At 34.3% G+C, this 144,179-nt stretch overlaps 5 protein-coding genes and 1 long non-coding RNA gene across 9 annotated transcripts; 4 read left to right on the top strand and 2 right to left on the bottom strand.

The window, feature by feature from the left end:
* The first annotated feature begins 15,729 nt into the window (after window positions 1-15,729).
* LOC117340035 lies at window positions 15,730-18,939 on the top strand. The gene has a single exon (XM_033901785.1). The coding sequence runs from the start codon at window positions 15,794-15,796 to the stop codon at window positions 18,002-18,004; it is 2,211 nt and encodes a 736-aa protein (XP_033757676.1). The 5' UTR covers window positions 15,730-15,793; the 3' UTR covers window positions 18,005-18,939.
* Window positions 18,940-28,150: 9,211 nt separating this feature from the next.
* On the top strand, window positions 28,151-101,753 carry LOC117339408. Its single transcript, XM_033900977.1, has 9 exons — window positions 28,151-28,294; window positions 40,508-40,547; window positions 47,673-47,778; window positions 59,148-59,231; window positions 60,811-60,843; window positions 65,092-65,223; window positions 75,066-75,174; window positions 99,110-99,255; window positions 100,974-101,753. Exons 2-9 carry the CDS (start codon window positions 40,527-40,529, stop codon window positions 101,024-101,026), a joined length of 684 nt encoding a protein of 227 aa, XP_033756868.1. The 5' UTR covers window positions 28,151-28,294; window positions 40,508-40,526; the 3' UTR covers window positions 101,027-101,753.
* LOC117338973 (hepatitis A virus cellular receptor 1-like) lies at window positions 38,325-38,864 on the bottom strand. The gene has a single exon (XM_033900338.1). It carries the CDS (start codon window positions 38,862-38,864, stop codon window positions 38,325-38,327), a length of 540 nt encoding a protein of 179 aa, XP_033756229.1.
* Window positions 66,219-115,973, bottom strand: LOC117339409. Of its 4 annotated transcripts, none has more exons than XR_004535187.1 (4): window positions 115,523-115,973; window positions 112,433-112,551; window positions 66,438-66,528; window positions 66,219-66,323 (listed from the first exon to the last, which is right to left on the bottom strand). It is a non-coding gene; the product is annotated as an uncharacterized LOC117339409 (long non-coding RNA). The 4 variants fall into 4 exon arrangements; XR_004535186.1 differs by lacking the exon at window positions 115,523-115,973 and adding an exon at window positions 114,232-114,373; XR_004535185.1 differs by lacking the exons at window positions 112,433-112,551; window positions 115,523-115,973 and adding an exon at window positions 74,648-75,071.
* On the top strand, window positions 113,787-124,167 carry LOC117339407. Its single transcript, XM_033900976.1, has 8 exons — window positions 113,787-113,899; window positions 116,449-116,563; window positions 117,154-117,243; window positions 117,479-117,511; window positions 118,161-118,421; window positions 118,616-118,724; window positions 122,101-122,246; window positions 122,718-124,167. The coding sequence occupies exons 1-8, from the start codon at window positions 113,879-113,881 to the stop codon at window positions 122,789-122,791; spliced, it is 849 nt and encodes a 282-aa protein (XP_033756867.1). The 5' UTR covers window positions 113,787-113,878; the 3' UTR covers window positions 122,792-124,167.
* Window positions 124,168-130,287: 6,120 nt separating this feature from the next.
* On the top strand, window positions 130,288-133,321 carry LOC117338972. The gene is made up of 3 exons (XM_033900337.1): window positions 130,288-130,669; window positions 130,819-131,002; window positions 132,364-133,321. Exons 1-3 carry the CDS (start codon window positions 130,288-130,290, stop codon window positions 133,319-133,321), a joined length of 1,524 nt encoding a protein of 507 aa, XP_033756228.1.
* Window positions 133,322-144,179: the final 10,858 nt, after the last annotated feature.

The following is a 144,179-nucleotide window of genomic DNA, read 5'->3' as shown; positions in this document are numbered from 1 at the left end:
CAAGTATGAAGCATATCTATTCAACAGGGAACGCGCTGCCTCTTTCCGGCTTTGTAAATTGTTTCCATTTGCTCCTGCATCTTGTCCGTGTCTCCTGTCTGCTTCAGCTCATCCTCTACTGTGTCCTGAAGTCCTCAGCCTTAGAAACATCCACATGTGATGCTATTACACGTAAAGCGACTATCCCAATACATAAATATCCCGTTACTGACAATCCCCTTATTTATTATATAAGCGTCATATATCCTCACCTCTCTGACAAAAGACAAAAAGCCAACCTTTTTATGAACCTCTGGCCAAAGTTGTTTTGATTCACACATGAGGATAATTGAAGTACCTATCTCTTTTTCTTTAATGGATTTTCTCATTGTCCTACATATAAGGCTAGGTGGTGGCATCCAGCAGTTAAAAACAGTCCCACATAAATGCTGAAATGCATCCACTCCGCTCGTACATTCATCATCAGAAATTAAATATTCCTTACATTTTGTATCAATCTTTGTCTAATTCTGGGTACAAAAATTAATTCCTTCGCGCTCCAATCATCACCTTCTTTGTCTAAATTTCTATACACACATTCCTTCGCGCTCAAATAATTACTATCTTTGCACTTTTCCCTTTCTCAAATAACCATGCCTTTCGTTTTTGTTTCTACAAATCCAAAAACTTTCTATGTTTTCTGACATACATACTAATGTATGTTTGTTGCTATGTGATGTAACTCTTTTTACTTGTACTTTTTTCTGTGATTTTGGCCACATTTCTGTTGTCAGTGAACCACTGCGAACGCATTCCACTCCAAACATGTTTCTGCTGACTGTAGCACCCTATTCACAGTCTCTAGCTCTAAGCTACTACTCTGTTCTACCGCACACGCACATCTCGTGCATCTCAAACACACCTTATGGATATTCATAAATATACATAAGATATCTTACTATACATACCAAAATAGACACATATTTCCCGGTATAATTCGATATGCCAATCCAAGATCATTTAAAATCCAAATAACATTTGTTTGGTATACTACTAACCATTTGGATCTCAAATACAGTTCTGTCCATGTCTGATATGTAATGCTTCGCATGTATTCTGAAGTCAAAAAATGCCAAAATAATAAATTTGATATTGAGTATTTAAGGCCGAGCATATCTAATTTGAACACAACACTAATAGCTGATTGATACATGTAAAAACTGGAATAGACACAAGAGTGTTTGACAGTGTTTAATGATTGGAAATCAGTCTAAATCTGTCGATTGAATTATATGCTAAGATTTTGAAATGCATTTCTATATTTCCTGCGAACACGATAGCATTGATTAAATTATAATAAATTGTTGATATCTGATTTTTCCCATTTTACGGTTCGCGCACAATATACCAATACATGTTTATAACCAAATTAAGCGGGATGTAATTTCCATTTGGTTGAAACATGAAAGTGCAATCAAGCAACTGTAAAAGTGGAAAGAACAAGGTCGCCTCCCAGCCGACACTGTCCGCGTTTCCCCTTTGGACTTGCTTTGTATGGTGTCCGCTGAGCGAACTTGTGCGGGCAACAGGACATTTTTCATAACTACCTCCCAAAACATAGCTCATTGAAATGAGGAAATATTTTAAGATGCTACACCGCCGACAGCGTATAAACTGCCTGTCGCCAAACTGCAATGGATGACAAACACAATCAAAAAATTATATTTAGTTAACACCAACAAATTGCAAATATATGTAACAGTGCCATTAAATATCGCTTAATAATAATAATAGTGAAAGTAACGTAAATTAAAGAGGCGGAATACAATAAAATTTCTAAGGGATGCAATTGATTATTCATTCACTTTTAATTTCAAAACATACAAATGGAAGAACTGCTGGAGACAGGTAATAGCGTGAGGTGTTCACTTTTGGTACTGTATCAACCTTTCAACGGTTTCTTCTTTTTTCACTCATATTACTCGCATATTAAGCTTCATTTGTTCCGTTTGAGAATTGTGTTACATAAATCCAAGATCAGTATGATAGTTTAACATCTTACTATAGCAAAATGAAAAAAAATCATTAAGTTACAATAATTGATTTACAAAAATGACTTATCCGGTAAATCGTTTTCCTTTTGCATTCAAAGTTTGTCCTATTTTCATATAACCCCAAAAATGTCCCCGCCTCTCGGCCTTTAAGTGAGAGTTACAACCTAATGCTAATCCTGGCCTCAGTTAAACAGCGAGAAACACACGCCAAATCAGTTAAATTGGCTCATTTCAACAAAGAGCTCATAATAAATAACGTATTCATTCATTCGATTCTTTATTTCCTCCAAAAAAATGAAGGAAACAATGAAAAAGAAAGTAATTAAGTGCAGATAAATATATGAAAAATTAGAAGGTGCAGACATACATTAACATATATACATATATTTTGGGCCATAAATAATATTTATTATGAATGAGAAGCCATAGATTCGTCAAGGATGTCCTGGTCTAAACTATATGACAGTGTGTTGAAAATGTAACACATGTACAACATTCACTGAAAGGTCATATGATGTGTCTTTTTAAAAAAGAATATCATTAGTAAAAGTATAATGGAAAGGTTGCAGATACAGCTTCACTTGGGACACCAAATAAATTAGGAATTTAAAACATCGTCCGCTTGATCGAAGGCCACATGTAAATCAACGGGATATTTGTTGACAAAATTGTTTAACAATGTATGCCGCAAATTAGCTTTGTTTGCTTCCTCAAAACAACATTACAATATGCACACAACAGCTCACAATCTTGAGGAGTTATCCAAATTTTAGCAACAGTTAATTAACCTTTTTTTCTCTCCAAGTTCACACTAAGTTTAAAAGCATTACATAAGAGACACTTCGGATATTAGCACCTTATAAAGCCAACTGAGAGTTAGTAACAGTAGAACAAACATTAAACAAACAGCATACAGCTTCTAGGACTAGTCAGTGGTGTAAGGAATATCATACAGCTGATTCGTCCTTCTAGACTCGTCAGTGGTGTAAGGGACATCTTACAGCTTATTCGTCCTACTAGACTCGTCAGTGGTGTCAGGGTCATCATAGAGTTGATTCGTTCTTCTAGACTAGTCAGTGATGTAAGGGACACCATACAGCTGATTCGTCCGTTTAGGACTCGTCAGTGATGTAAGGGACACCATACAGCTGATTCGTTCTACTTCTACTAGACTAATCAGTATACTAGTCAGGTATAACACAAAATTCATACGTTTTCCTTTTTATTCACATTATATCCATGTATTAGCATCGAGTGTGAGTAAATACCGTATACCATAGGCGTTTAAGATGTCGCGAAGGTTTGGATTAACCAACAAATTGTATATCAAAACATAGGAATGTAGGAATTAATTTACATGAATGATGACTTGTTTTGAATATTAAGAATTTATTTAACAAAATTACTCTTCCCCCTTTATGAAATTCAAACTGCTATAGTGGTTTTGCGTTATGCTATCGAGTAGGTTTTTCATAATATACACATGCAAGATATGTTATTAGGAAGTTCATCAAACAGCTCTTATGTTTAATGTTACTTATGTAAAAAAAAAATACATTCTACTTGCATATTGTTGACCACTTTTATGTACAATGTTACCAATGTAAATAGATACATTGTACCTGCATGGTGTTACCATTTTATGAAGAATGTGAATATTACAAGGGTTCTAATGGAAACAAAAGAAAATATTAAGCTTTATCTGCAAAATCAAGAATTAAAATTGAAGAGGGTTTCCCGGTCGTGTATATATATATTGTTTTTGTTTGTATTATTCAACATCTGAACTTGATGTTCTTGTATATGTGTTTCTTTTTATGCAAATGTTTGTTTAAATGTATGAATCTGATTGGTCTATGAGCTCAGGAAATGAAACACACTAATTATAATTTCCTCAAATTTCAAATTAAGTAAAAGAATAGAAAAAAATCCCGAAAAACGTATGCCTCAAACATCAAAATTATATAATTTATTTCCATTGTTTGTACGCAGAATGGGGTTTTCTGATGGGTTGGATTTTCTTTTCAAACCTCTATGAGAAAAGTATCCGAAAATGGCGCGAAAAATGTGATGTCATTATTCGGCCATTGACGTTGCATATTGATTTGAGAAAAAGAATCCCTTATAAGATCAGTTAAATTGTACATGTTTTAATTTTGAAAATCAATTTCAAAATTAATTATAAGCGTTGATGTCAATCATTTTTAGTTTCAGAGGGTTATTTTGTTTTGCAAACATTTGTAAGAATCCGCTACTCGGATTCATACAGTTTACAAACATTTTTTTTTCATACGCCAATGAATCTAAAAAAAGACATCAATGCTTAAATGAAAAAGTAGTAAAAATATTCACGTCATACTTTTTGTAAACCTAGTATTCATATGAAATATCCGCTAGACTTTCAATTTCCACAAATACTTGTGCGATGGAAAAATACATCAGACACAGATAATAACATCAAATCGCATAATATGGATATATTTATAGCAACTTTAAGAAAGATGAGATTTACCTTTTACAACGAGTTCAATGCGTGTAACTGATTTCAAGGTTACACGTTTTCATAGTAGCTAGTCAAGCGACGCAAGCTTCTATTATTTATTATCGTATAACATTCTGTTTCCAATTAACTCATTAGAATCAGAAAACAAAGCTATACTCCAGTGAACTTAATCGATATACATCATGTACAAAAGCGTGAAGAATTTACAATAAAAAGCCCTGCTTATTAGTAAATAGCATGCCTAGAAGTCTGGTCTGCGTGAATTGATCCATGACATCCGATTTGTAGTCAATAACGAAAAAAGAGCCTTCGAAACATTTAACATTCTTAAGAAACACTACATTGGAGCGCTCCGTTCCCATGAATAACAGCATTTGAACAGTTGCTAAAGCGTACGGGATATATATATATATATAGTAATAATAATAAAAAACACAAACCAGAAATTCACACTAGCGCTTTCACATGCTTTGAGAGCAAGCTCTTCAGGTGTAATATACATATTAGATATTTCGCCGTTTCCTACTAATTAGAACTCTTGAATAGCGCGCCTACATTATCGTTATAACTTTGCCATTCAAAAGTGGTTTAACAGCTTCACGTTGGCAAGTACTTAACTTAATTTTTAATGAACAATGAATGTTTCAGATGAACAAGAGGTGTATGGGACTAAACGTCACCTGAGTTCTAAAATATTTCAACCAAGATTGTACGTTCTGCAATGAAAATCTATCAAATCATACTCAGAAGTGTTAGTTACCTATATAAACTATAGGAAATGTTACCACTTCCCAAATGGGGTACTGTGTATCCCCAGGGTAATTAAATTCGCATTTGTTATTGAGTATCTTAAAACCATCTATGAAGATTTTTGAAACCTTAGTCAATTTGACCCCCCTCCCCCAAACACACATACACACACATCTGAACCATGGGGAATACAAGACAAGTAACGTGTCACCACCTGTGTACAAAAAGACCTTTATTCAAATGGTTGTTGTTCTAATTAACTTAATGCAGTGCGATGTGGGTAATTCCTATATCAACTTTGAGCAAAACATCTGAAGAATCATGATCGCATTAGAGTTTGAAATATTGTTCTTTCATGTTGACTTTAAGGTAGGAGTTGAGACAAAAGTCATACGTGATTTTTGTATCTTTATTATATGTTACCTGATGAAATAATGATGAATTTTCCTAATGGAGAGAAGTCTGTTGATCGATTCTATTAATGTGGTAAAGCTGAGCACGCCTTATCCATTATTTAGCTGCTTTTCTGTGCGTCAGCCACGGGGCATAAAATCGTGAACCTTTGTAATTATTATTGCTTATATAGGTTTGTTGACGACAATTGAGATGACAAAACTAGCTTTTATTTTTATTCCTTTGATTGATTGCTCTGTCAGGAGAACTGTTCAAACGAAAATCACCATTCGTCACCGCAATCAAATCTAAAGTGGTATACAGTCACTTGTTAGTTTTAATTATGATAATGATGAGCTGTCCCAAGATAGACAGCATTGGAAATCTATGTCGACGGCTTTATGTGCGATGTCACCGAAAGAGGATTAAGTAAATAAGTAAATTTTCAATGAAAATGTCTCTATACGGATATACAGATGCTTAATATCATTACTCTTCCCCGAAATAACAAAGCCAGAGGACGATTTATTGCAACTGATAAGATAAAGATGTTTTTTATGTAGCTATATGAGAAGTCCAGAGTGCTGTATAGCAAAGACACTTTACACGTGTATTTTCAGATCATTAGCTTCGATATCTGTACGTGAAAAGATCAAGGCGTTTATGTTCCTAAAGTGTCGATCGAATATATCCTATAAATGTCGAACTTGATATCAAGGAGACTAGAGACTCTTACAAACTCGTTTATCTCGACCTTTACTTAAAACGTACTGTAACCAGCAACGACAGCTTGATGATTTAATAACCCAGTGTTTAATTTTCCAGTTTTGGTAGCATCATTCCTGCCTTATACTAACGGTGTTTACATGTCCCAGTTGATTAGTTATCAAAGGACTTGTTACCCTGTGTGTCGCAATTGGAACAGAATAATCGTACGTACACTGATAAAGGTTTGAAGAACGTTAGATTTGTTATAATTCTTTTAGAAAGCAATATTTATTAGATTAACAGTGTGATAAAGAGTTTCTCTGTATCTCCCAATCTACATGTATCATTCAGTTATTATGGAACTTCATCAATTAATACCAGTAGTGATTTATAGAACTTCATCCACTAGTACGATCAATTAGTGCTTTAGAAAGAGTCACTAATAGCCAAGTATCAATTAGTGTTTAATACAGCTGTGTGATCACCCAATATTACGCGAACCAAAACTTGGATATATAACATATTTCAATGTGTGGAATCAACTGAGACATGTCAACACAGCATGTATGAGGCAGGAATGTTACGGTTTCAATCGCCATTCAAGGTGTTGAATATCTGGTGTTACATAGAGGAGCCATACGGAATATCCTATTTAGTATATACAAGCTCGAACATGTCATCGGCATCAGAGCACAAGACAAAAGTATATACCATGTTGCGTTGGGAGGTCGAGTGGCGCAGTGTTAACACCTAGGCGGCAGGGTTCGATTCCCGTTAGGATGTAAAAAACAAAATGACTAACCTGTCCGACCACGTGGGCTTTCTCCGGGTACTCATGTTTCATCCCACAGCAAGAGACAACAACACAGATTAAGTTGATGTATAGAGGTTTCCCCCAGCAAGTAACGGTTGTTTATCTTACTCGAGTTAAATAATTTTCAAATTTAGAAAAGACGTGAGCTTAAAACAACCGTCACTCGTTAACCCATTACGTCATTACTGACGAAGGTAAGCTTATCAGTTTCTCCCGCTGTAGCAACTATATTCTGTGAGCCGAATCACTACGCGACAAAAATATTTCGTTACGAAGGAAAGCTTATTATCTATCTAAAATGCACGACTCATATATTTTGTAGTATATCTAAATAATATAAATTTAAAAATTGGATATTAGCCAGACAATCCTGGTGTTTGTGTGGTTAAATGAATTACTTCGTCCGCTTAACTATTCAAAAGCGACACACCGAAGTCGTACGTCTCCGCTGACTAATTACTGTCAGATTCAATTGTATGCTATTGTTGGTCATGGTGTAATTTGTCATGATGAATGCGATCTCTCACTTCCGTTACCCATCATCAAAATCTATTTCATACGACTCATCGAGAAAAAGCGACCAGGTTAATGTTTTTGATCAACAGACGGCAAGGAAATAATGCGCGATTGTAAAAATAGTCCGTGGTCAAAGGCTAGAGGTAAGCAACTGAAATTTTAGGGGAAAAGAAACGACCAAGCAGAGGCTTTTAAAGTGGTTACCAACCGCGGCGTGTAAACAAAAACAATAACACACTGTAACGAGGATTATCGCCTTTTGTTTTTAAATAAATAGGAGAGGTCGTCATTAAATGATCATAACTATAAACCTAGCAACACAAATGCAACCCTCCTTCACAGGGAGCCATCGTTTAAGTAAAGGTCATAGGTCAGAGTCAATGGAATTAGGTCGCCTCGGCTTATGTAATGGTGAAGAATTATGTTAATTTCCGTCGGAAAATATATATTTAAAGCGCACTTTGATTTAACGGTCACGACGAAGACACACAATACACTAAAAAAACACAATGGAATATGGACATGGGACATGAAATATACGTGGCTGTAAATTCTTCCGACCAGACACATAAGCACAAATTGTTTGGACAATATAAAATGAGCCTTATGATACATTTTCTATTCAATTTTATATTTCAGTAATATATATACATGTGCATAGCACCCGACAGAAAAACTAGGACGAGCATAAATACCTAGTATTACTATACACTACGTTCAAATATATTACAACAATGGTAGACTTGCTTTACAATTCATGCATATTAATATTATATTAGTCAGCGTCGGAAAATACATAAGTAAAGTATATGTTAATTGAACGGACACTTTGTTATTGATATTGACAGTCAATGTCAATCATGTTCATGACAAAGATCCACACTGCACCAAGTAACCACAATGAAATATGGACATGAAATAAATATGACTGAAATGCTTTCAACCAGAAATATTAGCACAAATTATTGTATAACAATCAACATAAAAAATGAATATTTCGATAGATTTTTCATTCGTGTGATCATGGCACTCGGCGAAAACACGTTTTAATCAATAACGAGCATAAATACCGATTATTGTTAAACATTACTTTCCAATATATTACAACAACTTGCTTTACAATTAATGAAAACATACGTTGTTTATCATATCATATCATATCATAAAACAGACAGTTTGCTGTTATTGAGGTACGTTTTCCTCATTTCAGGGTTGTACTGAGACGTGCAGGTGAATTGCATGATCAAATATTTAAATTGTTTAAGTTGAGTAAAATTGAATATTAAACTGCACCAGGCGACTGCTTTGACTATATATACCATACATCTGATGTTTCCTTCTGAACCATACGAGTTTTAGTTCTTCTGCAATTTACGAAAGTTTTTCAAATTTGCAACATACGACTATTTTGCCCTGCTGCACAATACGGCTGTTTTGTTCTGACCATATTACTCTCTTGTCCTTCAGTATACGACGTTTTGTCCTTTTGTACCAGACGTTTGTTTTGTTCTGCACCTCACATCTGATTTGTGCTTCTGCACTATGCGACGTTTTGTCCGTCTGGATCAGACGACCGTTTTGTCCTTCTGCACAAGATGACTGTTTGACCTTCTGGACCAGACGACCGGTTTTTCCTTCTGCAACACATTTGTTTTGTTCTGCATTATAAGTCTGTTTTATCCTCCTCAACTATACGACTGTTTTGTCCTGCACTATACGACTGTTTTGTCCTTTAGCACCATACGTCTGATGTATTCTTCTGGACCTTTTTTGTCTTTCTTTACAACTTTACAATATGTCTGATTTGTCTTTCTGCATTATACGACTGTTTTGTCCTAATGCACTATACCACTGTTTTGACTTTCTGTACCATACGTCTGACGTGTCCTTTTGGAACATACGGCTGTTTTGTCCTGCTGCCCAATACGACTGTTTTGTCCTGTACCCGATAGCTGTTTTGTCCTTCAATATACGACGTTTTGTCCTTCTGCATCAGACGACTGTTTTGTTCGCATCACATGTCTGATTTGTCATTCTGCAATGTACGACTGTTTGTCCTTCTGTATTAGACGACCATCGCACTACATAGTTTTGTCCTTTTGCACTAATCGATTGTTTTGACCTGCACCTTATTGGTCCTTATGCACTTTACTACTGTTTTGCCTCTCTACACAAGACAATTGTTGTGTCCTTCTGTACCATACGTTTGTTTTGTCCTTTTGTAACCAACGACTAATTTATCTTTCAGCATAATACGTCTGATGTGTTCTTCTGAACTTCTGAATGTTTTTTCTTCTACACCATTCGACTGTTTTGTCCTTTTGTACTATACGACTAGTTTGTCGTTTTGCAGCATACGACTGTTTTGTCCTCCAGCACAATAAGACTGTTTTTAGCTCACCTGGACCGAAGGTCCGGTGAGCTTATGTCATGGCGCAGCGTCCGTCGTCCGTCAACATTTGCTTCAAATCGCTACTAGTTCTTATTGGATTTTGACCAAATTTGGTCAGAAAGATCCTTGGCAGAAGGGGATCAGATTTTGCATGAATGGTGACTCTGACCCCTAACCCCGGAGAAGCGGGGCCCAATAGGGGAAATTGAGGCAATTCCTTTAAATCGCTACTAGTCAAAAAGTTCTTATTGGATTTTGACCAAATTTGGTCGGATGGGGAAGGGGAACAGATTTTGCATAAATGGTGACTCTGACCCCCGAGAGGTTAAAGGGGTAGGGTCAAATAGGGGAAAAAGAGGTAATGCCTTTAAAACGCTACTAGTCATACAGTTATGAATGGATTTGAACTTAATTTGGTCAGAAACATCCTTGGAGGAAGAGGAACAGATTTTGCATAAATGGTGACTTTGACCTCCAAGGGGCCAAAGAGGGCGGGGCCCAATGGGGGAAATAGAGGTAATTCCTTTAAATCGCTACTTGTCATAAAGTTATGAATGGATTTGAACCCAATTTGGTCAGAAACATCCTTTGGGGAAGGGGAAACAGATTTTGCATAAATGGTGACTCCGACTCCAAGGGGCCAAATAGGGGAATTAAAGGTAATTCCTTTAAATCGCTATTGTCATCAAGTTATGAATGGATTTGAACCCAATTTAGTCGGAAACATCCTTGGGGGAAGGGGAACAGATTTTGTATAAATGGTGACTCTGACCCCGAGGGGCTAAAGCGGCGGGACCCAATAGGAGAAATAGAGGTAATTACTTGAAATTGCTACTAGTCATTAAGTTATGAATGGATTTGAACCCAATTTGGTCAGAAACATCCTTGAGGAAAGCGAAACAGATTTTGCATTTAATGATGATTTTGCCCAAAGTTTTGGGGCCCCATAGCGGAAATAAATGTAATTACTTGAAATCGCTATTACTCATAGAGCTATGAATGCATGTTTGAAACTTAGAGAGTCTGGACTTCGTTATTTCTATTAAAGCAGTAAAGCAGTTGTGATCCCCACACATTAAGCATATAAAGCATTGTTTTAGGTTGACAAATGAAATGAATTTAACATGATCACTATTTTGACATTTGGTCAAATCCAACCAGGTGAGCGATACAGGCCCCATGGACCTCTTGTTTCCTCCTTAATATATGACGTTGTTTCCTTCTGCACCAGACGACTGTTTTGACCTTCTGCAATATACGACTGTTTCGGACTTCTGCACCAGTTGACCGTTATGTCTTTCTGCAACAGACGTCCTGCTTCACTATACGACATATTTTCTTTCTTCACTATGCGACTGGTATGTTCTTCTGTGACTGTTTTGTCCTTCGCTGGGCTTTTTCTCATGATTCACTTTACGACTGTTTCGTCGTTTTGCACCATACAAAACTATGAGAAAAACAACAAAAGCAAGGAAAATAGTACAGTATTAAATCCCGCACCAGTGTCAGAATATGACTTTGACGTACAGGGTAACGGGAAACCCCCGAGACATAAAGTCCACGAGCATAATTGTTCAAGTAGTAATCTCAAAATGATTGTACGAAATAAATTCAATTGCATAAGACAATTAAATAAAACAAACATCTGCAATAACAGACTAATTGATTTTGAGACATTCGATATGGAGGCTCATCAAATAGAAAAGTATCTCCTACAGCATACAGTCAAAACACAATTGTGATATACCTAACCTTGCAGATGTATGTCTGCTGTATTTTGATGCATGACGTAATTAGTGTGATATGTAGATATAGAACATAACAAGATGTTACGGTAAATATATAACAGACCTTTGTAGAATGGTTAACACAAAAAAAGATGTTAAGGTAAGAATATGATAGACCTATGTAGAACGGTTTATAACAAAATAAGATGTTTACAATGTAGGTAAAAATGTAACAGACCTATGTACATGTAGAACGGTTCATAACAAAATAAGATGTTTAAGTAAAAATACAACTGACCTATATAATACGGTTTACAGTATGCGTGATTACTTGGGCCAAGTCTTTTACGCTTGGGAAAAGATATTAATCAACAAATTAGGGATTGTCGAACTATCAATAAATCTAATTATCTCTCATCATGCTACATCGATTATTTATGAATACTTAAAGATCTAGTACGTCAACATTTGATTCAAATCGCTACTAGTCAAAACGTGCTTATTGGATTTTGACCAGATTTGGTCAGAAATATCCTTGGCGAAAGGGAATCAGATTTTACATAAATGGTGACTCTGAACCCCAAGGGGCCTGAGGGGCGGGGCCTAATAGGGGAAATTGGGGCAATTCCTTTAAATCGCTACTAGTCATAAAGTTATGAATGGATTTGAACCCAATTTGGTCATAAACATCATTGGGGTAAGGGGGATAGATTTTGCATAAATGGTGACTCTGACCCTCAAGGGGCCAAAGAAGGGAGGCCTAATGGGGAAATAGAGGTAATTCCTTTAAATTGCTACTAGTCATAAATTTATGAAATGATTTGAACCTAACTTAGTCAGAAACATCCTTCGCGGAAGGGGAACAGATTTTGCATAAGTGGTGACTCTGACCCCCGAGGGGCCATAGGGGCGGGGCCCCATAGGGGAAATAGAGGTAATTCTTTTAAATCGCTACTCGTCATAAAGTTATGAAAGGATTTGAACCCAATTTGGTCATAAACATAGTTGGGGTAAGGGGGATAGATTCTGCATAAATGGTACCCCTGATCCCAAGGAGCAAGAGGGGTAGGACCCAATAAAGGGAATAGAGGTAATTTAATCTCTTTAAATCGCTACTTGTAAAAGTTTTGAATAGACTTTAACCTAATTTGGTCAGAAACATCGTTGGAAAAAAGGAATAAGATCTTGAATGGTGACTCTGACCCCACTGGCATTAGGGGGTGGGGCCCTATAGGGTAAATAGAAGGGAATGATTTCCATGAAAAATAGCTCTGACGAACCCAAAAATATGCCATGGGGTCTTTCTCCACCCCTTCTTACTTAGTTTCTTTGATAATAGCATTGTTGGGCGTAAAGAGATCAACATAATCATGTTGTAAAAATAGGCCATTGGGTCTTCCCCACCCATAGGGACTTAGTTTCTTGGTTATATTTTTGAAACTGTTTAGATCCCCATTTCATAACCATGTATAGCATCGCTGTTAAGGGACGTTAAGGGATAAACACAATCCTAATGTAAAATTAGGCCCAAGGTCTTTCCCCACCCCAAGAGACTTAGTTTCTTTAAACACAATCATGTTGTAAAAACAATTCCATGGGTCTTTTCACACCCTTAGAGAGTCTGGACTTCGTTTCTGGGCTATTTCCTTAAAGCGTTTTTCGAGATCGACAAATAAAGCTATTAACGAAATGAACATGAACATTATTTTGACGTTTGGTCAAATCCAACCAGGTGAGCGATACAGGCCTCATGGGCCTCTTGCTTACCTTCAGAAGATTTCGTTTAATGTCAAAAGAGCATATTCTTACTCAAAATCCATTGCATTTTATTCTCTTGTTTCTAATGTAGTCAAGATTATAACTTCTTGCTTTATATACATGATAGTCAATATGTTATTATCAGCATGTTCGTGAATGAAGAATTGTTACATTGTATTGAAGTGTTTTCCCTAAAAAAAAACATTCATCTTTTTTTTCATTTTGGCACAGCAAGGCCGCTATATTCTTGCGTATTTACATGTTTCAACTTTAAAGCCTATTTGTAAACGTTGGGCTACGGAGGCTACCAATAGCATATACAAGATGTCGTGTTTGCTTCTTAGGCCATTTTAAAACCCCACCTTTCGTAATTTTTAATATAATATTTTTAGAGAACGTAAGGTACATTAGTATATTCTGAACAATGCCTCTATATAAAAGAAATAAAACGTGACGGATAGGTTACGAAAAACCTGAAATATTATACCATTAATCATAAGACACAGATGATGACAACGTTAAAAGGGCATTTCTTTTCGCATTTTCAGATAAGCCATTTCTAATTAAATATATATGTGTTGAGTAGAATTATTCAAACTATAATAACACAAGTCTGACAAGCCGCGCATACGGTCAATCAAACAGAATATCATTTTATGCACCAATTGTCAACAACCGATGCATCACAGCTAGACGGACATCTACATTAAATCTCCTTGAGAGTGGAGTGTATAAGGGTGGTACATCAATTATTGATAGGGATACTTTTTATCTAAATGAATCGATAAATTCCTATCTAAAACGGCAAAAACCACCTCTGCTGTTTTAAGTAAGGATTTACCTGAATGGTAAACATTTGTCTCTGATTTACACGTATATCTTATAACACATAACGTCTATCGCACATTGTAGATTTGATAATAGTCTCGTATGAGGACGAGTTTATTCAACTTATATGAATGGACCACTACAAACTATGTACTTTTATATATCTTCGATAAATAAAAGATAAACGTTTCGTCAGGGACATAATGCATTGTATAAACGATCGCACGACTCGAACGTCAACGTGATAAATGGTACTGACTGGTTTAGACAGAACATCCGTAGCATATTGATTGGTATTCGTTGAGAGTGTGGTGCTTGTCGTATACCACAAGGGATCGGGTACCGTGTGTTTATAAACACACGCGGACTATAGCACGAGACACCTTAGCAACTACTGTAGAACAACTGGCAAGCAAGCAATTCACTAACGTGTAGTGTTCCTGAAACACAGTTTGCTTTAGATTACACTAATTAGGTAAGAGACAGTATAAGACTGTACCCAATCTGTGGGTAATATGTGAATATTAATTTATTCAAGTTAATTGGAATTGTATAAATAATTACTAGGATAACCCATTGATGTGTGACGTGGATAGACATTAATATCAACTCTGCATTTTTTGGCATTGAAACAATGGAGTGAATACACAGCGTTCTTTATGATGATTCGGGTTTCTCGAGTGTTAGCAAATATACTGAAAACATGCACCACATCATCGTGAAACGGACGCACGAGAGGAACTCTGGTTAATGTATTTTAAAGGTCTGGTGATGATACCGAAAGGTGTGTGGCCACATTTATCCGTGAAGACGTAAGTACAATCCTGCAATTACATCGTTATTGATTTGTATTTCTGCATTGAACACCCGTTGCTTTAAAACAAGCAATAATATAACTTAATAATAAAAAAAACCGCTGAAGACATTCGAGTAAATTTGCATATTTAAACTTTCAATATTGACATGATTTATGCTTATGCACCGCTATGCCTGTCCAGGAACATACTATATTTTAGAAACTATTTACACAGCTGGAGACAGGTTTCGTTATAATTCTTCACTGAATAGTACATTGTATATACAGGAATATGAATTATTCGAAACATGGGTATAATTCCAAAATGTTATTTAGTGCATATAAATGTATAAATAACAATATATCAGATTGCTCTAAGAATGTACTAGTGTCGGATGTACAGGCATAATACTTACCTAGAAATTGTTTTAATTTGAAATATTTATATCAAGTCAAAGGAAGTGCCAATAACATTAATCGATATTCATTTCGGTTTTCAGGATATCACAGCATTGTGTGAAAGTTTTTTACTGGGTTTGTGTTACTGCTGAAACTGTTGAAGCTATCCGTGTACTATGTCAGCCATAATAATGGCATTTAGGAAAGCTGTTAACAAAGCCAAACTAAGTGAAGAGGAACAGAAACATGTCCGCGAATGCTTCATCTGTAATGAGGAGTTCAAAGACCCTAGACTGCTGGAATGCTATCATACATTTTGTTTCGAGTGTGTCAAGGAGTACATAGATGCTAACTGCAAAGGAGATAGTTTCCGTTGTCCGTTATGCAAAACGGAGTCGAAGCTCCCGGAAAATGGACCGGAGGCATTCGAAAAGAATTGCTTCGTCGGAGACGTGCGGGAAGGGCAAGGAGACGGGAAAGTGAAACACTCGTGTGATGTATGTGGTGAGAAATCTAAGGCAGCATCGTTTTGTTATGAATGTAACCAGAAGCTCTGCAAATTCTGTGTGACATTTCATGAAAAGCTGCAAGCTACTAAGGACCATAATGTTGCGGGACTCGACGAGTCAGGGGCACGTAAGGTTAAACGAAAGCCTAAATGCCCTGCTCATGACAAAAACGAACTTCAGTATTTCTGTGAGGAATGCAAAGAACTTATATGCATTGACTGCAATATGACTTCGCATAAACGTCACAAGTCGCGTGATGTTGTGGAAGTAGCCGACGAATTTAGACGAGAACTGGCGTTGGAGATCAACAAAGACGAATATTTTCAGCATCTTGAATGCCTTAGTGATTATAGTAAGAATATAAAAAAGAAACATGACGCAAATGCAGGAAGGGAAGATAAGCTGATGAATTCTTTTGAAGAACAGTTGGAAGCATTTCAAAAGGTTTTAAACGATATCAAACTGGATTTTATAAGCGAAATCTCAGATACGGGAATGGCAAGTGAGACTGAGGAAAAAGACGGAAGAAACACAATGGAAAGAAGATTCAAGTCATTCGCCGCGATCTATTTCTTTAGCCAACTTTTACTAGACCAGGCTGATGACACGGCTGTTGTATCACACACAGTAAGCTTAAGAAAGCGTCTGGAGATCTTAAGCGCTGACAATGGCAGTAAGAACAATACACCGAAGGAGGGTGGCATCGTCTTTGAGCCAGGCAACCTAGACAAAGCAATATTGAAAGAATTATTCGGGAAGCTGCGCGATCCAGACATGGAAGAAGAAGAAAACAGAAAGAGCAACGCACAAAAAGAGGAATCCAATGGAAAACCAGAATTCGTTTACAAATTTGACTGTCCACCTGGGGATTGTGTCGTTTCAGGCATAGCACCAACCGATAGCGACGCAGCATGGGTTTGTGTGGGAGCTGAATCTACTGTGCATCTGTTTACAGTGGAAGGGAAATGTGAAAAAACCGTAATGTTTAGCCATGTGCTGGACGATGTTACTTTCATGAGTGGAAGAGGATATATTACATCCAACGGAGCGAACATGGTCCGTACAGTGGACACGACAGGTCGAAAATCTGTATACACAAAAGCGGAAATGTGCATTCGAGGTATAGTAGCGGATACAACAAAAAATATCATTTTTGCTGGCTGTGTCGAAAATGATGCGTTCTTTGATGTTAAGCCTGGCGACATTTCGTCAATACTTTCAATAGAAAAAGGTAAAGGAATTACTAGCATACCAATGAGCCGTGACGTTCCGTATCCAGCAAGGCTTGCTTTGAATGGAACAGGTAACATCGTCATTTCCGATTGGGTTGCTCAGGCTGTTATGATACAGGACGACGCAGGTAAAGTGATGGCTTGCTACAAAGGAGATAAAGACAACAGCGGAAACAAATCTGATTTCAATCCACGCGGCATATGTGTAGATGATGATGGGAACATTTACGTTGTTAATATTGATACTGATACCATTGAGATGCTTGACTCTTCAGGGAAATACCTCAAGGATATCCTAGATACAGGTGATGAGTTAAGCAGTCCCTGGTCCGTTGCATGTGATAAATCCAATCGGCTATGGATCGGCTCACAAAATGGAAACATTATGATTTTTAGCTTGTCGGAACAGAATGGTACCGAGAAGGAACAAACTGCAGAAACGACAAACAGCGGTAATGGAAGGGGATCTACCTCAGGCAGCTCTGGTAGAAGTCAGTCTCGAAACGGGAATGATCAATCTGGCTCATCAACTCCCGATCAGAGAAACCTATCGAGAAACAAGAGTGGATCAGAGACTAGCTCAAAGGACGGAAGTCGTGACGGACATTCTAGGGCCTCAACTGGAAGTAACAACAGTTGCAAATGACAATAACATGTAACAGTAGCAGACAATGACGACATTAGCTTGCATACAAATAGTTTTAAGGTTTTTTAGCTCAACTTTAAATATACATTTGAATGAGTATAGTATTGACCACAACAGCAGGCCTTTGATGTTATGATATCTCGATCGTTTGTATTTATCTAGATTAAGCATCTACCTCTGTAAACATACTCTATGGTCATGTATTCAACATCAATGTTTAATCTTAATGTACATTAAGTTGGCGATGCCCCAATATATCAACTTAAATGATATAAAAGTATAGAATATGTATGTATGTCTGTCATTGACACCCTTATAATGTATATGGGCTTACTTGTTTTACAATTTTGGCAGGTACCGATAGGAATAACTATGTACATTTTGTACCTATCATCGTGAACATTTTATGTATCGGTAATATTGTGTACGCGGCTTAAGTTTTCATAAAATAGATTTGTTCATGACATTAAACGAAAAAATACACCGTTTATAATGTGATGCCTACTGCATAAATCACATTTTTTTTTTTTAATGTTCAATCATTTGTTTCAAACCAACATCACTATAAATGAAGTTGAAACAAAGATTGAACAAGGCATCGCGAAACGATACTAATCCGCTCACGGCAAACTTTGACGATGAACATGAATTATAAATTGAACAGGCCGACACAAGTGAAATGTGATCTGTTTTATTAACAACAAATTGATACTCAACTGCATTTGTATTTGAACTCCAGGTATGAAAGAAAAGATGTGAACATATATAGTGCCATCAATGAAAGTGATATCATGTAGCACTCAGATAATTTATCAAACAATTGACCATGACTCCATGCTGCATATGTCATCATTGCGCTGAGCAGTTTTTCAAGTAATGTCAAAAACTGATATAAAAATGAAAATTTGCATTTCAGTGTTTGTTTAAAATAATCTACTACAGCTAACAAACCCAATTTTGTATGCTGCACTCCGTTTTCATATCCCCTGTGGAAAACTTTTCCACAAAGAGGAATAACTGTAAAAACCGAAGTTTGAAAACCGAAGCAAAAGTTATGGTTCTTGGATGCTACGTTTTGGTATCCTCTGTAGCAATGCTAGATGTAAGAAAATGTGTTTATAAGTTGTGTTTTTTTCACAAAGAGGATAACTCTGTGAAAACAAAAGCAAGGGTTTATGTTCTTGCACACTGCACTCCGCTTCAATGTGATCTTAATGTCTATTGAATTTGATGTAATTATCATGCATTGTTTGAAAGTTATGCTCCAGACAATGTAAATATTACGTACATACATGTACGTACTTACGTACGGGCAGATCCCTATATACCGTACCCTCGGCGACTCATCGCTCGAGGGGATAATACAACAGCAATACTTTATTCATATATGTATACATCAGTTACACCACAGGGACCGGTAGCAAAATTCCGACCTTCACATAGTGGGTAAAGAAATAACATTAATGTTTACTGTTTACTTATTATGGTAATTCGCTTCCGGTCCCCGTGAGTTACACAACGAACATAACAAATAAGCAAGATGTATGTCAAATATACTCCTATACACAATAGCAAAATCACATGTGAAAGATCAAAAGATGAAAGGTGAAATTATGAACAAATGTTTTCTGTGGCCCTTATTCTCTCTTTTACCCATTTCATTACTTTCCCAAAGTCACGGAAATACAACTGCCTAATATCTGCGAATATTCTTTTTATTTACAGCTAGTAAAATTACAAATGGAAAGATATGCACAAGAATACATTTGGACCTAGATTTGTTATCATCAGTGGTGACATAATTGAATATGTCGAGGCTTCCTGTTGAGAATACATCATTACCTCATCGCAAAGAAAATCCTCTATTTCTCTAATTATCACGCAATATATCTCAAGGTTACGGCAGATCTTCGGATAGATACATGTACATAAAAGGGTGTGAACCGCTTACACTAGTATACAGACGTATCAATACAATACAACAAATTAATAATGGTCACTGTAGTCAGTCGTTATCATTAGACGACTTTAATCAATAATCATATTTAGTATTTAGTGGTGTGAATTAGTGCGATGCGTCCACGTCTCTCAGACATCAAAACGCTTACTCTCATAGGACACCTGGACTAATTACCCTTTTCAAAGGTCTCCGTGCAAGTCTAGATTTTGTTCTTATTTTACTTTCGTTTTATTAATTACGTTCTCTTTGAGACTGGGAGGTTTTATTATCATGGTATATAGTTCTGTTTTAGTTCAGTTTGATTTTATTATTCTTGCAATATCCATGATTAATCAATATTAATACATGTTGTATTGTGTATGGAAATAGTCATTGATGTTTGTTTATGTCAGTATTTTATTCTTTTCTTCTAAAAATTTCTTTTTTGAAACCGATCTCATCGGAATATATTTGGGATTTGTCGCAATAGCAGTTTTTGCAGTGGTTTGGTTCAGCATTTGCTTTTGTTACATTTCCATATTGTATACATTTTGCTAAAATATTTCTTGGGTTATATTATTCCACCCCGAGGTACTCTTCATTAGTCTATAGACATTGTGTCCGACGGGCGTTTATTGCTCCACCCCGAGGTACTCTAAGTTCATCTTTAGACATGGAGTCCGACGGACGTATATTGTTCCGCCTCGAGGCACTCTTTTTTCGTTTATATATATTGTGTCCGACGGGCGTATATTGTTCAACCCGAGATACTCTATGTTCATCTTTAGACATGGAGTCCGACGGGCGTATATTGTTACTCAACAAGGTAATTTTCAATCGTCTGTAGATGGGCTTATATTGTTCCGAAATTGAATTTACATATTTCTACCACGGTAGGTCGACGCACAAAGTAGGCTTTGTTTGATGTCTAATCATATTGATTTTCTCTATGTCAATAAAAAAATGTTGAACTAGTTGTGTGTCACTCTGTTCCGAAGGCATCAGCTAATCCTTACAAGGGAACAACCAACCAATTGAAAAAAATATATTTTTGAAACAGCCCCTGTGTATAGAACGTTGAGCCAAGGATAAAATGTCTGGCAGTCACTGATTGGCCAGTATGTTCTGAAGTGAGAAAATAGATATGTAGCCTAATAGGTAACTATCAATAAGAAATGTTGATATAAATTTCGTAAGTCCGATTTTTTTTTCCCCAAAAGTTCACGTAATAATAGTAAACAGGTAAACATTTAAGATTTTTGAGAATTTTTACTGCGAAATTCACCTATTTTCAAAATGGCTACCCTGGAGAAAATTTGAGCTGAAGGACCCAACTTTTTTTTTTGATTAGGTGTTATATCAGACCCTAAACTTTTGTTATAAACCATAATCGTCATATTCAATTCAAGAATTTGAATGAAATAATCCAAAACGTTAACACTAAAGTCTATGGGAAAACAATTGGTTGGTTGGTCTCTACAACAGTTGTATGAACATACAGTGTATACCACACCACGTGAAATAAACTGTAATTGCGTTTTGATTGTCTGACACGGTGAAATTTGACGGAACTACTTTTCTAAAAATTTGATTGATTGTGTCTTGAATGTCGGACTCGTGAAGGCCGCTTGGTGCGGTCGATGAAAACACGCACATAGAAGTTCTCATGTGTTTTTCTGATGATTATTTTTCATATGGATTTCTATCAATTTAATGCTTTGAAAATATATAACTTGTAATTAAATGTTATGTAATAAATTATCATATTTCCACATATTTCTGAAAATGTCAGTTTTGCATATTAATATGGCCATTTCACTACAGGTCATATCCTTACCCCCTTACTGATATTGTAAAAAAAAAACACACACATCGACACAAAATAGGTGACTTCATCATCGGAATAGTTTTTATATTGTGGCAGAAACAGGTCACGCCACGAGTTTGTGTTACCACTATGTACATTTTTGTACATTATTCAAGGAAACGCAGTAAGTAATCCACATATAAAGTCATCTGTTGTACAGACAACTATGTGATATATACTCCTATACACAATAGAAAAATCACATGTGAAAGATCAAAAGATGAAAGGTGAAATTATGAACAAATGTTTTCTGTGGCCCTTATTCTCTCTTTTACCCATTTCATTACTTTCCCAAAGTCACGGAAATACAACTGCCTAATATCTGCGAATATTCTTTTTATTTACAGCTAGTAAAATTACAAATGGAAAGATATGCACAAGAATGCATTTGGACCTAGGTTTGTTATCATCAGTGGTGACATAATTGAATATGTCGAGGCTTCCTGTTGAGAATACATCATTACCTCATCGCAAAGAAAATCCTCTATTTCTCTAATTATCACGCAATATATCTCAAGGTTACGGCAGATCTTCGGATAGATACATGTTGTAAAAACTATGTGATGATACATGTAATTGTTACGCTGTATAAATAAGATATACCGTTTCCATCAGTATATTAATTCAATATATCATATAATACTGTGCTACATTATTATATTACATAATATATACACAAAATTAATGCATTGAATGTTTAACTGATACAATGTACATACATGTAGTGATATTTAGTACACACGATTCACGAAAATAAAATGAAGAAAGATCTGTTTGGTTATTTTTTACTCAATCAAAGTGTCTAGTTTCTTCAATTGCGAGATTGATAAGGTGATAAATGATAAGAGACGTTCCAGTTATGTATGTGATAATAAGGAATCTTGAATGTCTTACGACCAGAGTTCAGGTGTCAAATCGTCTGTGAAGACTCTTACCTTTCCAGACACTGGAAACAAATAAGGAATTGTATGTAACACACATTTTTGTCCCGATAGTAGATGGTTCAATCTGTTATTTTAGTTACAAATGATTGTGGAAACATCACTGTCAAGGAGCCGATATGTCATTATATCGAAAATAGATCAAAGGTCTTTGCTGCTTTCTTAGATAATGCTTAAGCATTCAACAGTGTATGGATAAACGGATTATTAAATAAGGTGTACAGACTCGGTTTTAAAGGAATAGTTTGGAGAATCACGCAAAATTCGTTTAAAAACATTACTGCGTGTATGATGTATGAAGACATGACTAGTAAAGACTACTCGATTAAGCAAGGGGTCAATCTGTCCTTTTTCTAAAAGCTAAATGAATAAATCTACCAGTTTTATTTTGTACTTTTACATTGTTTAAACTATAATTTTACTTATTTAAAAACACTAGGATTTCTGTAATGATAATTCCTATATATTATTGACGAATTTCATAGTAAAGTGGACATTGTAATGAAAAATGATCCTCGTCTTCAATTTCATCTAAATTACAATATGCACAATCTGTTAGCCCTTGGAACATCATGTTTTCTGCCATACTCTATATCAAGATTATGCGACGAAAGTCTTATTTTACATAACACTTTTTATAAACAATAACAATAGGTTTAATTAGATAAAATTGTAAACAAAAATTATCAACTTAATGTTGATTTACTAATCCTCGTGATGTATCATTAATCCTATTAATGTGGTACACATCCTTAATTCTACTTTCCATATCTCGACAGCACTCTAGGTGACGCAAAACAGAGAGTACAGATTCAAAAGCTACATATACCCTGCATATTTTGAGTTGATGTCACTTTCCAACTAGCAGGAAACATCGCAAGGCTACAAACTCAACTGGTCATTGTTTATGAATATGCATAAGAGTAGAGGCCAAACGACATCTCTGCTAAATCCTCGCTGATTGAATTTTCATAAAAAGGGTGAAACGCCTTTAACCCATCAGCTGTGTGTTCTTTGGGAGACGCGATAACCCAATGGAACGAAACAAATTTACGCGGGAATTGCGTTTTGTTCAAACCTAAAGGCTGCTGTAAGCACAAGAAGCGCGTGCAGTAAAGGAAGAGGGGTCCTCAATAGCCTACAATAAAGGTAGAGGGGGTTTTGATAGTATAACGTTAAGGTAGAGGAAGTCTTAATAGTCTAAAGTAAAGTAGATTGAACCTTAGTAATCTAAAGTAAAGGTAGACGGAGCTTTCATAGGTAGTAGTGTACAGTAAAAATGCCCAATTCTGAAAAATATGGCACATGTTTTAGATATGTAAACATTGCCAGTTAACCTTACATTTGCAATTTTAATATAGCTCTGAAGAATAAGTAAACTGATATTTTCTGTGGTTTTCAGAGCTGTGAATACCATGGTAGCAACTTAGAAATTGCTTAAAATATTATGATATTTGATCCAAAATGACACAATTCTCTACACAATTTTTTTCTGAAACCTCAATGACAGAATTAATCTTGTTTTGACATATGTTGTAAATTAAGTTTTCCCGCTATGTTACCTTTACTGTGAGCTTCCTTTTTTCGCTGTAGACAAAACAAAATTTCCTGTGTAAACACACCTTCGGCAAAACCGGAAATTTAAAATCTGGAACCAATTTATTTATTTAAATTTTAACAAATGTGAAGCCTGTATGTACTACTTTATACTGAATATACGAATTATAGTGTACATTTATTATTTTTTTCATTTTTATGCATATCATAATACAGGAGTTATTTGCTTAACAAAACAAATCGCCCATGGCCATGCTGTCCTACTGTAGTGTGCTACAATAGTCTAAAGTAAAGGAAGAGGGAGTCTTAATAGTCTAAAGTTAAGGTACAGGGATCCTTTATAGTCTAAAGTAAAGGTAAATGGAACCTTAATAGTCTAAAGTAAAGGTAAATGGAACCTTTTTAGTCTAAAGTAAAGGTAAATGGAACCTTAATAGTCTAAAGTAAAGGTAAATGGAACCTTTTTAGTCTAAAGTAAAGGTAAATGGAACCTTAATAGTTCAAAGTAAAGTTAGCAGGAGCCTTAATATTCTAAAGTAAAGGTAGAGGAAGTTTTAATAGTCTACCATAAAGGTAGAGGGAGTCTTATTGGTCTAAAGTAAAGGTAGAGGGTGCCTTAATAATCTAAAGTAAAGGTAGAGAGAGCCTTAATAGTCTAAAGTAAAATGAGAGAGAGCCTTAATAGTCTAAAGTAAAATGAGAGAGAGCCTTGATAGTCTAAAGTAATGGAAGAAGAAGTCGTAATAGTCTAACGTTAAGGTAGAGGGAGCCTTGATAGTCTAAAGTAATGGAAGAAGAAGTCTTAATAGTCTAAAGTAAAGGTAGAGGAAGTTTTAATAGTCTACCATAAAGGTAGAGGGAGTCTTATTGGTCTGAAGTAAAGGTAGAGGGAACCTTGGTAATGTAAAGTTAAGATAGAGGGAACCTTAATAATCTAAAGTAAAGGTAGAGAGAGCCTTAATAGTCTAAAGTAAAATGAGAGAGAGCCTTGATAGTCTAAAGTAATGGAAGAAGAAGTCGTAATAGTCTAACGTTAAGGTAGAGGGAGCCTTGATAGTCTAAAGTAATGGAAGAAGAAGTCTTAATAGTCTAAAGTAAAGGAAGAGGAAGTCTTAATAGTCTAACGTTAAGGTAGAGGGGGCCTTTATAGTCTAAAGTAAAGGTAGATGGAACCTTAATAGTCTAAATTAAATTAGAGGGAGCCTTGATAGTATATCAGAGCACATGTATTAAACCTACTGTGAAGGGGTCAATGCATTGTGGACGGACAGAGAATGTTAAACAGAGGCAACAAAGATTGCTTCACTCTAGCAAATTCAATTCTAAATTCCTAGTGATAACTACTATACATATTGGAAGACAAAAGGGTGGCTTTAGCATAACAATATCCATAGCCTAAAAGGAAGTAATTCTATTCTGACTATTGTTAGTTATTTATTCATTGCTGTATGACTGGGACATTAATGTCACGGCCCAGTATAATGGTGTTTATAAGAGCATTCGTTTAAATTATTGATACAACATACCAGTATTCTATTGAAGTCTCATCCTTTATATCATTGGATGGTTCTCTGCAACTGATGACATATCTGTATAACTGTATAGCTTTTTTCAAATAATTGTCATGGCTTCGTATTGACGGGACAGGAATGGACCATAATACAAAGACAAAGCAGTATAGATATTTATTGAAAACTTTTGTATTTGGTGGAGGCGAAACTGAACATCTATAACTATTTGGACTGCAAAATTCAATGAGTGTATTTTCATAATATCAGGATGTACAAGCATTGGTTTTTATTTACTATTCGTCGTTTCTTTGTTTGACATGACCAGTGTTCTTTGATAAACATTACTGTTCGTGTCATTACCCTGCTTCTCTTTTGAGAACATGACATTACCTAGATCTGACATCACTTGGTATCGAGTGTCGTCGATGAAGAAAACCGCTTACCCTTCCTGATTACCTGGTTGTTGATTCATGTACATAATTCAACTGGTCTCCATTTAAATTACTGTGTTATTATAAAACGAAACTTACGTAGGGCAATTATTATAATGGACAGGGAGACAGATATGCAAAATTTCACGTCGGTGTAATGACACGACATTGCAAAAAGTAGTTCATAATTTGAGTTGAAGTAAGCACTGTGGTTAAATGTGTTGATAGGACATCAAATAGTCACAATTCGACAAGTGTATCATGTGTTCATATCATGTCCTCGTTTTATTGGTTTTTAGGTCAAACAGTGTTTACACTTCTTTATTTGCTATTGCTTAAACATGTCCATCAAATGAAGACGATGTAGCCATGTAGTTATGGTAAATAGAGCATGATATGTTAGCTATGAATGATGTTCATTTGAGGCTAGCTTATTTGTCGCCTCGTGTGATCACTTGAGGCCCTTAGTAGCAAAAGCTGTATGAATATCACTGACGAGTCCTAGAAGGACAAAACAGCTGTATGATGTCTCTAACATTACTGACGAGTCTTAGAAGGACGAAACAGCGGTATGGTATCTTTAACATCACGGACGAGTCCTAGAAGGTCGAAACAGCTGTATGATGTCTATAACATTACTGACGAGTCCTAGAAGGACAAAATAGCTGTATGATGTCCCTAACATCACTGACGAGTCATATAAGGACTAATATAACAGCTGTATGACGCCCCTAACATCACTGATTAGTCCTAGAAGGACAAAACAGTTACAACCATTTGAAAGTGGTATTACTTATAAATTGTATATACCTGTTATATTGACATTAGATATATAAAATATTAAATAAAATGTATTATATTGTATGTTACCTGGTATATTATTTCATCAAACATGTATCAACATGGTGAAAGACAAATAATTCGTTGTCAAAGAAGAACAAGTATTTCATTCTGAATTAACCTACAATGTAGGCGGTGAAATCCAAGCAGAACCCCATTATAAAGGATTAATTGCGCTACATGTATTATATAATATTTTATATCACCTGAATATCTACCAATCATTGATACGGCGTTAAGATGACAGTTTGTCCTTTATTAGAACTCGGTTTATGTTTGTTATCATTCCAGTTTAGTGTAAGGTAATCAAAAGTTTTATGGAACAAATATACAAACCTCTATCCTCTATTTATTGCCTCCGCAATCTTGAGGGGGGCCGCGGTGGCCGAGTGGTTAATGTGTCCCGACACTTTAACACTAGCCCTCCACCTCTGGGTTGCGAGTTCGAAACCTACGTGGGGCAGTTGCCAAGTACTGACCGTAGGCCGGTGGTTTTCTCCGGGTACTCCGGCTTTCCTCCACCTCCAAAACCTGGCTCGTCCTTAAATGACCCTGGCTGTTAATAGGACGTTAAACAAAAACAAACCAAACCGCAATCTTGAATGCTGACTAGTTTATATTAAACAACATGAATGTTTTTCATCTTAAACAATTCCTTATTCTATTTTTGTTGGTGTTCCTTATCTATTCTGCTCTATCTTTCTGTAATGGTGAGAAACACCGACAAAACAGGTCTGTTCCACCATATTGTAACAGTTTTAATCCATAACGTCAAAACACTATATATAAGTGTGATAAATGTACGATTATTCTATATATTTCTTTTTTATGTTGTTTTGTTTAACAGTCAATCAAAATAGGACAAGGAAGTGAAGAATGCATTAAAAATGATAAGAAAATGTGTTAAAAAATTGTTATCTTATCGCAATACTGTAATTCAATACACTAGTTTGCATTGCAAATTATTCATGTTTCATGACGAAATAAATATCACATTACTCTCCTTATACAGAAATAAACGTAAGGCTTCCCATGATAATTGCCCTTGCAACGTATCAGTCTAGGTCATCTGCGCAAAAGGTAAATAGCTGTTTGTGAATTAATAGATGCAGACACTTTGTGAATGACGGTGTTGAGACAGCGTCGTATAAAGTGTATACAGATTTCATTATAACAAGCGGAGTCTTTGATAGTTCATTTTCAGGTAAGATATTACATGCTGTTTATAACAATTTATACATCGAGAAAACAATTCAGAAATATTATCGAATCTAAACTAGGCTTAATTCCAACAGAATTTATTTTTCGTTTTTCATAATTATTGTTTTGTATGTTGCACAAAAAAAAATCTAGCATAACCAACCTTTTTGATTGATTGATTGAATAATTTATATATTTTATTATTATTATTTTTTTTTTTTTATTTACTTATTATTTTTACTATTATTATTATTGTATAACGCTCAAAACAAGAAGTATAATTGTTTCAAGACAAAATTGAAATATAACATCTAACTCTTGAATAATTTTGGTTTCGGGGTAATAGCTATATTCCAAGACCAGTCAATGTTTAATACCGATCGACAAAAAATCAATTGGAATTATTGTATCAAAAATATAAACCACACAGAAGAGAAAAAAACAGGATTGAAAGGGTGCAAAAAACGCTTTTGGTCTGCCCTCTAGGTAGAAGGCACGGAAAAACGTTTGGTCTTCCCCCTTAGTAGGAGGCACGGGGTAACTTTTGGTCAGCCCCTTTATAATAAGGCACGGGGGAAAAACTACAACACGGTCTTAAAACGTACCTATCACAAAAGCTGTTTGATGCCCAAAGAAATAGATATATGCGTGTTGAGAAATGTATGTGGATCGGAAATGTCTCAATGCCTACGTAATATGTTGACTAGTTTTCAGATTGTATTTGGTGTATTTTATTATTATTATATTAAGTATTATTTTTGTCATATATGTATCTTACACAATACGAAGTTATGATTTGTAGTAGGGACCAAAACAAAGCTCCCATATCAGTGTACATGTACATTTCAAATCTATTCGAAACTGGATAATGCTTAGTTTAAACAAATTAGTGGCGTTGGAATTGTAACCATATCGTCCATTTCGGAAATTGAAGTAATGTTGAAATACAGCTACATAAAAATTTTAACAGATATTATACAATGAAATACTTTTTGTCGGTTATCTATATATACGCTGTTGGTTCCTTCTGGCAAAGTGTCTTACATTAAACCATTCCACCGAATCAAAATGCGTGCCACAAAAAAGAACAGTATTTGAAGCCATATTGTTCTCCAGAAAAGGCAGATCTTTAGAACTACGGCATTAACATGTGCGTTGCTCACTTAAATTTTAAAGGGGGCCGATCCTGTATAAACGGTGAGTCCAATTGGTTTCCCGAGACCAAGTTTATTTTCCGAGGCGAAACCGATGGAAATGGGTGCAGTCAGGGAACAAGAAATTGGTTATTTATCCCTCAAACCCATACTTTAAGCCTTTTATTGTACCGATACATATTGGAAATATATCGAAATTGTAAATACTGTCATCTAGATGACAATATAATTTCATTCTAAAAAAAATCACAAGACAAACTGCATGAGCTGTAATTTAACTTGGTAAATGATTTGTGGTGTCCAGTATCTTTGGGATCACCTGTATCTAATTCAGAAGACCGTGACAGTGTTAAAAATAGAAGGTGCGTTCCATAGAAAGTTCTGCCTTACCATGCTAAATTTGGCAAATGACAGCGAGTTCGGTAACAAGGTCCGCCCTCCTCTGGCGTATTTAATTTGGTAACAGTATCCTATCGTCAATTAGCAGAAAACACTTCCAGTTTCTGAACCTATCCACGTCTTATTTTTGTATTTGTTTGAAGGTTGATTGTGAAAATCTATATTTCGCGAATATCTTACTCGTGTTCTATCGATTTAAAGGTGGACTTTTGATTTCGTTTATATGCCGGTATTCCTTTATTCATAAAATCACCTTGAAAATTCTAACTGTTTACGATATAAGATCCTTTATGTCTCCATAATAGTGCACACATGCATTTAGTGTATAAATATGATAATAATAAATAAGATAGAATATAATATGTCAGCACTTGTAATACAGCATGTGAAGCTATATGTTGAAAGGCCCAATTATCGCCAATCAGTAGTATTATAGGACAGGTTAGTTGTATAGACAAAAGAAATACTAATGCATGAAAATTTAACATTTTGCTTGTATTAATGTCAACTTATTCAAATTGGAAGCATTATACAAATATAGAAAATATAATTTTCAAATATATTAGAAATGTACATGTATTAGCATATGTTCCTACATATATCCCGTATCCCGTCCCACTTAGTACCAGGAGTAGTGGCCTGTAATATGTACATATCTGCAGTCTGTTCATTTTTGCATTAATACAAAAATTAACACCAAACTACCTGCACACTATATCATATTCTGCACGAAAAACCTGAAAGCGGTCAAGTTTGAAGCATTTCGGCATTTATATAAGCGTTTCACATTGGCGGCTTCTAAAGGTATGCAATACGATTATTAATCATCTAAAAAATACGAATTCATTCAAAATCTATGTCGTGTCATACAGACAAGACAAAATACAACAAATATCGCTTCAAGACTGAACAGGATATGGAAATATGTTAAACTACTTCACTTCATTTGAAATTTACAATATCGAGATGAACAAGTTCAGCAATAAAACAAACTTTGAAAGGAAATTTTATTAAATTATAAAATCCGGAAGTTTGATTCGTCTACTGTTTATACTTCTATAGGAGGGCGATGGTGTGGAGGGAAGAGGGAACAAGTGGGTGGGTGGTGAGCTTGCCTGATAAATATTTCTTCATGGTTTTAAACCTAATCAAAGCTTTCATGAGTATGCATGTATTCAAATTGATCCTTTTGGTACACCAGCTGATATAGTACGCCAACTTGACATTTTACCATTTATAACAGTTCTCTGTGTACGTTGTGATAATAAACTTTTAAACCATATCAAAAAAAATCCACTAATGCCAAAAGAAGATAATTTTAAAGTTAAACCACGGTACCAAACTCTATCGAATGCCTTGCTATATCAAAGAAGACCATACGAATTGCTTTGCCTTTATCTAACGCTGATGTTACATCATGAACAGAATAAAGAAGCTGGTTATGAGGCGAATCTTCAGTTCTGAAGCCAGACTGATTTGGTGATAAAAGAGAATTTTCTAAGAGAAAGTTATATTTGTAAACACATCTTTCCATAATTTTACCAACTATAGACAGCAGGAATATCGGTCTGTAATTAGATGAGGATAATTATCACCATTAATTAGAGTTTAGGAAAAATAGAACACAACGGAGTACTAATAATATCTACAGCTTCTTTAAACAGTCGTGCATTAATAAGGCCATGTCAAACGGCTTTAGAACAGTCCAGAATTTTTATGATGTCACTTACGTCTCTAGAAGAAACGATCTGTCGGCTAGACGTTTGTCATTTATGGTAGGTATGTGTGGAAGTGGAGCATTAGAGTCGTCAACAGTAGCTTGGGAACAAAAATGATCATTGGAAATTGTCAGCTTTGTCTAGGTCATCATCAAATATTGATTTTCAGTTGGAGATAAGAGGGATAGGACATTTTCCTGAGTTGGGTAAAACGTTGTTGTTGTTTTTTAGATCTCCCCATTTTTTGGAGTCTGCAAAGTGAGAAATATAAAGTTGTTCGCATACCTTATCAAAATAGTTCTGGTTGGAAAGACGTAAAGTGTCCACATAAGAGTTTCTAATGTGCCGAAATATTGTCCAGTAATGTGCCCTATTTGTCATTTTAGCCTTCTTGTGTATCCGTCGTCTTTTACGAATCAATTTCCTTATTTCATTGGTCATCCATGGGGGATCGCTCGATCTGACAGTGATATGTTTGTTGGGAATACAAGACTTTGCTCTTGAAAGGAGGATATCCGTGAAGTCATTAACACATTTCTCTATGTCGTCCGTATTCGTCAAAGTGTCAAAGTCGGTTAGAGAAAGTCTTTGTCTATAAAGTTCGTAATTTTCGTATTTGTATAACCATATATGTCGTTTAAAGCAATGTCATTGAGAAGACGGAATACTTAGAGTAAAGTAGGTTGGCAGTGGTACCTAATGAGTCTAAGAAACTCTCGCCTACAATGAATTTATCATTAAGGTTTTTGTTACTTACACAGACTAAGTCAAGAAGGGAGGAGGACGTTTCAGTAACAATATGGGCGTATTGACCAGCTGCGTAAGATAATTAGAGAACGGAAACAGGAAATGATAAAGAGTCGACAAAGAGATAAAACGCGAGGGGATATCTCGCTTCAGAAGAGCATAAAGACAGAACTTTACAATACATGTTCATCACTACGGGACAAAGTATACACAACAGCAGACTTATAATGAGGATATCAATTTCTTTGAGAAATGTTTGGAAATATACAGATTGATAGTGTTGATTGGATGCGCCTATCCTAGCACGATACATAAGGAGACAATCAGGTATTAATTAGGTAACACCTGGATTGGTAATAAAGATCGGACGTAATGGAATGAGGCGTTCAATTATACCTGGAAACGTGGTACATATGAATAATTTTGGCAAGCCATCTAGGGGAGGGTTAAGGTCCTGGGGTCGAGGATTGTGCGAAATGGGGAGAAAATAGTCTGTTCACTTATATACATTACAGACATCGAATATATTTTAAATTTTCCTTGACAAACGACACTGTATCTGTTCACGTGTGTACCATTGCAGACAAAATGAATTTAAAAGTCGACAAAGATAAACGGCAGGATTTTCTCCAGTGAAAGACAACTTAAACAAATTATTTAACAACGGTGACAAACGACACTGTATTTCTTAATGTGAAAACCATTGCAGACAAAACTGTATTTTAAATCACCGTGACAAACGACACTGTATTTCTTAATGTGAAAACCATTGCAGACAAAATTGTATTTTAAATAACCGTGACAAACGACACTGTATTTCTTAATGTGAAAACCATTGCAGACAAAACTGTATTTTAAATAACCGTGACAAACGACACTGTGCATGTATTTCTCCATGTGAATACCATTGCAGACAAAATTGTATTTTAAATAACCGTGACAAACGACACTGTATTTCTTAATGTGAAAACCATTGCAGACAAAACTGTATTTTAAATTACCGTGACAAACGACACTGTATTTCTTAATGTGAAAACCATTGCAGTCAAAATTGTATTTTAAATCACCGTGACAAACGACACTGTATTTCTTAATGTGAATACCATTGCAGACAAAATTGCATTTCAAATCACCGTGACAAACGACACTTTGCATGTATTTCTTCATGTGAAAACCATTACAGACAAAATTGCATTTTAAATTTTCCTTGACAAAGACAATGTATTTGTTCGCTTGTATACATTTACAGACAAATGTTGTATTTTAAATTACCGTGACAAGGGACGTTGTATCTGTTCACGTGAGACCATTCAGAAAAAAATGTATTTCAAATTACCGTGACAACTCTAACTTATTTATTTATCTATTTATTTTGCTATGTCAATGAGATTCTAACTAAAACGTCCACAATCCTACGTGGGGCAGTTGCCAGGTACTGACTGTAGGCCAGTGCTGTTTTCTCCGGGTACTCCGACTTTCCTCCACCTTCAAAACCTGGCACGTCCTTAAATGACCCTGGCTGTTAATAGGACGTTAAACAAAAACAAATCAAAACAAACCAAACCACAATCCGCAAACGTTCTATTAATGTTAATATCTCACTAATAGCCTTGGGGAAATAAAATAATGTAATAATAAGTTGATTACAACGCATCAAAACTCTTCATGTAATGGATTGTTATATGTAAATATAATTGAATAAAGGTATATATATATATATTTGTGTGTGGGTCATTTAATTAATTACTGTAAAAACGTCAGTAATTTCCAATACATTATTTCACCTAACTGTTATTACGGATATACTTTGTAAAAAAGACTTATACAAAACAGTAAGATTGAAGTTGTGTTGAAGCTGCTAATTTTAAGACTGCTTAATGATAGTAAACATGATTGGCAAGACAGGATCTTATATTTGTCTTAGCTTCATATGCCAAAATTAATGGTTGGACATATCTTAATATTTAACATGAAATATATTCTTGATTCCTGGATATATTTTACAGTCTTCTACATTCTGCTGCATACCCTACTCCAAAATAGCACAACCACTATGTGCATTTGAGTATGACAGTCTCGTCTGTCACGGAAAATTTTAAATACAATTTTGACTGAAATCAATAAAAAAAAAAGCATTCCAAAAATATACAACACGATTGCATGTACATAAACAATCGGCAAATACTTCACTCTCTCACGCACTCAGTTTCCTAATAATACACATTATGAGAAACCAAGCGAGGCACCCGACCTTAAAGCCGATTTTTTAACGGAGAAAGGAGGTGCTCCAGCTCTAATGCTTCAGATTTCTTGAGTCTGGAATTATAATACAAAACACCTACAAAACTACGGAAACTATACTTCTCGTCCGTAACGATATTATTAACAATATCAACTGAAAATTTGTCACAACCTTAAAATCCGCGGCTAGAATGACTACTTTACAGTATATTTCGCCCAAACGCCTGTGTTCCCTCACGTGACTATCTTACACGTATATGTACTTAGCCTCTGATTGGCTGCCATACCAAGCAGACATTACACGCGCTATCTATTGCACCCGAGAAATATAAGACAGCAAATTTCCGCTATTCTGCGAAACGCGGGGGTTTTGAAGTATTTAGAACTTGAAAGAAGGTTTTACACGTGATAATCGTAATGTCAGGTAACAAGAGTTCAGAGAAGACATAAACATACCACTAAACCAACAAACATGTTAATTAACTAATCCTTCAAATATGCCATATTTGTCTTATATTATTCACAGTCGCCATTTGCATTTCAAGGTCAACACAAAATAAGCGTTAATACGTACATAAAGTAAAAATCCGGTCAAACAAATGCTCCTTACCTGTGCTATAGACACTTATGAGCATAACAGCTAGCTTGGCTATTTTTCAGGTTTGGTTATTTGCATGACTTAAAATTATTCCATGCTACATCTTACCACAAAGTTACTCTATTGAAGAAACTGATAGCATCTACAGCAAATTATTGATGATTGTAAAAAGCAACATGTCCAAACAAACATTTTGGTATATTACAGGCCTATTTTTGTGCAAATCTTCAGATATTCATTCGTGTTTGAAATTCAACATCATTCTGCTATATAGATGACCCTTAACCTCCACGGCTAGTTTAAATTCTTTTGAATAGTGGCGCCGTTAGAATACACGTGTATTTCATGATCGTTTGCCCACAATTCTTGTCTTATATTTGACCGTCTATTCGTGACACTTTTGTTAAGTTGTCTTACTGAGCTCTTTGTATTTCCTAAAAAAAACATCATCTTTTTCGGCATAGCCGTATAATTTTCTTTTTGCCCCGGATGTGACGCGACAGGTAACAAGATGGAGTATGTGATTGGTCAATGTAGCGGTAAATGCAAAATAAAGAAATGCAGTTAAATACGAAACAAAGCTAAGATTGAACGCATGCTGAATAAGTAGATTATCTTTTTAAATGACACATTAATAAAATCATATTCCTGATTCAAATGCAGTCTTATTATTACCAAAAATGATTCAAACTGATATACTTTTGTTATTCGTGCAGAAACGCATTACTTCGTTAATTTAGTTCACCATCAGTTTTACATTATAACAACCAGCATTAAAACTATGCCGTTTATTTTTTTTAAAGATATTTCTTGTTGAGTGATGTAACTGTTAAATGTGTATCGAACCAAACCATCTTTTACATTGAATATTACCGGGAAAAATGCGGATGTCGGAAGGTAAATAAGGAGTTTGCGACAAACAATCGCATCAATATTTACTAATTAGGATTAAGACAGTGAATACAAACATGAAAGGTATTTAGGTTTTATTTATTTACTTTCCTAAATTACATTACATATGTTCTTCAGTGAATATCCAATAACATTGAAGGGACTGATGATCAAGTGGGACAGCATAATGATAGAAGTAGAGGGACAGTAGTAGTAGGACAGTAGTGGGACAGTAGTAGTGGGACAGTAGTAGTGGGACAGTAGTAGTAGGACAGTAAAGTGGGACAGTAGTAGTGGGACAGTAATAGTAGGACAGCAGTAGTGGGACAGTAGTAGTAGGACAGTAGTAGGACAGCAGTAGTAGGACAGCAGTAGTAGGACAGTAGTAGTGGTACAGTAGTAGTGGTACAGTAGTAGTGGGACAGTAGTAGTAGGACAGCAGTAGGTAGCAGTGTACAGTAAAAATGCCAAATTCTGAAAAATATGGCACATGTTTTAGATATGTAAACATTGCCAGTTAACCTTACATATAACCTCTAATAAAGTATATATATTTGAAATCTGTACAACATTTGCAATTTTAATAGAGCTCTGAAGGATAAGTAAACTGATATTTTCTGTGATTTTTAGAGCTGGGAATACCATGGTAACAGCTTAAAAAATTCTCAAAAATTGCAAAATATTATGATATTTGACCCAAAATGAAACAAATTCTCTACACAATTTTTTTTCTGAAACCTATTTAAAATAAAATATCTCTATCCCAAAGACAGCATTAATCTTGTTTGGACATATGTTGTAAATTAAGATTTTCCGCTATCTTACCTTTTCTGTGGGCTTCCATTTTGCGCTGTAGGCAAAACTAAATTTCCTGTGTAAACACACGTTCGGAAAATCCGGATATTTAAAATCCGGAACCAATTTATTGATTTTTGTTTTAATAAATGTGAAGCCTGTATGTACTACTTCATACTGAATATACCAATTATAGTGTACATTTATTTTTTCATTTTTTATGCATATCATAATACAGGAGTTATTTGCTTAACAAAAAAATTGCCCATGGCCAGGCTGTCTTACTGTGGTGTGCTACCGTAATAGGACAGTAGTAGTAGGACAGTAGTAGTAGGACAGTAGTAGTGGGACAGTAATAGGACAGTAGTAGTGGGACAGTAATAGGACAGTAGTAGTGGGACAGTAATAGGACAGTAGTAGTGGGACAGTAGTAGGACAGTAGTATTAGGACAGTAGTAGTAGGACAGTAGTAGTGGGACAGTAGTGGGACAGTAGTATTAGGACAGTAGTAGTATGACAGTAGTAGTAGGACAGTAGTAGTGGGACAGTAGTAGTGGGACAGCAGTAGTAGGACAGTAGTAGTGGGACAGTAGTAGTAGGACAGTAGTATTAGGACAGTAGTAGTATGACAGTAGTAGTGGGACAGTAGTAGTATGGCAGTAGTAGTGGGACAGTAGTAGTGGGACAGTAGTAGTAGGACAGTAGTAGTGGGAGAGTAGTAGGACAGTAGTAGTGGGACAGTAGTATTAGGACAGTAGTAGTAGGACAGTAGTAGTGGGACAGTAGTAGGACAGTAGTAGTAGGACAGTAGTAGTGGGACAGTAATACGACAGTAGTAGTGGGAGAGTAGTAGGACAGTAGTAGTGGGACAGTAGTAGTAGGACAGTAGTAGTAGGACAGTAGTAGTGGGACAGTAGTAGGACAGTAGTAGTGGGACAGTAGTAGTAGGACAGTAGTATTAGGACAGTAGTAGTGGGACAGTAGTAGTATGGCAGTAGTAGTAGGACAGTAGTAGTGGGACAGTAGTAGTGGGACAGTAGTAGTAGGACAGTAGTAGTGGGACAGTAGTAGTGGGACAGTAGTATTAGGACAGTAGTAGTATGACAGTAGTAGTGGGACAGTAGTAGTGGGACAGTAGTAGGACAGTAGTATGACAGTAGTAGTAGGACAGTAGTAGTGGGACAGTAGTAGTAGGGACAGTAGTAGTGGGACAGTAGTAGTGACAGTAGTAGTGGGACAGTAGTAGTAGGACAGTAGTAGTGGGACAGTAGTAGTGGGACAGTAGTAGTGGGACAGTAGTAGTAGGACAGTAGTAGTGGGACAGTAGTAGTAGGACAGTAGTAGTGGGACAGTAGTAGTGGGACAGTAGTAGTGGGACAGTAGTAGTAGGACAGTAGTAGTGGGACAGTAGTAGTGGGACAGTAGTAGTGGGACAGTAGTGGGACAGTAGTAGTAGGACAGTAGTAGTAGGACAGTAGTAGTGGGACAGTACTAGTGGGACAGTAGTAGTGGGACAGTAGTAGTGGGACAGCAGTAGTAGGTCAGTAGTAGTAGGACAGTTGTAGTGGGACAGTAGTAGTGGGACAGTAGTAGTAGGTCAGTAGTAGTGGGACAGTAGTAGTGGGACAGTAGTAGTAGGACAGTAGTAGTTGGGACAGTAGTAGTGGGACAGCAGTAGTGGGACAGTAGTAGTGGGACAGTAGTAGTTGGAAAGTAGTAGTAGGACAGTTGTAGTGGGACAATGGTACATTGTAGGTCAAATTGTAGGACAGTAGTAGGACAGTAGTAGTGGGACAGTAGTAGTGGGACAGTAGTAGTAGGACAGTAGTAGTGGGACAGTAGTAGTTGGAAAGTAGTAGTAGGACAGTAGTAGTGGGACAATGGTACATTGTAGGTCAAATTGTAGGACAGTAGTAGTAGGACAGTAGTAGTGGAACAGTAGTAGGGGGACAGTAGTAGTAGGACAGTAGTAGTGGGACAGTAGTAGTGGGACAGTAGTAGAAGGACAGTTGTAGTGGGACAATGGTACATTGTAGGTCAAATTGTAGGACAGTAGTAGTAGGACAGTAGTAGTGGGACAGTAGTAGTAGGACAGTAGTAGTGGGACAGCAGTAGTTGGAAAGTAGTAGTAGGACAGTAGTAGTAGGACAATGGTACATTGTAGGTCAGTTGTAGGACAGTAGTAGGACAGTAGTAGTATGGCATTAGTAATTAATTTGTAAATAACATTGTTACAAAATGGAACTACACACATGTACTCAATGTTCTTTAGAACAATTCCAAATATTCTAAAAATTACCCAATGAACTTTTTTTCTTAGCATCACTTACGATTTCTAGAAAGACAAACTCATGCAGTTCTGTATTCGTTATTCGGTATTTACGGATTTTACTACATTTATATTCAATGGCGGTAGTGTTTTTTGGTTCTTCTGTGTAATATCAGGCTTTTTATATGTCGATATTTGTTTTAAAAAATGGTTTACTATTGGTGATATGACAGCGTTCAGAATGAGGGCATCACCCCGACCGTTCTGGGATGTTCTAGTGCGGGGTAATACTTTTGATGTCCTTGTTGATATGGAATATGGCTTGTGCTGGCTGTTCTGATGGCTTTAGAAGGATACTATACTGGCTGTTATTTTACCTACCCGATGGAAGATCTGTATGACATTTCCTGATAATCAATACAGGATACAACTAACATTTCAAGTGGAATTAATTACACCATCAACGTCGTCCCGAATGACAATCCAAGGAGGTGAATCGCCGAGACTGTTCTCATAGTTTTCCGACTATAAAGGTAAAACTGAGGTCGCAATTGCAGTACCTAAAGCCTTATTTTTTGTAGTTATGATACTAAGATGTGTCTCTGACAGTCAAGTGACACGTCTTAGTATCATTTTTAAAAACTGCAAAAGCGACCTTAGTAATACCTTTGTAATCGGAACACTATGAGAACAGTCTCGGCGAAAAATCAAGGGTTTAACTAACAACAGTTTTATGATTACAGTACAGTATGTAGTGCTGATGACATATATACGTGGGTAACATCACTATGCTATTATTTCATTTAGTTTTGTATTGTTTCGTATCTTATTTATTTCTATGAATGATTAGGTCATAGGCGGACGTTTTATAGTGTAATCACACTGAAATGCCACATCGCACATTGTACTGTGATACCCAACCTGGTCAAATCATACCGAAAACGGGCGAATCAGGCCTTGCTGCAAAGATATTGTCGAACGTAACAAGATTCAAATACTTAAACATAGGGAAATATATTTTGAAATAAATACCTAATTGTCACCTTTCAATTCATATGAATTCGAGATCGTTCAAGACGTACACATGTAATTAACGTTCTTTTTTTTTTATTGATGGAATTTTGAAATTTATCGAAATCATGAGTTTTTCGTATCACCCTATTGAATTGTTTATTTATTTGTTTTTTTCATCTATTTTGAGAATCTAACTCTCAATTTTTTCGAAATAAGCAAATATCTAATGGACATTTTGTACAATCCTTTGAAAGAGATTGATTATAAAATGCAGGAGATCTCTAAAAAAGCAAAGGCTTAGGTCTGACGGAAGTTCAACGCCATAAAACCAGCGTCAAATTTTGACATGCATATAAGACATGTTAATTGTGATTTTTTTCATTCATTACAGATTAAACACACGATATAACATGCCGGAAAACAATCTACAGGTAAGTAATGCTTAACAGGGAAAAAAGCATGGATAAAACTGAAAACTCTTGATAAAAAGTTATTGACTCTGTGTAAATCTACAGGTTTTCGGATACTGAATGGACGTCATTCAGGTGACCAGGATGGAAGTGTTACCTTTCTCTGTTCTAATGGTACCTGTCTAATTGATTATCTTTTAGTAGAGGGAGAGTTTTTAAAATATAAAATAACTCCAGTCTGGTAATTTTGTAACTATGTATGATCATTTACCATTATGTTTTAAATGAGATAAGATATCAATCTCAATGAAGTATAACATGGAAATTAAACTCATGCTGGATGTGTATGCGGACCAGTAAAGTGGGATAATAATAATGTCAACCGGATTAGACAGAAACACCAATTATTGAATGAGATCCTCATTACACCTCCGACAAACACATGTAGAACTATGTCTTAATATTCGTTATTTTCTAAATGAAATTTGTTTACCATTTTGTTATATACATAGATGCAAACCAATTTCAACTGATAATGACCCAAAGAAAAGAAACATCCAATATGAGGATAAACCATGGTTTAATTATGCGTGTAAATAGAAATATAAGTCATATGAAGATGCTTTAAATACTTTTAATCAATTTAAAACTACTGATAATCATAGAATATTCAGAGTGAATAAAAAATTATTGTAAGAAATATGAGTTTAGGCTGAAGAGAAAATACAAGCAACGTAAAGGTGATATGATGGAGTATCTCGGAAAACACAACCCAAAACAATTTGACAAATACTTTTCGAAACGAAAATTCAAAGTTTCAAGCAAAATTTCTCTTGACGAATTATATGATTATTTTTAAAAGAAGAGTTGCTAAGATATATAGTCAGGCTAATGAAATGGAAGAAACAATTTTAGATAAAAGCAATGCATCATGTGTATTTGAGGAATTTTACTCACATATTGTAGAAAAAGAATGTATTTCTGCAATTTGTAAGTTAAGTAGAAATAAATATATAAATAATAACTTTTTATTGATTGAAAGGATATACTTGTGCCATATCTAATCACTGTTTTAATTCTATTTTTCAATCGGGAATTTACCCGGAATCGTAGTCAACTGGAGTTTGGTTTGGTTCATTTAGTTTAACGTCCTATTAACAGCTAAGGTCATTTAAGGACGGCCTCCCGTGCGTGCGACATGCATGCGTGTGGTGAGTGCGTATGTGTGTTTTGGGAGGCTGTGGTATGTTCGTGTTAAGTCTCCTTGTGATAGGCCGGAACCTTTGCCGATTTATTAATAATATCCCAAATTTAGTCGCCTCTTACGATCATGCAATGGGGGTCAACTGGAGTATCAGCCCGGTGTTTAAAAAGGGTAATATAGATGACACAAATAATAGCAGGGGGATTACTCTTGTCAACTGTATGGGGAAGTTATTTACCTCTATATTGAATGAACGTCTGGTGAATTTCGATGCAAAAAATAATATAATAACAGATACCTAATTTGGTTTTAGACCTGAAAACTCAACCATTGATGCAATATTTGTTCTTCGGACTTTAATTGATAGATACTTGAGGTGGAAGACTATACTTTTGCTTTGTCGACTACACCAAAGCCTTTGATTTAATTGGCAGATCTCATATTTGGCGAAAATTGATGAAGCATGGTGTCAGAGTGGAAATGTTACGTGTAATTCAATCCTTATATAGTTCCGTTAAGTCAAGTGTAAAGCACAATGATTTTTATTGAGACTTTTTCCCGAATACAATCGGTCTTAGGGGGAAAGTATGTCATCCATTTTATACACTATGTATGTCCAATAAATTTTATATTGAAATAAATTTGATTAATATTTTCCTTTTAATGTACGCTGATGAATCAGTGCTATTTGCGGAGACGCCAGAAAAATTGCAACACACTCTGGAAGCTCTCAAATCATATAATGATAATTACAAACTATATTTGAACACAGATAATACGAAAAAAGTAGTTTTTGGTGGTGTCATAAAAAATAACGAAAGACGGTTTTATGATGATAAAGAGCTGCAAGCTGACCAGTTAATGTATCTAGGCATGCTCTTCAAGTACAACGGCAGATTTAATGTTACTCAAAAACAAGTTGCAGATCAAGGTAACAAGGCATGTAATGCAATTTGTTATAGATTTTAAAATCATAATTCTAATATCCAGACGCAATGCTCTGTATTCGACACTAACGTCAATAGCGTTTCAATTTACAGTGCAGAAGTATGGAGCTTTCGTAAATCCCTTGATGTTGAAAAGATTCACATAAAGTTTTTTAAAAAGCTTCTCTGAGTTAGGAAACTACTTGTAATAATTTAGTTTATTTTGAGCTGGGAAAGTTAACATGTAATGTGTGTCGAAAACAGAAAATCATTAAATTTTGGTTAAAATTAAAATGTGCGAATAATTATATTTCAAAATCATGCTTCGAGGAAAGAATTTTGTTGAATGAAAGTTGGATATTAGACATTCGTACTGAACTTAATAAATTAGCCTACCTTTTGAAGACAGATAATGATGATAAAAATACATAATATTTCCCTATAATTAATGTATAATGTCAATGTATTATTGAATCGTATTCTACACGTTAAGAGGGACGCTGATATCTGTTTCATCAAATGTTTTGTTGACGGAGGCTAATTCGTTTATTTACTACATTTTCTTTCTATTTTGTTTCATTTTACTTTGTAGTGCATTCGTCGCACAAAAGAATAAATATAGTATGAAAAAATTACAAAAATAATACAGCCCCTTCTATTTGAGATAAGTACTGTTGGTGTGAATTTCCATACTTCTGTCCGTTGCATCACTGATGACTTACACATTGTTCTGCATATACAACAAGCATTGCACAACACGCATAACATTAGTCACTTACGGTGTGTTATATTGCATAATTAACCTAGCAATAAATTAACTTCGAAATTAGTTAAATTATTCTAGCAAAATAAGTTGTGTAAAAACTAAATTATAGTTGGTCTTTGATACAACAATCATCTGTTTTCTTTTCTTGATGTGACAAGCATTGATAATCCAAGATGTGGCAAAATCGGTAACCTCATAAAATTGTCCATTCGTGACTGCACAAATGCATTTGCATGTAATTATAATATTTAATGCAAATTCCTGTTGTATATATGGATGTGAGCATATGTTCAACCAGTTTTCAAAAACTTTTGTCATGATTTGGGGCAGAGGGCAAACTGTAGCTTGTGACACGTCAAAAAGGCATATAAACCTTAACATTGCTTAGAATACTGACAGGTCATGGAAATGCATTCTAGAGTAGTGACACGCCAAAAAGGGTGATGAAATGTATGCCTCTTAACATGAGCTTTACCCTGAGTGTTACATGTTAAAGACAGCCCGCAATGTATTCAATATTAGTGACACAGTGACACATAGTAAAGGGTGAGGAAATGTGTGCCTCTAAACCTGAGCATTACCTGGTCAAAGACAGCCCACATAGTTCGTTAAAGTTGTGACACGTCAAAAAGGTGACGTAATGTGTGCCTATAAGCCTGTGTTTTACCGAGAGTACTGATACATGAAAATCCACCTTAATGTGTCCTAGAGTACTTGCACATCAGAAAGAGTCTCGCAATATGTGCCTGCTAACATGAGATTAACCTCGAGTACTGACACGTCTAAGAGGGCCCACGACGAGTACTGCCATATTAAAAAGGTCTCTTCAATGTGTCCTAGAGTACTGACACGTCAAAAAGGACTCCTCAATGTGTCCTGAAGACTGACACGTCAAAAAGAACTCTTCAATGTGTCCTAGAGTACTGACACGTCAAAAAGGACTCCTCAATGTGTCCTAGAGTACTGACACGTCAAAAGAGGACTCCTCGATATGTCCTAGAGTACTGACACGTCAAAAAGGACTCTTCAATGTGTCCTTGAGTACTGACACGTCAAAAAGGACTCTTCAATGTGTCCTAGAGTACTGACACGTCAAAAAGGACTCTTCAATATGTCCTAGAGTACTGACACGTCCAAAAGGACTCTTCAATGTGTCCTTGAGTACTAACACGTCAAAAAATACTCCTCAATGTGTCCTAGAGTACTGACACGTCAAAAAGGACCATTCAATGTGTCCTTGAGTACTGACACGTCAAAAAGGACTCCTCAATGTGTCATAGAGTACTGACACGTCAAAAAGGACTCCTCGATATGTCCTAGAGTACTGACACGTCAAAAAGGACTCTTCAATGTGTCCTTGAGTACTGAAACGTCAAAAAGGACTCCTCGATATGTCCTAGAGTACTGACACGTCAAAAAGGACTCTTCAATGTGTCCTTGAGTACTGACACGTCAAAAAGGACTCTTCAATGTGTCCTGAAGACTGACATGTCAGAAATGGCCCGAGAGAACTAGTATGTAGTACGTAGAGAACTAATACGGTAAAGGGTTTTGGTTACTGCTTAAATGTTCCAAATAACAAGTCACGATCTTTGACCCTGTGACTTCGAGCAATAACAATCAAAACTTAATAAACCCGTGGACTTCTAATCACAGAGTATTGTAACGAGATTTCTCAGAACTTTTGGAAATTTTAGAACATTGACCCTGACCTTCGAGCCTAAAAATATTTGCAAAGCACTTGATTGAGAGAAATGTATGGAGTATGAGTATGGAAATGCATTCTGGAGTAGTGACACGCCAAAAAGGGTGATGAAATGTATGCCTCTTAACATGAGCTTTACCCTGAGTGCTTACATGTCAAAGACAGCCCGCAATGTATTCGATAGTTGTGACACAGTGACACTTAGTAAAGGGTGAGGAATTGTGTCCTAGAGTACTGACACGTCAAAAAGGTAAAAATAAAAACGCATGTTTATTTTCGAAATTTATTATTTGAAACGATTCTTTGATGATGTGTTCATGGTGTGGGTTCTACAAAAACTTTACTGAATATATTTTGATGATTTCTGTTGTCCTATCACAGACGGTGTTTTGCGTGAATACCATTAAAACAAGTCTACCCTACGCCGTTTTCTAATCCAAATCAGAAGCGTGTGTGCCCACCCCTGGCATTTGTCGCTGCTCTTACTCTCCTTAGAATTGACCCAATCAATGGTATTAATTTCCTAACCCTCCTGTCTAGCTAGTCCCACAAATGCTCGATTTAGGACATATCTGGACTGCAATGTGGCCAACCAAGACCTTGAACGTTATTTTGAGCCAGAAAGTCACGCCAAGCCCTAGCAACATGAGGCCTTGCGTTGACTTGCTGCAACGGAAGGTTATGTTGATGGATAAGAGAAAGAACGCGTGGTCTCCCGATATCTCACAGCTGTAAGATTACCATGGATAATAAACGAGAGGTTCAATCACGCCTTGAAATATCTCTACATATAACATACCCTCCCCCGAATCTATCGTTTTCCGTCAGGCAAGCGTTAAAATATCACTCACCACGACACTTATAGACACATTGTCATCCATTTGGCCTGTAAATCGTAAAGTGAGATTCATCAGTGAACAACACGCGTCTCCAATTTGCCAAAAGAAACCGATTAGGTGAATTTGTAAGGACCCACTGAATTCGACGTTTGCGTAACCTCTGCGTAAGTGGCGGACCGACATAGACATCGTGGCCTAACATGGAAACCTCGTAACTGATTCCTAACCGTTATTAGACACTCTGGCCGATCATGATTTCCGAAAGCTTGATGTGGCGTCGCCGTTGCTGTCTGAAATCGGTAACGGAGATGCGAATAACGTATTCCTCTGCTACGTAATGCGCAGGCGTCAACTCCTGGGACGATCACCTTATATTCCCTTCGAGATACCCAACTAAACATGATGTTGTTGTCTCATGTACACCTTATTGCTAGGCTACATGACGTTGCGAATGCATGTCGCACGCACGGGAGGCCGTCCTTAAATGACCTTGGCTGTTTATAGGACGTTAAACAAAATAAACCAAACCAATCCAAACGTTGCGAATGCCCCGACATTATCAGAGCAATAGGCCTACACCTATTGACTACACTTAAAGGGACATTCCTTCGTTCGGGCATCAGAAACATGCACAATTTTTATTGATGAAATTTATGTCAGAATCATGATTATGTGAGTGTTTGTGCCTACAAGTAATGAAATTAACGCCGCAATGTACTGGGAAAAGTCATATCGGATACAAATACCGTATGTCTTTGTGGTAATAAGTGATACTTCGGGTCGAATTAAGAATGTCATGACTAAATTCTAAAAGAACTTGGTTTATCTTGAGAGCAAAACTGCCTTGTTAATGTAAAGATTATAATTTTTACTATTTAAAAAAGCAACATATTTTCCTGTTTAGTTTAGCTTTGACGACACTAACTTTATTCAAACGAAAGAATGCCCCTTTAATCACGTTACTTCGATAACAATTTCTTGGAAAAGAAATGTTGTGTAACTGATCTGTATTGTTCCAATGTTTGATTTGTTATGGTTTACCATCACATATGGTGTGCACGCTTTCCTGAAAACATTGCTGAAAGTATGCAACGTTGAGCGTGGTCAAGGTAGACTGAATTATAACTGAAAAAAATTGCACGGAGGTAGCTCAGTGTTCAATCAATTGAATTAAGACCATGTGTCTAAAACTTTTATTAGAAAAACCGAAAGGAAGGAATAGAAAAAGTAGGAGTGTAGACGGCGCAACAGACAACGCGGGTATAGTGTTCAAAAAACGGACAGACAGAGAGACTTCCATGTTACGATAGAGCACTGCATATATACCCGGGGTCCTTAGTATTCAAATTCTTATTCATTATGTTAAGACAAGCTGTAGTACTGTCTGAAATGTTGCTGACATATTTATTTCGTTGTTTCATGAGCTATCACACAGTAATTTAAAGCGCTGAAGTATCGCATTGGAAATGATACGTAATTATTTGCTATTATTGATTATCTCAATTGCGGGCACTTGGAAATGCTGTTATAAATGTAGTTATAACATGTTGATATCAACGAACTCTAAGTACTTTATAGTAATTACGGCGATCTTTACATCTTTATTAGTTCCTTCTTGGATTTTTCTTGTTTATAATGGAGAGAAACGTGTGGACCAATATATTCCTTTTTTGTTGTTTATAAAATATTATAAATTCCATATTCAGCATCCAGTGGCAAAAACAGCAAAAGTTGACGTGGAAGGCGGCTCTCAGATCAGGGCTCAAAATGCTTACAATGCTGAGACAGCTCCACCACTGGACCACAATCAAGGTAATATTCATTTCATTTCAACAAATTTTGATGTACAAAATTATAAAGTTGAATTAGATAGCAGGCCCCATACGAAGTATATGATACGAATCCTTCAAATTGGTGAAACAACATGCTAAGACTTTACATATTTCATTGTACAAAACAAAACATTGGATAAGATAGCAGGCTAACCATACACACATTTTTTTGTACAAAATCATTTGATTGTATTAGATAGCAGGCTAGGCCCATACACATTTTATTGTTTAAAACATACCATTAACTGACTAACTTTATACAAGTTTCATTGCACAAAACAATGACAAACAACTAATAATATTGGAGTTATCAGGAAAAATATAATTTCAAAGGTGGCGATCATGGCAGCCAACTTGAATTATATTTTTACTTAATACATACAAATATCTAGTCAGGACCTTCCAACTAATCATTCAATGTGAATTTCAACACTCTCGGTTAAAAAAGTTAACGGACGGCGCACGCCGCACGAGAGACGCCGGACGATACACCATAGCAAAAGCTCCGGCTCAGGTGAGCTGAAATGTAGATATGTCACATTGTATTGAAAAATGGTTACTGGTTAAAGGGAGGTAAAAACTTCTATTGTATTTGCAGTTTGTCCCTAAGCAGATATTTTTATTTGAATTCCGAAGAAATATTAAGTGTTGTCGTGGTATTAGATAGGCATTCAGTCTTAAATCCAGCATCTTAAGAGTTTCTAGTACAAATGTCCACTATCTCTTCCACTTAGGTTTGCTGGATTAAGACACGATGCCTCAACATCCAACCAAATCTTTCATAAATAACAATGTATATTTTCAATCGGATTAAAACCTTTAAAGTGGATATAAACATAAAAAAGTACAATATTATAATTATTAATACAGACATTTAGAAATCAACTATTTTATTAAGCAAGTCGTCGGTACAATATACTACATATACAGTCAAACCTGTCATATGTGACCTTCCAAGGGAGTCAATAAAAAAGGTCACATATGACAGGTGGTCTCTTAATCCAGGTTCAAAGAAAATTACCCGAAAAGGAAAGTTCATGATTATTCTGCCACATATGTAAAATTTATCAGCTACAAGTATTAGTACATATATGAAAAGGAATAACCTCGGTCATCATTAAAGATTGTGAATATAATCAAATCTGTAAGAGACCTCTTGAGGAAAACGAAAGAAAAAAAAGAAGAAAAAAAAAGAAAAAGAAAAAATCACTATTCACTTAATGAAATAAAATGCTTATAATAATGGACAATATATAAAAAAATATCCCCGTTTCTACATATGCAGTACAATATTTTTTTTTTTTAGATTTATTCAGTTTCTTTTATTTTCATTAATATATATATTTAAATTCTTTTAGCATGTTACAATATTTTTTTTTAATTTTAAAATACAAAAAATAATCAAAGAGTTTGAATGGCTTATTTGATTATTTCCAGTGCCGGATACATTTACAAAAACTTTTTTTTTTTTTTTTTTTTTGCATTCCTGAATTCCTGGTCCGGACTTCCGTCCGGATTATTAGTTACGTAACTGCATTTCCTTCATAACGATGGAGACGTTTTTAACTGGCAAATATCTGTCCTAATGTCTCAAAAAGAACATAAATTTCAGTTAAACAGTAAGTTGACTGTTTATTCACTCTTTTTCATACTTCCCAAGCAAATGTTTGTATTTTTATTTATCAAAATTTCGTGAAAATCGTCTGAATGGCGAGGACATTTTTTCGCCATATCCCATCTCCTTCTTTCATTCTTTAGAAGTAAAAGTACAGTTTCGTTCGTATTTGGGTGTTATCAGGGCAAAGATAATAAATTCAATACATTTTTTGAGACACAATAAGACATTTCATGCATTTCTGAAGTATTTTTTTAATCTTTAAAAGCAGACAAGTTCGTCCGGTTTCTTCTTGATTATGACTTCTGCTTCCATTTTAAAAATCGGAAAGTCGCTGAAAAAAGTCACTTTTCAGCATTTGGGACACGGAAATGATGGTCGTTAGTCGCGTCTGACAGGTGGTCGCTTAATTCAGGTCACTAGTATAGTAAATAACGTTGGGAGGGAAAAGTACGGTCGCATATGAAAGGAAGTCGTTTAATTCAGGTGGTCGCTAAGGCAGGTTTGACTGTATATACATCATCTAAATATAGGCATATGTAAGGCATTATTTTAATCATTAAGGTCATAATTCTGGTATATTTGTGTGGCGATGACAACAGGTGTTTCCCTTGATTTTCAACTTTGAAGGGAAAAGAGTAAATCTAGTTGGTTATCAGTGATTTTTAATTAGAATGCGGGTAAGAAATAGTGTATATAGTTTATGATTATAAAGGTATTAGGAAGTCTTTCAAGTACGGACACAATAAAGTACCAGTACTTAACCGTTTACCAATAACATGAAGAGTAGGTGTGATAACGCCGGCCTAGAGGATAGGGTATATTTAGGCCAATATTTAATATTTCGAAATATTTATTAGGTGTTTAGATGGACGTCAAAACCTTGATAAACCAAATTCACAGGGTAGGTTCTTCTCTTTTCTCCCCTCATCTTCACTAGGGTAAGCGTAGCTGCTATTTATGCACAGTGCTAGGTTAGGACCAGTTCGAATCTGGGGCTCGCTTTTAAAAATTAATCACACCATCAATTAGACATGCGACTCTTTTCCACCCAACTTTCCTCGTTCATTTCATACTGTTCCCATTCTAATCAATTTCCTATCTGTTCTCGTCCGCTGAAAGGCCACAAGGCCGTAATAGTGGACCTAAAACCCGTTAAATAGAAAAATAAATATATTCTGAATAAAGTTATTTTATATTTGAAGAACTGAACGAAACTTTTTTCAGGTTCAATATTTTTTCATTATTATTATTTTCAAAGAGATACAGATACAAGAATGTCCTCATACATGAGGGCTAGCATTCGCCATACTTCTTTCTTCCTATTGCGATAAATTTATTCCTGAGTGTTGTTTTTACACCGATGAGAATAGGACACTTAGGCCTCTTTGTAAAGTCTGATATTTTTTATTTATTTTTATTATTGTTTCAATGTTTTCATGTTACGTTTCGTTTGATTTCGTTTTGTTTGATTTTGCTTTCGTTTCGCACTTTACAGGTGCCCCAAGGTTAATGTATCTTTTAAGGGTGTATTGATAAATCCATGTATCAACATCAATACGAGTTAATAACTGTTGTATTATATGAAAAACACGGCTTCACTTAAAGCAATCTGTGAATAAACTATTTTTGAAAATGTACATGTTGCCCGACATAGATCATTTTTATTGGTAGTTATTTAAGTGAATGAACAAACAATATATTTCGAAGTGAAAGAGTTTAAGAAGATTTCCATTTGAAATTGAAATAACTAATGATGCCTTGGCATTTGTAAAAGTTTAGCATAGAAATTGAAGCATTATTTCTGTTCACTGCACATTTTTGAACTTTCTGAGATTCCCTGTTCTATTTTTAAACAAAATCATGAGAGAAAAAATGTTGTTTCAACCTCGTGGTGCTGTATTTTGACCAATCTGGTAATTTGGACTGGCTTGCTAAATTTAGGCTAGCTTACATTTCACCGATCAGAAGAAAGAATTCATATCATTAATAATAAAATTATATATCAATCAATCCAACGAAGACAAAGTTATGATAAGTGAGTTGTAACGGTTCCTTGGTTGTGACCCCTTACTGTATTATGTTAGATGTAAAGTTTGTAACGTATTCTCATTTCTGATTTTAACCAGATTGACTTATGATTTTTACTTTTAGAGACAAAACAATGGAAATAATCGAACCCACAGATGGTTCATTTTTGAACGAAACGAGCACGTCATCAGCTCAACCATTTTCATCATCTCAAAAAAAACGGGTATGCGCTGAATGCGGCCAACACACATCTAGTTACTATCGCCTTATGTAATTACACAATGAAACAATGATACAATGTGCCATATGACAAAACTTATCGACTCATTGTATATATGACTTATTTGAAAAGATTGTCAAACCAATTTTACTGTATGGATGTGAGATTTGGGGTTTAACTGACCTCAAAGCAATTGAACGTGTACACTTAAAATTTTGTAAAGTATTACTTGGATTAAAAAAACAGTACTCCTAATTATAAGGTATATGGAGAACTTGGTATAACTCTACTAGAAATTACGGCAAAAACAAGAGTAATAGCATATTGGTCACAGTTGACTTATTCTAAATTAAGTAAAATTAATATTAAACTGTATAAACTTCTTTGTTATTGTCATCATTTTGATGACAAACATGTTCCTTACATAAGTTTTGTTAAAAGTATTTTAAATGAATGTGGGGTGAGTTACTTGTGGGATTATACAGTATTCTTCTGAATGTAATCCAGTATGGCTAAAACATTTTATTAAGTTAAGACTTTATGACCAGTACTTACATAAATGGCAGAGTGATGTGCACAATTCCTCAAAGGCTATATGTTATAGAATTTTAAGGATAACTGTAATTTTGAAAATTATTTAGATATTTTACCTGATAAAGATAGAGTATTTTTTTGTAAATTTCGCACTACTAATCATAAATTTATTGTTGAAACTGGCAGATGGCACCAGATTGAGTATAAAGAAAGAAAATGTCCACATTAAATGGTCAACAAATTGGTGATGAATTTCATTATTTACTTGAATGTACAGCGTTATCTGCTCAGCAGGAGGAAGCAAATATTATCCATTGGAAATTTTTGTTGCCTTCTAGATCGCAAAACTTTTTATATGACTGCAAGTGCCCACTTTCTTTAAAGTTTTCAATGACACGACGAAGGAGCTGTTTGATTGCATCCGCATCTGGGTCATCTGATAAAACATCCATATCATTATCACCATCGTCGAAATCATCGTCAAAAGAAAGATGTTTCTGAGGCGTTTTAGTTGTACCTTGAAGTGATTCTAGATCTGTAGCAGTATTTTCCAATTTTTGAATAGGCGATTTGGGTTTCGATTTTTATTTCGTATGTGGGATGCTTGTGCTTTAGGAACAGTAAGCAGAATAGTCCCGTCGTTTGCCAGTATTGATTTACCTTCTTTTTTTAATGGCGGATGGGATGACAACTTCATACTGTTTTAAGGAAACCAAAACGCCCAGTGTTTGAATCTGATGTCAGTTCTTGATTAACTGTAAACTGTGTCATTGTGTTCATTACACAAATAATCCAGAATTTCCTGTTATATATTGAACTTGTCCTTACAGTAATAAATGTGTATATATCAATTTCAGAGTATGTATCGTTCCATGGCGTAATTATTTGTTTCTGTAATAAATCAACTTATGATGAAGTACAGTACAAATATCACTTTGTAATTTTAAAAGTAGAGTTTGAGGTCAATTAAGCAATATCTATTTTCAATACGAATAATATGTAAAATATTCAACAGGGAGATTAAGTATGGCAATAATCTTCTAACCTATTTGCCAATTTGTTAATTCTTACGATATAAATATTCTTGAAACATTACAATTTCCAGGCATATAATGTAATTTCTTCCTTACAAAACCAAGGAAAAGGTTTAAAGTGACTGAAAATAAGAATGTTTAAGGTCAGCGATGTGTTAAGTCATTTTTCCAGCAAGAAATAGTTATGTATTTAAGATAATTCATTGCCGTAATTAGACGTAATCCGTATCAATTTTGGTCGTGAATGAACGGAATCCGTAGCATGGTGTTACGGAATCCGTATCAACGATATAAGATACGTCGATATTTTCTATATTCAAGCGCGGATCTAAAACCCAAAACACTTGTAACACATAGAAAAGCACATCAACTACCAATGCATTTCATTTATATGTTGAAAAATGCCTTACTTTGGTTTTACGTACATAACAGCTACTTCTGTAATGTAAACCAAGTTAACCAACATTGCGTACTCAAACTGTTAGATATCCATAAAACAAACATCTAAAAAGGGGGATACTGATCAAATATATAAGTTTGAAGCAGTTAATACTTACATGTTTACACAAATTCTGCTGACCGTGTGCTGAAAATGGCGCGACGGAATCCGTAACACGCGGTTAATAAACTTTTACTGTAGACGGAATCCAAATAGCGAGTATCATGTAGACGGAATCTAAAGAGCGAGTAGCAAACGATATACCCCGTCAATCTTTTTTTTCAAAATCAACTTGTGTGTTTATGCATGTGTAATTTCGATAATTAAAACATTATAATGCAGATATGATGCCTCACAAAGGAGATTATAGTGTTGCTGTCGTGATATAGTTTCTAGGTCATACTATTAAAACTTACCCTTTAATCATTATTTACAAATAGATTCACCATCAGATGATACTATCCATCCTTCGACAGCTCAAATGTTGTAAGATTAATCAAACAAAATGACTTCATATATATATCCAAACAATATTATCAGAACGCTTGGCTAGTATACAGTTCATATTGATTTGACCATTAGTAGTTGCTGCATTAGACTTGGTCATGACATGAAACAAAACAAAAGTATTTTAAACAAAGTAAAATAATTCATCTAAAGTAGAACTAGACAGTGATTTGATTTATATTCACGTGTGACGGCGTTATTATACCTCATCCTTTGACAAGAAAATGATTGAAAATGACTTTAGTTTAAGTTTCCACAGTAAACAAACGTAGGTAAGGATATACGGGAGGTGGGAGATCCAACGTCCGTGTAAACAGTTCGGTATGGTTCTATGTTACCCAGGTAAGGATTGTTCAGGGGTGGGGTCGAATAAGTCTTGTATAGTAGGTACAATCTATTTCAAAAACAGACCCGATACATTTGGGAACAACCAAGATAAAGTTGAACTTATAGCCGAATTGTACATCTGAACTGTTTAAATTTTTCAACATAACTTCCTAGTATAGGTGAATCTACTACGCATACTTCATTGACAATTCCATAATTTTCGTATGAGGTACATGTATGTTTTTACGATTTCGAGTGCAGTGAAGAGGTTTATTAAATGCTGTACAGTATTTATGGTTACTAAATATGAGTGAATATAAATTTTACTCGACTTGCATTGTATCCGTACGTATGGGTTTAATAGAAGCCATCGTACTGGTGAACGACATGATTATGATGATATTGATAATGACCCCGACCCTAGGCCTAGGTGGGAAAACACGGGTATGCGTTTTCAAAACCATCTAGCTTTAACATTACAGAAACATGATGTCGTCAAAATTAACAATAATCGAAACATCATAGCCGATGACATACCGTATGACTGAAGTGAGCGCTGCAAACGACGCTCGACTTTGTTGGGATCCATCGCTGGGATGTTTCGTTTGACAGCCGACACCCATAATAACTGGAGTCTTTCATCCTTCGGGAATGCATGCCCCCCTCTTTCACTACAATACGGGACACAGCAACACGTTTTCGGCATATCCCCTCCTCTAGATCATTTATTTAACGGGTTTTACGTTCACTCTTATAGTCTCTTACCAATCGGCTTGATCTAGATGTAGAAGTAGTGTACTTACCGGAAATACACTGGGCCGCAACAACTAGAGCGCCACCAATTATACCATTCAGGGGCAGAAACTGACTAATGATGACCATTTGACCACTTTATTTCAACATATCTTATTGACATGACGTTATGGCCAATGGATTGAATAACAGACAGACTACATAAATTCTTTCCATAGGTGGCTAGAGTGTTAACTGAATTTTACTTTAGCTAGATATATTAAGGTACTAAAACGGAAATACACATATGTAGCATGAATGTAAACGATAGGTTATTAAAGACAGATAACTTGCTTTTGATTACATGACGAGAGTGACACAATGCTAAATAAGCCATACGCACCAACACCCACACAAACAAACATAGATCTAGTTATTGATTGTCATAACTGCACGTTTACACATTAGTTACTATTGAAAATTCAATTATGTTAGGTAGATACACGTACTTTCCAAATACTGCACAAGCTAGGTGGTTAAAGAGTTATAAGAATATAACAAAAAGCGAAGTGTAACTTACATGTAGGCCTTCTTTTTCTAAATAAACATCAATAGATGTTAACGAGAACGTTATTAAAGGGGGATAACTCACTTTTGCTTACTAAATCAGAATCAACACCTTCCTTTGTCAAGATGGCTTTATTTCCACTCAATCAAGGGATGACTGCTACCTGTAATACATACACATAATATAATGATTAGTTACTTATCACAATGCTACATACTGTACGACAATCACACATACAAATAAAACAAAGTTATTAATTGTTATAACTGCACATACGCATATGAGTTACTATTGATTATGCAATTCAGTAAAGCAGATAGACAAAAAATGTGCAAATGATGCGGAATTCATACCCATGTTTATTTTTTCTACTATTTGATAAACGGAATTAACCTGAAAGGTACACTTATCAAAAGTATAAGTTAAACATTGCACAGAGGAACACAAAGTAAATAATGAAAATGTTTATTAATTATATATCAAATAAATTTACAGCTATATTCAACTGGATTCACACACCAGCATGGATTATACTGGAAATGGAAATTAAATCTAAAGTCCAATATGCCAAACACGATCAAATGCTGTACTTGTATCAAAACCGACAGATCTGACTCTTTTCTAGACTCTAAATTAAAAGTTAATGTATGTTAAATATATAAAGGTTGATTGGAAGTAAAATCTCCTGGTATGTTTGGTTTGGTTTAGTTTATTTTGTTTAACGTCCTATTAACATCTAAGGTCATTTAAGGACGGCCTTCCATGCGTGCGACATGTATGCGTGTGGTGAGTGCGCATGTGTGTGTCAAGTCTCCTTGTGATAGGCCGGAACTTTTGCCGATTTAAAGTGCTATCTCACTGAAGCATACTGCCGAAGACATCCAGCAGCACACCCCACCCGGTCACATTATACTGACAACGGGCCAACCAGTCGTCCCACTCCAAATATGCTGAGCGCTAAGCAGGAGTAGCAACTACCATTTTTAAAGACTCTGGTATGTCTCGGCCAGGGGACAGAGCCCAAAGCCTTCCTCACAGCGGCGAACGCTCAACTAAAGGCCAAAAGTGAGGCATTGTCAAGGGAGACATTAGGAAGAAGAAAGTTGTTAAGAAAGAAGAGAAAAGATAAGACCCCAAATTTAGTCGCCTCTTACGATCATGCAATGGGGGCAGCAGGTACAATTCTTACGCCCTACCTGCATTCCTGGTATGAATCTACTCTTGCGTATTGTAGAGTTATAAAGATATTTAGAGCATTTTTGTTACCATTACTAAACTAGAGCCTGGCGTAACTGATATAGGCCGATATTGAGAAATGCCAATATGTTTTCCATACCCCCTTTAATTAAAGCCACTTTCCATATATCCGGTTTTATTTGCTTTTTTGTTAATACGTGAATCTATGTGGTAAATTAAACGTGTAAGATTCTTAATAACATAAGGGTGAATGTCATCTTTTTTTTTTTTTTTTTTTTTAATTTAGGAGAGTGATTTGGTCATCGATGGTGATTTGTATTGAATGTAAAGTCTATTTTATGAAGTGCATTTGATATATGTACCCTAGGCGGATCAGCAATGTTGTGAGATGAAGTTGACATTGAGATGAAGTTGTCATTTAGTGTTTACCGAGGGATTGTGAAGTAGTATATTGTTATGCTTTAGAGGTGGAATACATGATCATTGGCTTTGCTAATATCACCTTTCGTTTGGGGCTTTATATTTATTCTGTTTGATAGACCTAATTAAGTCAATAACAGTTTTGCAAATTTCATTGAATTCTGCCCTATGTTGTTCAGAATTTGTTTTTTGGCTGTTTTTTTTTGCGTTTTTGTTGTAGCTTGTTATGTCTTATTGTGTTATCAATGGCTTATCAGTAGTTCTAATTTTTATAGTAAATTTTGGATGGTTAATTTTTTTTTACTGAATCAGATAAAGGTTAATAAAAACAATTCGTTAAACTCGTAAAAACTGCGTTTAAAATCATAATTTTAATATATATAACTCCAATCATGCGGCATTGATAGCGTTTTTATACACAACAATACGTGTTATAGACATAAAACATGTATACACATACAAACAAAGGATTCATTTAATTATAAATTGATCATAAACTTTGTCCATTGCGGATACACTTCCAGACTACCAATATATGTATATCATTTATAATATCTCATCAGTTGAATTCTACTTTCGCGAAAACTACCTTCCAATTTCTAAATAATGTAAAACTTGAATTTCATTCTGCCTTCCGCTTCCCGTGTCAATTGGATGGCACGTAAACGTACAGGTAACACGCGTTAGGTACTGGCATGTGCAAATCACAGATCATCACGCCACCTATTGGCACTGTTTAACACAGAGAAAATAATTTCATCCTTATTTCTACCCTTCAATCTGTTGAGCTAATATTTTTAAGACGATTTAAACTCGAGGCCGCGTCAAAACTCCATGTACTTAAATATCCTGCCGTCATTAATTTAATTTGCGCCATATTATTTTTTTAGACAAAATAACAAAAGTGCGTTCGGTTCAACTTCGAGAAAAAAAAATTCAATAAAACTATTTTATCTCGTGGATTTTTGTACATGTTTGTTTGTTTATTTATTAATTAATAAATTTATTTATTCATCTATTATTTTATTTATTTATTTATTTATTTATTTATTGTGTTGTTGTTTTACCGATGAATAAAATCATGTAATGGCTATTCCAAGAGCCTATCAAAACCAACTGATATTATTCAATTGAAGATCAGTTAGTATGTCTAAGTATGATTGAGTAAATATTCTAGATGACAAAAGCTATAAGACATAAAGTACAGTATCTTTCTGAGGCATTAGTTTCGCCGTCCATTCAAATATCGATACTTTACTCACGTCTATCATTTGATGCATGGTAAAACCGAATACACCTTTATCCTTAAATTAGGTCATTAGGTTGAGGTCAACATAAGATTGGGTAACTGGCGGACACATCTTAAGGACCATCTTACTGATGTGCCTGGACATAGTTGCGTGACGCCACACACGGTTACGCTATACAATTAAATGCAATCGGTAAAGATTAGCATAGCTGATACAGCAGGGACTAAGAATGTTATCTGAATGTTATCTAAGAAAACCAAGAAAATTACATGCGAAAAATTATTTTTTCCATCGAGAATGAGAAATATATATATTTAGATAATAGTTGTGTGTGCGAAATCTGAAGAAAGTTTTTATATCCTTACCAACAAGAATAATCCAATATAAGTTAATTGAGGGGGAAATGAAATATGTAAAACATGCATGCGTTGTAATGTATTTGCATGAAATTACTTAAAATATTTATTTCTTTCAGATAAAAAGAAAAAATTAGGAAAAATTCCGATAATATTGGCTGTGATATTGGTTGTTGGTGTTGCAGTTGGTACCTACTTTATAGGCAAGTTGGAAAGGTTTGACATTAACATTAGAATAAACTTAATTCTCGTTAGCATAGCACGCCATCAATTTACCTATTAACACGACACTGTAATTGTGACAAAACATCAGATCTTCGAAAAAGAATATTAGGTGTTACACACTCTAATCAAAATTAGACTTGTAATTTCCACTCCTCTACGATACTCTACGATACACTGCAATACAATATATAACGGTGCCCCTTAGGAGGTCATCTCAGCATGACCTTTGAGCTCAGCCAATCTCTTTGAAATTGTCGGTGTGATTTCATTCTTCGGAAGTATAAATACTTACAAAACGTTCCCGATGTATTCCGATGGTCGATAGCAACGGTAAACAACATGGCTTCAAACACTCCGGCTCACCAAGATACCTCAACGAATTGATTATTTAACAAACATTTACTGTCCGTTTGGTTTTTCCTTCATCGTACGAGAGATAGACAGTAAATGCAACAGCGTCGTGAAAAAATAGTTTGAAAGGGAATATGATTATAACGTGTACTGTACGCAATCTAATTAAAATTAGACTTGTGATATCCATTCCTCTACGATACTCTACGATACACTGCAATACAATATTGAATTGCAGTGTATCGTAGAGTATCGTAGAGGAATGGAAATTACAAGTCTAATTTCAATTAGATTGCGTACTGTACGGTAACGATTTTCGAAATCAAGTTGGCAACACAATCCGTCCTGTCGACGAGGTATTGTTTGCTCGTTTTCTGTTCTTCTTTCTTTGTAACGTCCAGAGGATTAGCAATATTTTTATTACCATGGCCATTAACATAATGCAGTTGTTTGTGAAAATTTGCGTATATGTATTTCAAATCAAGCGCTGAATTAAGTCGCAAATACTAAGGAGACGCAACCGAAGGCTCGTATAAGACTCTTTGTCATTGGTTGATTAATGACGTCATTTACTGGTTTTCATTGGCTTATATTTGAAGCTCAAAGGTCATGTGGAGGAACGGAAATAACAAGTCTAATTTTAATTAGATTGGTGTTTTACGCTGAAAAGCTTGAATGAAATAGAATTATAGAAACTGCTAGACAATTTCATAAAACGTAAGTGAAAATGCCTGAACACGTAACAGAGACACATTTGTTCAACAGTATGAACTATTTACTGCCAGTGAACTATATAAATATATCAAACTGATAAAACTTATTTTCATTGCAGCGATGAGAAGTAAAATATAAGTTTTGTAGTGAAAATATAAGTTTTCCGTTTTTGACCAATCAGAGCGAACATTTGTATTCGCCTCATTGAAACTTGCCAATGTTCCAATCGAAGCGAAGATAGATAAATGGATAATTTTGCTGCATTTCTGATTTCATACTAGTATTTGACAAAATACAAACTTGACATTAGGTTTTCATGAACTCGTATGACGGAATATTTCAATATTTTTCACTTGTGCTTCACACTCGTGAAAAATATCGATATTCTGTCATACTCAAGAAGTATATGTTATATTCAATGGGAAACCATTCAACATCCTCTATTTATTTGTTAAGTTGCATACAATGATATTCATCCGCCTTTTTTTACAGTTGTGTCAGAAGACAGCGAAAGTGATAAAAATGGTAAGTCAATAGTATACCTATTAGGTTTGATATTATCGCATCATCGTCAATATTGTCCTACATTTTCTTGCTCATTAGTGTTTTCAGATGAATATAAATTGTTGCACTTTGATGCAACTTCAATCGTCCGAAGACATCACATCTTTTAAAGGTTCACGTTGTTTCTGCACTGCCTGATACGCAGGCTGCATTTAGTGTTTTTCAGTTTTTTTAGAGTTAGTTTTCCATGTTTGAATTGATTCCTGCGTCCTGATAGAATCCGGGATCGAATTCGAATTTCGGAACAGGAATATTAATATCGATCGTAATTTTCCCGAAAGTGCAACCTTTTATCCGCATTAAAAAAATATGATTTTTGAAAAGGAAATTAACTCATTTATGTAGATTTTGCTATGTGCCTGAATTATTTCCGTGGCAAATGGGGAAATGTTCGATTATATAGCCAAAAATACCGACGTTGGGCCTTACACCAACAATAAATCAATTTTTTTATAAGGGAATAGTTAAAATAAGTCACATGCATAGAATTTGCTGGAGAATATTGATATACACTTTCCATTGATTCCAGTTACCTCTTTAACAAAAGTGATTAAGAGGTTATACTTTGCGAAAATCTAAAACGGTGTTAATGTTGTTGCCTTATTCAGTTATGTGATCACACTAAATATACGATAACATGAAACTTGAAAGGGCCGTTGTTATACTGAAGACGATGTGTACTTTCATTTCAAATGCTTATTGAGCAAGTAAACATTGTAAACAGGGAAACAGAGAGAAAAATTTAAGTATCGTATTTAAGGTCCTGATATAAATTAGGACAACATTTAAAGTGTTATAATCATTAAAACTTTTCTGTTTGTTGTCACCATTATAACCCTCACGTTTGTTGTCACTATCATAGCCCTCAATTGTATTGTTACTAGTATAACCCTCACATTCGATGTCACTATCATAACACTCACGTTTGTTGTCACCATTATAACCCTCTCGTTTGTTGTCACCATTATAACCATCACGTGTGTTGTCACCATTATAACCCTCACGTTTGTTGTCACCATCATAACCATCACGTTTGTTGTCACTATTATAACCCTCACGTTTGTTGACACCATTATAACCATCACGTGTGTTGTCACCATTATAACTCTCACGTTTGTTGTCACCATTATAACCCTCACGTTTGTTGTCACCATTATAACCCTCACGTTTGTTGTCACTATTATAACCCTCACGTTTGTTGTCACCATTATAACCCTCACATTTGTTGTCACCATTATAACCATCACGCTTGTTGTCACCATTATAACCCTCAAGTTTGTTGTCACCATTATAACCATCACGTGTGTTGTCACCATTATAACCCTCACGTTTGTTGTCACCATTATAACCCTCACGTTTGTTGTCACCATTATAACCCTCACGTTTGTTGTCACCATTATAACTCTCACGTTTGTTGTCACCATTATAACCCCCACATTTGTCGTTGCCATTATAACCCTCAAGTTTGTTGTCACCATTATAACCCTCACGTTTGTTGTCACCATTATAACCATCACGTTTGTTGTTGCCATTATAACCCCCACGTGTGTTGTCACCATTATAACCATCACGTGTGTTGTCACCATTATAACCCTCACGTTTGTTGTCACCATTATAACCATCAAGTTTGTTGTTGCCATTATAACCTTTGCGTTTTTGTGCACCATTATAACCCATTTTGTTGTCATAGCCTTCACGCTTTCTTTTGTCACCATTACAGCCGTTGTAATATGATAAATAGTTCTAATGATCATATATGTCATTCAAGTAAGTGCTAATATACCATATTCATGTGTAAAGGAACAGTTTGACCGACTGCACAAACCGTTAATGAAATACCCATTTTCATCATAACACAGCATGAATAATGCATCACGCCGCACTTGATTATTTCGTTGGTGGCAATGCACTCCTCCTTTAAAGTAATTAACACAGGTCATCGTATACAAACGTTTTTTCATGACTTGTTCTAGAACTGTCATGTTTATTATACATTGATTGGCCAATATATTGCAATGTTACAGCGAAACCCATATAATCCGTGAAAACGAGATGAATGTGAAAGTCCAAAACCCCGTTGGGCGCCTCACATGTGAAAAGTAAAATCAATTAACCTGTGCTTTGATTGAAAACCACCTCGAGTTAATAAATCCTCGTATTCACTTTAAAAGAACTAGATTAATATATATGCAACACACTGAGCTGCCATTAAAATAATCAACAACAGTTAACTATTTTGTGTGGTTGTCTGAATACCAATTACTAAGGAAGAGCAGTTTAATTATTCGAGAAGAAAGTTAAGCAACCAGCTACGACCCAGGAGTTATTTGTCGTTAAACTAAAAATTATTATTATTTCGACCTGCGTAACATGTTTATTGCTTAAATATTTATAATTTACCATGTTATATGGCTGTGATTTTTGTCGCTTTCGCATTGGTCAAAATTATCCGACCGTTCTTGAGCGATAACAATGATAAACAAAAGGGCAACCGGGTTGGATTTTAAGAGCTTTGGCTATATTTCAGACATTAGTCTACAATCTATAATTGTTATCAATTATGAAAGAACATGGGAAAACACATTCCATCCGAGTGCCCGACAGGAATCGAAGGTCATGATGTTAAATTTGAAGAAGCTACGGAAGGTCAATCATTACTAGTTACATGTACTACACAGTAGTCATTCGTGTATCAGTAAATAGAAAGCTTGGATGTCTTTCCAATGTAATGCCAATACTTTCTTGATGTTTAATTGGTCGTGTTAATGTTCAAATAAATGTTATTTCTAAAGCTAATTTACTTGAGGACTGTCAAAATCAGAATTCAAAATACCAAAAATGGCATTATAGGGATTGTTTCATATAACAGTTATTACTGTTATGATGTATAATCATTGACTTTGATTAGGTTAATACAAGGAGTTATTAACCCGAGAAAGAAGATATTCACCGAGGCCGGAAGCCGAAGGAAATATCACCCTTCCAAGGTTAACAATTCCTTGTAACAACCTAAAAAGTAGATAACGGCTAAATCATATGAAACGATATCAGTTCTAGCAAGGTAAATGGACTAAACGAAAGTGATTCAGATTAACATATCCATTTTTTCTTCTTTTTTTTTTTTTTTTTTGTTGTTAAAAATTTATCCTCCAAATAATAGGTAACCGACACGAGAATGATATACATAGAGAATTGTGCATACATTGGCATTTAATTAGAACGTTCGTTTATCGTTACTGATCTTATGATATCTTGGTCAATCACATAAGAGGTATTTAGTCATATAACAAACTATCCCGAGTTTCCTCTGGCCCTGACGCCATATCTAGTGTAGCCCGAGTTTCCTCTGGCCCTGACGCCATGTCTGGTGTAGCCCGAGTTTCCTCTGGCCCTGACGCCATGTCTGGTGTAGCCCGAGTTTCCTCTGGCCCTGACGCCATGTCTGGTGTAGCCCGAGTTTCCTCTGGCCCTGACGCCATGTCTGGTGCAGTCCCAGTTTCCTCTGGCCCTGACGCCATGTCTGGTGTAGCCCGAGTTTCCTCTGGCCCTGACGCCATGTCTGGTGTAGCCCGAGTTTCCTCTGGCCCTGACGCCATGTCTGGTGTAGCCCAAGTTTCCTCTGGCCCTGACGCCATATCTGGTGTAGCCCGAGTTTCCTCTGGCCCTGACGCCATATCTGGTGTAGCCCGAGTTTCCTCTGGCCCTGACGCCATATCTGGTGTAGCCCGAGTTTCCTCTGGCCCTGACGCCATGTCTGGTGTAACCCGAGTTTCCTCTGGCCCTGACACCATGTCTGGTGTAAGGCTAGAGCACACTCCTTTATGAAAACGTGGAATTATCCGACGCCGCTTGGTGTCGTTAAGATTTTGGTGCAAATACAAAAAATCGAGTGTGACAGAACACCTACCTTACAAACAAGTATAAATGAAATATTTATATTTACCCCAAAACACCAATTTAATCCCTTAACGGTGTTCTATTCCGTCCGTGAATTGCTCTCTGATATGTACAGTAATACTGATACAAAAAGGGTTTAATTCCCTAAGAGCAAGCGTTCGACATGGATAAGTATCCGTGTTTGTCTTATAATCATTTCCATACAATTACAAATTAAACATTCGGTTTGTAAAGAAATAATAAAAAAAGAATAATTATTAATGTAATAAACATGTGAAACAATGTATTGTCAGTTTGTTAATTTTTTGTCAGATATGAGGAAAACCTCGCACCAAAGTAAGTCGCCTGACGCTGTTCTGTCCAAAGAAGAGACACAAATCTCCACAGATATAACATCAGCATTGATAACAACTGACGACGAAGGAAACAACGGATCTGTATTCAGTAAGTAATACATTCGTCACAGATGTATCAATATGTAAACATGTTTTTCCGATTTCGTAACTGAATTATATTTTATATTGATTAATGACTTACCTGCTGTTTTGACACATTCAAACTGTTTGCTGACGATAGTAAATTAATGTAAGCTATTACAGGATGACATAGATAGAGTGTTGGACTGGTGTATTAGGTGGCGTATGAAAGTTGATATTGACAAACGGTATACCATAAGTTTTACTTTTAAACGTTCTCCTATTCTCTACTCTCAAATGATGGGAGGGCAAATTTTATGCAAAATCACTCATGTTAAAGACGAAGGCGTCTGGATCTCTGACAATTTCAACTTTTCTTACCATGTCAAAAAAATGTATCAGAAGGTATACAAACGCTTGTTTTTTTTTAAAGCGTTCTTGTAAATATTTTAAAAACGTCCGGTTAAAAGTCAGTTGGAATATTGCAGTAAGATCTGGTCACCGCGCAAAACTACCTGAATACACCAACTAGAATCGGTCCAAAAATTTGTTTGAAATATTTGTGTCTTAAAGCGAACTTTGATTACAAAAGTCATTCTGATTCATGTAAACATTTTAACCTGTCTACATTGGAAATTAGACGGCACTTTATGGATATTTGTTTCCTTTTAAATATGTTAAATGACTTTTTCCAGAAAAAGCCCTTACGAGGGATAAACTGGCACTTTGGAGGATTTTTCTCTCCCGGAATACCTCATTCAAGATGGCTGCCCCCATGGGCAGCCATCTTGAAATGAGGTATTCTGGGAGAGAAAAATCCTCCGGTGTCAGCAATTCTCTCCCCTGTATCTTGGTTTCAAATATACAGAAGTGACATACTTTTCTTTAACTGTATTTTCTTGAGATTTTTTCTTTTCAGGTTGAAAACCTTCTAGGATTTTAGTCATGTCGAAGATTAAAGAAAAGTATGTCGAAGATTGTATTGAAAATATTTTAAAAAAAAACACAACAAAAACATATGAGTCGAGTTTTGTTTATTTTATTAATGAAAACAATATTTATGAAATTCCTGGAAATTTGCCAAGGCCTTCTCATTCTCATGTTCTCTGACAGGGATAATGTATTTGTCTAAAAAATTAAAGGGTTGAAAAAAGAATCTTTGACTTTTAACATTTTACAATAGTAATAAAATAGAGGAGAAAAATATGAAAAAAGAAAAATATATACGAAAGGGATACTCACTGTTCTGTTTCAGCTTATTACTATTGTATATAGTAAATCTCTGTAGGTCCTTTACTATGGGGTGATTTACTGTAATCATGTTGCAGTCATTCTGAAAAGAAAAAAAATATCATCATTGTAAAAACAAAAAATTCACAGAAAGATGCCTTTAAAAAACATTTGAAAACTTACTTACCTTCTCTATATCAATTGACATGTGTATAATCTCAGTCTGTGTTGACACACTACTGTTAAACGTTTCTGTCTGTGTAGCATCAAATCGTTGAGTAAACAAAATAGTTTTGAATTCTTGGAGAAATAACCTTCCAAAGGTGACGTCATAATATAATTTTAGGCATGGCCTATGTGAGAGCGCAGCAATCCCGGTGCCCATGGAATTCGAGAAACAAGCACACATAATCTAGTGTACTAGAATAGTAAATCCCACGTTACAAAATGAATATATTGCCAACAGATCTATACACTGGTTTGTAATAAAGTATATATCAACAAGAATTATGATTTAGATAACTTACTACAAAAACTAATCGTAGAATAAGTCTTAAAATAGACTGATTAAGCGATGACAAGGTGACGGGACAGCAGATCTCGCATTGTTATGTGACGTCACTCAGGGAGTTCATGACCCCCAAGACAGCTGTTGTCTGGTACACTGTCAAAGGGAGGTAACTTTATCATTTTTAAGTAAATATTTGAATGGATATGTTCTGAATTTTTAAAACATAAAGGTTACTCAGTATTTTTTTATTTTGTCATTATTTTGTCATGATTTACTAACATGTTGTTTTCAACATGCTGTTTTAATATGGTAGCATGTTGTTTTAACATGCTGATATGGTGTTTTAGCATGCTAACATGCTGTTTTGACATGCTAACATGCTGTTTTGATATGTTAACATGTTGTTTTAACATGCTGATATGATGTTTTAGCATGTTAACATGTTGTTTTGACATGCTGATATGGTTTTTAAGCATGCTAATTTGCTGTTTTTAACATGATAACATGCTGTTTTAACATGCTGATATTATGTTTTTAACATGCTAACATGCTATTTTTAACATACTAATATGCTGTTTTGATATGCTTATATGCTGTTTTAACATGCTAACATGCTGTTTTAACATGTTAACATGTTGTTTTTAACATGTTAACATGTTGTTTTAACATGCTAATTTGCTGTTTTAGCATGTTGACAGGCTGTTTTAGCATGTTAACATGCTGTTTTGACATGCTAGCATGCTGTTTTAGCATATTGACATGTTGTTTTGACATACTGACTTTTCAAAGAAATTAACAAAATAGTAAGAATATTTTGTGAAACTTGTTTTTTGTCCTGATTTTGTCATTTTTTGTCATGCTTTTTGTCATTTTTTGTCATGATTTTGTCATTTTTGTCATGATTATGTCATTATTTGTCATGATTTTGTCATTTTTGTCATGATTTTGTCATCATTTATCATAATTTTGTCATTTTTTGTCATGATTTTGTCATGATTATGTCATTATTTGTCATGATTTTGTCATTTTTGTCATTTTTGTCATTTTTTGGCATGATTTTGTCATATTTCTCATGTTTTGTCATGATTTTCGGATTAGAACACATTGACATTGTGAAAAAAGAACGTGTAACACATAGGTTGACAAGTTTAGAATTACTTTTACAAAAAGGTATTTGCAATAGAGATTATTATAAATCTTTATGGAGTAAATCTGTAAGACAAACTATGGCTACCAAAACCTTGGTGTTTAAAACAGTCTAACCTCTAAATAAACCTGTCACATTAAGTGATTTGAGAAAATTTGAACCATTACTGAGTATTGAAATAGATGTTATTAGTTTAGAATGTCAGAACCAATTTATAAAATACCCCAAAGATAAAAATAAGAAAATGTTGTTTTTTTTATATCATCATGATGAACATAATGATACCATTGGTAGTTTATCTGGACTTTTTAAAGTTATTTTTGTAAATTTTATAGAATCCCCTATAGTAATAAACATAGGCACAAATGTCAACATCATTGTAGACTATGTTTTAGTGAAGATTGTCTTCAAGAACAAACTGTCATTTGTACTAGTTGTAACATGCCTTGTAGAAGTGAAGAATGTTACAGAAACCATGAAAATGTTGATGGAACATGCAAAAGTTCAAAAATTAAGTGTACAATTGATATATGATAAATCAAAACAATCTGAACATGAATGTTTCACTTATGAATGTGGTCAATGTAAAAATAATATTTAAAAATGGTCATCTATGCTATTTGAGATCTATCAGAAGTATGGATACAGTAACTAATTACATCTTTTATGATTTTGAAACCATAGAAAATGAAAAATACAATTGTGAAATGGGGTATGTGAAACCTTCCGTATGTGAAGGTTGTATTATATCAGAAAATCCCTTTTGTCCTTAATGTACTACTTGTAATAATTGCAATGAGAAAATATGTGGTAGAGAAATTCATAAAGAGAACTTAGCTATTGTACACATAAAATGTGACAAATGTTCTATAGATGAAAAAACCTGTGAATTCTGTGGAAGTGTTTCACATAATTTCAAAAAAGAAATTTCCTTTCCCACAATGAAGCAGTTTGGTGAATGGTTATTTACCAAGAGGTATGCTAATTTTACATGCATTGTTCATAACACTAAAGGCTTTGATGGGAATTTCAATCTAGAATATCTAGGGAATGTTGGGATTGCTCCTAAAAACCCCATATTTTCGAATTCAGGAACAAAACGTATGCACATGTCAATTGCTAAAGGCTTAAATACATTTTTTTTATTGTGATCTTTTTTTTTCTTTTCTTTTTTTTTCCACACAAACATTTAATCCCCCAGAACATGTATACATTGGAAGGCTGCCAAGGTTGGGGTCTTGGGGTCAGCCTTCAAAATATAAACAATGTCCCCACACAGGGGGGACTCTCACTCGCCACACAACTGACACATCTCATACTATCACACTTAAATTACCACATGACAATAACACAAACTATTCAAATAAATGATAACTAGCAAACTATTTTCAGATTTTTAAATTTTTTTTTAATACAATCAACTTTAATTGTTATTGAACATACAATAGCAACTTATTAAATAGATATCAAATATTTTGCCTAAATTTGAATAAAATCTATTGTAGTAAGGCATACTTATGACATATTTCCATGAAATACAACTTTTGATTCCACTTCTTCGAATGAGTTTGTATAAAATTCACTAATCTGACATGAAATTAAAAAATGAGATAGTTTGAGTTTTGATAAATATGGACTTTTCATAATACTGTTTCTTTACTAGAGTTTTGCTAGCAGCAGTATTTTTTTTTGTTAAAATTGCAATACGAACAAAATAACAATCTGACATAGCTGATATTAATTTCTTATCTAATTTGATATTGAGTGCGATACTTTTTGATGTATTTGCCATTTTGATGAAGAACACATTCCTAAAGTTCAATTGCATGGAGCACAACACTCATAACAAAACAAGTAGCACAATTAGTTCACTGATAGTAATTTGGGGAAAAAAATATGAAAATTTATAAATATAAGGCTTAAATATTAATTGTTGGGATTCTATCAATTTTCTAAAGCTTTGGAATTGAAAGAAATGCAAAAAGGTTACTTTCCATATCTGTTCAATACTGAAGAAAATGAAGATTATGTAGGACCTTATCCTGATGTGAACTATTATTGCATAGTTCAAATGTCTGTAGAAGGTAGACAGAAATTTTTAAAATGGTATGAAACTAAAAAAGGGGGGATTTTTTATCTTCAAAAAGAATTATTTGATTATGCTCACTCGAATGTTGACATATTAAAAAGAGCCTGTTTGAAATTTAGAGATCTAATGATAGAAAATGCAAATGTAGATCCTTTTCAATTAAAAACTGCTGCCAGTCTAGCCATGCACGTTTTCAAACATAATTTCATGACGGAAGAATACATTTTAACTCTAAAAGTATGGTTAAAGTTAAAGCTATCAAAATGAATGGTCAATATATGATACATGAGAATGTCATAGATATAGAATTAATATTGAAAGCCCAATTCTTAAAATCTGATTTTGGTAGAATACCAGTACAAGGACATACCTCAGCAGTAGTTCATAGTAAAGAAAGCATTCGATTAAAAATTATTAAATTAAAATAGGTAAATATTTTGTGGATGGAATATGTGATAAAGAAATCTGGGAATTCAACGGTTGCTACTATCACTCTTGTGAAACTTGTATGCCTTATAAAAGAGAGAAAACAATATTTTCTCACAATAAATTGAATCACAATGTCAATTTCCAAAAACATTAAAACAAAATGAGATATCTGGAACAATGTGGCTGCACTGTTCACCTTCAATGGAACATGAGGTTTTAGAGGAGTTGAAAAATAATTTTCAAATGCAGGAATTATAGTAGATCTTGTAGAAAAGTTAAATGCTAGGGATTCACTGAGTTAAAGAAGGGGAAGAAATGCATTATGCTGATTTTACCTCACTTTACCCTTTTGTTAACAAATATCGTAAATACCCTGTAGGACATCCTACCATTATAACTGCTAATTTCAAACATGTTCAAGAATATTTTGGTATAATTAAACTAAAGATATTGCAACCTAGAAAACTATATCTACCTGTCTTACCAGTTAGAAGTACTGGAGGAAAACTCACTTTTCCATTATGTAAACAATGTACTGAAATACAATCACATGAAGACTGTCATTATTGAAAAAGGTTATAGAATTATTAAAATTTATGAAGTGTATCATTTTACAGAGGCTTCTTCTGAACTATTTAGAAAATATGTAGATACTTTTCTAAAATTCAAACGAGAAGCTAGTGGATGGCCTCTAGATTGTATAACTGAACGTGATAGGGGAGAGTATGTTAAAAAATACTTTGAACATGAACGTATTCAACTAAATAATATAAAAAGTAACCCACGACACTTAGAGTGGTTTCTAAATTGTTATTAAATTCATTCTGGGGTGAGTTTGCACAGAGAAAACAATTCACACAAAGTATATTTTTCACTAGTGCAGAACTATGAATTCATCATTGACAGTACCATTGATATTGTTGATATCCATATCATGAATGAAAATCTTATTTACATGCAACACCTAGTTAAAGATTCCTATTTGAAAGAAGAAAATTTATTTTACCAACATATTCATAGCTACATTCACAACATGTTGGGCCAGATTACATTTGTATGATCAAATGGATATATTAAAAGAAAATGTCGTGTAAACAGATACAGATAGTTTGATATATCTAACAAAGGAAAACGCAACCTGTGAAATTAACTCTAGGAAAGTATTTAGGGGAACTTACAAATGAATAAGAAGATGGTGGACACATTGTAGAATATATAGGATTGGGACCTAAAATTATGGGTACAGAACAAATACAGGTAGAGAAGTCTCAATTATATCAATTCAAAAGTGATCAATTTTTCCACGATGAAACAACTTTTAACGGATCCATCATCTGAAGTAAATATTACTGATAGGAAAATTCTTAGAAGTAGATTACATCTCAAACTGTTAAATTCAAAATGTTTGCAAAAATATAAATGTGTATATAATAAGAGAGTCATTGATTTTAAATCAACCCTAACCTATCCTTATGGTTTTTATTTTTTGTTTTTACTGTTAAAAATTAGGAGTGGATACTGCACAATTCTGATCATGTTTTTATTCATCATTCTAAAAAATTAAGAATGATTAAACATATTCTAGCAAATTCTCATAAACATAATATGAAAAATATGAAAAGTTTTACCACAATGTAATATTGATTTCAAGAATAAAATACTTTGATGTTGTTGTAAAAGAAAAATTAATGCATGCCGTGGCATTGCATTAAAAAGGAAAATAATTTGTTTTTTTTCTCCAGAAAATGCCAATAGAAGTTCAAATAATGATATACAGATATTTTGTCACAAACATGTTACACTACAATCTTAATGAAGAATTTAAACAATTTCTTGTATATACAACTTTTGGTAAAACATGTATAAACCTACAAAAGTTATACATTTTAATTTGTTAAATAAGAGAATGGTGAAATAATATTTTTCCATTTCTACAGATCTTACCTACAGAATTACAACATAAAATTTACAAACATTATATAATGTTAAGAATTAAACAAAAACAGGATCTTAAAATGGAACTTGTCAATGTAAATATATTTTACAATAAAATTTACAAGAGAACATTTTTAAAACCCAGTATGGTTAGATATTTTTATGAATGGAAAAAGATACTTAAAATTTCAAATTGTAATGTTTCATAGATTTTCAAAAAAAAAAAATATATTTGCAGATTCTACCCACAGAATTACAAGTTAATGTTTACAATTATTATATTATAGCAAAAATTTATAAAAAAAAAAAAAAAAAAAATACGTTGTGAACTGTTAGATTTCTATACTTTTCATAATAAATCTACAGAGATAAAATACTATCCTGTGGAAACTTGAAACCTAGATTGATAAACCATTTTTTCAACTGGAAAAAGGTTCTAAATGTAGAAAACTGTAACATTTCATAGTTTTCTTTTGTTACAGATGTTACGTGTGGAATAACAAATAAAAATTTACACATATTTAACTAGAATGAGAGTTATTTACAAAAAAAACTATTAATGAAGAATATAAAATGATATTGAACAAATATAATATCTTTTATCCTTCATGTGTCAAAATTATTGTTCAATGTAATAGTGGTGATCATTTAACAACAATGGTTTTTGAAAAACAATGTATATATTGTTATTTCACAAACCTGATCTACCATTACCTAAATAATGGTTATCATGTAAAAAATGTCTAATATGTTTTGAAGATTTTACAAACCAAATTCTAACAGGTTGAAAACAAGAAATTGTTTGTTTTTTCAATTTTACAGAATCTAACACAGGAGCTTAAGCAAATGATTTATAATTTTTATGTACAAAAGAAAATTAATCAGAAAAGAAAAATACACTGTCAATTTAAAGACATTTTAAAATGTACTATTCATTCTTCAAGACAGTGTCTTTCCCCTACAGTGCTTACAAAAAATACACTGTATACTATGTCAATCTCTACAATGTAGTGAAAGATGTTTTTAAAGGTAAAAGAAAATATCTGTGATACATTTATTAAGACTTTTTAAAAATGTCAAAATCATGACAAATAATGACAAAATCATGACAAAAATGACAACATCATCACTATATATTCTTACTATTTTTTGTTCATTTTTGTCACATGTCAGTATGTCAAAACAGCATGTCAACATGCTAAAACAGCAAATTACATTTTAGCATGTTAAAAACAGCATGTTAACATGTTAAAACAGCACGTTAGCATGCTAAAACACCATATCAACATGTCAAAGCAGCATGTTAGCATGTTAAAAACAGCGTGTTAACATGTCAAAGCAGCATGTTAGCATGTTCAAAACATCATATCAACATGTCAAAACAGCATGTTAGCATATTAAAAACAGCAAATTAGCATGTTAAAACACCATATCATCATGTGAAAACAGCATGTTAGCATGCTAAAACACCATATCAGCATCTTGGTTTGTTTTTGTTTAACGTCCTATTAACAGTCAGGGTCATTTAAGGACATACCAGGTTTGGAGGTGGAGGAAAGCCGGAGTACTCGGAGAAAAAACACCGGCCTACGGTTAGTACCTGGCAACTGCCCAACGTAGGTTTCGAACTCGCAACACAGAGGTGGAAGGCTAGCGTTGAAGTGTCGGGACACCTTAACCAATCGGCCACCGCAGCATGTTAAAAACAGCATGTTAGCATGTTAAACAGCATGTTGATATGCTAAAAACCATATCAGCATGTTAAAACAACATGCTTACATGTTAAAATAGCATGTTAGCAAATCATGACAAAAACAAAACACAAAAAAAACAGAACAATGAGCATCACTTTCATATGTATTTTTCTTTTTTCATATTTTTTCTCCTCTATTTTATTACTATTGTAAAATGTTAAAAGTCAAAGACTCTATTTTCAACTTTACATTTTTCAGACAAATACATCATCCCAGTAAGCGAACTGGAGGATGAGAAGGCAACAGCACATTTTCATCAATTACATGAATATTTTTTAATTAATAAAATAAACAAAACTCAAATCATGTGGGTTTTTTTTCATTTTTTTAATATTTTTAATACAATCTTCAACATACTTTTCTTTAATCTTCAACATGACTAAAATCCTAGAAGGTTTTCAACCTGAAAAGAAAACATCTCAAGAAAAAACAGTTAAAGAAAAGTATGTCACTTCTGTATTTGAAACCAAGATACAGGGGAGATAATTGCTGACACCTATGGAGGATTTTTCCCTCTCAGAATACCTCCAAAGTGCCAGCTTATCTCTCCCTTACCTTTTGATGACATCGGAAAATATACTTGTCTTAAGTATGTGATTAAAGACACTTGGCAAAATGTTTGACTGTATATAAATTTCCCTTTGCCATTCATTATAATATGTGTTTAATAAAGTATAGCTAAACATATAGTTAATTTATATATACATGTATACATACTTTTTGACACGTTGGGCTCTACTGTTTAGAGATAAAACGACATGATACGTTTTTTTAGAGACCGACCCCATTTGCCGAGATTTGGCGAAATCTTCTGTGTTTGTCTTTGATTGCTACCACCAGAGAACGTTCAATGACCTATCGGATAACAGCACCGTCAAGTGTGTGTACGTATATATTGTGTCTTAATCAACAATGTGTCTGATATTCACCATTCCGTTAAGTTGCACTTTTACTCGATTATACCTGTAACTCATGAAACATATCAATTCTCTTCAATTCTATATAGTCGCCAATGACGTGGTGTAAACATGTTCAATGGATCAGTTATACCTATACTAAAGATGTGTATGTCGTGGTGTATATCAGTTATACCTATATACTAAAGATGTGTATGTCGTGGTGTATATCTGTTATACCTATACTAAAGATGTGTATGTCGTGGTGTATATCAGTTATACCTATATACTAAAGATGTGTGTTTCGTTCAGTAGATCAGTTATACCTATACTAAAGATGTGTATGTCGTGGTGTATATAAGTTATACCTATACTAAAGATGTGTATGTCGTGGTGTATATCAGTTATACCTATACTAAAGATGTGTATGTCGTGGTGTATATCAGTTATACCTATACTAAAGATGTCTATGTCGTGGTGTATATCAGTTATACCTATATACTAAAGATGTGAATGTCGTGGTGTATATATGTTATACCTATACTAAAGATGTGTATGTCGTGGTGTATATCTGTTATACCTATACTAAAGGTGTGTATGTCGTGGTGTATATCAGTTATACCTATATACTAAAGATGTGTATGTCGTGGTGTATATCAGTTATACCTATATACTAAAGATGTGAATGTCGTGGTGCATATCAGTTATACCTATATACTAAAGATGTGTATGTCGTGGTGTATATCAGTTATACCTATATACTAAAGATGTGTATGTCGTGATGTATATATGTTATACCTATACTAAAGGTGTGTGTGTCGTGGTGTATATCTGTTATACCTATATACTAAAGATGTGTATGTCGTGGTCTATATCTGTTATACCTATACTAAATATGTGTATGTCGTGGTGTATATCAGTTATACCTATACTAAAGATGTGTATGTCGTGGTGTATATATCAGTTATACCTATACTAAAGATGTGTATGTCGTGGTGTATATCAGTTATACCTATACTAAAGATGTGTATGTCGTGGTGTATATCAGTTCTACCTATATACTAAAGATGTGTATGTCGTGGTGTATATCAGTTATACCTATACTAAAGATGTGTATGTCGTGGTGTATATCAGTTATACCTATACTAAAGATGTGTATGTCGTGGTTTATATCTGTTATACCTATACTAAAGATGTGTATGTCGTGGTGTATATCAGTTATACCTATACTAAAGATGTGTATGTCGTGGTGTATATCAGTTATAACTATACTAAAGATGTGTATGTCTTGGTGTATATCAGTTATACCTATACTAAAGATGTGTATGTCGTGGTGTATATCTGTTATACCTATACTAAAGATGTGTATGTCGTGGTGTATATCAGTTATACCTATATACTAAAGATGTGTCTGTCGTGGTGTATATCAGTTATACCTATACTAAAGATGTGTATGTCGTGGTGTATATCTGTTATACCTATACTAAAGATGTGTATGTCGTGGTGTATATCAGTTATACCTATATACTAAAGATGTGTCTGTCGTGGTGTATATCAGTTATACCTATATACTAAAGATGTGTATGTCGTGGTGTATATCAGTTATACCTATACTAAAGATGTGTATGTCGTGGTGTATATCTGTTATACCTATACTAAAGATGTGTATGTCGTGGTGTATATCAGTTATACCTATACTAAAGATGTGTATGTCGTGGTTTATATCAGTTATACCTATATACTAAAGATGTGTATGTCGTGGTGTATATCAGTTATACCTATATACTAAAGATGTGTATGTCGTGGTGTATATCAGTTATACCTATACTAAAGATGTGTATGTCGTGGTGTATATCTGTTATACCTATACTAAAGATGTGTATGTCGTGGTGTATATCAGTTATACCTATACTAAAGATGTGTATGTCGTGGTGTATATCTGTTATACCTATACTAAAGATGTGTATGTCGTGGTGTATATCAGTCATACCTATACTAAAGATGTGTATGTCGTGGTGTATATCTGTTATACCTATACTAAAGATGTGTATGTCGTGGTGTATATCAGTTATACCTATACTAAAGATGTGTATGTCGTGGTGTATATCAGTTATACCTATACTAAAGATGTGTATGTCGTGGTGTATATCAGTTATACCTATACTAAAGATGTGTATGTCGTGGTGTATATCAGTTATACCTATACTAAAGATGTGTATGTCGTGGTGTATATCAGTTATACCTATATACTAAAGATGTGTATGTCGTGGTGTATATCAGTTATACCTATACTAAAGATGTGTATGTCGTGGTGTATATCAGTTATACCTATACTAAAGATGTGTATGTCGTGGTGTATATCAGTTATACCTATATACTAAAGATGTGTATGTCGTGGTGTATATCAGTTATACCTATATACTAAAGATGTGTATGTCGTGGTGTATATCTGTTATACCTATACTAAAGATGTGTATGTCGTGGTGTATATCAGTTATACCTATATACTAAAGATGTGTATGTCGTGATGTATATCAGTTCTACCTATACTAAAGATGTGTATGTCGTGATGTATATCAGTTCTACCTATACTAAAGATGTGTATGTCGTGGTGTATATCAGTTATACCTATATACTAAAGATGTGTATGTCGTGGTGTATATCAGTTATACCTATACTAAAGATGTGTATGTCGTGGTGTATATCTGTTATACCTATACTAAAGATGTGTATGTCGTGGTGTATATCAGTTATACCTATACTAAAGATGTGTATGTCGTGGTGTATATCAGTTATACCTATATACTAAAGATGTGTATGTCGTGGTGTATATCAGTTCTACCTATACTAAAGATGTGTATGTCGTGGTGTATATCTGTTATACCTATACTAAAGATGTGTATGTCGTGGTGTATATCAGTTATACCTATACTAAAGATGTGTATGTCGTGATGTATATATGTTATACCTATACTAAAGATGTGTATGTCGTGGTGTATATCTGTTATACCTATACTAAAGATGTGTATGTCGTGGTGTATATCAGTTATACCTATACTAAAGATGTGTATGTCGTGGTGTATATCAGTTATACCTATACTAAAGATGTGTATGTCGTGGTGTATATCAGTTATACCTATACTAAAGATGTGTATGTCGTGATGTATATATGTTATACCTATACTAAAGATGTGTATGTCGTGGTGTATATCAGTTATACCTATATACTAAAGATGTGTATGTCGTGGTGTATATCAGTTATACCTATATACTAAATATGTGTATGTCGTGGTGTATATCAGTTATACCTATACTAAAGATGTGTTTGTCGTGGTGTATATCTGTTATACCTATACTAAAGATGTGTATGTCTTGGTGTATATCTGTTATACCTATACTAAAGATGTGTTTGTCGTGGTGTATATCTGTTATACCTATACTAAAGATGTGTTTGTCGTGGTGTATATCAGTTATACCTATACTAAATATGTGTATGTCGTGGTGTATATCAGTTATACCTATACTAAAGATGTGTTTGTCGTGGTGTATATCAGTTATACCTATACTAAAGATGTGTATGTCGCGGTGTATATCTGTTATACCTATATACTAAAGATGTGTATGTCGTGGTGTATATCAGTTGTACCTATACTAAAGATGTGTATGTCGTGGTGTATATCAGTTATACCTATACTAAAGATATGTATGTCGTGGTGTATATCAGTTATACCTATACTAAAGATGTGTATGTCGTGGTCTATATCTGTTATACCTATACTAAAGATGTGTTATCGTGGTGTATATCAGTTATACCTATACTAAAGATGTGTATGTCGTGGTGTATATCTTATACCTATACTAAAGATGTGTTTGTCGTGGTGTATATCAGTTATACCTATACTAAAGATGTGTATGTCGTGGTGTATATCTGTTATACCTATATACTAAAGATGTGTATGTCTTGGTGTATATCAGTTATACCTATACTAAAGATGTGTATGTCGTGGTGTATATCTGTTATACCTATACTAAAGATGTGTATGTCGTGGTGTATATCAGTTATACCTATACTAAAGATGTGTATGTCGTGATGTATATATGTTATACCTATACTAAAGATGTGTATGTCTTGGTGTATATCAGTTATACCTATACTAAATATGTGTATGTCGTGGTGTATATCTGTTATACCTATACTAAAGATGTGTGTGTCATGGTGTATATCAGTTATACCTATACTAAAGATGTGTATGTCGTGGTGTATATCAGTTATACCTATACTAAAGATGTGTATGTCGTGGTGTATATCTGTTATACCTATACTAAAGATGTGTAGGTCGTGGTGTATATCAGTTATACCTATATACTAAAGATGTGTATGTCATGGTGTATATATGTTATACCTATACTAAAGATGTGTATGTCGTGGTGTATATCTGTTATACCTATACTAAAGATGTGTATGTCGTGGTGTATATCTGTTATACCTATACTAGATATGTGTATGTCGTGGTGTATATCTGTTATACCTATACTAAATATGTGTATGTCGTGGTGTATATCTGTTATACCTATACTAAAGATGTGTATGTCGTGGTGTATATCAGTTATACCTATACTAAAGATGTGTATGTCGTGGTGTATATCAGTTATACCTATATACTAAAGATGTGTATGTCGTGGTGTATATCAGTTATACCTATACTAAAGATGTGTATGTCGTGGTGTATATCAGTTATACCTATATACTAAAGATGTGTATGTCGTGGTGTATATCAGTTATACCTATACTAAAGATGTGTATGTCGTGGTGTATATCAGTTATACCTATACTAAAGATGTGTATGTCGTGGTGTATATCAGTTATACCTATATACTAAAGATGTGTATGTCGTGGTGTATATCAGTTATACCTATACTAAAGATGTGTATGTCGTGGTGTATATCTGTTATACCTATATACTAAAGATGTGTATGTCGTGGTGTATATCAGTTATACCTATATACTAAAGATGTGTATGTCGTGGTGTAAATCTGTTATATCTATATACTAAAGTTGTGTATGTCGTGGTGTATATCAGTTATACCTATACTAAAGATGTGTATGTCGTGGTGTATATCAGTTATACCTATACTAAAGATGTGTATGTCGTGGTGTATATCTGTTATACCTATACTAAAGATGTGTATGTCGTGGTGTATATCTGTTATACCTATACTAAAGATGTGTATGTCGTGGTGTATATCAGTTATACCTATACTAAAGATGTGTATGTCGTGGTGTATATCAGTTATACCTATACTAAAGATGTGTATGTCGTGGTGTATATCTGTTATACCTATACTAAAGATGTGTATGTCGTGGTGTATATCAGTTATACCTATACTAAAGATGTGTATGTCGTGGTGTATATCAGTTATACCTATACTAAAGATGTGTATGTCGTGGTGTATATCTGTTATACCTATACTAAAGATGTGTATGTCGTGGTGTATATCTGTTATACCTATACTAAAGATGTGTATGTCGTGGTGTATATCAGTTATACCTATACTAAAGATGTGTATGTCGTGGTGTATATCAGTTATACCTATATACCAAAGATGTGTATGTCGTGGTGTATATCTGTTATACCTATACTAAAGATGTGTATGTCGTGGTGTATATCAGTTATACCTATATACTAAAGATGTGTATGTCGTGATGTATATCTGTTATACCTATATACTAAAGATGTGTATGTCGTGATGTATATCTGTTATACCTATATACCAAAGATGTGTATGTCGTGGTGTATATCAGTTATACCTATACTAAAGATGTGTATGTCGTGGTGTATATCAGTTATACCTATACTAAAGATGTGTATGTCGTGGTGTATATCAGTTATACCTATACTAAAGATGTGTATGTCGTGATGTATATCTGTTATACCTATATACCAAAGATGTGTATGTCGTGATGTATATCAGTTATACCTATACTAAAGATGTGTATGTCGTGGTGTATATCAGTTATACCTATATACCAAAGATGTGTATGTCGTGGTGTATATCAGTTATACCTATATACTAAAGATGTGTATGTCGTGATGTATATCTGTTATACCTATATACTAAAGATGTGTATGTCGTGGTGTATATCAGTTATACCTATACTAAAGATGTGTATGTCGTGGTGTATATCAGTTATACCTATACTAAAGATGTGTATGTCGTGGTGTATATCAGTTATACCTATACTAAAGATGTGTATGTCGTGATGTATATCTGTTATACCTATATACCAAAGATGTGTATGTCGTGGTGTATATCAGTTATACCTATACTAAAGATGTGTATGTCGTGGTGTATATCAGTTATACCTATATACCAAAGATGTGTATGTCGTGGTGTATATCAGTTATACCTATATACTAAAGATGTGTATGTCGTGATGTATATCTGTTATACCTATATACTAAAGATGTGTATGTCGTGGTGTATATCAGTTATACCTATATACTAAAGATGTGTATGTCGTGGTGTATATCAGTTATACCTATACTAAAGATGTGTATGTCGTGGTGTATATCAGTCATACCTATACTAAAGATGTGTATGTCGTGGTGTATATCTGTTATACCTATATACTAAAGATGTGTATGTCATGGTGTATATATGTTATACCTATACTAAAGATGTGTATGTCGTGGTGTATATCAGTTATACCTATACTAAAGATGTGTATGTCGTGGTGTATATCAGTTATACCTATATACTAAAGATGTGTATGTCGTGGTGTATATCAGTTATACCTATATACTAAAGATGTGTATGTCGTGGTGTATATCTGTTATACCTATACTAAAGATGTGTATGTCGTGGTGTATATCAGTTATACCTATACTAAAGATGTGTATGTCGTGGTGTATATCAGTTATACCTATACTAAAGATGTGTATGTCGTGGTGTATATCAGTTATACCTATATACTAAAGATGTGTATGTCGTGGTGTATATCAGTTATACCTATACTAAAGATGTGTATGTCGTGGTGTATATCAGTTATACCTATACTAAAGATGTGTATGTCGTGGTGTATATCAGTTATACCTATACTAAAGATGTGTATGTCGTGGTGTATATCTGTTATACCTATACTAAAGTTGTGTATGTCGTGGTGTATATCAGTTATACCTATACTAAAGATGTGTATGTCGTGGTGTATATCAGTTATACCTATACTAAAGATGTGTATGTCGTGGTGTATATCAGTTATACCTATACTAAAGATGTGTATGTCGTGGTGTATATCAGTTATACCTATACTAAAGATGTGTATGTCGTGGTGTATATCTGTTATACCTATACTAAAGATGTGTATGTCGTGGTGTATATCAGTTATACCTATACTAAAGATGTGTATGTCGTGGTGTATATCAGTTATACCTATACTAAAGATGTGTATGTCGTGGTGTATATCTGTTATACCTATATACTAAAGATGTGTATGTCGTGGTGTATATCAGTTATACCTATACTAAAGATGTGTATGTCGTGGTGTATATCAGTTATACCTATACTAAAGATGTGTATGTCGTGGTGTATATCTGTTATACCTATACTAAAGATGTGTATGTCGTGGTGTATATCAGTTATACCTATACTAAAGATGTGTATGTCGTGGTGTATATCAGTTATACCTATATACTAAAGATGTGTATGTCGTGGTGTAAATCAGTTATACCTATATACTAAAGATGTGTATGTCGTGGTGTATATCAGTTATACCTATACTAAAGATGTGTATGTCGTGGTGTATATCAGTTATACCTATACTAAAGATGTGTATGTCGTGGTGTATATCAGTTATACCTATATACTAAAGATGTGTATGTCGTGGTGTAGATCTGTTATACCTATATACTAAAGATGTGTATGTCGTGGTGTATATCAGTTATACCTATACTAAAGATGTGTATGTCGTGGTGTATATCAGTTATACCTATACTAAAGATGTGTATGTCGTGGTGTATATCAGTTATACCTATACTAAAGATGTGTATGTCGTGGTGTATATCAGTTATACCTATACTAAAGATGTGTATGTCGTGGTGTAGATCTGTTATACCTATACTAAAGATGTGTATGTCGTGGTGTATATCAGTTATACCTATATACTAAAGATGTGTATGTCGTGGTGTAAATCAGTTATACCTATATACTAAAGATGTGTATGTCGTGGTGTATATCAGTTATACCTATACTAAAGATGTGTATGTCGTGGTGTATATCTGTTATACCTATACTAAAGATGTGTATGTCGTGGTGTATATCAGTTATACCTATACTAAAGATGTGTATGTCGTGGTGTATATCAGTTATACCTATACTAAAGATGTGTATGTCGTGGTGTATATCAGTTATACCTATATACTAAAGATGTGTATGTTGTGGTGTAGATCTGTTATACCTATATACTAAAGATGTGTATGTCGTGGTGTATATCAGTTCTACCTATACTAAAGATGTGTATGTCGTGGTGTATATCAGTTATACCTATACTAAAGATGTGTAAGTCGTGGTGTATATCAGTTATACCTATACTAAAGATGTGTATGTCGTGGTGTATATCTGTTATACCTATATACTAAAGATGTGTATGTCGTGGTGTATATCAGTTCTACCTATACTAAAGATGTGTATGTCGTGGTGTATATCAGTTATACCTATACTAAAGATGTGTATGTCGTGGTGTTATATCTGTTATACCTATATACTAAAGATGTGTATGTCGTGGTGTATATCAGTTATACCTATACTAAAGATGTGTATGTCGTGGTGTATATCAGTTATACCTATACTAAAGATGTGTATGTCGTGGTGTATATCAGTTATACCTATACTAAAGATGTGTATGTCGTGGTGTATATCTGTTATACCTATACTAAAGATGTGTATGTCGTGGTGTATATCTGTTACACCTATACTAAAGATGTGTATGTCGTGGTGGATATCAGTTATACCTATACTAAAGATGTGTATGTCGTGGTGTATATCAGTTATACCTATACTAAAGATGTGTATGTCGTGGTGTATATCAGTTATACCTATACTAAAGATGTGTATGTCGTGGTGTATATCAGTTATACCTATACTAAAGATGTGTATGTCGTGGTGTATATCAGTTATACCTATACTAAAGATGTGTATGTCGTGGTGTATATCAGTTATACCTATACTAAAGATGTGTATGTCGTGGTGTATATCAGTTATACCTATATACTAAAGATGTGTATGTCGTGGTGTATATCAGTTATACCTATACTAAAGATGTGTATGTCGTGGTGTATATCTGTTATACCTATACTAAAGATGTGTATGTCGTGATGTATATCTGTTATACCTATACTAAAGTTGTGTATGTCGTGGTGTATATCAGTTATACCTATATACTAAAGATGTGTATGTCGTGGTGTATATCAGTTATACCTATACTAAAGATGTGTGTGTCATGGTGTATATCAGTTATACCTATACTAAAGATGTGTATGTCGTGTTGTATATCTGTTCAGTAGAACAGTTATACCTATATACTAAAGATGTGTATGTCGTGGTGTATATATGTTATACCTATATACTAAAAATGTGTATGTCGTGGTGTATATCTGTTATACCTATACTAAAGGTTTGTATGTCGTGGTGTATATCTGTTCAGAGTAGAACAGTTATACCTATATACTAAAGATGTGTGTTTCGTTCAGTAGATCAGTTATACCTTTACTATAGCTGTTTGTGTCGTGGAGTATATCTGTTCAGAGTAGAACAGTTATACCTATTCTAAAGATTTGTTTGTCGTGGTGTATATCTCTTCAGTGAATCAGTCATACCTATATACTAAAGATGTGTATGTCGTGGTGTGTATCTGTTCAGTGAATCAGTCATACCTATATACTAAAGATGTGTATGTCGTGGTGTATATCTCTTCAGTGAATCAGTCATACCTATATACTAAAGATGTGTATGTCGTGGTGTATATCTCTTCAGTGAATCAGTCATACCTATATACTAAAGATGTGTATGTCGTGGTGTGTATCTGTTCAGTGAATCAGTCATACCTATATACTAAAGATGTGTATGTCGTGGTGTATATCAGTTATACCTACACTAAAGATGTGTATGTCGTGGTATATATCTGTTATACCTATATACTAAAGCTGTGTATGTCGTGGTGTGTATCTGTTCAGTGAATCAGTTATACCTATACTTAAGATTTGTATGTCGTGGTGATTTTTTTTCAATTTCAACAAATTTTATAGACATGGATGGAAAGTCAATAGGATTAGACATCAGGCATATCCTATTTAAGCCTTCTCCTTAGAAACAACAGGTGGTAAGAAATACAGACAAATATAACGTATATGTACACATTGATATATTTCAAATTGACTTCAGGGGAAGTAACTCCTTGAGGTTGATAGACTTATTCAATGTTGTTTAGGAGAGTAACCCTTTGGCTAAGGGTACTTAATTTTAAATACTGGTTTATTATAATATCAGTGAATAATAGAAAGCAATAAAATATTAATATTCATATAAGTATACTGTTAGGCATAAATATTTGGTGATATTGAATATATCCCCCCAACAGATACAGGCCACACAGTCCATATGCATAACACACTGGCCATGCATTGATGAGGATCAAAAGCAAATTTCAGCCAATAGATATATAATTTTAAGTAAGGCTACACCAACTCTTGCAAATAATTTGATATTTTCTTAATCCGACTGAAAGGAGTTACTTCATTTTGATGGTTATATCATAAAAAAACAAAAACAAAAACAAAAACAAAACAAAATATAGGGAAAAAAAGAGAGAAAAGAAAACATATTAATAACAAGTATCAAATCTGCCCAAAACCAAATCCATCCAGTAGATATTCAACAAGTTTTGTAATTAAATTAAATTTATCCAACATTTAACAAATCTGGAATAATGTGATTACCAGGTGGATAATCCATGTATACTGTGTACTGCTATATAATTAAAGTAAGGTTCACCAGGGGGTTGACTAAGTAGATAGCGTAATTTAATCTAGAATTGATGGTAATATATCTAAATATATTTAGCTTAGCAATGTAACAAAAAGAAGAAGAAAATTATAATAATGTAAATGTAATTGTATGTCGTAAATCTGTACAGTGTATCAGTTATACCTATACTAAAGATGTGTATGTCGTGGTGTTTATCTGTTCAGTAGAACAGTTATACCTAAATACTAAAGATGTGTGTTTCGTGGTGTATATTTGTTTAGTAGATCAGTTATACCTATATACTAAAGATGTGTATGTCGTGGTGTATATCTGTTATACCTATACTAAAGATGTGTATGTCGTGATGTATATCAGTTATACCTATATACTAAAGATGTGTATGTCTTGGTGTATATCAGTTATACCTATACTAAAGATGTGTATGTCGTGGTGTATATCAGTTATACCTATATACTAAAGATGTGTATGTCGTGGTGTATATCAGTTATACCTATATACTAAAGATGTGTATGTCGTGATGTATATCAGTTATACCTATATACTAAAGATGTGTATGTCGTGGTGTATATCTGTTATACCTATACTAAAGATGTGTATGTCGTGATGTATATCAGTTATACCTATATACTAAAGATGTGTATGTCGTGGTGTATATCTGTTATACCTATACTAAAGATGTGTATGTCGTGGTGTATATCTGTTATACCTATACTAAAGATGTGTATGTCGTGGTGTATATCAGTTATACCTATATACTAAAGATGTGTATGTCGTGGTGTATATCTGTTATACCTATACTAAAGATGTGTATGTCGTGGTGTATATCAGTTATACCTATATACTAAAGATGTGTATGTCGTGGTGTATATCTGTTATACCTATATACTAAAGATGTGTATGTCGTGGTGTATATCAGTTATACCTATACTAAAGATGTGTATGTCGTGGTGTAGATCTGTTATACCTATACTAAAGATGTGTATGTCGTGGTGTATATCTGTTATACCTATATACTAAAGATGTGTATGTCTTGGTGTATATCAGTTATACCTATACTAAAGATGTGTATGTCGTGGTGTATATCAGTTATACCTATATACTAAAGATGTGTATGTCGTGATGTATATCAGTTATACCTATATACTAAAGATGTGTATGTCTTGGTGTATATCAGTTATACCTATATACTAAAGATGTGTATGTCGTGGTGTATATCTGTTATACCTATATACTAAAGATGTGTATGTCTTGGTGTATATCAGTTATACCTATACTAAAGATGTGTATGTCGTGGTGTATATCAGTTATACCTATATACTAAAGATGTGTATGTCGTGATGTATATCAGTTATACCTATATACTAAAGATGTGTATGTCTTGGTGTATATCAGTTATACCTATACTAAAGATGTGTATGTCGTGGTGTATATCAGTTATACCTATATACTAAAGATGTGTATGTCGTGGTGTATATCTGTTATACCTATACTAAAGATGTGTATGTCGTGGTGTATATCTGTTATACCTATATACTAAAGATGTGTATGTCTTGGTGTATATCAGTTATACCTATATACTAAAGATGTGTATGTCGTGATGTATATCTGTTATACCTATATACTAAAGATGTGTATGTCGTGATGTATATCTGTTATACCTATATACTAAAGATGTGTATGTCGTGGTGTATATCAGTTATACCTATACTAAAGATGTGTATGTCGTGGTGTATATCTGTTATATCTATATACTAAAGTTGTGTATGTCGTGGTGTATATCAGTTATACCTATACTAAGATGTGTATGTCGTGGTGTATATCATGTTATACCTATACTAAAGATGTGTATGTCGTGGGTGTATATCAGTTATACCTATACTAAAGATGTGTATGTCGTGGTGTATATCTGTTATACCTAATACTAAAGATGTGTATGTCGTGGTGTATATCAGTTATACCTATACTAAAGATTGTATGTCGTGGTGTATATCAGTTATACCTATACTAAGATGGTATGTCGTGGTGTGATATCTGTTATACCTATACTAAAGATGTGTATGTCGTGGTGTATATCAGTTATACCTATACTAAGATGTGTATGTCGTGGTGTATATCATGTTATACCTATACTAAAGATGTGTATGTCGTGGTGGTATATCAGTTTATACCTATACTAAAGATGTGTATGTCGTGGTGTCTATCAGTTATACCTATATACTAAAGATGTGTATGTCGTGGTGTATATCTGTTATACCTATACTAAAGATGTGTATGTCGTGGTTGTATATCAGTTATACCTATACTAAAGATGTGTATGTCGTGGTGTATATCAGTTATACCTATACTAAAGATGTGTATGTCGTGGTGTATATATGTTATACCTATACTAAAGATGTGTATGTCGTGGTGTATATCAGTTATACCTATACTAAAGATGTGTATGTCGTGGTGTATATCAGTTATACCTATACTAAAGATGTGTATGTCGTGGTGTATATCATGTTATACCTATATACTAAAGATGTGTATGTCGTGGTGTATATCAGTTATACCTATACTAAAGATGTGTATGTCGTGTGTGTATATCAGTTTATACCTATACTAAAGATGTGTATGTCGTGGTGTATATCAGTTATACTATATACTAAAGATGTGTATGTCGTGGTGTATATCAGTTATACCTATACTAAGATGTGTATGTCGTGGTGTATATCCGTTATACCTATATACTAAAGATGTGTATGTCGTGGTGTATATCAGTTTATACCTATACTAAAGATGTGTATGTCGTGGTGTATATCAGTTATACCTATACTAAAGATGTGTTATGTAGTGGTGTATATCAGTTTATACCTATACTAAAGATGTGTATGTCGTGGTGTATATCAGTTTATACCTATATAAAGATGTGTATGTCGTGGTTGTATATCTGTTATACCTATACTAAAGATGTGTATGATCGTGGTGTATATCAGTTATACCTACTACTAAAGAGTGTATGTCGTGGTGTATATCAGTTATACCTATACTAAAGATTGTGTATGTCGTGGTGTATATTCAGTTATACCTATACTAAAGATGTGTATGTCGTGGTGTATATCAGTTATACCTATACTAAAGATGTGTATGTCGTGGTGTATATCAGTTATACCTATACTAAAGATGTGTATGTCGTGGTGTATATCTGTTATACCTATACTAAAGATGTGTATGTCGTGGTGTATATCAGTTATACCTATACTAAAGATGTGTATGTCGTGGTGTATATCAGTTATACCTATACGAAAAGATGTGTATGTCGTGGGTATATCAGTTATACCTATACTAAAGATGTGTATGTCGTGGTGTATATCATGTTATACCTATATACTAAAGATTGTGTATGTCGTGGTGTATATCATGTTATACCTATACTAAAGATGTGTATGTCGTGGTGTATATCAGTTATACCTATACTTAAAGATGTGTATGTCGTGGTGTATATCAGTTATACCTATATACTAAAGATGTGTATGTCGTGGTGTATATCAGGTTATACCTATACTAAAGAGTGTGTAGGTCGTGGTGTATATCTGTTATACCTATACTAAAGATGTGTATGTCGTGGTGTATATCAGTTATACCTATACTAAAGATGTGTATGTCGTGGTGTATATCAGTTATACCTATATACTAAAGATGTGTATGTCGTGGTGTATATCAGTTATACCTATACTAAAGATGTGTATGTCGTGGTGTATATCAGTTATACCTATACTAAAGATGTGTATGTCGTGGTGTATATCATATATACCTCTATACTAAAGATGTGTATGTCGTGGTGTATATCTGTTATACCTATACTAAAGATGTGTATGTCGTGGTGTATATCTGTTATACCTATACTAAAGATGTGTATGTCGTGGTGTATATCTGTTATACATATACTAAAGATTTGTATGTCGTGGTGTATATCATGTTATACCTATACTAAAGATGTGTATGTCGTGGTGTATATCAGTTATACCTATACTAAAGATGTGTATGTCAGTGGTGTATATCAGTTATACCTATATACTAAAGATGGTGTATGTCGTGTGTATATCTGTTATACCTATACTAAAGATGTGTATGTCGTGGTGTATATCAGTTATACCTATACTAAAGATGTGTATGTCGTGGTGTATATCAGTTTATACCTATACTAAAGATGTGTATGTCGTGGTGTATATCAGTTATACCTATATACTAAAGATGTGTATGTCGTGGTGTATATCAGTTATACCTATATACTAAGATGTGTATGTCGTGGGTGTATATATGTTATACCTATACTAAAGATGTGTATGTCGTGGTGTTATATCAGTTATACCTATACTAAAGATGTGTATGTCGTGGTGTATATCAGTTATACCTATACTAAAGATGTGTATGTCGTGGTGTATATCATGTTATACCTATACTAAAGATGTGTATGTCCGTGGTGTATATCAGTTATAATACCTAATATAATAAAGATGTGTATGTCGGGGTGTAGATCTGTTATACCTTATACTAAAGATGTGTATGTCGTGGTGTATATCAGTTTATACTATATACTAAAGATGTGTGTGTGGTGTGGTGTATCTCAGTTATATATATACTAAAGATGTGTATGTCGTGGTGTATATCAGTTATACCTATACTAAAGATGTGTATGTCGTGGTGTATATCAGTTATACCTTATACTAAAGATGTGTATGTCGTGGTGTATATCAGTTTATACCTATACTAAAGATGTGTATGTCGTGGTGTATATCTGTTATACCTATACTAAAGATGTGTATGTCGTGGTGTATATCAGTTATACCTATACTAAAGATGTGTATGTCGTGTGTATATCTGTTATACCTATACTAAAGGTGTGTATGTCGTGGTGTATATCAGTTCTAACCTATACTAAAGATGTGTATGTCGTGGTGTATATCAGTTATACCTATATCTAAGATGTGTATGTCGTGTGTATATCTGTTATACCTATACTAAAGATGTGTATGTCGTGGTGTATATCAGTTATACCTATACTAAGATGTGTATGTCGTGGTGTATATCAGTTATACCTATACTAAAGATGTGTATGTCGTGGTGTATATCAGTTATACCTATATACTAAAGATGTGTATGTCGTGGTGTATATCAGTTATACCCTATACTAAAGATGTGTATGTCGTGGTGTATATCTGTTATACCTATACTAAAGATGTGTATGTCGTGGTGTATATCAGTTATACCTATACTAAAGATGTGTATGTCGTGGTGTATATCAGTTATACCTATACTAAAGATGTGTATGTCGTGGTGTATATCAGTTATACCTATACTAAAGATGTTGTATGTCGTGTGTATATCAGTTTATACCTATACTAAAAGATGTGTATGTCGTGGTGTATATCTAGTTATACCTATACTAAAGATGTGTATGTCGTGGTGTATATCAGTTATACCTATACTAAAGATGTGTATGGTCGTGGTGTATATCTGTTATACCTATACTAAAGATGTGTTATGTCGTGGTGTATTATCAGTTCTACCTATACTAAAGATGTGTATGTCGTGGTGTATATCAGTTATACCTATATACTAAAGATGTGTATTGTCGTGGTGTATATCAGTTATACCTATACTAAAGATGTGTATGTCGTGGTGTATATCAGTTATACCTATACTTAAGATGTGTATGTCGTGGTGTATATCAGTTATACCTATACTAAAGATGTGTATGTCGTGGTGTATATCTGTTATACCTATACTAAAGATGTGTATGTCGTGGTGTATATCAGTTATACCTATACTAAAGATGTGTATGTCGTGGTGTATATCAGTTATACCTATACTAAAGATGTGTATGTCGTGGTGTATATCAGTTATACCTATACTAAAGATGTGTATGTCGTGGTGTATATCAGTTATACCTATACTAAAGATGTGTATGTCGTGGTGTATATCAGTTATACCTATACTAAAGATGTGTATGTCGTGGTGTATATATGTTATACCTATACTAAAGATGTGTATGTCGTGGTGTATATCAGTTATACCTATACTAAAGATGTGTATGTCGTGGTGTATATCTGTTATACCTATATACTAAAGATGTGTATGTCGTGGTGTATATCAGTTATACCTATACTAAAGATGTGTATGTCGTGGTGTATATCAGTTATACCTATACTAAAGATGTGTATGTCGTGGTGTATATCAGTTATACCTATACTAAAGATGTGTATGTCGTGGTGTATATCAGTTATACCTATATACTAAAGATGTGTATGTCGCCCTGGTGTATTACCTAATGTTGTCTTGGTTTGTATATCGTTATACCCTATACTAAAGATGGTATGTCGTGGTGTATATCAGTTATACCTATACTAAAGATGTGTATGTCGTGGTGTATATCAGTTTATACCTATACTAAAGATGTGTATGTCGTGGTGTATATCAGTTATACCTATACTAAGATGTGTATGTCGTGGTGTATATCAGTTATACCTATACTAAAGATGTGTATGTCGTGGTGTATATCAGTTATACCTATACTAAAGATGTGTATGTCGTGGTGTATATCAGTTATTACCTATACTAAAGATGTGTATGTCGTGGGTATATATGTTATACCTATACTAAAGATGTGTATGTCGTGGTGTATATCTGTATACCTATATACTAAAGATTGTGTATGTCGTGGTGTATATCTGTATACCTATACTAAAGATGTGTATGTCGTGGTGTATATCTGTTATACCTATATACTAAAGATGTGTATGTCGTGGTGTATATCAGTTATACCTATACTAAAGATGTGTATGTCGTGGTGTATATCAGTTATACCTATATACTAAAGATGTGTATGTCGTGGTGTTTATATGTTATACCTATACTAAAGATGTGTATGTCGTGGTGTATATCAGTTATACCTATACTAAAGATGTGTATGTCGTGGTGTAGATCAGTTATACCTATATACTAAAGATGTGTATGTCGTGGTGTATATCAGTTATACCTATACTAAAGATGTGTATGTCGTGGTGTATATCTGTTATACCTATATACTAAAGATGTGTATGTCGTGGTGTAGATCTGTTATACCTATATACTAAAGATGTGTATGTCGTGGTGTATATCAGTTATACCTATATACTAAAGATGTGTATGTCGTGATGTATATCAGTTATACCTATATACTAAAGATGTGTATGTCGTGGTGTATATCAGTTATAACTATACTAAAGATGTGTATGTCTTGGTGTATATCAGTTATACCTATATACTAAAGATGTGTATGTCTTGGTGTATATCAGTTATACCTATACTAAAGATGTGTATGTCGTGGTGTATATCAGTTATACCTATACTAAAAGATGTGTATGTCGTGGTGTATATCAGTTATACCTATACTAAGATGTGTATGTCGTGGTGTATATCGTTATACCTATACTAAAGATGTGTATGTCGTGGTGTATATCAGTTATACCTATACTAAAGATGTGTATGTCGTGGTGTATATCAGTTATACCTATATCAAGATGTGTATGTCGTGGTGTATATCATGTTATACCTATACTAAAGATGTGTATGTCGTGGTGTATATCAGTTATACCTATACTAAGATGTTGTATGTCGTGGTGTATATCATGTTATACCTATACTAAAGATGTGTATGTCGTGGTGTATATCAGTTATACCTATACTAAAGATGTGTATGTCGTGGTGTATATCAGTTATACCTATACTAAAGATGTGTATGTCGTGGTGTATATCTGTTATACCTATACTAAAGATGTGTATGTCGTGGTGTGTATATCAGTTATACCTATATACTAAAGATGTGTATGTCGTGGTGTATATCAGTTATACCTATACTAAGATGTGTATGTCGTGGTGTATATCTGTTATACCTATACTAAAGATGTGTATGTCGTGGTGTATATCAGTTATACCTATACTAAAGATGTGTATGTCGTGGTGTATATCAGTTATACCTATACTAAAGATGTGTATGTCGTGGTGTATATCTGTTATACCTATACTAAAGATGTGTATGTCGTGGTGTATATCAGTTATACCTATACTAAAGATGTGTATGTCGTGGTGTATATCAGTTATACCTATACTAAAGATGTGTATGTCGTGGTGTATATCAGTTATACCTATATACTAAAGATGTGTATGTCGTGGTGTATATCTGTTATACCTATACTAAAGATGTGTATGTCGTGGTGTATATCAGTTATACCTATACTAAAGATGTGTATGTCGTGGTGTATATATGTTATACCTATACTAAAGATGTGTATGTCGTGGTGTATATCAGTTATACCTATACTAAAGATGTGTATGTCGTGGTGTATATCTGTTATACCTATATACTAAAGTTGTGTATGTCGTGGTGTATATCAGTTATACCTATACTAAAGATGTGTATGTCGTGGTGTATATCAGTTATACCTATACTTAAGATGTGTATGTCGTGGTGTATATCAGTTATACCTATATACTAAAGATGTGTATGTCGTGGTGTATATCAGTTATACCTATATACTAAAGATGTGTATGTCGTGGTGTATATCTGTTATACCTATACTAAAGATGTGTATGTCGTGGTGTATATCAGTTATACCTATACTAAAGATGTGTATGTCGTGGTGTATATCAGTTATACCTATATACTAAAGATGTGTATGTCTTGGTGTATATCTGTTATACCTATACTAAAGATGTGTATGTCGTGGTGTATTTCTGTTATACCTATATACTAAAGATGTGTATGTCGTGGTGTATATCTGTTATACCTATATACTAAAGATGTGTATGTCGTGGTGTATATCTGTTATACCTATACTAAAGATGTGTATGTCGTGGTGTATATCAGTTATACCTATACTAAAGATGTGTATGTCGTGGTGTATATCAGTTATACCTATATACTAAAGATGTGTATGTCTTGGTGTATATCAGTTATACCTATATACTAAAGATGTGTATGTCGTGGTGTATATCTGTTATATCTATATACTAAAGATGTGTATGTCGTGGTGTATATCAGTTATACCTATACTAAAGATGTGTATGTCGTGGTGTATATCTGTTATACCTATACTAAAGATGTGTATGTCGTGGTGTATATCTGTTATACCTATATACTAAAGATGTGTATGTCGTGGTGTATATCTGTTATACCTATATACTAAAGATGTGTATGTCGTGGTGTATATCTGTTATACCTATACTAAAGATGTGTATGTCGTGGTGTATATCAGTTATACCTATACTAAAGATGTGTATGTCGTGGTGTATATCTGTTATACCTATACTAAAGATGTGTATGTCGTGGTGTATATCAGTTATACCTATATACTAAAGATGTGTATGTCGTGGTGTATATCTGTTATACCTATACTAAAGATGTGTATGTCGTGGTGTATATCAGTTATACCTATATACTAAAGATGTGTATGTCGTGGTGTATATCAGTTATACCTATATACTAAAGATGTGTATGTCGTGGTGTATATCAGTTATACCTATATTAAAGATGTGTATGTCGTGGTGTATATCAGTTATACCTATATACTAAAGATGTGTATGTCGTGGTGTATATCTGTTATACCTATATACTAAAGATGTGTATGTCGTGGTGTATATCAGTTACACCTATACTAAAGATGTGTATGTCGTGGTGTATATCAGTTATACCTATACTAAAGATGTGTATGTCGTGGTGTATATCTGTTATACCTATACTAAAGATGTGTATGTCGTGGTGTATATCAGTTATACCTATACTAAAGATGTGTATGTCGTGGTGTATATCAGTTATACCTATATACTAAAGATGTGTATGTCGTGGTGTTTATATGTTATACCTATATACTAAAGATGTGTATGTCGTGGTGTATATCAGTTATACCTATACTAAAGATGTGTATGTCGTGGTGTATATCTGTTATACCTATATACTAAGATGTGTATGTCGTGGTGTATATCAGTTATACCTATACTAAAGATGTGTATGTCGTGGTGTATATCAGTTATACCTATACTAAAGATGTTATTCTTGGTGTATATCAGTTATACCTATATACTAAAGATGTGTATGTCGTGGTGTATATCAGTTATACCTATATACTAAAGATGTGTATGTCGTGGTGTAGATCTGTTATACCTATACTAAAGATGTGTATGTCGTGATGTATATCTGTTATACCTATACTAAAGATGTGTATGTCGTGGTGTATATCTGTTATACCTATACTAAAGATGTGTATGTCGTGGTGTATATCTGTTATACCTATACTAAAGATGTGTATGTCGTGGTGTATATCAGTTATACCTATACTAAAGATGTGTATGTCGTGGTGTATATCTGTTATACCTATATACTAAAGATGTGTATGTCGTGGTGTATATCAGTTATACCTATATACTAAAGATGTGTATGTCGTGGTGTATATCTGTTATACATATACTAAAGATGTGTATGTCGTGGTGTATATCAGTTATACCTATACTAAAGATGTGTATGTCGTGGTGTATATCAGTTATACCTATACTAAAGATGTGTATGTCGTGGTGTATATCAGTTATACCTATACTAAAGATGTGTATGTCGTGGTGTATATCTGTTATACCTATATACTAAAGATGTGTATGTCGTGGTGTATATCAGTTATACCTATATACTAAAGATGTGTATGTCGTGGTGTATATCTGTTATACCTATACTAAAGATGTGTATGTCGTGGTGTATATCTGTTATACCTATATACTAAAGATGTGTATGTCGTGGTGTATATCAGTTATACCTATATACTAAAGATGTGTATGTCGTGGTGTATATCAGTTATACCTATATACTAAAGATGTGTATGTCGTGGTGTATATCAGTTACACCTATACTAAAGATGTGTATGTCGTGGTGTATATCAGTTATACCTATATACTAAAGATGTGTATGTCTTGGTGTATATCAGTTATACCTATACTAAAGATGTGTATGTCGTGGTGTATATCAGTTATACCTATACTAAAGATGTGTATGTCGTGGTGTATATCTGTTATACCTATACTAAAGATGTGTATGTCGTGGTGTATATCAGTTATACCTATACTAAAGATGTGTATGTCGTGGTGTATATCTGTTATACCTATACTAAAGATGTGTATGTCGTGGTGTATATCAGTTATACCTATACTAAAGATGTGTATGTCGTGGTGTATATCTGTTATACCTATATACTAAAGATGTGTATGTCGTGGTGTATATCAGTTATACCTATATACTAAAGATGTGTATGTCGTGGTGTTTATATGTTATACCTATATACTAAAGATGTGTATGTCTTGGTGTATATCAGTTATACCTATATACTAAAGATGTGTATGTCGTGGTGTATATCTGTTATACCTATACTAAAGATGTGTATGTCGTGATGTATATCAGTTATACCTATACTAAAGATGTGTATGTCGTGGTGTTTATATGTTATACCTATATACTAAAGATGTGTATGTCTTGGTGTATATCAGTTATACCTATATACTAAAGATGTGTATGTCGTGGTGTTTATATGTTATACCTATACTAAAGATGTGTATGTCGTGGTGTATATCAGTTACACCTATACTAAAGATGTGTATGTCGTGGTGTATATCAGTTATACCTATACTAAAGATGTGTATGTCGTGATGTATATCAGTTATACCTATACTAAAGATGTGTATGTCGTGGTGTATATCTGTTATACCTATATACTAAAGATGTGTAGGTCGTGGTGTATATCAGTTATACCTATACTAAAGATGTGTATGTCGTGGTGTATATCAGTTATACCTATACTAAAGATGTGTATGTCGTGGTGTATATCAGTTATACCTATACTAAATATGTGTATGTCGTGGTGTATATCAGTTATACCTATATACTAAAGATGTGTAGGTCGTGGTGTATATCAGTTATACCTATACTAAAGATGTGTATGTCGTGGTGTATATCAGTTATACCTATATACTAAAGATGTGTAGGTCGTGGTGTATATCAGTTATACCTATATACTAAAGATGTTATGTCGTGGTGTATATCAGTTATACCTATACTAAATATGTGTATGTCGTGGTGTATATCTGTTATACCTATATACTAAAGATGTTATGTCGTGGTGTATATCAGTTATACCTATACTAAATATGTGTATGTCGTGGTGTATATCAGTTATACCTATATTAAAGATGTGTATGTCGTGGTGTATATCAGTTATACCTATACTAAAGATGTGTATGTCGTGGTGTATATCAGTTATACCTATACTAAAGATGTTATGTCGTGGTGTATATCAGTTATACCTATATACTAAAGATGTGTATGTCGTGGTGTATATCTGTTATACCTATACTAAAGATGTGTATGTCGTGGTGTATATCAGTTATACCTATATACTAAAGATGTGTATGTCGTGGTGTATATCAGTTATACCTATACTAAAGATGTGTGTTTCGTTCAGTAGATCAGTTATACTTTTACTATAGCTGTTTGTGTCGTGGAGTATATCTGTTCAGTATATCAGTTATACCTATACTAAAGATTTGTATGTCGTGGTGTATATCTGTTCAGTAGATCACTTGTATCTTGACTAAAGAGGCTACACCTCATACCGAATGTAAATATGATCAATTACTCTCGGGGTATGGGTTCCTAATTTCATTATCTATTAAACTTAGAGAGAATAATCAATCAATTGCTTTTCTGAGGAATTATACCGTACCTTAGATATTTTGTATGCAAATTGAAATATATCATAGTGCAAGGCTGTTACTTTTCTTTCATTTGTCTGTGTTAAATCATTACGTTTAATACCTTTTGTATCCCCAGGTACCTGAACAGTGTTGGATCATGCATGCAATCCCTTTTAGAGGAAGAGTACGGAATTGACTGTGATTTATTAGATCAATTGTATCTCCTTAATCTTAATGCAGACATGATTTTAGAGAGAAGCAACTTCAACGTTAAAACAGAATGTGAGAATGTATTCTTTTCTTTTTAGTGTATAAGCGCATTCTATTTATTTATTTATCTATTTTGTGGCATTACATACATTTCCTTCCCTTTTGAGCAATAATTGCATAATGTGCCTTTGAACGATGTAATATCTCCTCACAATATAATATAAATTCAGCGTTTTTGTAGTATCAATATATACTAGCGGAAAAAAGGAAACGCAAGTTAAAGTCCGATAGTAATTACTTTACATGATTCCTTGATGATGCATTCATAATTTCTCGATTATTTCTTCATTACTGCATACATTTTGATGATTTGTGTTGTTCTATCGCAGACGGTGTTCGCGTTGATACCGTTGAAACAAGGATACTCTACGCCGTTCGTTTCCTGATCCAATTCAGTAGCGTGTGTATCCACCAATGACATCAGTCGCTGCTCTAACTCCCCTAAACATAGAACCCGTTTAGTTGAGTATTGTCTTTTGAAGGATATCATTCCTGAATAAGGGTCTGTGTGAGTTGAGCAACGCCGATAGGATGTTGACGCGCTTCCTTACCCTGCTCTCTAGCTCGTCCAATGAATGTTCGATAGGAGACATATCTGGACAGTAGTATGACCGCCAATTAGGAATTGGAACCTTGTTTTGAGCAAGAAAATCACTACAAGCCCTAGCAACATGGGGTCTCGCGTTGTCCTGCTGTAACGTAAGGTTACGTTGATGGATAATGTGGTCTCAAGACCCGATATCTTACTGCTGTAAGATTACCATGGATCACCACGATTGTTATATCAAGCCTTGAGATATCCCTGCCAATACCATAACGGACCTTCCCCCGAATCTGTCGCTTTCAGTTACTCAAACGTCATATTGTCGTCTATCTGAGTTGTAAAGAGAAAAGTGAGACTCGTCAGTGAACAACAAGAGTCTCCTATGGGACAAACGAAACTGATCAGCTGTATATGCAATCAGCGATTGCATTCGACGTTAAAAGCACATATGATGCAAGAGTACCCAGATTTGGTTTGGTTTGGTTTATTTTGTTTAACGTCCTATTAACAGCTAAGGTCATTTAAGGACGGCCTTCCTTGCGTGCGACATGCATGCGTGTGGCGCGTGCGTATGTGTGTTTTTGAAGGCTGCGGTATGTTCGTGTTAAGTCTCCTTGTGATAGGCCGGAACTTTTGCCGATTTATAGTGCTACCTCAGTGAAGCATACTGCCGAAGAGACCCAGCAGCACACCCCACCCGGTCACATTATACTGACAACGGGCGAACCAGTCGTCCTACTCCAAATATGCTGAGCGCTAAGCAGGAGCAGCAAACTAAAGGCCAAACGTGAGACATTGTCAAGGGAGACATTAGGAAGAAGTTGTTCAGAAAGAAGAGAAAATATAAGATCCCAAATTTAGTCGCCTCTTACGATTATGCAATGGAGACAGCAGGTACAATTCTTACGCCCTACCTGCAGGGCAGAGAGTACCCAGGATGCACGCTTTCTTGAACAATCTGCTGAAAGCATGCTGCGTCAAGCTAGGTCACGGTCGACTGAATTTTAACTGAGGAACATTTTCACAGTGCATGAAGGTAGCTCAGTATGAAATTGAATTTAAACCTTTTGGCTAAAAGTTATATTAGAAAAGCAAACCTTGCAATTTTCCGCTAGTATATTTTATTCTTAATAACCTAACTACTCTTACAGCCAAAATTAATCCTGAAATCTCTTTTATGCTTAAGGTACAGGCTGGTATGATTACTACAAGAAAACAGTCGAAGGAGTCAAGGAATGAGTTCTTCTGATGATTGGATCTTTGTTCTTGTGATGATTTGATAATGCCATAGGCCTAAGATCAGGTGTAGTACTGAACGTCATCAATCAGTTGCCAACAACTACAGTACATTATCCTACACGGCACTCAAATGTGTCGCTCAGCTATAATTGATGTGAACAGCCGATACTATTGATACATCTTCATCATTCTGTTCATTGTTACTATGTATATTGTTGTGCACTATTTAAGCAATTGTTACTCTTTGTATCTTTACACGTATGTTTAAATCTTGTACACTCAATATCTATAATGATTTATAATAAAAAAAGTGTAAAAGTCGGTACGCGGATTTCACATTATTTACTAACGTAAACTTGTATGCAAAATAGTACCTGTGAAATTCTAGTTTTACACAAAAAATGGCAAAAGCAGACACACTAGTATACTGTATTATGCATGATATAACTAGAGTGCAGTTCTGCAAATACTGTATTTTTACAATGACAATATTTTATGAATTGTGTATGGTCCAAAAATACTGTATACAAATAAATTACGGTTATAGAAACAAAATCGGATTACACACGTAATTTACAGTTATAGAACATTGCAAGGCTGCACAAATAGGCTTCAATTGTAAGTCATTATGAGTTTACAAAAATAAGTTACGAATGTTAGTCATTGTAGTGTTACACAAATCAGCTACGATTGTAAGTCATTGTAGTGTTACAAAAATAAGCTACGATTGAAAGTCATTGTAGTGTTACACAAATAAGCTACGATTGTAAGTCATTGTAGGGTTTCCCAAATAAGCTACGAATGATAGTAATTGAAGTGCTACACAAATAAGCTACGATGAAAGTCATTGTAGTGTTACACAAATAAGCTACGATTGTAAGTCAGTAAAGTGTTACAAAAATAAGCTACGATTGAAAGTCATTGTAGTGTTACACAAATAAGCTACGACTGTAAGTCATTGTAGGGTTTCCCAAATAAGCTACGCATGTTAGTCATTGAAGTGATACACAAATTAGCAACGGATGTTAGTCATTGAAGTGTTACACAGATAAATCTACGATTGTAAGTCATTGAAGTGTTACATGACTAAGCTACTATTGGAATTAATTTTACGGTTTCCCAAATAAGCTACGAATATTAGTCATTTTAGAGTTACAGAAAAAAACTACGAATGCTAATTATTGTAGTTACACAAATAAGCTACGATTGTAAGTCATTTTAGTGCTACAAAAAATAACTACGAATGTAAGGCATTATAGTGTTACACAAATCAGCCACGATTGTAAGTCATTATAGTGTTACACAAATCAGCCACGATTGTAAGTCATTATAGTGTTACACAAATAAGCCACGGTTGTAAGTCATTGTAGTGTTACACAAATAAGCTAAGATTAAAATTCATTGTAGTGTTACACGAATAACTACGATTGTAAGTCAGTAAAGTGTAACACAAATAAGCTACGAATGTAAGTCATTGTAGTGTTACACAATTCAGCTACGATTGTAAATCATTGTAGTGTTAAACAAATAAGCTACGATTTTAAGTCATTGTAGTGTTACACAAATCAGCTACGATTGTAAGTCATTGTAGTGTTACAAAAATAAGCTACGATTGAAAGTCATTGTAGTGTTACACAAATAAGCTACGATTGTAAGTCATTGTAGGGTTTCCCAAATAAGCTACGAATGTTAGTAATTGAAGTGCTACACAAATAAGCTACGATTGAAAGTCATTGTAGTGTTACACAAATAAGCTACGATTGTAAGTCAGTAAAGTGTTACAAAAATAAGCTACGATTAAAAGTCATTGTAGTGTTACACAAATAAGCTACGACTGTAAGTCATTGTAGGGTTTCCCAAATAAGCTACGCATGTTTGTCATTGAAGTGATACACAAATTAGCAACGGATGTTAGTCATTGAAGTGTTACACAGATAAATCTACGATTGTAAGTCATTGAAGTGTTACATGACTAAGCTACTATTGGAATTAATTTTACGGTTTCCCAAATAAGCTACGAATATTAGTCATTTTAGAGTTACAGAAAAAAACTACGAATGCTAATTATTGTAGTTACACAAATAAGCTACGATTGTAAGTCATTTTAGTGCTACAAAAAATAACTTCGAATGTAAGGCATTGTAGTGTTACACAAATCAGCCACGATTGTAAGTCATTATAGTGTTACACAAATCAGCCATGATTGTAAGTCATTTTAGTGTTACACAAATAAGCCACGGTTGTAAGTCATTGTAGTGTTACACAAATAAGCTAAGATTAAAATTCATTGTAGTGTTACACAAATAACTACGATTGTAAGTCAGTAAAGTGTAACACAAATAAGCTACGAATGTAAGTCATTGTAGTGTTACACAATTCAGCTGCGATTGTAAATCATTGTAGTGTTAAACAAATAAGCTACGATTGTAAGTCATGGTAGGGTTTGTCAAATAAGCTACGATTTTAAGTCATTGTAGTGTTACACAAATAAGCTACGATTGAAAATCATTGTCAGTTTACACAAATAAGCTACGAATGTTAATCATTGTATCGTTTCCCAAATAAACTACGAATGTTAGTCATTGTAGCTTTTCCCAAATAAGCTACGAATGTAAGTCATTGTAGTGTCACACAAATAAGCTACGATTGTAAGTCATTGCAGTGTTACACAATTAAGCTACGATTGTAGGTCATTTACGTGATACACAAATCAGCTACGAATGCTAGTTATGTAAGTGCTACACAAATAAGCTACGATTGAAAGCCATTGTAGTGTTACACAAATAAGCTACGATTGTAAGTCATTGTTGTGTTACAAAAATAAGCTACGATTGAAAGTCATTGTAGTGTTACACAAATAAGCTACGACTGTAAGTCAGTGTAGGGTTTCCCAAATAAGCTACGAATGATAGTAATTGAAGTGCTACACAAATAAGCTACGATGAAAGTCATTGTAGTGTTACACAAATAAGCTACGATTGTAAGTCAGTAAAGTGTTACAAAAATAAGCTACGATTGAAAGTCATTGTAGTGTTACACAAATAAGCTACGACTGTAAGTCATTGTAGGGTTTCCCAAATAAGCTACGCATGTTAGTCATTGAAGTGATACACAAATTAGCAACGGATGTTAGTCATTGAAGTGTTACACAGATAAATCTACGATTGTAAGTCATTGAAGTGTTACATGACTAAGCTACTATTGGAATTAATTTTACGGTTTCCCAAATAAGCTACGAATATTAGTCATTTTAGAGTTACAGAAAAAAACTACGAATGCTAATTATTGTAGTTACACAAATAAGCTACGATTGTAAGTCATTTTAGTGCTACAAAAAATAACTACGAATGTAAGGCATTATAGTGTTACACAAATCAGCCACGATTGTAAGTCATTATAGTGTTACACAAATCAGCCACGATTGTAAGTCATTATAGTGTTACACAAATAAGCCACGGTTGTAAGTCATTGTAGTGTTACACAAATAAGCTAAGATTAAAATTCATTGTAGTGTTACACGAATAACTACGATTGTAAGTCAGTAAAGTGTAACACAAATAAGCTACGAATGTAAGTCATTGTAGTGTTACACAATTCAGCTACGATTGTAAATCATTGTAGTGTTAAACAAATAAGCTACGATTTTAAGTCATTGTAGTGTTACACAAATCAGCTACGATTGTAAGTCATTGTAGTGTTACAAAAATAAGCTACGATTGAAAGTCATTGTAGTGTTACACAAATAAGCTACGATTGTAAGTCATTGTAGGGTTTCCCAAATAAGCTACGAATGTTAGTAATTGAAGTGCTACACAAATAAGCTACGATTGAAAGTCATTGTAGTGTTACACAAATAAGCTACGATTGTAAGTCAGTAAAGTGTTACAAAAATAAGCTACGATTGAAAGTCATTGTAGTGTTACACAAATAAGCTACGCATGTTTGTCATTGAAGTGATACACAAATTAGCAACGGATGTTAGTCATTGAAGTGTTACACAGATAAATCTACGATTGTAAGTCATTGAAGTGTTACATGACTAAGCTACTATTGGAATTAATTTTACGGTTTCCCAAATAAGCTACGAATATTAGTCATTTTAGAGTTACAGAAAAAAACTACGAATGCTAATTATTGTAGTTACACAAATAAGCTACGATTGTAAGTCATTTTAGTGCTACAAAAAATAACTACGAATGTAAGGCATTGTAGTGTTACACAAATCAGCCACGATTGTAAGTCATTATAGTGTTACACAAATCAGCCATGATTGTAAGTCATTTTAGTGTTACACAAATAAGCCACGGTTGTAAGTCATTGTAGTGTTACACAAATAAGCTAAGATTAAAATTCATTGTAGTGTTACACAAATAACTACGATTGTAAGTCAGTAAAGTGTAACACAAATAAGCTACGAATGTAAGTCATTGTAGTGTTACACAATTCAGCTGCGATTGTAAATCATTGTAGTGTTAAACAAATAAGCTACGATTGTAAGTCATGGTAGGGTTTGTCAAATAAGCTACGATTTTAAGTCATTGTAGTGTTACACAAATAAGCTACGATTGAAAATCATTGTCAGTTTACACAAATAAGCTACGAATGTTAATCATTGTATCGTTTCCCAAATAAACTACGAATGTTAGTCATTGTAGCTTTTCCCAAATAAGCTACGAATGTAAGTCATTGTAGTGTCACACAAATAAGCTACGATTGTAAGTCATTGCAGTGTTACACAATTAAGCTACGATTGTAGGTCATTTACGTGATACACAAATCAGCTACGAATGCTAGTTATGTAAGTGCTACACAAATAAGCTACGATTGTAAGTCATTGTAGTGTTACAAAATAAGCTACGAATGTAAGTCATTGTAGTGTTACAAAAATTAGCTACGATTGAAAGTCAATGTAGTGTTACACAAATAAGCTACGATTGTAAGTCATTGTTGTGTTACAAAAATAAGCTACGATTGAAAGTCATTGTAGTGTTACACAAATAAGCTACGACTGTAAGTCAGTGTAGGGTTTTCCAAATAAGCTACGAATGATAGTAATTGAAGTGCTACACAAATTAGCAACGGATGTTAGTCTTTGAAGTGTTACAGAGATAAATCTACGATTGTAAGTCATTGAAGTGTTACATGACTAAGCTACTATTGGAATTGATTTTACGGTTTCCCAAATAAGCTACGAATATTAGTCATTATAGAGTTACAGAAAAAAAACTACGAATGCTAATTATTGTAGTGTTACACAAATAAGCTACGATTGTAAGTCATTTTAGTGTTACAAAAAAATAACTACGAATGTAAGTCAGTATAGTGTTACACAAATAAGCCACGATTGTAAGTCATTGCAGTGTTACACAAATAAGCTAAGATTAAAATTCATTGTAGTGTTACACAAATAACTACGATTGTAATCAGTAAAGTGTAACACAAATAAGCTACGTATGTAAGTCATTGTAGTGTTACACAAATCAGCTACGATTGTAAGTCATTGCAGGGTTTGTCAAATAAGCCACGATTTTAAGTCATTGTAGTGTTACACAAATAAGCTACGATTGAAAGTCATTGTCAGTTTACACAAATAAGCTACGAATGTTAGTCATTGTATCGTTTCCCAAATAAACTACGAATGTTAGTCATTGTAGCGTTTCCCAAATAAGCTACGAATGAAAGTCATTGTAGTGTTACACAAATAAGCTACGATTGTAAGTCATTGCAGTGTTACACAAACAAGCTACGAATGAAAGTCATTGTAGTGTTACACAAATAAGCTACGATTGTAGGTCATTTACGTGATACACAAATCAGCTACGAATGCTAGTTATGTAAGTGCTACACAAATAAGCTACGATTGAAAGCCATTGTAGTGTAACACAAAAAAACTACGATTTAAAGTCATTATAGTGTTACACAAATCAGCCACGATTGTAAGTCATTATAGTGTTACACAAATAAGCCACGATTGTAAGTCATTGTAGTGTTACACAAATAAGCCACGATTGTAAGTCATTGTAGTGTTAAACAAATAAGCTACGATTGTAAGTCATTGTAGGGTTTGTCAAATAAGCTACGATTTTAAGTCATTGTAGTGTTACACAAATAAGCTACGATTGAAAGTCATTGTCAGTTTACACAAATAAGCTACGAATATTAGTCATTGTATCGTTTCCCAAATAAACTACGAATGTTAGTCATTTTAGCGTTTCCCAAATAAGCTACGAATGTAAGTCATTGCAGTGTTACACAATTAAGCTACGAATGAAAGACATTGTAGTGTTACACAAATCAGCTACGAATGCTAGTTATGTAAGTGCTACACAAATAAGCTACGATTGAAAGCTATTGTAGTGTTACACAAATAAGCTACGATTGTAAGTCATTGTAGTGTTACAAAATAAGCTACGAATGTAAGTCATTGTAGTGTTACACAAATAAGCTACGATTGTAAGTCATTGTAGTGTTACAAAAATAAGCTACGATTGAAAGTCATTGTAGTGTTACACAAATAAGCTACGACTGTAAGTCAGTGTAGGGTTTCCCAAATAAGCTACGCATGTTAGTCATTGAAGTGCTACACAAATTAGCAACGGATGTTAGTCATTGAAGTGTTACACAGATAAATCTACGATTGTAAGTCATTGAAGTGTTACATGACTAAGCTACTATTGGAATTGATTTTACGTTTTTCCAAATAAGCTACGAATATTAGTCATTATAGAGTTACACAAAAAAACTACGAATGCTAATTAATGTAGTGTTACACAAATAAGCTACGAATGTAAGTCATTGTAGTGTTACACAGATAATCTAAGATTAAAATCCATTGTAGTGTTATACAAATAAGCTACGAATGTAAGTCATTGTAGTGTTACACAGATAACCTAAGATTAAAATCCATTGTAGTGTTATACAAATAAGCTATGATTGTAAGGTATTGTAGTGTTACACAAATAAGCTACAATTGAAAGTCACTAGTTTTGCAGAAATAAGCTACGTTTGTAAGTCATGGTAGGGTTTCCCAAATAAGCTACGTGTGTAAGTCATTGTAGGGTTTCCCAAATAAGCTACGATTGAAAGTCATTTAAGTGATACACAAATCAGATACGAATGTTAGTTATTTAAGTGCTACAAAAATAAGCTACGATTGAAAGTCATTGTAGTATTACACAAATAAGCTACGAATGTAAGTCATTGTAGTGTTACACAAACAAGCCACGGTTGTTAGTGATTGTAGTATTACACAAATAAGCCACGGTTGTAAGCCATTGTAGTGTTACACAAATAAGCTATAATTGAAAGTCACTGTAGTGTTACACAAAAAAGGTACGATTGTAAGTCAGTGTAGCTTTTCCCAATTTTTTGTTGTTGTTGTTTAACGTCCTATTAACAGCCAAGGTCATTTAAGGACCTCCCAGGCTTGAAGGTGGAGGAAAGCCGGAGTACCCGGAGAAAAACCACCGGCCTACATTCAGTACCTGGCAACCGTCCCACGTAGGTTTCGAACTCGCAACCCAGAGGTGGAGGGCTAGTGATAAAGTGTCAGGACCTGAACCAATCGGCCACCGCGGCCCCTTTTTCCCAAATAAGCTACAAATGTAAGTCATTGTAGTGATACACAAATAAGTTACGAATGAAAGTCGTTGTAGTGTTACACAAATAAGCTACGAATGTTTGTCATTGTAGGGTTTCGCAAATAAGCTACGATTGTAAGGCATTGTCAGTTTACATTAATAGGCTACGATTGTAAGTCATTGTACAGTTTTACAAATAAGCTATGCTTAAGTCATGTGCTACGATTTTAAGTCATTGTAGAGTTACCCAAATAACCTGCGAGTGTAAGTCATTGTAGTGTTACACAAATAAGCTATGATTGTAAGTCATTGTAGTGTTACACTAATAAGCCAAGATTAAAATCCATTGTACTGTTAAACAAATAAGCTACGATTATAAATAATTGTTTTGTTACACAAGTAAGCTACGTCTAAAAGTCATTATAGTGTTACACAAATAAGATACGATTTTATGTCATTGTAGTTTAACATAATTAAGCTACGATTGTAAGTCATTGTAGTGTTACACAAATAAGCTACGAATGCTTGTCATTGTAGGGTTTCCCAAACAAGCTACGAGTGTAAGTCATTGTAGTGTTACACAAATAAGCTAAGATTTAAGGTCATGGTAGTGTTACATAATTAAGCTACGATTGTTAGTTATTGTTGTGCTACACAAATAAGCTACGATTGTAAGTTATTGCAAGTTTACATATATAAGCTACGATTGTAGTAAGTCATTGCAGGGTTTTACAAATAAGCTATGATTGTAAGTCTTTGTCAGTTTACGTATATAAGCGTTTATTGTAAGTCCCTGTCGGTTACACAAAAAGAGTTATAAAACAAATTGAAAATGATTAGATGCTTTATATTTATAATGTAATATATAAGAAAGGAACGGGCACTTCAGAAATTTATGCAGGTATTACAAATGAGCAAGTGAACGATTGTAAGTCCTTGTAGTATCACACAAATAAGCCACGATTATAAGTCATTGTAGTGTTACATAAGTAAGCTTTAACTGTAAGTCATTGTAGTGTTACACAAATAAGCTACGATTGTAAGTCATTGTCAGTTGACACAAATAAGCTACGAATGTTAGTCATTGTATCTTTTCCCAAATAAGCTACGAATGTTAGTCATTGTAGCGTTTCCCAAATAAGCTACGAATGTAAGTCATTGTAGTGTTACACAAATGAGCTACGATTGTAGGTCATTTACGTGATACACAAATCAGCTACGAATGCTAGTTATGTAAGTGCTACATAAAAAGCTACGATTCAAAGTGATTGTAGTGATACACAAATAAGCTGCGATTGTCAGTCACTGTAGGGTTTGTCAAATAAGCTATGCTTGTAAGTCATTGTAGTGTTACACGAATAAGTTACATTTTTTGCTTGATCGGTTAAACGTGATATTATTGTTTTGTAAACGAAACGTAGTATGTTTAATTAATAAAATGCTTCATTGATTATTTTTTTAAATTGTGTTGTGTTTGAGAATATTAACTAAACTTTGACAGGCCACGATCAACACAAAAACATCGAGGACAGGTAACAGATAAGCTTATACAATAGTTATGGTCATAATCAAGACAACACTGATCTTCTGTTAACAATGAGCAATTGAAGTCCGGCTGTTTCGAAGATTTTTCTGTCAGTCCCTTGATTTTAGAAGCATCGAAGTTTGACTGTACCACAAAACAGCTGCGAACTACTTTTGTGTGCCATTATTTCCCCGCCCAGAGAAGCTCATTTAACCACCTGATTGAAAAAACAGACTCGGTCAAAGGTCACTGTGTCAAATGTAGGTTATTTAATTAAGATGGTGTTTTGTATAAGCTAACAAAGCTTTCAGTAAATAGCTTTGATGATATATGTGACACTGTCATAACTCACAAATGTCTCCTTTAGTGCTACATGATAAACAATATAAACTGTACCATCAAATCTAACCTGCCTATGCCTTGTATATCATGAGTTATCTTCATTAGGCAACAGCGAATGGACTGTCATTTATTTAATTTGAAACAGTAGCAGTGCATTTTATTTATGCAAGTATGAATGAAAAAAGTAGCTATCGTATTTGTATTCCTCGCCACACAAGTGACACCTGATACATATGCTATATTCTCTCTAACATATAAACGTTATCACATAACAATACCACAAACTTACACTCATTCTCTCACCCAGTCTATCGATAAATGATGAAAATAATACAATTTTCTATGTTTCCTCTTATATTTATAATGTAATATTAATATGAACGAAAAAAATAACAAATTCATTAATTATATTTCAGTTTGTTTGGAGTAGTCTGTTAATTAGGCTGAACTGAAACCAATGTCTGCTGTCTGTTATGTTCCTTGAGATATTTGCTTTACTGAATTTTTGCATACATTTTAGCTCCTTTTTTGTTTTTGTTTTTGTTTGAAGGTAGCATCTGTATGTGGTAAGGTATCAATGGTCTATTAAATGGTTCTGTTAATCGCATCGTTATGTTGTTCTTTCTGCATTGATGTTATATTGCCTGACACGCGCCTGTAATCAATATGAAATTATTAGACTATATTTTGAATATGTTCTTTAATTCTTCAAAATTAATAAAGTGCTATTTTTAGACATAATATGATATACATTTTTGACACCTTGCTGATACCATTTCTGGCACAAAATTGATCTATTATCAATTAAAAAAAATTAAATTGTGTGGCTCATTTTAAATTGTTATATTATTCCAAGCTATGACAAAATAATAAAAAAAAAAACACAAACCAGAAATTCACACTAGCGCTTTCACATGCTTTGAGAGCAAGCTCTTCAGGTGTAATGAAAGGATTTATTTGTGACGTCATCACTGTGTGTCATGGTTACGTCAAAACAACATAGATGGATGACGTCATAAAAGACAATGATCAAAAGTACACATAAATACAAAATCGATGACGTCAAAATAAAAAGATACACAATTAGAAATTATGTTATCGAAAACAACTGTTTTTACAGTAACATTGATTTGGAATTACACAGAACTACATGAATTGAGACTTGGTTTTGATAGATTAATAAACATATTTTCTTTTGATTCTCTTTCTATAGCATCTGAGCTAGACATTAGGTATATAGGTAAAACGTAAAACTCACTTTTAGAACATTGGTACATATGTTTACTAACTGTTAAAAATCTTATATATATATATATAGTTACTACCACAGTTTTGCCTTTCAAACACATTGATCCATTCAAAAGGGAAAAGATAATATCGATCATCTAGTCACCTCCTACGAATCATGCAATCGTGCAATTAAAAGCTTATGACTCTGTCCCCTGACCGAGACAAACCGTAAGCAAAGCGACAGTAGTGATAACATTTATTCACGCGTCATGATGCAAAATACATGTTTTCCTCTGTCGGCATTTAATAACTTTCCGTATTCTGATCATACGATTGACAGTGATTAAGACATACAAAAGTATATGTGGATATATTTAAAAAGCAGACATGCATACAGCAGAAATGTATTTGTCTTACAGATGTACACTGGGAAGCAATTTTTTTTAAATTTTTTTCGAGATACTTTGAACATTCTTGTTTAGATTAACAGACAAAATAATAACAATAATAAAAGTGATAATTGATAAAGAAAGGCAATATTTCTTAATTGATTAAATCGAGTTGGAAAATAAGAACAGAGATATAAATAACTGGAAACCCCTAACCAAAACTCAGAGAATAATACTTGTGGTTAATCGCCCTCTAGATTCTTCACCATCTAACTTTATATTGCAAAACGAAATGAAATATTTCTCATTGAAATCATAATGTAGACCAACATAAAACTACCCAATGCTCCTTGACGACCTGCATCTTTCGAAATCTTGTGTTGTTTCTTGATCCTTCAGTAGATGCTATCCGTCACGGAAATCGTGAGAATTGGAACAAGTCCTTGAACCAGGGACTATCTGGAAATGATAGAGAAATTAGAATAATCACGGTTATTATACAGCTTATTTGTAAACTATTCCTGCAGGTTACATTGTGATTAATGATCGAGGAAAGGGTCTGATTTTGAAAAGTCTACAACGTCTTTGATTTCTAGTTAGCAGAGTATATACGATCGAGATGGTCAATAAAGTGTTTGTTTTCAAAAGATAAGACATCGTCAGTATATCTAGTTAAAATCGATGGAGTTTGCAAGGTCGTCTCTATTACTTCTCAAGTTTGGAATGGCAAATAGTGGTTTACAGAGTATGGAAATCAAAAGTTCTGATAGAAGAACCGTAGATGTTCAAGATTAATCAAACGATGTTTGGGTTTGATTTTTTTAATCCACATTTAATCAATTTCACTTCTTTTCTGTACAGACAGGCTTTAAAAATCTAGAAGATGCAACATCAATAAGTTTAGGACTTATCCATACTAACTTCCAAAGGTCATCAGGAATTGTTTTACTAACAGTTTAACTAAATCTGACAAGGGAAGTAAGTACAAAATCATTCTAACGTATGTAAGACACTTAAAATTGACCCCGTTCTTTTACGGTTTTAAATGTATTATCACAAGAATCAGATAGAAATATTTATCAAGCATCTTGAAATAATTCTCAGGCCTGCCTACACTAAATGTATTTGTATTTATTTCATATCTGTCTAAATATACATAATGTATGAAATGTCTCCGTCATATATAAACCAAGGGAAGGAACCTATTCTGTAAGCAGTCCAAGCAAAGACAATAAAAGTAGTTTCTTAATCTAACAATGAAATACCAAAACTGTACTGATCGTAGGTATGAAAAAATGTTAGCCGTAAGTACGATTAAATTACTTCATTACATAATATTTCGTTGTATAGGTATATACAAAATATATGACACACAAAAGACCGTCCCATCATAAAATATAGGTATACATTTGAATATTTTAACCATGTTTTTCTTTGATTTTTTTTATTACTAAGCACAAGAATCGAAAGGGAAACATTGCTTATGTTAATCATCTTTTAAATCAGTATCTTAAATCATTAATATTAAAATGTTTAATTGTTGTATAAAATAGATATTGATAGTCATATGTCAAAATACAAACAGAGCACAAGTAAAATGACATAAAATTCATCAAATTGAATGTACAAACATGTTGACGCTGATGTATGAACGACGCCACGGCTATACAGTATATGCTAATGGTTTTGCTAAGGCCACACGGCGTGATTCATTGCCGAGATATAGCTTACGCAAAAACAAACACTCATTTCTACCACACCTCTACACACGGGATCCTAATCAACGATGCCTGGGTGGCAAGGACAGGTATGTTGGTTCTTGTTCACATATATGTATATATTACTGCAATATGTTGCAATACGTATACGCGTGAATGTATGCCAAATGTTATTTATCATATATATGTATATACTGTACGTGTCAAGACGTTTACGTCACCGTATCACAACAAAATGTTTTCTCATTAGCTGTCGAGCGTATATTTACTGTAATTAATCACCATTTTCCAACTACAAATGAGTTAATAACATTAATCTTGTATCATTTTTAAAATTCCATAATTATACTGTTTTTCGTTTTGATGATTTGTTTTATTGTTAGCTGGTCTAATACATAGTGCATTGTTATCTATTACTTACTTAGAAAGTCTTGCTCCAAATATCTTGTTACATTTTCCACGAATGAGGATACTAATTTTAGCAAGTGCTTCTATTATAAAATGTTCTCTTAAATCTAATGATAATATCTTGTTACTGCAAATAACATCTCATTTCGACACAGGTTCTCCCGTCGTTATTATATAATCATAATTCATACTGAATTGTTCTTCATTTACAATTCAAATGAAAGGTAAATGTCATGTTAGGTATTCATATTATTTAATAAAACATGCAAATGATGTTTTAATTAATGCTGGCACAGACACAGAAGAGCGGATATGTGTTAAGTGATATGTCTAGTCAGTTTAACTGAATTCTATAATGATGTGTAAGCTGGAATGCGTCGAAGTATACACATTGTCATGGCTCTCTATATATTTTCTTTTGGTGCTGTATTTGTTTGATGTCGTTATTTTACCAAAATGTCTATGCGACTGCAATTTTCAGCTATTGGTTGAGTGTAGAAATGCAGGTGTTATTGGTAAACATGGCCGTCGGCCAGTTTCGGTATGATAAGACAATACGCCTTTAACTTTAAGACATTCATGATAAAGAGACAACTAAAAGTTTAAGATATTTGTTGTCAATGAATTATTAATGTTAATATTATCAGTGTCCATTATAGGAAAACTTGGTCAGCAACTGCAGGTAAATATCTATTACCTTATATAAGCATCAGAAATATTTTAATTTAAATTCTTTCAAATATAGTGGACCATCGATCTCGAATAATTAACCTGAAAATGTGGCTTAATATTCAAAACGGAAACTTTCAAATATGAATGTAAAACATTTCCTCATTGTATCCAAGTAGAATTACTACATTGTTCTGACCTTCCTTTACTGACCTTCAAGTTTATACTTCATACGAACGTTTATAATTAAATTATAACCAAAATTCGATCATATGCTATATTAGAATATAATTTGTCAAAATTTGGAATGTGTCAGATTGACATATAAATATATATATATATATATTGGACACGTGTTATGTGTTCTTATCCCTACTATATATGCAGCATGAGGTTTATGAGCGCACTTGATTTATTTGATAGACCAGACAATTTCCATAAGCTCACTGTTATACACTTTGTCTGTGATGATGTATATGTAGTAACACATACTGTAAATGTTGTACATTTTACTGTCGACCACTAGTTAGTCTCTAACTGAAAGTATTATCGACATGAAATGAAAATTTTATGATACTTTTTTTAACATTATTCTAATTCCAATTACAATTACAAAAAAATAGATATCAAATTACCAAATTTGTCAATGTTGTCTGTAAGTGGCTCTGTTTTGTCAACCCGAATAGTAAAATCCAAACGAAATAATCTCGGAATCCTTCGCACCTTCTAGCTGGGAGACCGCCATTGAGAAATGCCGGAGGAATTCTTCAAATAGTACAAATCCAGGCTGTTGAAACAAAAATTCCCGATGAAAAAACTTTCAATGTAGTTTGCGTGAATGTCGATATATCAATACCCTATAAACGACTTTTCTTCAAAAGAAACAAAAAATTGAAAAAGAAGTGAAAAATATATCACCAATCTTCATATCAATGGTATACTAACAATTGGTTAGAGTTAAAAAGTTTAAAATGAAGAAAAAGCAGACATCAAAATCTCGTCTGTAGTAAGTGCTTTCATCTCGTTAATGATACATTCATATAAGGACATTTAAACATAATTGTCAATAACACTAAAACAAATGCTTTTACATAAATACTGACCACAAATAAACGAAACGTACATGTAAGTTCATTTTATATGAGAGGGATACACACCTGACATATCAAAGTATGTGAATCATACAGAACGGATGTCATGGATCTGAATTTACAATTTCAATATATTATTACATGTCATGTTTTATGAAGTGCGTCAGATGTGAGAATTACATAGTGGTGAATGTAGACAAAATTACTACTCTCTAATGAATGTATCCATTTTGCGTCAGTCAAAAGTATAAACACGTGGATTTAAATGAACGACATGAGAATTTCTTTCCATTCATGAACATAATTGTGCAATGAATAATAATGAGGCAATTTGGAAAAGAAAATGTCCGATGGTTTATGTGATAATTTAACGTCTGCTTTGTATTTTGTTTTCATACACATGCTGTCAACGAAACTTTAAATTTCATGCATTCATTCTAATAAAATAGGCATGTTGTGTCATCTTGCAGGACAACGTTTTAAATGTACGGAATTTGGAAGGCAAATCAACAACAACTCAATTATATCTGCCCACGGATGAAATACATCGAACCCAATCCTACACTATTCAGCAAGGACAACCAGGTACATTTGGCGATGTATTCCACTGTCGTTTAGTACAATATGACGCACATGGTAAAAGTACACCTATAGAATACATGGTGATCTTTCGAGTTTTAGTGTGTCGAGGCAGAAACAAGAATAAATTTGATTATGGAAATTTATGTTATGTTTTATCGAATGTCGATGATGAGTATCTATACACAAAGATCCACACTGCATTTATTTTAGTAAAGCGATATGGTATTTCACTTCCTGAAATGAGAAAATGATTAAGAACGAAGGTTTTGTGTTCGGCAACAACATCTAATTAGACGATTCCTTGGTATGATCAATCATTTTGCAAGTGTATACTTTTTGAATCAATAATCAAAATTCCATGAAATGGAAGATACTTTAACTTCATTGTGGATATATACAACATCGATTCCATCGTTCAGAGAATATCCAAGAATTTTTGATGTAATTCTAGTTGGTATTTCTCGTCATTTGGGAGCTGGTGCAATTCGTTCAAGCCTATATAGATAACTTTGTTTTGTTGAATGTGTTTATATACAAGACAGTTGACAACTACCAAATTGATTGTTAATTTTGGTGTACGATTTTTTTTTCAGAACCATCAAAATCTTGTAAATGTGGAAAATGTGTTATATTTGTTCTCTTCATCCTCGTGATAGGCATAGTCGCTGGAATCTACTTTGCAGGTAAATAAAATATAATATATATATTGATGATGGAAGCAACTCACGTTGATTTTCTGTGCTATTCCAACAATAATACTAGTTTTCAATTTTGTTGTTCCTATTCCATTACTAACATCCTACTATAATGGAATAATTGGTAGTTTGTTTTCAATATTTTTACATTTTACAATCATATGAGATATTTCCTTCTTGATGAACATTATTTTATAAAGTTAGTATTCATCTCTCTTTGCAGTGATGTCATCTGGAAAGGACGAGCAGCATATTGGTAAGATGAAGAAATTTTAAGTTTTATTACAACCATGAAGTACAAAAGTACTATAAGCTATAGTTTGTGCTCTGTGACTTGGTATTGCAATAGTGTTTTTACCTTGCCTTGTTTATATATTTCGACGAACTTTTCGCTTGGCTATTATGTCGTTATTCTTTGTTGTTCCTATAGACTATTGTATTCTAATAAATTGTACCGGCTCAGGACTGCCACGCATATCTTATGGTTATGTTCTTTAAAAATAACCCCTAAATTATGAAATTGATGAACTATGTAAAGACAGGTTCATTTCTGTATTCTGTACTTTCCCGACTACCATTATTGGTTCAAAAACGTTTGGCCGCTAGAATTACTCACTAAAGCAGAAGGGTGAAACAACTGTTTTCGATGCAGTTTCTTAACAATTATGTTGTTTCCCTTACTAACTGCCAAATTAAAGGTGCTATTTTGCCATCAATGGTGTACAAATAACATTATAAACTTTGTTTATGTAGAGAGGAAGTATTATTTTAAGAAAAAATAAAGAGTACAAAATGCCCATTTTACTTCACAATATCAACTGAATTTGTTTTTCTAAATCAAAAATTCTAACAACTCAAAATGAACTGTTTAAAGTAGCATGTTACAACTAAGTGATATTTTTCAGCAAACAAAACTAGTATCGAATCGAATCCATCTAACGACACGTATACTGATGACAAGTTACCAGAACACCCAAAAATGAAATCTACAACGCTAAAACCTACCACGGAATCCACAACGGAGGCTATACCCACGGCGTTTTCTGACGTCATTTCAACAGCTGACAATTCAGAATTATTACCTATTCCTACCATTACTGGTCAAGATATTATACTGAGAAGTGTTGGAAACATCGGCCAAAACAACACTGATGACCCTCTGTTCTGTAAGTAAATCGTAAATTGGTTTCACTATCGCATACTGAAAACCTGATTGTTTTTCGCTTTTTAAAATATAACAAGGACGTCTGGAGTATGTAATATATTTAGTATATCTATAAACTCAAAATGCATGATGATATACTCAACTGTATGTAGCTAATTACATGATAATGAAAACCTTAATATTTTTTTCTTTCAGCAACAGATCCACAATGCAGAAATCAAGAAAATGCAGCAATGTTCGTTTTCAGTTGTTTCAATCCACACCAGTTTGGGAATTTCCCGGACAATGACACTGTGAAATGCTAGTAAGTTATTTCCTTATCAAACTGTAGTGCTGTCTTGTATTGTTGTATAGAACGTAACTTTTCTATGTATAACTTAGGCATAAATGTATCATACATATTTCATTGCAACAAATTATATTGACAAAATGTTATTTTCTAAAGCATACCAGGTGGCTATAGTTATAAGAATATAACAGAAAGGTAAATATATTTTACACTTAGGATCATCTTAAAAAGAAAATAAATAAATGTAAACGAGACCGTAATTGAAGGGAGGTAACTCCTTTTTTCTTACATAACAAGATTAACACAATGCTTCAAACGACAAACACAAATAAAACAAATTAATTGATTGTTATTCTTACATTTGCACATATGCATATGAGTTACTTTTGAACATGTAATACATGTACAGTTAAGCAGATAGACAAAACGTCCATGTGAAAATACTGCACAAATCAACACATCCTTATCTGTGTATTAATTTATATATATAAGGAACTATTTAATCTACTAATTCATAAACAGAATTAACCTTAAATGTACATTTATCAAAAGTATAAGTAAAGCATCGTAAAGAGGAACACACAATTAATAAATTGAAATATATTGATTACATATCCAATAAATTTGCAGCCATGTTCAACTAGATTCACAAATAATCAATATTATATTATATTGGAAAGTGAAAAATTGAAATTAAAAAAAATCCTCAGAGAAATTGTTTGTTTGACAATGTAATTGTTTTCTGAAACGTTTATATTTACCTATAAAGTAATGCATATCATAAAGTGTTCGTCTGTTTGTATTGCCTTCACAACTAAGACAGCCATGTCAAATAATGTCCGACATGGTTAAAGTCATTAATATTGAGTGAATGAAACAAAGAGCTCCACAAATCAGTGTAAATGAGATATTTGACAAAATAAGAGACTGTTTCCAATCTATCTAGATAAGTTCATTATCACATTATACATCTTTATAATTTTTTAGGAATCACAAGTAAGATCAGGAGACATAGGATAAAATAAACAAAAGCAAATATATTGGCTAGAATTAAGTAAACCCATGGTCAGATACACAAGAATAAATATACATGTGCTGCGTATAATTATTAACATCTTTATTTTTGTTAGGAAGCAAAAGTACGATCAGGGCACATATGATTAAATAAACAAATGCAAATATATTGGCTAGAATTAAGTAAACCCATGGTCAGATACACAAGAATAAATATACATGTGCTGCGTATAATTATTAACATCTTTATTTTTGTTAGGAAGCAAAAGTACGATCAGGGCACATATGATTAAATAAACAAATGCAAATATATTGGCTAGACTTAAGTAAACCCTATACATATATTTATTAACATATTATAACCTAGTATCAGTGTCGTTAACTGTGCGGCACATGCCAGGAAGGAAGCTGTTAAAATAACCATTAGTTCGGCTTATTGGTTGGTTGAAAAGTATAGTTTTTTGGAGAGGATCATGATTTTTATTAGGGACGATAGTAAGAGAGTCAATACATCCTGTAAATATTGTGGTGACAGTTCATGCATTAATTCCCGAATAATGATTTATTGTATATTTGTTTCCAATTAAGCTCTGTAAACAAGTTCATCATTTGTTTAATCAAAATCTATTTTTTAAAAAGGCGGGGACCGCAAAGGCCACAAAAAGTCATACAAAACTTTAAATCAACCCACAAATTGTACCTTACTGACTAGTTCTTTCAAAACTCATTTTTAATAGTGTCTGTTTATTGCAGTCTATAACGAAATAACAACAATAAAATAGCTGTACAAAACCCTGCAATACATAAAAAATAGAACAGCTGGATAACATTTATGTCTAAAAAATATACTGTATAGAACTATACATATTTGACCCATAAACTTTCTAAGCGATCATTTGTAACAAAGTAAATCACACCTAATGCTGATTGAATATTTCCGTACTGTGCGATGTCCATCCTCCCTATAAATCAAAGAAACCCCATCCATGGGGTCGAGATAGGATAGGGCTGGGTGTCAGAATACTATGCCGGACAACAGAATGTCCCTAAACCATGATTGTATATATTGTTAAAGTCGGTCACTCTGTCGTTGTAATTTGAAGAGGTCGTCCAAGCCTGGTAAAATCCTACCCCAAATTCAGTGATAGACACTAGATCGATGTTGTTACCTCATAGTTTTAAAAAAAATACCATTTAACGCATGCCAAGTTGTAACATTAATGTCAATATTGATGCAAAAGCATGTAAACTGTCGTGTTAGTCGAGACCATACTTGTCCCAAATGTTGACGTCACACCTCTACATGTCAAGTTAAGATTGACATTTTCTTGAAAGTCTTCAGCTCTTTTTAACTTGTCAGTTTTAAGTATATCGAAAACAATTAGTTAAAACATATGTTATGCCATAAAATGACACAGGGATTAGTCAGCAAGTTTTACCAACTTATAAACGACTTCTCCCATCGAAAACAATTCATTCCATAGTAAAAGCATTAGACATAGCTATTTGTATATTGTTCATTGTACACAAACAGCTTTCAGAGAAGAAGAAGCATCATCATCCTGAATTTATTATGAAACACAGTAATATAAACATGCAATAAAGCTAAACATTATTGCTTACCCGATAAAGTATTAGTGGAGGCCCTAGGGGCGGGAATTTTGCTCCCGTGGGCATTTTTTGAAGGAAATAAGAGAACATGATACATTGATGGTATAGATATAGTACCTAAAGAAAATGGTTGTTGTAAGTCGCGCATGCGCGTCATATCGGTTTTATGACGTCATCAAAATGGCCGTTAGAGGTATTCTGCCGATGTATAAATGTATATCGTGTATATCAGGCAAGACCGATGATGATTATAATTCAAGTTAAAACATCATGCTTTGATGATAGCGAATCAACTCATTACAAGTTCAAAATGATATATTAGCAGGAGCTGCCGACTGTTCCACGCCCATTCAATTTGGCCGGCGGAAAATATGTGCTTCCTAAATATAAGGCTATGATCAACACTGTGATGAGTTGATTGATATGACATATCATACATATATGCATATTTAGTATTCATCAGCCATAATTCAAGCCTTCAAAATGTAATCGAATGAACTAAAAGCAGCACTTAACGTAATGAAAATGTCTAAATTGTAATTTATACCGTGGAGTAGATGTCTTCTCTTTAGAGCAAAAAAAAGTATATTGTCGGCAATTAGGTCGTGCATATAAAGCTGTATTATCATTAAAAAAATATATATTTTCCGAAGCGTGATATTACATATCAGGAATTTCTGGTATATCTTGAAAAAATGTTTAACATTTACCTCTTTCATATTGCCATATTTAGTAACTTATTCTTTAATTTCCCTCTACCTACCAGTTACGTGAGACAGGTGGGTAAGTGTTTGGAACTTTTGGTGGAGGAGCGATACCGCGTCTCCTGCAATGTTCTGGACCAACTCTACGTCTTCAAATCCAGTGCTGACCTTATCAAGAAGAGCGTCAATTTCGACGTCATAGTGCAATGTAAGTACTGGTTAAATTATGTGTTGTCTCAAAGAAAGTGAACGATTGTATCTGGCTACTTGTATTAATGATACTGTAATTCATTGAAAGGATTTAGCTACTACTAAATTACAGAAAGATTACTCTTAATGCAGGTATATTAGTTATTCCATTGTGTTATACATTAACCAGTGTATATTGTACCATATCATAACAAATCCTCTCGTAGTTTAGGTTTCATTGATCCTAATTACAAATTCCCGTGTGAAAATATATAATCACTATCGCTACATATACTATATATGAATATATTGGCCGAAATAAGCTTAACCAGGAATGTAAGAATTAAGACGTGGCCAAATGTTTATGAATCTATTGTAAAAAGAAGAGAAGATATTAGAGAATGGTAAAGATAAAATATTTGTTTGTCTGACTAATTACATAAATTATCGTTTTCCATGTTTCTGATAACATTTTTTTTTTATTTCCTAGGCCCTGAATGGTGGGATTACTACAATGATGCTCTCCACAATACTACGGATACAGTCAATCATACTTTATCATAAAGTTGCATCACCTGTGACAACTCGAGTCTTATCTCCGTCCCATAATCTGCAGATTCTGCTTTCTCAAAGGATTTTAAAAACGAAAAAGCAATCTTAGTAATGAACGCGACTGAATGTTCAATTACTTTCAAAATGAATCAGCACTTTAGAAATGTGTTTGGAAAGTGTAACTAGATGCGAAGTAGCTTTTGTTTTGTTAATTGATGAATTAAAAAATCAATGCTAAGGATGATGCATACATGTATATTGCCTTTGTTTTACCCGAGGCGAAGCCCGATGGAAATACACGATTTGAAGAATAAACAAATATTCGAGTCTTCCCAGAGCGAGAACAATACATTGTGTCATTACATGGAAAGATAAAACAATTTTTGTTTACAATATAAATTTCTTAAAAAACACTATCATATTCCCTTGATTCAAATTGTTCAAATTTGATTCGATTCAATCTCGATCACTTTTCCTCCGAAAACCCTTTAAAACATTTAATAGATGACTTCTGCTAACTTCTTGGTGTTGAAAGAATATTATCTAATTTTTCTTCTTTTCAAAATTGTTTTGTTGTGGTCTGGTTGAACTCTGAACTGGCAGGAAAAGATTAATACTATATCTCTATTGACTTGTACAAGAGGAACTGGATAGGGACGATATGATGTTTTGTAAGCTCGGCACGCGATCAACTTAAGAGCCAATAACAAACGTTGTTTAAATATATTAATCTTGCGAATTACATCATTGCAAAATATTGCTATTTTAGGTAGTTTTTTTTATAGAGAGTGACTTCATAGGTAAACAACTTCCATTGTTATGGATGACATTACAGCTGGATGCTTTTTGTAGATAATAAACTGTTGCGGATGTCACTTGGGTAAAACAGTTTACTGCTGTCAGTTTTACACTGTTGTGGATGTCACTGTGGTAAAATAATTTACTGTCCAGTTTATATACACTTTTTGATGTCACTACGTTAAAACAATTTACCGCTCTAAGTAATATACTGTTGTGGATTTAAGTATTACTGAAGAATTTTTCGCTGTAGGTAATATATTGTTGTGGATGTCCATATTAGTAAAACAATATACCACTGTTATGTATTAATTTTTAGGAGTGTTATTATTGTGATAAAAAACGCTGAGGGCATTTAATGAGTGGTCAATTGAGAATGTAAGTGGTTTTATTTCAACAAATGTTGTTATCACAGGGAAATTAGTCAAAAGTTGAAATTGTGGGCAATATGGTCTACTATAGACCGCACAAGTTTCCGCTCAGTCGGGGCAATAGTAAACATATTGCACTTTATTTCGAATGTCCCTTTGTATTTGTTAATCGGAAGATGTTTTAACAATACTGAGTAAATATTCTATACTTCTTTCCTCCATAGCTCTAGTGTTTTGTTTTCGGGGTAAAATATGAATATTAAAAATAATAATTATATATGCAAAACTCCTTGATTTGCATAGCAGGTGTCATCGATGAAGCATCCTTTGACCTTTCTAATTTTGCGTGTGTTCTTCATGGATGTCCGTGACTTTACACGTGTATTCGGTCATTGTTACCCTCGTTACATCTCGGTAATCAATCAGAATTACGTTTGGACCTCAGTATTATAATGTAAATTTTAGAAAGTCAATTATTAATCAACAAACAGCCACACTGAACGCGTCTGAATGTAAATCAGTTTTACTCCCATCTTAAATAAAATCATCAATACGGTACAGGAAATGATGACTTTTCAGACGATCCCTGAAACTCGAAGTTAGAGTGGGAGTCAGTGTTGAAAGTAATCTAGAAATGTCTTTCAGACACGAAATCCTTTGTGCTCCGCTTAAAATATTGATATATTTATTTAGGGTTCAACATTCAAATTTCTTTTAAAATATGTAATTCTTTATAATTATGTTCCTGTATTGCAAACATGATCCTCTATGCAATATATTACTTTATTTGTTACATTTATACGGCCATTTTATTTTGGTGGTTACATTTGAACCACCATCAAAGTTAACATCTCGCCTTTCTCAATGTAGTATTGTGTTTGAGTATGCATTAAGTATAACAAAACAATTGTTTCATCATTCTGATTTATTAGAGTGACTTCCCTTCGTTTTAATCCATTAGGTGGTGTAGCGATAATTTTGATAGCCGATGAGGGCCGAGAATGTGGCTACATCGGCAAACATCTTTCAACATGATGGCTCTACATAAACCGAGGACGTTAAACCACGAACAAGAAAATCATCCTCCTACAACTTTTGCTATATGCAATATTCACCATAACAACCACGGATGTTGGCAAACAATAATGATATATAAAAAAAACTATACAATAATAATTTCGTCCCTCTCTTCTGTCTCTGACGGACCTACTTTCAAGTTGACATGAACTTTGACCTCTGTCATAAACAAAGCTGAGGAATGGATTTGTCGTGATTTTAAAATCATTGCATTTACAGTATTATCAAGGGTAATTTCGAATATTGTGATGATTTTTCAGAAATAAATTTTACATTTACAGTGTTTAATGCATAAACATGAAAGTGTTCTTTGAAAGAATAGCAAAGTACAAATTATGTCATGTTCTACATTGCAATCTTTTTCGTTATCTTTATCACTTGTTGTTTGATTCAATGCGCATGATTGAGACAATAGATCCAGGGATTGCTTCTTCAGGTAAAAAATATAAACATATTGCTTTGTGTTTCATTTTTAAGCTCATATTGCTAACAGGTGGTTGTAAGGTAACCAGAATACATGGCTAGCATCGTACCCTACTATGCTATTTGTTGTGTCTGGACATAAGATTAAGATTCTCAGTCACGAAGTCAACAAATTTCCTAGCTAACAGCAAAACGACTTGTCCATTTCGAATTAAAACTACGAATTCCTTAGCATGTCGGTAGTTTATTTTATACAACTTTAAATTTCGCTCAATAAGGATTTGTGTTGTCACTTTTTGAAAATTAAACGCTGATAAGATTTATTTCTGACAGATATATATTCATGGTGCCCTATATAATCTAAAAAGGGTTTAACTACTAAATTCACATGTACTCATGTCTATCGTTTCTGTCCTTCTTTTATGCTTGTGTGCTTTATTTTTACCCATTTCAATGTATGTTCATTAAAAACAATAGCGTCTTTAGATCGAATACATTTTTTCTGATTGTTTTGCAAGTATATAGTACAAAACCTTGTCCTGACGTAAATAAGCATAACACCAAATGACGTCATAATATTACAATTGTTCTCAATCAGACTACTGACTTCTTTGATTCCTCTGCAGCGCATTCTGTAGCACTTCCGTGACAATAATAATTAAAAATACGAATCTCCAATCGTAAATGTCACAGGAATCCCGCTTAACCCTTTAAAGCCCTCATTTAACCAAATACTATTATATTGATATATTTGACGATATACTCACTGATAACTTGCAATGCTATGATATTGCTAGGGAGAAGGGGACGATTGATTCACCACAAGGCATTGAAGCTTATAAAAGACGCCTTCTCATATTATATCCTTTTGATATTGCTTCGCCTCCGGCAGTATCTTACCATATAGAGACGTATTGGTGTCAGCACACAAATGTTCCGGATCTACTTTTGAGTTTTATGACAGGAGCGTGAGGATCGTCTGCGTGAAACATGCATGGTGATAGATAACGACCAGAAAACAGAAGTAGGTAATAGGTCAAATACATATTAGCATAACCTACAACATGTGGTACACGAATGAAATTGACTATTGACTTTGCCATAACCTTTGCAGTTTGCAGAAGACATCGGTGCAGTTTTATGGTTGACATAATCTCATTTGGTATAATGCTTTTCCAGAGCATCTGGTCTTATAACTTTTGAACCTTTTCAGGTATCACCATACAAATGCAGATTTTTGCTGTTTTCCTTCTTCGTTTAATCGATGTAGAGTTAGTTTTTTGTCGTAATTAAGCAATGATTATGAATCTTTGTGTGTACATCAGTGACACTAAAGGTCCACGACTCCTTGATTACAGAGTTATTGTCCTTTGCTAAACTTTCCTGTTTGGAGCATGGTAAAAATTTGATATGTACGTTAGTCATATGCAGTGTACAGAGCCAGTGCCTGCAACGCTTAACTACATACTTTTTGATATATATTGAGAGTTTTAAGCTATGAACATAACGGCATATTCAGCTTGATACGTCATGCGCTTGTCATACTTTATGTACTCGTCATTTTCATCTGAAACAATTCGAAATAGAGATATGCTTCGGACACGAAAAAATGTAATGAAGGGAAATGTTCATAGCCTAAGTATCTGTCACAAGTACATTAATGTAAAATGTTAAAACGTCATTCTGTCTCTTTTAAACTCCATTTTAAGATATATTTAACAGATGTGTGTCATTAATAATCAATATGAAATACAAAATTAACAAACAGGAATTGCCAGTTAGGTTTTTTCGGGGAACATTCATCAGTTCTAATTATATTTTTGTTGAATTGGACGCAATATATTTTTAGATCGTTTCTCTATCACAAGAATATATAATTTGTTTCTCTATCCTCGCCAATGAATGATGAGTACATATACCTGTAAAATAAAATTGTATAATTTAGGTATATTTTAATGTACAAAAGCTATGATATCATTTGGGATTTTTTTTATTTCTTAAATTCATACATTATACGTGTCCAATGCCCTGGTATCAAAGTCTTGGCTTTGAACACAAACTGGACTTACATGATGTCTCCAATGAAGTAGAAGATGCCGATCGCTACAGCACGCATATGCCTTGTGTAGACTTACAATTTTGTTTACATGTAGATTTCCCCGTAATTGTCTTTCTCAATCCTAACCTTTGGAGCGTAACCTGTAAGGGTTGCGTTTAAGTAAGGCATGATATGTGAGTTGATTATTCAAGCACGCATAGGCTACATGTAGTAATAATTTCTTCCGAAGTAGGTTATTGCTTGCGAGTTTATTATTGAGGTTGTTTATGCCGAGAATAATTAATCATGTGAGTTGACGAAAGATACCGTGCGACCTATCTACATATAGTGAAGGTTCGTGGTAAGTGTGACTCGTCAACACTACATCAAATTAATAAAGCAAATCTTCCCTATTTCAAGCCATACTTGTGAAAAGAGAGCGTTTTGGGAAATTATTTAAGATTAATGATCAAACATCATACATTACATTAACGAATGAGTTTACGGACAATTTTTTTTGCTTTGTTTGTTGTCCTGTTTTAGGAAGGTTTTCATTTGTTTAAATATTGTTGTACGTTCTTTTAACAAAATAAGGTCATTAAAGGGTAAATACACAATGACCAAGTCGTTAAAATAAATATCAGAAAATTTCAGCAGTGTGAGCAGAATCGAGATATTACTTAACTTACTAATAATATAATATACTCAAATTCTCGCTCGATGTGTGGATTTTCATATAACTGGCGAGTTGTTTGAACACCCAAGTAAATAAAGAACACGGTATTTCAAGAGACTGCAACGATAATCGTGATTACAAGTCATGTTAACTAAATTCTACAATAAAAAGACAACATAGAAACAATATCATCATAAACGAATAATCTATTTCCCACGTACATGCGTATCGTGGCTACACGCTGTTAATAACGCGCTTGAAAAATGTATAATGTATAAGCCCAGGGGCCCGTCACAGTCGTATGACTTAACATTCACATGAGTGTGCTATGCATTGTGTTTATTCTTATATCTGACAGAAAACAAAGGGTTGTCTTTGAAGGTTATAAATCAATCACTAGACTTATATCTGCAGGGTCCCTCAAGGATATGTCCTTGGTCCCTTTCTATTTCTTTTGTTCATTATTGACATTACCAATAATATAACTTCTAATATAAAACTCTTTGCTGATGACACCTCCCTCTATGCTATAGTACACAATAGTAATGACCTCTATACACCTACTAAAATGATTAATGATGATCTAGCTTCAATTTCTGAATGGGCTGATCAATGGCAAATTCTCTTTAATCCTAATAAAACAATAGCTATTAATTTCACTCGTAGGTTGAATATTATTCATCCTCATCTTCTATTTAACAATAATCGTAGTGCATAACATGAATATCACAATCACCTAGGCTTAACATTTAATAGTAAAGGAACATGGGTGGAACATATCTCAAATATTTATCACTAAAGCTAACTCTAGACTAATTATACTTCGTATTCTAAAAAATTCTGTTGATAGCAAAACATTAAAAACTTTGTATACTTCATATATTAGACCAGTATTGGAATACGCTGATGTTGTGTGGGACAACTGTACCAAAACTGACTCTGACCTTCTCGAATCTGTCCAGCTTGAAGCTATGCCTATAATAACGGGTCTCCGAAGAGGTACTCCTCGCCACATTTTATATACTGAAACACAACTAGAGTCATTAAGCTCAAGAAGACAAAATCATAAACTAATACTTGTGTTTAAAATTATCAATAATTACACCCCAAATTATCTATTCAATATCATACAGCCATTTTTAAATGTAAACAATGTCTATACCTTCTGAAATAATAGAGTCTTCAATATACCACAATCACGAACTACTAGCTATATGAAAAGTTTCTTTCCTTCAACAATGACTATGTGGAATGCACTTGACAGTACCGTAAGATAATCTACTTCAGTTTCTTCTTTTAAATGTAGTATAATATCAACTATCAATTTACCTGTATCTGAAATTTTTATCAATTCTCTTCCGAGGAAACTTAACATAATTTTTGTCAACTAAGGATTTTAGAAGTAACTTAAACAGTGATAGGTTCCAAGATCACCTGGTTGATAACCCCTCATGTGCGTGTGGTGCACCTAGAGAGGATATTGTACATTTTTTCTTTCAATGTCCCCTATATCCCAACTTCAGACACCATATTACATCCATTTATAATTCATTAGGTTATATAGATCTCCATTGTTTATTATATGGTATCCTCAATGCATCTGATCATTTAAATCATTTTATACTTAATCATGTTAACCTATATATTAAATAATCTAAACGTTTCTCTATGTAACATGATGTTGGTAGTAAACATACTATATAGTATTTCTATCTCTAGCAAGACGTTTTGTTTTTGTATACTGTAACAACATTCTGGTATGAATGTGTGAATGAATGTGTGAATGAATGTGTAAGTGTTGATTATTTTATTACATACAAGTCACCATTTATAGGCCTGACAGAAAGATGCTGTGCTTTTACTTCACTAAAGATTAATGCTACTTTTATGAATCTTAGCAATGCCATTGGACTATTTAGTAAATTTAGTAATATGTACGAGGAGGTCAGACAGCACGTTAAAGAAATGCTAGAAGCGGGGGTAATCAGAGAGTCTACCAGTCCCTATTCTTCTAACGTTGTTCTGGTACGTAAGAAAGATGGTTCATTCAGATTCTGTATTGATTACCGTATGCTCAATTCGCGTACCCGCAAAGATGCATACATGCTACCACGTTTCGATCGAGATGGACGAGCGTGATAAAGAGAAAACTGCCTTTTCTGTTGGTAATCTTGGTTTTTGGGAGACCAACAGAATGGGGTTTGGTCTCTGTTTTGCTGGTGCTACGTTCCAAAGAATGATTGAAAAATGCATGGGGGATATGCATCTAAGAGAATGTCTTATTTTTCTCGATGATATCCTCATATTCTCTCGTACCTTTGATGAACATCTTACAAGGTTGGAATCTGTTTTCGCCAGACTTGTACAACATGGCCTCAAACTAAAATCTTCCAAGTGCGAGTTTTTTAAGACATCTGTGGCATATTTAGGACATGTAGTGTCTAAGGAGGGCATAGCTACAGACCCTGAAAAGGTCTGCAGTCAAGAATTGGCCTCGACCTCAGAACGTAAAGGAGCTTCGTCAGTTTTTAGGGTTTGGTGGGTACTACAGGCGGTTTATTAAAGATTTTGCTGCCATAATACAGCCACTGAATTTACTTTTACAGGGTCATGACCTAAATAAGAAGATAAAAGATAAAACTGATGAATCCCCCAGTTCTGGCTTACGCTGATATCTCTAAGCCATTCATCCTCCACACTGATGCTAGCATCCTAGGTTTAGGTGCTGTGCTATATCAGAAACATGAGGATGACGAAAGGGTTATTGCGTACGCAAGTCGTGGTTTACGGCCTAGTGAGCGGAATTACCCGGCACACAAGCTTGAGTTTTTGGCACTGAAGTGGGCGGTCACAGATACATTTCATGATTATCTCTATGGTAATTCATTTGAAGTTGTGACGGACAATAACTCGCTTACTTATGTGTTGGGAAATGTTTGGTTTGGTTTATTTTGTTTAACGTCCTATTAACAGCTAAGGTCATTTAAGGACGGCCTCCCGTGCGTGCGATATGTATGCGTGTGATGAGTGCGTATGTGTGTTTATGGAGGCTGCGGTATGTTTGTGTTAAGTCTCCTTGTGATAGGCCGGATCTTTTGCCGATTTAGAGTGCTACCTCACTGAAGCATACTGCCGAAGACACCCAGCAGCACACCCCACCCGGTCACATTATACTGACAACGGGCGAACCAGTCGTCCCACTCCTAATTTGCTGAGCGCTAAGCAGGAGCAGCAACTACCATTTTTAAAGACTCTGGTATGTCTCGGCCAGGGGACAGAACCCAAAGCCTTCCTCACAGGGGCGAACGCTCAACTAAAGGCCAAAAGTGAGGCATTGTCAAGGGAGACATTAGGAAGAAGAAAGTTGTTAAGAAAGAAGAGAAAAGATAAGATCCCAAGTTTAGTCGCCTTTTACGATCATGCAATGGGGGTGTTGGGAAAAGCTAAGCTTGATGCCACCGGTCATAGGTGGGTTGCCGCTCTAGCCAATTACAATTTCACTCTGTCATATCGGGCTGGGAAGAATAACGCCGATGCGGACGGTCTCGCATATCTCAGGTTGGAGCTGATGTTGTTAAGGCTATATGCCAGTCAGCCGTCACTGTAGCTCCATTAATGGAAAGTATAACTGACAGTTCTGTGCCACATTTGGCCAATGAGGGTACAGCATTGCCAGATAAACTTGCTACAGTTGACTGGAAAGAACAACAAAAGTTAGACTCAGATATTGCTAGGGTTTTGGCCCTTAAGATAACTGGTTTTCATCCCAGGGGGAGACGGCTGAGTGACGAAACTCCATATGTCCAGAAATTACTCAGAACTTGGAACAAATTGAGTTTACAGAACGGTGTTCTATTTCGCACCATTTCTCTTGACGGTCAGGATTCCAAACAGTTGGTGCTGCCAAAACATTATCATTCCCTCGCCCTTAAAGGTGTTCATGATGATGTAGGTCATCAGGGGAAAGAAAAAACACTTTGGTTAGCAAGACAACGCTTTTACTGGCCAGGGATGGAGAAAGATGTAAACAAGAAAGTAGAGACCTATGGTCTCTGCATTAGAAGGAAACTCCAACTAAACCTACAGCTTAGCTGGTGCCTATACAGACGTCGAGACCGATGGAGTTAGTCTGTATTGACTTCCTGAGTCTCGAACGGTCATCAGATGGGTCAGAAAGTGTAATCACTGATCATTTTACTAGATATGCTCTAGCCATACCCTGTAAAAACCAGAAAGCCTACACCACAGCTAAAGCACTCTATGAGAAGTTCATAGTGTACTATAGTTTCCCAGAAAGGCTCCATAGTGATCAGGGCCGTAACTTTGAAAGCGAGGTTATCAAGCAGCTTTGCAAAGTGGCCGGGGTTAAGAAAACTAGAACAACTCCATACCATCCCATGGGAAATGGTTCAGCTGAGAGGCTCAATAAAACACTCATAGGGATGCTAGCTACCCTAGATGAGTCCCAGAAAAAGGATTGGAGGTCCTATGTAGCACCAATGGTCCAGGCCTATAATGCAACCCGAAACGATGCCAAGGGGTATTCTCCACACTTTCTTATGTTTGGGTGGCACCCCAGGTTATCGGTGGACGCTTTCTTAGGAACTGACCCTGGTCAGCAGGGTGCAGTTAATCCGAGATCCTATATCGGAAAACTCCGGAATAGGATGGATGTAGCTTATAAAGCTGCTCGAAATGAGGCTAACAAGAATGCTCAACAGAATAAAGTACGGTATGACCGGAAGGTTCGAGATTCTAAGTTAGAGGTCGGAGACCGAGTCCTTGTCAGGAAGGTAGGTCTGAAAGGGAAAAACAAACTAGCTGACAGGTGGGAGCAGGAACCCTGTGTGGTGATTAATATCCCCAACAGTGATATCCCTGTGTATAAGGTGACAAATGAAGGGTCAAGAGGTAAGAGTCGTACCTTGCACCGTAACATGTTGCTACCTTTTAACTCCATTCCATTGGAAGTTCCCCCTAAGGTGCCTGTTCGAAAGCTCGGGCCAACCAAACAGCTAGTTAGCCCTGACCTAACATCCTCATCAGACTCCGATACGGAGACCGAGTTGCTTCCAGTAGAGAAATCGAGCAGGGTTCAGACACGTTTGAGCCTGAGGGCAGTATCATCACACCAGATCCGGAGTCGGATATACAAGTAAGTGTTGATGTGCCCTTGTCAGAATGCGGTTCTTTCGTTAACTCGGAGAGCTCAGAACAGGTAGATCAATGGAGCCTAGAAGGGAACAACCAACCAATTGAAAAAATATATTTTTGAAACAGCCCCTGTGTATAGAACGTTGAGCCAAGGATAAAATGTCTGGCAGCCACTGATTGGCCAGTATGTTATGAAGTGAGAAAATAGATATGTAGCCTGATAGGTAACTATCAATAAGAAATGTTGATATAAATTTCTTAAGTCCGATTGGTTTTTTTTCCCAAAAGTTCACGTAATAATAGTAAACAGGTAAACATTTAAGATTTTTGAGAATTTTTACTGCGAAATTCACCTATTTTCAAAATGGCTACCCTGGAGAAAATTTGAGCTGAAGGACCCAACTTTTTTTTTTGATTAGGTGTTATATCAGACCCTAAACTTTTGTTATAAACCATAATCGTCATATTCAATTCAAGAATTTGAATGAAATAATCCAAAACGTTAACACTAAGGTCTATGGGAAAACAATTGGTTGGTTGGTCTCTACATATAGCTACCGCATATGCCATTTTGTGCCATCTAGCGTCCCTGGAAACCAGATGATGGGACCGACTAGCACATTTTCGGACGGGATTCTCATCTTGGAGGCATTGTAGTAAAATTTAGAGAGAAATTGAGATTCAGGGGGGATTGATGATGAAAATATGACACATGTAGTGTTACAAGGAGGACCATAGACCGGACAGATACGGACATACATTCTATATTTCAATTGTAGCGGTATATATCGTGGCTCGGGGTACGGTGGTATGCTGGTTGTACTGCTGGCACTACCCCGGTTCAATGTGTGGGTGTGTGTCTGGTTGTTCTGTTGTCACTACCCCGATTCGGTATTCGGTGATATGTTTGGTTGTTCTGTTGTCACTACCCCAGTTCAGTGTTTGGTGATATATCTGGTTATTTTTTGTTGTCACTTGCCCGGTTCCGTGTTCTGTGTCTGTGTTTCGACTCTTTTATCTAAATAATGGCTCCACTCCTAATTTTTTTTCTCGTTCGGTCTTTTTTTTCTTCATTTTTTACAAAAAGACCAGAAATAAGGGGGTGGAGGAGATAACATTGAGTTATCTCCCCCTGATCTTTATTCTATATCTTATTTGTTTATATTTCTGAGTAGCACGACTTCTATACTTGGCTATTAACCAAAAGCCATCACTTTAAATTCGAAGCTTATCAAGATATTAAAATTTACATTTCAAAATTAACTCAATTTTAATGTGGTTTTCTCTTAAGAATTTCATATCCGGTACCAATAGAAGAATCAACCTACCAGCCTAAGACTTGCAGTCAGGCACTGCATATTTTGATAGCATATCCTATGGTTCTATCCTGTTCCAGAAAAGTTATCTTTGAAAAATGTGAAAGATGCTATAGGGAACAACCAACCAATTGAAAAAATATATTTTTGAAACAGCCCCTGTGTATAGAACGTTGAGCCAAGGATAAAATGTCTGGCAGCCACTGATTGGCCAGTATGTTATGAAGTGAGAAAATACATATGTAGCCTGATAGGTAACTATCAATAAGAAATGTTGATATAAATTTCTTAAGTCCGATTGGTTTTTTTCCCAAAAGTTCACGTAATAATAGTAAACAGGTAAACATTTAAGATTTTTGAGAATTTTTACTGCGAAATTCACCTATTTTCAAAATGGCTACCCTGGAGAAAATTTGAGCTGAAGGACCCAACTTTTTTTTTTGATTAGGTGTTATATCAGACCCTAAACTTTTGTTATAAACCATAATCGTCATATTCAATTCAAGAATTTGAATGAAATAATCCAAAACGTTAACACTAAGGTCTATGGGAAAACAATTGGTTGGTTGGTCTCTAGAAGCGGTACAGCCCCGCCGTTCTACACGAACAACTAAGCCTCCTGATCTATACGGGCAATGGGTTTACCTCCTACAGAGTCATTCATGTCTGTCGTAAACTAACCAGTGTACTTGTCTACAACAACCCATGTCTTTCGATTGCAAGTAACAATTATATACCACCACTGTTATTTGTATTAGTCTATAACTGTATTTTAATAATTAATATCTTTTAAGTTTGTGACAGTCTATTTTGTGACAGTCTATAGACTGGCTGGTAGGGATTGGCCCAACCGTCAGGGCGGCTGTACAAAAGTTAGTATTGTTATTTGTTAAACTTTTTATTATTGTATATTAACCAATTTTAAAATATCATTTGCATATATCTCTGCTTTGATCGATGGTTGGGGTTGGTATGGATTGCCCAAACCGCTCTCCCCATTTGATCAATGTGGAGACCAATACTTGAAAAAGTGTAAACATTGGTTACACTAGCTTATTTTGTTTGGTGTCTGCGGACCTCCAGGATCTTGTCCAGCAGGTATGGTAACATGTAAGTGGTGCCATTATTGTGGGTATAGTATTATACCTACGTATGTATAGATACTGCAGGAGGGGAAGAATATGTTGGGTCATATATATAGGCGTATATACCATACACCATTACTACACGTTATTAACTTAATATAGGATATAGTTTTACCTGAGAAGGTTAACTTGTGGATATCCTGTGTAGTGTACCCATGAAACTTCTGGTCATGTTTTCCTAGTTATGTATCCCTGTGGTCAATACAGTATCAGGGCGTGTATTAGGACAATATGTTATTGTTACTAGTGCAGTAATTTATCTGTTTACCTGTTAACCAATGTAATATATGTTAAGCAGGTATTTATGTAATGCCAGGAGTCATATCATCAGGGAGGGGGAGTATGTAGCCATTGGGCGCTCGGGACATGTATGTGTCAACTACATGTATGTCCCGTGCGTGTAAGGACTCTTATCAAACGCCATCGTATGAGAGAGGTTCGATTGGATGAGAGTGTTGCACGGACGTTTCGTCCTATTCCCTGCACATATTATTCCTGTTCCCCGCTCCCTGTTCATTCTCCATCATGACATTGGACAGAGCAGACAACATTGTAGCTAGCCCTGGTAAGTCTGTCTTTATGTATATTTTATATAAATGTAAATTTCTATTGCATAATTGTAACCGTGGTCGCGTTGTGTATCATTGTCGCGTAATTATATTGTAATTGTTCCGGTCAATGTACTACGTCCATGTTATATGTTTTGTAGGTCTTTATGCATAATAAAGAACCGATATCCTGAACCTGGTGTTTCCTTTAATTCCTCACCAACGGTTACATATGTATGTATTGGAATGAAGTATGTGATACCTCTCACCGTCTTACTCTTGTATAAATATACTTTTATACCTTCATTACCCTTTCAATTATACTTGAGCATCAAAAGAGGGAGCGTAACATCTTTCTGTCAGGTCTAACCTGAAGTTTTTCTGGGCGAAGACTTATATAGGCTTAGCCTGTTGTCTGATTCTTTTAACAATGCTGTATTTGCATGCATACATATTTGTATGTATTATATATGTATTGTTAATAAAATATTTTGAAATGAATAATAAGTGCATATGAAATATGTGTATTTTTCGGCATAGCCGTATAATTTTCTTTTTGTCCCGGATATGACGCGACAGGTGGCGTTACAGGTCAAGATAAAGTATGTGATTGGCCAATGTAGCGGTAAATGCAAAATGCAGAGATATGCAGTTAAAAACGAAACAACGTTAAGATCGAATGCAAGCTGAAGAAGTGGATGAATCTTTTCAAATGACATATTAATAAAATTACATTCCTGATTCAAAAATGATTCAAACAGATATAATTTTGTTATTCGTGCTAAAACGCATTATATCGTTAATTTATTTCACCAGCAGTTTCACATTATAACCACAATCATTTAAAATATGCCGTTTATCTTTTTTTAAAGATATTTCTTGTTTAGCTATCATTTATATGTCTGATGTCATTCACTATTGAAGCAACATCATATTCGGTGCATCCTGAAACCATTGCATTTTCTTAATATGATAAACCTTCGGTCAGTTTGAACAAAATCAAATAAATACTGACGAACCTTTTCGAATTATACGAACTCATGCTTTAAAAAAATAAGCGTGAGTTCGAACTTTCCGGGTCGATATCGCAAAGAATAAATCAAGACACAAACACATTCAATGAAAATCTGATACGTAACAAAGACAGCCTGAACAACGGCACGTTTGTTAGTTAGTGAAATGATTGTATTTTATCTAATTCAATGTTAATTGGTCACTAAACTTTCTTCGTTTAGTGATAAATATGATAGTTACTGTAAATCAATCGCGAAGCCGATCGGTCATTGTGTAGCTCTTTGCCCTAAAAAAAGTACATGTTTCATGTGACACAAAAGTTAGACATACTTGTATTAGGCTAGCTAGAGACGTACATGTTGAGCCTCTGCATGGTTAGATGTTGGATTTGAATCGGAAACTCTCAATATACTATTGTAATGAATGGTCCGTTTAACATATTAAAAACATAGTCTACATAACTTGTTGCGTTTACGATTTAGCGCTAGCGTACTGTAAAAAGTTGGTGATATAAAATTAGGTCAAAAATCAACATTCCTTTTAAATTGTCCAGTCATACTATCAACCACATTTATTTGATACCTTCAAAATTATCCGTCGCTAATGGGAAATGCCGTTTTCACATCATTCAGCATGACCGGGCGGCCGATCCTTTCAACTTGCCTATTTTAGCGTGAGAGCGCAGGTTTAAAGGTAGTACATTGATTGGCAATAATTAAGAGATGTCCATTCGCAATTAAGTAATCAAAATGTTTAGTTATCACTATATTTGACAATACACGGGTGATTTCTTAGTTTGCCGTACAGCGTGGGTACAGATATCACATGTTTTTTATACGTTGTTGGGGCCTAAATTTGCAATCAGCTGTTTCTTTCGTGCGTGGTGCATATTTTTAGCGAAAAAAATTGAATTGACGGTAAAATATATGGCATATATTGAAGTTTTATTTTGTCACAGACGTACTACAATGATCACACATATACTCTAATAATTCAAACGTCTCTGTTGATCAAATTCCTAAATTAAATGCGCAAGCGATGTCACAAAAGTTATGAGAATTAGAATCACAAGTGTAATTACATATGCTATAAGTATTCGATCGAAAGAATAGATTCCGTGGATGCTGCCCGACACTTGGTTCCTGTTAATCGAAATCATCCTCCACATCTTCAGACTGCATGAATGCATATGTGATATATGGACCAAAGCTCTTTTAATATAACTGCAGATGTGGTTTATGGGCCAGGGCCCTTTAATATAAATACAGATGTGGTTTATGAAACAGGGGCCTTTAAATGTAAATGCATAAATATGGACCAGGGCCTTTTAATGTAAATGAAGATGTGATATATGGACCAGTGCCTTTAAATGTAAATGAAGATGTGATATATGGACCAGGGCCTTTAAATGTAAATGAAGATGTGATATATGGACCAGGGCCTTTAAATGTAAATGAAGATGTGATATATGGGCCAGGGCCTTTTAATGGAACTACAGTTGTGGTATATGGACCAGGGACATTTTAATATGACTCAGGACGTGGGAATACTCAATAGCATTATTATGTTATACGTTTTATGACTAGCACATCATCGTACCATCTTCCCAAAACACAGTTATTGAAAAACAGACAAAATAAACATCTCTGTGAAGGGTGATCCGAAGAAAACCAGCTATCCCTCTTAAAACAGTTTTCCAGGATATTCTACCTATAAAAGTAATATGTGCATGAGAGGGTTTTTTGCGGATAGTACTACTAGGCACGTATATGTTTTAAAGAAAGTATAGGAGGGGTTCAATGTACTTGCTAGTGAATTGGGTTTGCTCATTGGTAGTATCTCTGGATGGACGAGTTGAGGGATTGGAGATAGAGAAGAAACAAGGATTGGGGAAATAGAAAGGAATGCAAAACAAAAATGTAATTCTCACACATGTTGTTCATCGCCTTAATGCCTGAAATTGTACTTCCTCCCCATTAGAGATCTCTTGTTGATACTTCAGACCAAAGGTCAAAATGCTTTCTTACTGATAATAGTTATTATTGACCATATCTATTATCCTAGTTGGACACCATACTTCAGGCCCCTTGGAATAGAGGCTCAATATTTATACATAATTCAGTGATAATGTGGACCAGTTTGGTCAAACGTTTTTCATCACAACAGATTTAAAAGATTTACCTCTAACACCAGCGTTTGAAAGCTGGGTGAAAAAAGTCAAACTTTGATGTTTTCGTCAATTTATTTATTATGTTTAGATTCCTTAGTTGACGAAACTTATTGTTTTGCTGTCATATACATATTCCACCGACGACAGTGTTGATTTCGTACAGTATCGTTTTTATATATTTCAACATTATGTCAATTTTAATTTGCCATTACAGTGTACACATTTCGATATGTTTTACCAATAATATTTATAATAATAAAAACATGAACATCATTTTAAATATAGGGAATCACTATTATTCTGTTTACGCTTTAGATCTGCGAGCTATTCACATCACAAAACAAAAAATAATTGAACAATCTGTAGATTATCGTAGATTAAGTAATGTACCACAGACAACACACTGTCAGATATCTCATGACTGTAAATATCATTTTGATTATTTTTAATGCACTGATCCTTAAGAAATAAACATAAGGTTCTCTGCATTAACATGCTAAATAACATGACTTAACTGTACTAGACTTATAATTAATTATTAATAATTATTAATATTGTGTGTCATTGCGTTGTTAAACTTTGTCACGCATTCACTTTCAGAAGAGTGCATCAAGTCGTCAAACTGTCGGAAACCTGGTCTGTCACAATGTTGTTCTTGTTTTTTGTTTTGTGTCATATTGAAGCAATGAATTTCCAAATTTTCTCACATCAAATTCAAATTTCCAAACGATGTCTTGACATATTTAGATAACGCAGTAACAGACTAAATACACGTGCTGCATTCGCTTACCTGCAATTGTCTCAGTGGCGTGTGCGGATTCATTATTTCCTATGGTTCCAAATGAGGCACTTCTTTTATTGAATCGATAGTCTAATCATATGGCCTCTTTGCTGAAATATGTCTTTGTAAATGACGTCAAAGTTCAGGGATATTTTTTGTGCGAGTCTCCCAAATCAAGTTTGCCAATGATAAAGGATTATATGTGATTACAGCCATGACACTTCATAATCATATACCTTCGATGACAACTTACCAAGATAAGGTCAAATATTTTGTTTGATCTCGATAATGTTTTTTCTCCAAACAACCGATGATTTTTTTTCTTACACCTTAACAAAACAACAAAACTCTATAGGAATCCATTTTGTAATTTTAGTCTTGTTATTTATATAAAAGTAAAACTAAGTGGGGTCACGCACAATAATATGGTCACTGAATATAGGCATACTCACCAAATGGTCTAAGTAGACTGGCAAGTTTTTACAATAATATCAATGTAGACGAGCACGTCTGGTTCGGATGAAGGCTGTATATAAACTCGTCGACTTCCTGTCAGAAGCACGGAGACACCCGGAGTTGCCCGAATGACTACGGACTCCCGACAAGGAAGACAACTCTGGCGTACTAGTCCCTGTTTCACTACAATATTGTATAATTTATTATGTAGCGATCTGTTATTTATGTCGTACCTTTCAAAATTGCTATTGCATATTTGCGATTTACGCACCCCGAAGTTCTTGTACATGTTTTGTATGTTAAATATTATATAGCAAAGATTAATGGTCGTTTTCCATTTAACCTAACCACCTACATCAATAGTCTGGGCTAAAAATACATATAGAATATCAAGTAATCACAGTGATTCCCACAGTACCAAAGTAGAACGCCATGGTGCATTGGCACACTGTGCGTTGTGAATTGATTATGGAATCGATATATACCAATGATAACAGTAAAATAAACATATTAGATACTAATATTACACTACATATCTATGGATATCTCTTGCCGACGCTGCGTTTTGTTCATATTTTATATTTTACAATATGGAGTAAATCAGCTTTTTTTACTCCTTTTTTATCCAAGTGAAAAAATTCTTTATCTCAATATTTTGATATTTATACTGAATACGTTATAATAAATATGATTTGATTTTGAATATGTATGTCAAACACTATCAATATATTTAGTTGGTAATAAGTAACATATGAAAATAAACATCTTATTAAGTTATTTGTTATCAGTTATAGAAAGTCTAGTTAATGCTAAATAAATATATTCGATCAACTGCGGTTTTTGCAATTTTCGATATCGACGCATTTTAAGAATGCATTGAAGATGAATTGAATAAAATAAGACATCGCAAAGGTGTAACACTTAAAGATCAGACGATGCCTCGACTTTGCAACGGAAGTTTGCTATCTATTCTAGAGCTGTTTTAAACGGACATTCTGATTGGTCGACAATAATCGTTTGTATTGTTTACAGAACTGTGGACAAATCAGATTTCCCATTACAAAACAGATCAAAAATGTATAGCCTACTTCCGTTCTACAGTCGATATATCGTCGGCTATCACGGCCGCTGTTGGTCCATGTTATCATCTTTAATTCAATGGCACGCGACAAAAGAATATCAAGCATTGATATTTTAGTCTGATTAAATTTAAAGTCAATATGGATCGAAGCACGATGAAATAGTCACGGGATGTAGACAGAGCTGTTGACTGGTTATGAGCTCAACAAGAACTATGTTTGATATGATTTACGTGATATTATTTCACGATACCTGGTAAGGGATGCACGTGATACATGGCACGAGGTACGCGGTAACGGATACGTGGTACATGGTATGGGATTCACGCGATACATGTTACGTTTTATAAGAGAACATGGTGTGGTATACACTGGATACATGGTGTGGGGGATACACGATACTCGGTGCGGGATACACGATACATTGTGTATATATAAACGGCACATAGTACGAGATGTGCGATATAATACATCGTATAGGACTCCAATACAATTTTTTTTTTCATAGAACAAAACTATTTTTTCAGTATACTCTAATTTAATCAAGTTGAAATTTCGTAAAACGCTGTAGGCACTATCTCAGAATCTTTATCACTTGAAAAAGATCATCGTCGACTTTTTAATTGTATATATTAAAGCAATGCCGTGTCTCTCGAAAGAACAGCTGGAAATTGCTTTTGGCATGCTCCAAGTCGGAGTAAGGCAATGCGAGGTTGCAAGACGGTTTGGGTGTAACCAAAAGACGGTATATCATTGATGGTAACGTTTTAATGCTACAAAAATCAACATCTGATCGTCCAAGGAGCGACTGAATACGAATTACCATCCATCTTTAAGACCATCCAAAACGGCTGCGGCATGTTTTAGATAACTTATTCCCTGCAACCGCCACAGCAAGGACTTCGCTTGGTCCACGAGTAAGCAGCCAGGCCATTCGTAATAGACTGCAACGTCACTAAATGTTTGGTGAGAAGGACATACAAAGGTTGCATTTTAAGGCAACGTCATCGCACTAATCGCCTAGATTGGACTCAGAGGCACCAACAATGGTTCTTACTGTGGTGGCAAAATGTTTTGTTCACCGATGAGTGGAGATTTGGTTTGAAGTACAGATTCGTTGTTGCCAATTGCAATTTCTATACAATTCGGTATCGGGATGAAATGTAAGCTCCCGTCGTCGTTTTGTTTTTTGTTCTCACAGCGTCAAGGAGCATGATTACACCATGATAATCCGACATTTCATCCAGTTTCTTACAGCAGAACAATGTTTAAGTGTGGATTGGCTTCAAAATTTCCCGATTTTAGCCCAATTGATAGAGTATATCTAGGGATGTCCTTGGAAGACGAGTGCGGCGTAGGCCAAAGCTTCCTTCAAATAAACAGGAACTGGTCCAGAGATTGGTTCAGGAAGGGAACGCCATCCCGGCTCACACACGATTTCGTTAGATAACAAAGAAAAGCGAAAGGTAATACAAAATATACAATATAGAAACAAACTGACTTAGCTTGTGTCACACACTATATGTATGTATACAAAGAGGAAAGAAAGTAATATTAAATATGCCCTCGTTGATTGGTATATGTTGAATAACTAGATATCCCAGCTAATCAGACATATTTACATTTGTTTCTTAATTATGATAGGTTCCAAGATCACCTGATTGATAATGTTCCTGTCCATGTGGTGCTCCTAAAGAGGATACAGTGCATTTTTTCTTTCAATGTTCTTTATATTCCAATTCAAGACATCATATTACATCCATTTATAATTTGTTAGGTTATGTAAATCTTCACTGTTTAGTATCTGGTATCATCAATGCACCTGATCATTTAAATAATTCTATTCTTTATCATTTTAATCTATATATTAAATCTTCAAAGCGTTTTTCTATGTATACATGATAAACTACATGTAGTAAAAATTCTGACGTCATTATGCATATAAAATTTGCAACAAGTTTCCTATCCTTATATTTTAATACTGTAACATTATACCATTCTAGTACAAATGTGTGAATGAATGTGTGAGTGAGTTCTTAGTGTGTACATATATGTATCTATGTATTACATACTACTTTTCATTTTTGGGTCTGGCATTGATATGTTATGGTTCCACTTAACTATTGACCAATTCTATTTTGGAGAATTATTCCATTAATTGTAATTATTTCTATTTTGATATAACTAATGCTATACTACCGTCTATTCAGTAACCAATAGTGCTTTTTCTAGCAATATATCATTAATTTTAGTATCTAAATATGGAACATAACATCTTTCTGCCAGGTCCAACCGGAACATCTTCAGAAGAAGACTTATATAGGCCTAGCCTGTTGTCTTATTCTTTTGACAAT

The sequence above is a fragment of the Pecten maximus genome, chromosome 12 (assembly GCF_902652985.1).
Source record: "Pecten maximus chromosome 12, xPecMax1.1, whole genome shotgun sequence".
In the NCBI taxonomy this organism is placed as follows: Eukaryota; Metazoa; Mollusca; class Bivalvia; order Pectinida; family Pectinidae; genus Pecten; species Pecten maximus.
The sequence above is the reverse complement of the archived record's forward strand: the minus strand, read 5'-3'. Positions and strand labels throughout refer to the sequence as shown.

Bases quoted from the DNA above. Each gene is read 5' to 3' on its own strand.
- LOC117340035 (XM_033901785.1), top strand. From the start codon at position 15,794: ATGTCAGCCATAATAATGGCATTTAGGAAAGCTGTTAACAAAGCCAAA.
- LOC117338973 (XM_033900338.1), bottom strand. From the start codon at position 38,864: ATGTACCATTGTCCCACTACAACTGTCCTTCTACTACTGTCCCACTAC.
- LOC117339408 (XM_033900977.1), top strand. From the start codon at position 40,527: ATGCCGGAAAACAATCTACAG. The intron at 59,232-60,810 runs GCAAGTTGGAAA...CTTTTTTTACAG, and splicing joins AGTTGGTACCTACTTTATAG to TTGTGTCAGAAGACAGCGAA. The intron at 99,256-100,973 runs GTGAGAATGTAT...TTTATGCTTAAG, and splicing joins CTTCAACGTTAAAACAGAAT to GTACAGGCTGGTATGATTAC.
- LOC117339407 (XM_033900976.1), top strand. From the start codon at position 113,879: ATGCCTGGGTGGCAAGGACAG. The intron at 113,900-116,448 runs GTATGTTGGTTC...GTCATCTTGCAG, and splicing joins TGCCTGGGTGGCAAGGACAG to GACAACGTTTTAAATGTACG. The intron at 117,512-118,160 runs GTAAGATGAAGA...GATATTTTTCAG, and splicing joins AAAGGACGAGCAGCATATTG to CAAACAAAACTAGTATCGAA.
- LOC117338972 (XM_033900337.1), top strand. From the start codon at position 130,288: ATGGACGAGCGTGATAAAGAGAAAACTGCCTTTTCTGTTGGTAATCTT. The intron at 130,670-130,818 runs GTAAAGGAGCTT...TGAATCCCCCAG, and splicing joins ATTGGCCTCGACCTCAGAAC to TTCTGGCTTACGCTGATATC. The intron at 131,003-132,363 runs GTGGGCGGTCAC...TCATTTTACTAG, and splicing joins CTTGAGTTTTTGGCACTGAA to ATATGCTCTAGCCATACCCT.